We start from the raw sequence: 118,679 nt of genomic DNA, 5'->3' as shown, positions 1-118,679 counted from the left end.
TTTTTAATTTCAGACTTGAAAATGTAATTTTAATTCTTGAATATTTACTACCCGACGCTCACTTTCATACAATCATTAATAATAAGTAATGAATAATACTCGGATAAAGAGAATAATGAATGGAGAAAGGGATCAAGAGTCTTGTATACATAGTGCTTTAAATGAACTAAAACTTAGGTTCTTTATATCTTATTCTTCGTAATTAAGTTTTGGAACATGAACTCAATGAATGATGAGAAATCTAATTAGTGTCATTAGAATATATGAATGTGTCCAAAAACACGTGTCAATCCATGAATCCATGAATGTAGTATATCAATTACATGTATGTAAGAAACCCAAAAATTTGGAGAAACCTTTAGTAAAAATCAAAGATAAACGCTATATAATTAGCAACTGAAAAGCAAGCCTGTAGTTTGACTGTGATGCTCCATGTGACCTTCTGATATTCATCTTTAATGAATTTGGAACATGGTAAATGCATTCTAGCTCTCTGTCTCTATTTCTCCTTTGATTAATTTTCTTTTTTCGGGTTTTAATTCATCCTGTCAAGGCCTCAATGCCACTCAATTGCAAAAGTACAACCAGAAGGAGAAGCTAATGTCATTAGTGTAGGAAGAGTGTAAATAATTTCTATTTTTTATTTTTTAGAAATTATTTTTAATTTAATTTATTTATTTTTATTAATTTTATATTTTTGGGAAGAATCCTATTGGGATTGTGATAGTGGAGTTTTATTCCTTTTATAAGTAGAATAACTTTACACTTTGTATCATCTTCTAATTACAAGTAGATTCCCATTGGGATTGTGTTAGTGACCTATAAAAGTAGGTCACCCCTCTCTACACTAGAATACCAAATTTTTCAGGGAATTTTTCAAAGAGTTTTTCAGGGGGTATTTTCATAATCTATTCGGAGGAATTTATTCAAAAACTCGAGTTGTACACATCTCGCTTTCAAAGTGCACCCAAAGCGAGATCTGGCTGTTGAATCCTGGAGGTAGACCACTGGTACCCTAGTACACCAAGTTCGTCTTCGAGGAGGGTGGATCTATTTTAAGGACAGTGTTTGTCACGCCTCAGCCGATAAGTTTTCTTTTTATTCATTCTATTCTTTGTTTGTGTTTTTTGGGCTAGTCTTTAGTTTCCATACCCTCAAAATTCCAACAATCTTGAAATATATCCAAATGGAAGCTTCCCTAGTTCACACTCGTCCTGACACCTCTAAAATTGATCCTTTCAATGGAACATTCTTTAAGAGATGGCAAGAAAGGGTTTTCTCTGCAATTGATGTGGTGAACTTGGAACATATCTTGACTGACCCAAAACCAAAAGATGGTTCTCATCTATTACCAACCTGGGAAACTGGAAATAAACAAGTTAGGCATGCTATTCTGAGTACCCTTTCTAATGAACTTTTTGATATTTATTGTCAATTTAAAGTTGCAAAAGAAATTTGGGATGCAATGAATAAAAAATATATTTTGGAAGATGCAGAAACTCAGAAATATGCCATAGGAAATTTTAGAAATTTCCAAATGATTGAGGATAGAGATGTATCATCTCAAATCCATGACTACCACTTGTTGATTAATGACTTAGCTATTGAAGACATTAAATTACCCGAACCTTTTGTGGTTGGTTATTTACTAGAGACTCTTCCAGAGTCTTGGAAAGACTATAAAAACAACATGAAACATAAAAGGAAACAAATGTCCCTAGAAGATGTCATAATCCATATTAGGATTGAGGAACAAAACTGAAATAGGGACAATATTGAGAAAGCTAAGGAATGGTCTTCTAAAGCTAATGTAGTAGAAGAAAAATCTAAACCCAAAAATAATAGGTCCAGGAAACAAAACTCTAGAACTAAGCCCAATGCATCAAACAAGGTCCATAACTCAATTATTAAAAAACGGGGTAATTGCTTTGTCTGTGGCAAGGTTTGGACACCATGCAGCTCAATGTCGCCACAAGAAGAGAACTAAGAAGACCAATTCAAAGGAAAATCTGGCAGAGACAGAGGTGATCACAGCAGTTATCTCCTCTGAGGTGAGCATGGTCACCTATATGAAGGAATGGGTAGTAGACTCTGGGGCAACTAGGCACATATGTGGGAATAGAAGTGCATTTACTTCCTATACCACTGTAAAGGAAGGAGAAGAACAAGTGTTCATGGGTGATTCTAGATCTACTCCAGTGATTGGCAAAGGGAAAGTTCTTCTCAAGCTAACCTCTGGAAAAGTGCTTGCCCTCTGTGATGTTCTTCATGTGCCAGATATCCGTTGGAACTTGGTGTCAGTATCTTTGCTTGGAAAAGCAGGAGTGAAGATCTTGTTTGAATCTGATAAAATAGTTTTAACCAAGAATGATGCATTTGTGGGAAAGGGCTATTGTAATCAGGGTTTATTTAGGTTGAATGTTTTTTATATTATCATTAATAATACATCTTCTTCTTCTGCTTACATAGTTGATTCTTGTGATACTTGGCATGGTAGACTAGGACATGTGAACTTTTCATATATGAAGAAAATGGTTGAATTGAGTTTAATCCCTAAACTGTCCTTAGAAAACCATGGTAAATGTGAATCTTGTGTAGAATCTAAAACCACAAAGAAATCTTGCAAATCAGTTGAAAGAGAATTAGATCTACTAAGTTTAATACATAGTGACTTAGGAGATCTAAAAAATACAATGACTAGAGATGGTAAACGATTCTACATAACTTTCATAGATGACTACTCAAGGTATACAAGGGTATATCTTTTGAGAAACAAAGATGAAGCAAGAGATGCTTTCATCAAGTACAAAAATGAAGTGGAAAATCAACTAAATAAGAAAATTGAAAGGCTTAGAACTGATAGGGGAGGAGAGTATGAGTCCAACCTCTTTAACTCTTTTTGTGAAGATCACAGGATCATTCATGAAACTACTCCTCCTTATTCCCCTGAGTCTAATGGAATAGCAGAAAGGAAAAATAGGACCTTAAAAGAAATGATGAATGCAATGTTAGTAAGTTCAGGAACACCCTTGAACTTGTGGGGGGAAGCTATCCTATCCGCATGCCATATTCAAAATAGAATACCTTACAAGAAAACTGGTAAAACTCCTTATGAGTTATGGAAGGGTTATGCACCTAATATAGCATATTTGAAAGTGTGGGGGTGTTTAGCTAAAGTTCTTCTCCCTGAACCTAAAAAATGAAAACTAGGTCCTAAAACCTTTGACTCAAATTGTGCTTCAATCACAACTCAAAATAATGCTCTATTTTCCAAATATAGTCCATTTTTATCTGTCTGGAGGTGAGTTCCTAAGTTTGTATACAAGCCCAGAAGGCACTTCAGCCTGTATTTTCCATGAAACAACGAAAAATGAGAGCTGATCATAGAGGGAAATACAGCAACATGGTGCCCCAAATGAGAGGAGATGAAATATACTAAGAAGAAGCTCCCCCCCCCCCCCCTCCCCCCCCTCCCCCCCAAAAAAAAAAAAAAGAAAGGAAAAAGAAGACTAAACCTGAAAGAACTCAAATAATAGATCATTGAAGAGGGCCACAGGCACATGAAAAGCTTGAGATTGAATATGAGCTACCTTTCTCATCTCACTATCCTCCTCAACCAACCTCCTCACCTTCCAGCCATACTCCGTTTTTTCGCGCAAGCCAACCTTCCCAACCAGCCTCAGTACCCTTTGATCCTCAGGTGATGGGGTTGAAGAAGAGCTATAACATTGCACCACAGACCCTCTTTCTCCCTTGAAAAGCCTCCCTTTCTCTATGTTTGTAAAGTGTGATTAAAGGGTCAAAGCTTAACCCTAATTGATATTCATCCGCGTAAATATATAGTACATCAAGCAAACCTAATTAAGGGAAAACCGTGAGTTTAGGAAACAATCCTAAACAATGCCGTGAGTTTAGGAAACAATCCTAAACAATAGCAACTACTTTCCTAGAATATATCCCTAGAATATATCATAATATCTCAACACCCTCCCTCAAGTTGGAGCATGAGGTTCAAAAATGCCCAACTTGGCAAGAAGATAATCAAATTGTTTCTTTCCAAGAGCCTTTGTAAAAATATCCGCCAATTGTGTAACAGTAGGAACATATGACGGAGCAATCAAACCATCTGTTATCGCATCCCGAACAAAGTGACAATCAACCTCAATGTGTTTGGTGCGTTCATGAAATACTGGATTTTTGGCCATATGAAGGGCTGACTGACTATCACAAAAGAGCTTGATTGCCTTTGGGTGGTGCACACCCAAGCTCAGAAGCAACCCCTTCAACCATTTGAGCTCACAAGTAACTGCTGCCATAGCTCGGTATTCCGCTTCTGCAGACGAGTGGGAAACTGTGTGTTGCTTCTTTGTCTTCCAAGAAATAGGAGATTGCCCAAGAAACACAAGCCATCCGGACAAAGAGCGTCTAGTGACTGGACATGCTGCCCAATCAGAATCACACCAACCTTGCAGGGACAGATCACTATCTGCACGTAACAAGATACCCTGACCCGGAGTACCTTTCAAATAACGAACGACTCTCAAAGCCGCTTCCCAATGCTCAATTCTAGGCTCCTGCATAAATTGAGATAATATATGAACCGAGTAGGCCAAATCTGGACGGGTCACTGCCAGATAAATGAGTCGACCTACTAATCTGCGATAGGACTCAGGGTTTGACAAGAGCTCCCCATTTGTGAGTCCTAATCTGTGATTTTGCTCGATCGGGAAGCCACACGGCTTGGCTCCCAGTAATCCGACCTCCGATACAATGTCAAGTGTGTACTTGCGTTGACACAAGAACAAACCAGCCGAACTCCTGGCCACCTCGATTCCGAGGAAATACTTCAAAACACCAATATCTTTCATCTTAAAACAATCACTGAGATAGGCTTTAAAGGTCTCAAGTGCAGCGGAATCATTCCCAGAGATAATAAGATCGTCGACATACACTAGCACATTTATTTGAACATTGCCCTTAGTGTAAGTAAAAAGAGAATAATCAGAGTAGGATTGTAAGAAACCATATCCTTTAAGAGTCGTGACCAACTTGGCAAACCAACATCTTGGAGTCTGTTTCAACCCATAAAGTGATTTCCGTAACCTGCAAACCAAGTTCGGATCGGAACGCTCAAATCCTGGGGGTAGCTTCATATACACTTCCTCCTCAAGATCTCCATGCAAAAAGGCATTGTGAACATCCATCTGATGAAGTTCCCAATTTTTCGAAGCCGCAATAGCCAAGAAAGCACGCACCGTAGTCATTTTGGCAACTGGAGAAAATGTCTCATGATAATCAATACCGACTTCTTGATGATTCCCCAAAACTACTAATCTGGATTTGAGCCTTTCAATATCACCGTTTGAGAAGTACTTGGTTCTGTAAACCCACTGACTTCCCAAAGCACGCTTACCCTTTGGAAGAGGTTCAAGAGTCCACGTACCATTTTCCTCCAAAGCCCGAATCTCCTCATGCATTGACTTTTGCCAACCGACATCTTTCATAGCCTCTTTAAATGACTTAGGATCATTGCTCGAAATAATAGCTGCAAGAAACTTTCGATAATGTACAGAAAAATTGTCACAATTTATATAATGTGCTATGGGATAAGGAGTACCTGAGGGATGCTGTGGAGACGGAGTGGCGGGAGATGGACTTTCAGCAACCACCGTATGAGTAACAAAATCTCGTAATAGACTTGAAGGAAATTTACCCCTCATTCCCTTTCCCATAGGAACAGACTGCCCATTGCTTGTATTGTCAAGCCCAAGTGAATCAAGCCCAACAGTGGGAACAACTTCCGGCCCAGGTGAAAGAGGCGCTGAAGAAGCCTCGGTGTGGGCCGGCCCACCCTCTCTTAAGCCCAGATCTAGATCGTCATCAAAATGGGGCACCTGATCTTGGTGGGCTTGGGGTTCAGGTTGGATGAGGTTGGGATTTTGTGTTTGGGTTTGTGGGTTAGGCAAATCAGCATCATCATCGACAAAATCAGCAAAATCACTATGAATTTCAACATTTACCGTAGGCACAATGTTTTCCGGAATAATATTCACAGCACCCGGGTTACCAAACGGAAAAACATCCTCAAAAAACTTGACATCACGAGAAACAAATAATTCCTTGGTGTCCAAATCAAACAACTTCCACCCCTTCTTTCCAAACGGGTAACCCAAAAACACACATTTTCTACTTCTACTTACAAATTTGTCACCTTTGGATTTTTTATCATGAGCAAAACTAAGACAACCAAAGGTGTGAATTGTCGCATATGAAGGAGGGGTGCCAAATAGGATTTCAAATGGTGTTTTATTGTGTAACAAAGGAGAGGGAGTGCGGTTTATTAAGTGAGCAGCGGCAAGAACACTTTCGCCCCAAAAATAAATAGGCAAATTTGCTTGAAAGCGTAATGCCCTCCCCACATTTAAAATATGCTTGTGTTTTCTCTCAACCCTCCCATTTTGTTGCGGAGTTCCCACACAAGAAGTTTGGAATAAAATGCCAGTTGCAGAAAAATAGTCAAGTAGGCATTTAAATTCCGTACCATTATCACTTTGAACAACTTTCACTGTTTGAGAAAATTGTCGATCTACCATTGCAATAAAAGACATAAACATCCGAAAAACTTCTGTTTTATCGACCAACAAATAAATCCACACAGCTCTTGAGAAATCATCAACAATAGTTAAAAAATAACGAGCTCCACAAGAAGAGACATGTTTATAAGAGCCCCACAAATCACAATGTATTTTCTCAAAAATTCTAGTTGCCTTATTGTCACTTAAAGGAAATTTGTCTCTAGGATGCTTAGCACGAAAACATATTTCACAAGCTTTGTTTAAACTACCCTTAAGATTGCTAACTGGAGGAAGTAACTTCACTACTTTCTCTGAAGGATGTCCCATCCTGTTGTGCCACAACTCCAAAGTGGATGCTGCGTTGTGGACAGAAACATGTTGTACCGAATCACCTTCAGCTCCACCGAAGTAGTAAAGTCCATCTCGCCTAACTCCCGTTCCAATCAGCTCCCTGGTGTGGTCCTATATAGCACACATATAAGAGTTAAATTGGACAATACAATGTAAGTCATCAGTCAATTGTGAAACCGAAAGTAAATTGCAATTGAGTTTCGGCACATAAAGAACGTTTTTAAGAGTGATGTTATTCGACAAACGAACGGAACCGGATTGTGTCGCAACAACAGATTCACCATTAGGAAGGACAACCAGACACTCAAACAACGCTATAGTATCAAATAACCAAGATAAATCACCGGTCACGTGATGAGTTGCCCCGGTGTCAATGATCCATGACTTCGTGTCAAACTTACCATTCAACCTGTCATCCGGAACTTGAGCATTACCAATTAAGCCCGCAAGAGCTTTCCATTGTTCGGGTGGGCCGGTGATAGTGCCTTCCAAAAATTCGAACTTGCGGCGTGCCTCCAATGCCAACTGAATATCGGAAGCCCAATCATCGTAATTGTCGCCGCGTAAGCGAGTGAGAGTGATGAAGTCGCCTGGTCGGTCTCTTGTGCCGAGAAAAAAAGGTGAATTCATCTCCCTTTTAGGTGGCGGCAATGGTGGTTGTTCATCGTCGCCGGCCATTGTTTTATTGTGTGTGCATGTCAGTGCTCTGATACCATGTAAAGTGTGATTAAAGGGTCAAAGCTTAACCCTAATTGATATTCATCCGCGTAAATATATAGTACATCAAGCAAACCTAATTAAGGGAAAACCGTGAGTTTAGGAAACAATCCTAAACAATAGCAACTACTTTCCTAGAATATATCCCTAGAATATATCATAATATCTCAACATAGGAAACAATCCTAAACAATAGCAACTACTTTCCTAGTATATATCCCTAGAATATATCATAATATCTCAACAATGTTGATTCTCCAACTCCTGCTACAACCTTTGATTCCAATTCTACCATTGTTGATTCTTGTGTATCTACATGAAGGTTCTGTGTAGTATTTTTTAAATACTGGGGCAGTTTTGCTGTGAAAACTAGCCATGATTCGGGGCATTCCTCTTCTGTTTCTCTGTGTATCCCGGGGAGAAGAACTATATTATAACTGCCATCATCCTTTCCCATTTTCTTTTTCCTGTCTCCACAAATGATATTTATGAAAAATGGTTAATGCTTTCTTAAAAAGGGAAATTTAATTTAAAATTAATTTGTGGCAAATAATAGCAAAGATATAGACCCCAATTTAATTTCTTCATAGAATTTTTTTCCTTATTTTTTTCAATCAAAATGTTTGTCATCTTGTGAAACATCAACCACCCTTGTTCCATTTCTTTATAACTTACTAATAATTAAAAATTTTTCCTACTTAAGCTAGGATTTGTTTTTTAACTTAATAGAAATAACTAAAATATTTATTTATTTTTTATTTTTTTATTCATTTAAAAGTAATATATTGATATGAATCAAAATAACTAAAATAAATATTTTAATTTTTTTTATCTAGCAAAAAAAACACTATCTGAGTTCCATTTTTATAAAACTTATATTATTTAAAAAACACCATATTCCAAATTTAGTCATACAAGGAAAAATTTAATCAAAATTTTGATATGGTAAGGATGTTATTATGGAATTTTTTAAATGCTTGTGGATAAGTTTAATTTTTTATTTTTTATTTATAAATATTCAACTTAATTATCACCCTCATAAAATTTGAGTCAAACAGCATAGAGAGTTGACCAAAATAAATAAATAACTTTTAAAAAAATTAATTAATCAATAATAATAATAATAATAATAATAATAATAATAATAATAATAGGAATTGTATTATTATTATTATTATTATTTTTAGAAAGCAATTTTGTCTTATTTCAAGATAAGATGTACATATGAGTGGGAAAGAATCTCAGAGGATGTGATGCCACGTGCAAACAAGGCAACGTAACACGTGGATTTCCAATGTAGCCATATCTCTAAACTGTGGTGACCGGTCCAACTCACCATCGCTCTTAATTTTTATTTTTATTTTCAAATAAAATAATTTTTGGAGCCATAATTTTAGTGTGTGGACCTCGCAAAACTTTCTATTTGTTGAGAACAATACTACACTATTTTATTTGGCCAACTGTTCTTTTTTCTTCTTTTTTTTTAATATGTATGTATATATATATATATTTATAATTAATTAATTAAAAGATTTATGATTTTAACATTTTCATGTTTTTTCTTAAAAATAAACCCATTTTTTGAAAATAAATGATCTCCACTATTTCAAATATTTACATATAGGTTTTTTTTTTTTAAAATGTTATTTTTACAAAAAAAAAATAAAAAATCAAGGTATTTTATTCAAAATATGGCTAAAAAGTTGTGGAGGGTTAGATTTTCAAAATTGGGTTTTTAATTATTTTTTTAATCAAATAACCCAAAAATTTATACAATTTTTTTTGTTTGTATAAAACAATTAGAGAGATTTATTTTGATTTTTTTTTGGACTTCTTCCTCTTATCTGGTAAATATTTGCATACACTATAATCATATAAAAATTATTTTTTTTTCTAAACTTTTTTTCTTATTGATCTTCTAAAAGTGCATTTTCAAGATCATGGAAAGAATGATATATTTTGGATTGATGTATAGTGTGGCATGTCAAATATATTGGTGCTATTTCTTTTCCATTGATACACCTTACAATTTGTACTTGAATTCCTTTTATATTCACTCAACTCATAATTGATGAATTCATATCTTCAATTGTAGTGTCGACAAAAGCTTTGATGTAAACATTATTAATTATGAGTACAAAGATAAAATAATAACACATAAGATACACGAGGTTTTAACTTCATTCGACCAATCATGACTACGTCAACGAATAAAAGAGAATCATTCTACTATACAATAGAGAACATTACAGAGAACATAACTAGAACATTACAGAAGATATAACCAGATACAATTAGGTTCTCGAAACATCCCATATTTTCCCACTCTTCGTATCTCTATCATATCATGAGTATTCTCGCTCCATTGGGTACCCTCTCGTTCTTCTTCACATCTCTATCCACATTATATAGTTTTTATAAGTTTATCTCAATCTCATAACTTTTTCTCTCATAACTTTGAATATTTATAAAAATGTTTTCAATAATTTTATGAATAATGAAATATAATATTAAAATAATATATTAACTTAGAAAATATTCTATATAATATTCTTTAAAATAAAAGAATTTATACTAATTAAAAATTTGAGACACTTCTAATATCAATTCCTATTGGATGCACGTACGTCAACATATGTCCAATAAGATTTTTTTTTTTTTTTTTTCTCATTTTTTGTTTTAACTATGGCTCTATCGCATACATCCTCCTCATCCTCCATTATAGAAACAATAAAATTAAATATTGTTATAGTCAAATGAGGTGAAACTAATTATTCCTTGTAGCAAAGTCAGTTTGTTCTTATTATTCTTGTAGCTAATGATTTCAATGGATACATCTGCACACTTGTGGTTTCATCACTAAGCCTCATCAGTTTGCCTTGTACAAGGCCATTCTCCAACAAGTTCTTAGGTAACATGATTCTGATGGGAAAACCTTCCCTAAGGCTATGTTTGTTGTCATAAAATATCAATCATGTTATATTTAATTTAAGAAAGGTTTTGAAAAAAGAAAAATAAAATATTATAAAAAATATTAAAAAAAAAAAAAAATTATTCGATCGAGTTATTAAGATAAAATCTATTATTAATAGCATGATTTATTATTATAACAATCAAGGTTTTAAAAATAGGACGGAACCAAAGAGGAGTTATATCAGTGTTCAACCGTTCAAATCAGTGGTTGGGCCGTCGAACCAAGTGCCCGCCCGTTCCCTTGAGAATTGACCGGTTGATATTGCGCTCCCACTCTTCTAGGCATTACTTACAACCCAACCCATCACTTCTTGCTACAGCACAGAACTTGAGCCACAAACCAGTAATTATAAACATAAGTATTGCATCACTGAACTAAGCAACCTTTTCATTTAATATTGGTGTAAACTAAAATATTCGGAGATATTGATTTTTTTTCTTTAATTTTTGTTATATAAAACTATAAATATTTATATTGATGTTTATTTTTATAATAATTATATAGTTAGAGATGACAATGAGACATGTTTTTTTTAGTGCCCACTCTATTTGAAATTTATATAAATGGGTTATAAACGAGTTTAAGATAGGTTCAAGGTAAGACTTGGGTATTACCTTGTATCCTCCGTCCTATTATATATAAAATTAATTTAATTTAATTTTTATTTTCCTATTATATATATATATATATATATATATATATATATATATATATATTTCAATAAAATAAGTTATAAAAAATTATAATATTTTAATTTTTTTTCAATATAATTTAGAAAAATTTTAAATAAATTTTTGAAAAAAATCAATTAAGCGAGGTGGGTAAGAGAAATTTGCATATCCGTCCCACCTCATTAATTTAATTTTTTGATGGAATGAAGATGAAAATTATTTTGAATAAAATGAGTGGGATTGTGATGGGGCGACTAATCCCGAACCTACCCTATTGTCATCCCCATATATAATAATAAGTATGAAAATAACATGAATTAATTAACATAATAATTTTTAAAATTTTAAAGTAATAAAATACAAAGATATGGAGATAAAATTAGATATTATAATTTGCTTTTCATCTTAAACATATCAACTATTGAACATTGAATCCATAACTTTTTCGATTAAATGATCAATCCAATTCTAAAAACATTGATAATAATAATTATTATATTTTTCCCCCTAGGATTATTATATTTTGGGTAATGGAAAGTTTGTCACACATAGCCCATTCATCTTGTCATCCATAATAAGTTAACAAAACAAGGAATTCTGTTTAACATTTTTAATGTATAAAAGAGGCTATAAAGATGGAAAAGTTGATGAATATTTGAAAAAGATGGACCTTTTGAGTGTTATTTTAAATATTATAAATAATAAAAAAATAAATATAATTATTGAGTTCCAAAACATTTCATGTTTGTGAGTTTTCACTTCACGGAATATCTTTCACTCTTCTTTGCATTGTCATCAATTACTATGGACTTTACATATTCATCTTCATGTCAACTTTTTTCCCTCATATTCTATAATATATTGTATTAAATTTAGTTAATAATTTTCTTTATTCAACAAAAATATCTAATTTTATATAAAAAAATTAATATATAAAATACTAAAAACAATATCCTTTACAATTATATTTTAGGCACTCTAATTATGGTCCATACGGTCCTTTCGTATGGACCATTAAGGTTGTGCTTGTTACGTGAAAATAAGGAATAGAAATAAATATTTTATAGTTGGCATGTGGAACGTTGAATAGGAATAAATATTTTGCAGTTGGTGTGTGAAAATGTGGATTATAAATAAATTTTTTGTTTGCTTTTTAGAGAATATGAATGAATTTGGTAGTTTCAATTATTGTGTTTGAATGCTTATAGGGATGCAAAGTTAGAATGATAATTTGTTTCTATTTCAATATTAAGTAAAAATGGGAATCAAAATGAAAAAAAACAAAATAAATCATCAATATTATCCATGGATATGATTTAAAATATGTATATTTTTTATTTTTAAAAAATCTCATATTATACATAGTTTAAAATCATTTTTTATTTTCATTTAAAAAAATTCAGAGTTTTTTTTTCTTTTTTTGGTAATAAATGATAAAAACATTGTTTGGTACGTGATTTAGAAACAAAATCATTTAAAATTTATATTACTATTTGGTTGTTGTTTTTTCGGAAACAATTTTTAAAATTAAAGTAAAATAGAGAATTGTTTTTCTGATTTTTTTATTAGAGAAAATGAATTTCAAAATAAATGAGACTTTGTTTTGAATTTATTAATAAATTTAATAATTAAAAAAATAATTTAAAACTTGAAAAATATATATAATGATTATAAAAAATAATAGATATAGTTAATGTTTTAAATTCTTTAATAAATCTTTTAAGTTTTAAAAATAATTTGAAATTCAAAAGTTAAAATAATTCAAAATTTCATATTCATAATTAATGAATGTATGCTTATAATAAAAAAATTAACAACAAAGGCTAATGATAAGCAATAAAGTGTATCCCTCTAATAAGATAATCAAGTGCTCCTCCCGTGAGTGGAAGAGTTATAGATAAATTAATATATATATATATATATATATATATAATCATATAAATAGTATTAGAAATTATTAATTTTGAATTATTAATATTCATATTTTATTAAAAATTATTTATTTTTTAATTTATTTGTAATTAAAAATTTATTTTTATTTTTAATAAGATGTTAATTAAATTTAGTTTGCATTACATAAATTTAATTTATTTGTGTGTTTTAGAAAGTTAAAAAAAAAATAAAATTAAAAACAAGTTATTTAAGAAAGTCTTAGTTTTTAATTTTCAAAAAGTATTTTTTAAAATTACTTGTACTATTGAATCAAAATACCTCCAAGTTGAGATAAATTAAAATATCATTTATAATTGAGATTTCATTTCTATTAAAATCACTTTTAGTTTCATTCTCATCATCATTTAAATTATTTAAATTTGAGAATGAAGGAGAAAATGAATTAGATCTCCATTCCCACTCTTTAGTCCCATGTTCCAAACATGCCGTAAGAGTAGGGATTTTGCCCATATTTGGTTTATGACTTAGAAAGTTTGGGTGGTTTTACATGTGAAGAGTATTCCACATACATGCATTCTCATGCAAAAGTCTTGCATCTTCCAAGACCAGAAAATGCCTAAGCGCTATTGCTCTCACCTGTTAAGAAGCTTACCCCATTAATTCTCTGGGCACCCACTTGGTGAGGAGCCTCAAATCCCCTTTACTTTTTTTTTTGTTCCAATCAAGCTTCTTGTCATATTCCAATGCTCTCATTCATTTCATGAATAGAGAAGGCAACAGAAAGGACTCTCATTCATTTCATGAATAGAGAAGTCTCCAGGCCCTTTCTATCATTTCTCTGAGCTTTTAAACTTACCGATTAATTATTCCAATATATTGTCATATTAAGTGATCATAAGCAGTTGCACCAGTGGAACCACTCCAAGCTCCAGGAGGAATTTCTTCAGCTATATATAGGTTCTTTAGTTCCTTCAACATTGCTATATAAGAAACCATTCTTGGAGTCATGCATTGCATACTTGTTGGGACGTCATTTGTTTGTTTGGCCTTGGTCAGCCGTACCACCGAGCTGTGCCAGACGGGGGCATCACAGCCGGAATGGGCCGGACCAGAGTGGCCTCCCCAGGATTCGAACTCAAGTCCAAGCCTTAAGGACGTTGAGGTTGCCCTCCTGGTACTATCTGGCACAGCTCGGTGGTACGGCTGACCAGGGCCAAACAAACAAATGACGTCCCAACAATACTATATTAGTATTTTATTTCATGATCCAACTTGACATAATACAGTTGAGATTGGGATAGGTAATTTGCCTATATATAATCGAGATTCACAACTTCTTGATCATGGAGAACTTCTCAGTTAAGAGTTGTACCACCAAGACAAATTTGTAAGAAATTCGAAGGACATGGAACTACTATAAATGCTTTGCAAGAATTCTAAAAGTGGTTCATTATTATGATGATGTATTTACAAGGAAACCTTTGTTGGGAGAGTTCACTTTATATTAAATTCTAAAAGAGGTTCATTATTATGATGTTGTAATTGGATGGTTGAGAGTGGTTTGCATGGAAGACTCTTCCATCTATGCATTAAATTCCAGCAAAATTATTTTGAATACAATTAGCGCTCAATTCAATGAACATTTATGGAACTTGTACCTAATCGATCAAGGCTTAAAATTTTAAGGGAGAATTATGTTTTGGGGATAGATGGGCACCCAAATTAACAAAAGGTCCATGTAACTCTTTAAATTGAGCCCAAGACCCAATGAAAGTATGGAAATTGAGTTGAAGGATATCATTCTTTAGTATTTCCAAAAATGCCTTTTGTTGATTTTGAGAAAAAAATTTAATATTTTTAATATTTTTTATTTAATTTAATATTTTAAAAAAATACTTTTATGTAATTTAATATCTTTTAAAATACTTTTATTTAATTTAATATTTTTTTAAAATAAAAATATTTAATTTAATATTTTAATTTAATATTTTAAAAAAATATTTAATTTAATATTTTTTTAAATACTTTAATTTAATTTAATATTTTTGAAAACTACTTTTATTTAATTTAGTATTTTTGAAAAAAAAATTATTGAAAAAAAATTATTTAACTTAATTTTATAAAATATTTTATATGTGTTCTAAAAGGGTATATTTGTCCATTTTTATTTCATATCCTTCAACTCAATTTGAAGAGTTATATGAACCTTTTGTTAATTTGGGGGCCCATCTACCCCCAAAAGATAATTCTCCCAAATTTTAAAGCACAAACGCATTTACTTACTCCCTCTGGGTCAATCTAATTTATTGAGACACGTTTTTCAATAAACTTATATATAGTGCCAAGTACTGTGAACCAGCATATACAATATCAACGAATCATCTAAGCTCCATTTTCCTAACCTCAAACTCAAGTTCAATATAGCTTGGAAGACTTAATTAAGTAAACTTATGAGACACACAGATTGAATATCGGGTGCTCATGCCTTAAAAATACAAGGACAAATTATCCAAGACACCTAATAAAAACGCCAAGCATCATATATAGTTGAAGGTGGACATCACTTCACGTAAGGAAAAAGAAGACATGCAAGACCTACTGGAGCAAGTTTTCAGCCTGATTTATCTCCCAATTAGTTCTGAAGGTGGAGAGAGCAGGCCTCCTGTGGGAGGATACTCCAAATCCTCCCTGAAAGAGACCGGAGGTGTGGCTGGCCACACAAAAGGAGGTTTTTCAATGGGGATAACTGGTGGGTCTACCTCTCCTGTGAGAACCCTTAAAGCAATTCTCATGGACGGCCTCTGGTACGGATTGGGATGACAACAGGACAATGCCAACATCAGTGCGTATTCAGTCTGCTCCTTGTGGGAAACCCCGTTCAGTCGCAAATCTACGACATCCAGAATCCTTTGTCTCCTATAGTATTCCCATACCCAATCCACTATCCCGTTGTATTTGTTGTTCACGCTTTGATCTCCAGGCTTTCTTCCACAGACAACTTCCAGTACAAGAACACCGAAGGCATATACATCGGTTTCAACGGCAGCCCTACCAGTATGAAAACTTTCTGGAGCCATATACCGAGGTGTCCCTGCAATCTCTTTTGTTGAGTGGTGAGTTTGATCACTCAGTTGAATAGTTCTAGCCAATCCAAAATCCCCCAACCGGGCGTTGAAATCTGAATCCAACATTATATTGCTCGCTTTTATGTCTCGGTGAAGCACCCTCTTCTCGCATCCATTGTGAAGATAGTCCAATGCCTGAGCCACCCCGCAAATGATTCCATATCTTGTTTCCCAATTCAGTGTGATTGGATTCTCCACATCGGATTTTTTGCAGAATATGAGCTTGTCTAGGCTCGTATTTGGCATGAACTCATATATTATTAGGAGTTCCCTTTTTTCATAGCACCATCCAACTAATTTGACAAGATTTTTGTGATGTAGATTGCTGATTGTTGTGACTTCTGCTATAAAATCTTGGTTGCTTTGATGTGAATTCCTTGAAAATCTTTTCACAGCTACCTCCTTATTCTTCAAGAATCCTTTGTAGACTGTCCCAAATCCACCTTTGCCAAGCTCATTCTTGGAGTTGAAATTTTCCGCAGCAGCTTTAAGTTCTTTCAGTCGAAATTTCCTTGGAGCTGTGGATGAGCCTTGAATCTGTTGTTCTACCCTCGGATCATCCTCCTCTTCCTCCTGCTTTCCACATTTCCATTTCCAAGAGAAATAGAAGGCAACCCCACTAACCAAAACTGTTACTGGAACCATGATCCAGACCCATAACAGGTCAGGATCTTCATCTACACTCGAACCACTGAATTCCCATGACCTTACACAGTTCAGTTGAGTGTAATTCCCTGTTGAAGCCGAGAATCCCACAAAAACTTTCTGTGGCAGATGGTCTGAGAGGTTAATAGGAAGAGCGATTGCTGGAGCCTTCATCTGCGTTCCAACAAAGGCACTCAAATTTTTCCCATCATATTGAACCTTCACTGTTATATCGGTGCCACTTGAAAGATTGATGCTTAGGTTCGCTTGTTTGATTGAGTAGACGCTGTTCACGTTCACGCCAATGTGGTTGTTGTTCAGGTCCTCCATGTAGCTTTTCCGTGTGTCAAATTCTACTGCCACTATCTGGTTTTGAGCTGATCCATTTGTGCTTGCATTCACAATCCCAAGCCATTTCCCTTCACTGTTCTCTGGACGAGTGGCACGTCCAGTTAAGATAAAGGCCAAGCCTTCACCACCTGGATCTGTCCTCGAAGTGATTCTGAGCACAAAGGTCGTATTGAAGGATGCTGTGCCTTTGCTTTCACTCCACAGCTTGAATGGCATACAAGGCCTGGCCAGACAAATTTGGAATCGGACTTCCAGAAACATGGATGGCATCCACAGCTATCTCTGAACGCATTAATTGGAAATCATTCTCAGTAGAATCATTGAACAATGGATAATTGAAATAGAAACATTTAACTGGACTAAAAGAACCAACCAAGAGAAGTGCTAGAAGTAGAGACTCAAAAACCACTGGGGAAAAGTATGTAAAATGACTTGTACCTAACATGCTGTTAATCAACTGAATACAAAGACGCAGAGAACTGAAGAAAAGCTAAAAAATGGCTTTTATGGGATATACGAAGGAAAGGTTATGTTAACATCTTTGCAATAAGCCCTATTTGAAGGAAAGATGTTCTCTTCTACGTATATGACAGGCCTGATGAAGGTGAATTTTCAAAGTTCAAGAATTTTCAAAGTTCCAGAATTATGCGGTAATGAAAATCAAGGCTATGTTTGGTTTCCAACTTCCCAGAAAATTAGAGGGAAAATGCAAATAAAAGAAAATACAAAAAAAAAAAGAAAAGAAAATAAAAAATAAATTAAAAGTTGATAAATTATTATTTTTGTTACTTCAAACTCATTTTATTTATTTTAAGTCATTAATATAAAGATTAAATACTCATTAGTTTATATTTTTCATAGGACAACCAAATATGAAAAAAATAATTTTCATTTACATTTTTTTTCTTCCTTAGTATTTTCTAAGAATCAAACATAACCTAAGTTTATACCTTGTTGAAATTCTCTATGAATTTACAAAGTTCATACCAACGGAATTTGTTTGGTAATGCTATTGACCCCACATGCTTCTAGAGAAAATAACTTCTAATTGATCATCATGGTGATGGTTGATCACAAACCTGTAATTTTGGGTATAAGAGATCATGACTATTGATCTATACATTGCCGATTGAAAGTCTTTGTCCTCAGCTCTACTGCATCTATTCTCATCAAATTATTTTAAGAATAAGTTGGATTATTTGTTCCTAATAATACATATTTCGGTTTTCTGATCTTCAACTATCGACTAGCCAAGATGTAGTCTTATAAACTAATAGCTTACTTCAAAAGTCATTGTTGATAAAAATCAAAATCATGAGTTCTACCATGTAACTATCTTCATCTTTCTACATTCAACGATACAGCTTTCCTGGACCTTCATGTCTACAACATTCAATTAATGATGAAAAAGATGAATAAAATGCAATGCATTAAGCCCTTTATAGAATATTAAGCAGGCCCTGCCTCATAACTCCCTATCCCTGCTAGCCGGTTTCTAGGAATATGCCCTGATCGGAATTAATGACACGTACAATAGCAAGACTTTTCCTTGTTCTGAATATCAAGACTTCTAATAGATGTTGGAAAATTTTGCTCCCCAAGAGCGAGGACCGACATTGTCCCACTCCCTTTTTCCTTTTCTTTCCACTTCCTCGAAAAAACGTATGATGGCTTCTTCAGAAGTTTCATCAAACATCATCCAAAATCATACAGAAATTAACAATTGCTGGCACTGGGCTGGGAGAAGATCCATCTAATTAACCAGGGTGTTCGACAGAGAAGTACACATGAAATCTATATAGTTCTAGTTCATTAACAAAACCCTAAACCATTTTAGAAGAGCTGATGTATATGAATGTGCTGCACAAATTTATAGTATAAAACTATATATTAATATTATGGATTCTACTTGGGCTGATTTGATATGAAGCAATGTTTAGAACAATGAACATAAAATGATGTGCAGTTGCTTGAAACAGTACAATTACTTACTGATGTTGTCTGCAAGAAAACTTATGCATGCATGATGAATAAGAATCTTCTGCTTAGTTTGATTATTCGTCTAGTATTATTTGGTAATATGAACTCCTTGATGAATTGAGTTTGAGGCTTAACTGAATGCCTATAAACTATGAACAACCCTTTCTCAATTCTCTTATGGATAGCCAAAAGTAATGTGCTTGCATCAAAACTCATCGACAAAGGAAAATCACTCATATATTCCCAGAATTCTGCAACTTTATTGTCCTATTAAATCTAATTGATTAGTTGGAGCAAGATAAAAAGGCCGGAGACATATATAGAAGGGATGAATGCAAATATGCAATATTAAATTGGAATTGAGAAAGATAAATGAATAGGTGAGCTACTCACTGAGATGGACTGGTTCTTTGGATGATAAGCTCTCCATGTAGTCTTTCTGGTCCTCACTTGTGCTACCTCCAAGTACCTAATTCAAACTAAGAATCTTCATAAGATGATCTAGTCTTTAATCAATACAGATGAATTAGCTTGCTACATGTAAGATATATTGTTTTACTTTATCTGAATGCACATGTTTTCAATGGTACTCTTATATTAGTCTAACACTTACAATTTTTTTTTACATTCATAACATGGTACCTCATGCTTCTTAGTAGATTACCTCTAATATTTTGTTCAGGCTAGCGGACACCAAAAAGACTTTCATCTGGACACTTTCTTGACAGGTTTTGAGAGTTTGAAGATTAGAGTAGAATAATGATAGATATTTAAATCATGGATTGAAAATTGGGATATTTCACTGAAATGTCAATAAAATACTGGATATTGGTGGTCGATATGAAATTGGCCACCGATTATTTGTGACAGGAAATTTCAACAGCAATATAACGCAAATATATCAATCACTGACCCATTTTTTGGCAAAACATCGGCATTGTAGGTCAAGCGCGTGAGGAAGGAGAATTTCGCCGAAAAATCGCCATTTTTTTTTTTTCTAATTTATCTTTTATTCTAAATTTATATTAATCTTTTATTTTTCATATTTATCTCATTTATTCTATTTTAAAAAATTACTATTACTTCACTTTTTATTTTTTATTTTATATTTATTCTTTTAATTTTAAAATATGAAAATATAAATTTATTCAAAATTGTTAAAATATAAAAATTTCTAATATTTTATAAATTAAAATTAATTTCATAAGATAAATTATTAATATAATTTTTAAAAATTTTAATTATTAAATAAATTAATGTTAATAGAAAAAAGTTGTTACCACAAATTTGTAATAAAATTTTAGAAATTAAATCTTAAATAAAATATTATATATAAATCAATTTAATTTTTTATTTAAAATATAATAAAACATGTTTTAATAAAAATAGTTTTATTATAAGATGTGAGAATTTGTAGCATTGTAGGAATATATGGATGATCATCCGTAATGATATTTATCTCTTTGTGGCCCTCTAAAAGGGAGAGACCTCTAATGAAAATCAATTCAATTCTCTCAGTGCATTCTATTCTCTCTTTCTTATTTTCTTTCTCTTCTCTAAAAAAAAAAAAAATGGAAAGACTTTTCTCTCTTCAAATTAAGAAATAGAAAGACTTTTCTCTATTTTTCTCACAAAAAGGCATGTAATAAACTTATATCATGATCTTCTATTTTATTTATATGTGTGATAAAATTACCTTTTGATTTTCTATTTCACTTATTTAATTTGAATACATAAATATGTACAATCCCTATAACCAAAATTTATGGGGTAAATTATAAATTATGAGGTAAATTCATAACCAAAAGTTAAGAAAAATATATACAATCCCTATAACTAGAAGTTATGGGGAAAACTAAAAAATTACAAATATATGACTAGAAGTTATACAAATCTACATAATAAAAGTTCATAGCCGAAGCTATGATATATAAACTAGATTTTAATTCCTATTTTGTGCTTATACATTTTTACCATATTTATAATTGATAAATCTTGGGTTATTATATTTTTAGATATTATTTACTTGAAATACTGTTAAAGCATTTTGTTAATTTATTCATAGTTTATTCCAATAATTGAAATATTTTTCTAGTTAATATTATTCTATATATATAGTTTTTAGATAATGTCAAACCTTGCAAAGCTTGAATTTGTTGCCCTTCGAGTAATAACTACTTATCTTGGGTTTTGGATACTGAAATTCATCTAGATGCGATAAATATTGGAAATACCATTAAAAAAGGAAACAACGCATCCCTGCAGGATAGCGCCAAAGCTTTAATATTCCTTCATCATCACATTGATGAAGAATTAAAAGGTGAATATCTCACGGTCAAAGATCCTTTCATCCTTTGGAATAATATAAAGGAATGATATGACCACCAAAAGACCGTAGTCCTTCCAAAGGCATACTATGATTGGATGCACTTGAAATTACAAGATTTGAAGTCTACTAGTAATTACAACTCGACCTTATTCAAAATTAGCTTACAATTAAAATTGTGGAGAAAAAGTCACTAAAGAAGATATGCTTGAAAAAACATTTACAACTTTTCATGCCTCGAATGTGCTCTTACAACAGTAATATCAAAAGCGTTGTTTCACTAAATATTCAAAATTGATCTCATGTCTTTTTGTGGCTGAACAAAATAATGAGTTTTTACTAAAAAAAACCATCAATCTTGTCCTATTGGGTCTGTGTCATTGCCTGAAGCCAATGCCGCATTTATTCAATCTCTTGGACATGGACAAGGATGTGGATATGGACGAGGACGAGGACGAGGTAGAGGATGTGGTCATGATCGAGGTCGTAGTAAACACAATTCTTCTCATCGTAGTAGTTCTCAAAGTAAAAAGAATAACTCAAACCACCAGAAGTGGAATAATTCAAAGGCATAACATGAAAAGGGAATAGAACCACAAAGTAAACATGCTTGTGAGAATAAGTGTCACAGATGTGGTATGAAAGGACATTGGTCACGTACTTATTATACTTCAAAGCATTTGGTTAACCTTTATCAAGCCTTAATAAAAGGAAAAGGAAAGAAAGTTGAAATGAACTTCATTGATAGTGATGGCCCAGTGGATCTAACTCATTTAGAAGTTTCAGATTTCTGTGAGAATCCTAATGGGAAAATTGACTATCTAATTGGTGATGGAAATGTTTGTTATGATTAAATGTTATGTTTTTATTCTTTATGGATAGGTTTATTTTGTTATCATCTATTGAACACATTATTTATTATTCATCTTTTATAGTTTATTTCACATTTTATTATTTCTTATTTAATTTTTTTTCTTCTTTATTTATACTTGAAGATACATGGATCTCTCTTATACCTTGATACATCATACGGCATCCAATGTAGAGGCATGCCTTGTAGATTGTGCCACAACACACACAATCCTTTGTGATAAAAAATATTTTTCCAACTTATTGTTAGTTAAGTCTAATGTTAATACAATATTAAGTCCTGTAGACTTGATTCAAGGCTTTGGAAGAGCAATTATTATTTTACCTAGTGGAACTAAAATCCACATTAATGATGCTCTTTATTATGCTAAATCCACTATAAATGCTTTGCAATAATTCTAAAAGAGGTTCATCATTATGATGATGTATTTACAAGGAAACCTTTGTTGGGAGAGTTCTCTTTATATTAACAAGGTAATTGGATGGTTGAGAGTGGTTTGCATGGAAGACTTTTCCATCTATGCATTAAATTCCAGAAAAATTATTTTGAACACAATTAGCGCTATATTCAATGAACATTTATGGAACTTCTACCTAATCGATCGAGGCTTAAAATTTTAAAGCACAAAACGCATTTACTCCCTCTGGGTCAATCTAATTTATTGAGACAAGTTTTTCAATATGACATATATAGTGCCAAGTACTGTGAACCAGCATATACAACATCAACGAACCATCTAAGCTCCATTTTCCTAACCTCAAACTCAAGTTCGATATACCTAGGAAGACTTAATTAAGTAAACTTATGAGACACACAGATTGAATATCGGGTGCTCATGCCTTAAAAATACAAGGACAAATTATCCAAGACACCTAATAAAAACGCCAAGCATCATATACAGTTGAAGGTGGACATCACTTCACGCAAGGAAAAAGAAGACATGCAAGACCTACTGGAGCAAGTTTTCCGCCTGATTTATCTCCCAATGAGTTCTGAAGGTGGAGAGAGCAGGCCTTCTGTGGGAGGATACTCCAAATCCTCCCTGAAAGAGACCGGAGGTGTGGCTGGCCACACAAAAGGAGGTTTTTCAATGGGGATAACTGGTGGGTCTACCTCTCCTGTGAGAACCCTTAAAGCAATTCTCATGGATGGCCTCTGGTACGGGTTGGGATGACAACAAGACAATGCCAACATCAGTGCATATTCAGTCTGCTCCTTGTGGAAAACCCCATTCAGTCGCAAATCTACGACATCCAGAATCCTTTGTCTCCTATAGTATTCCCATACCCAATCCACTATCCCGTTGTTGTATTTGTTGTTCACGCTTTGATCTCCAGGCTTTCTTCCACAGACAACTTCCAGTACAAGAACACCGAAGGCATATACATCAGTTTCAACGGCAGCCCTACCGGTATGAAAACTTTCTGGAGCCATATACCCAGGTGTCCCTGCAATCTCTTTTGTTGAGTGGTGAGTTTGATCATTCAGTTGAATAATTCTAGCCAATCCAAAATCCCCCAATCGGGCGTTGAAATCTGAATCCAACATTATATTGCTCGCTTTTATGTCTCGGTGAAGCACCCTCTTCTCGCATCCATTGTGAAGATAGTCCAATGCCTGAGCCACCCCGCAAATGATTCCATATCTTGTTTCCCAATTCAGTGTGATTGGATTCTCCACATCGGATTTTTTGCAGAATATGAGCTTGTCTAGGCTCGTATTTGGCATGAACTCATATATTATTAGGAGTTCCCTTTTTTCATAGCACCATCCAACTAATTTGACAAGATTTTTGTGATGTAGATTGCTGATTGTTGTGACTTCTGCTATAAAATCTTGGTTGCTTTGATGTGAATTCATTGAAAATCTTTTCACAGCTACCTCCTTATTCTTCAAGAATCCTTTGTAGACTGTCCCAAATCCACCTTTGCCAAGCTCATTCTTGGAGTTGAAATTTTCCGTAGCAGCTTTAAGTTCTTTCAGTCGAAATTTCCTTGGAGCTGTGGATGAGCCTTGAATCTGTTGTTCTACCCTCGGATCATCCTCCTCTTCCTCCTGCTTTCCACATTTCCATTTCCAAGAGAAATAGAAGGCCACCCCACTAACCAAAACTGTTACTGGAACCATGATCCAGACCCATAACAGGTCAGGATCTTCATCTACACTCGAACCACTGAATTCCCATGACCTTACACAGTTCAGTTGAGTGTGATTCCCTGTTGAAGCCGAGAATCCCACAAAAACATTCTGTGGCAGATGGTCTGAGAGGTTAATAGGAAGAGCGATTGCTGGAGCCTTCATCTGCGTTCCAACAAAGGCACTCAAATTTTTCCCATCATATTGAATCTTCACTGTTATATCGGTGCCACTTGAAAGATTGATGCTTAGGTTCGCTTGTTTGATTGAGTAGACGCTGTTCACGTTCACGCCAATGTGGTTGTTGCTCAGGTCCTCCATGTAGCTTTTCCTTGTGTCAAATTCTACTGCCACTATCTGGTTTTGAGCTGATCCATTTGTGCTTGCATTCACAATCCCAAGCCATTTCCCTTCACTGTTCTCTGGACGAGTGGCACGTCCAGTTAAGATAAAGACCAAGCCTTCACCACCTGGATCTGTCCTCGGAGTGATTCTGAGCACAAAGGTCGTATTGAAGGATGCTGTGCCTTTGCTTTCACTCCACAGCTTGAATGGCCTTTTATACAGGGCCTGGCCAGACAAATTTGTAATAGGATTTCCAGAAACATCATATGTAACTTGGATGGCATCCTGAGTTATCTGTGAATCCGTTAAGAGGAAATCATTCTCAGTAGAATCATTGAAGAACTGATATTTGAAATGGAAACATTCAACTGGACTAAAAGAACCAACCAAGAGAAGTGCTAGAAGTAGAGACTCAACAACCACTGGGGAAAAGTACGTAAAATGACTTATACCTAACATGCTGTTAATTAACTGAATACAAAGACGCAGAGAACTGAAGAAAAGCTAAAAAAATGGCTTTTATGGGATATACGAAGGAAAGGTTATGATAACATCTTTGCAATAAGCCCTATTTAAAGGAAAGATGTTCTCTTCTACGTGTATGACAGGCCTGATGAAGGTGAATTTTCAAAGTTCTAGAATTTTCAAAGTTAAAAGAATTTTCAAAGTTCTAGAATTATGGTTAGGTTTCTTCCGTAGAATCTGGTTGCGATAATGAAAATTAAGTTTATACCTTGATGAAACTCTCTATGAATTTACAAAGTTCATACCATCGGAATCTGTTTCGTAATGCTATTGACCCCACATGCTTATAGAGAAAATGACTTCTAATTGATCATCATGGTGATGGTTGATCACAAACCTGTAATTTTGGGTATAAGAGATCATGACTATTGATCTATACATTGCCGATTAAAAGTCTTTGTCCTCAGCTCTACTGCATCTATTCTCATCAAATTATTTTGAGAATAAGTTGGATTATTTGTTCCTAATAATACATATTTCGGTTTACTGATCTTCAACCATCGACTAGCCAAGATGTAGTCTTATAAACTAATAGCTTACTTCAAAAGTCATTGTTGATAAAAATGAAAATCATGAGTTCTACCATGTAACTATCTTCATCTTTCTACATTCAATGACGCAGCCTTCCTTGACCTTCATGTCTATAACATTCAATGACGGAACCTTTATAGAATATTAAGCAGGCCCTGCCTCATCAGTCCCTATCCCTGCTAACTAGTTTCTAGGAATAAGCCCTCAGTCCCTACCCTGCTAACTGGTTTCTAGGAATAAGTCCTTATCGGAATTATTGACACGTACAATATCAAGACTTTTCCTTGTTTTGAATAAGACTTCTAATAGAAGTTGGAAAATTTTGCTCCCCAAGAGTGAGGACCGGCGTTGTCCCGCTCCCTTTTTCCTTTTCTTTCCACTTCCTCGAAAAAACATATGATGGCTTCTTCAGAAGTTTCCTCAAACATCATCCAAAATCATACAGAAATTAACAATTGCTGGTACTGGGCTGGGAGAAGATCCATCTAACCTGGGTGTTTGACAGAGAAGTATACGTGAAATCTATGTAGTTCTAGTTCATTAACAAAACCCTAAAGTATTTTAGAAGAGCTGATGTATATGAATGTGCTGCACAAATTTATAGTACAAAACTATTAATATTATGGATTCCACTTGGGCTGATTTGATATGAAGCAATGTTTAGAACAATGAACATAAAATGATGTGCAGTTTCTTGAAACAGTACAATTACTTACTGATGTTGTCTGCAAGAAAACTTAAGCATGCATGATGAATAAGAATCTTCTGCTTAATTTGATTATTCGTCTAGTATTATTTGGTAATATGAACTCCTTGATGAATTGAGTTTGAGGCTTAACTGAATTGAACTTATCACTCATATATTCCCAGAATTCTGCAACTTTATTGTCCTATTAAAGCTAATTGATTAGTTGGAGCAAGATAAAAAGGCCGGAGACATATATAGAAGGGATGAATGCAAATCTGCAATATTAAATTGGAATTGAGAAAGATACATGAATAGGTGAGCTACTCACTGAGATGGACTGGTTCTTTGGATGATAAGCTCTCTATATAGTCTTTCTGGTGTTCACTTGTGCTACCTCCAAGTTCCTAATTCAAACTAAGAATCTTCATAAGATGATCTAGTCTTTAATCAATACAGATGAGTTAGCTTGCTACATGTATAGAGCTTTCTTTCTTTCATTTTGTACACGCCAGGAAAAATTGTAGCCATACCTGCTGATTTAAACTAATAAGCAATAATATGTACTTCTATTGTTTTACTGCAGTTTTTTTATGATTCTAAATGTTATCATAATGCAAACTCTGGGTTGAGATGAATATGGCTTCTTGTCTGATTTATTCATATTAATGTGCCTAGTTTGCTCTTTAATTAAACTTATGAAACCACTGGACTTTAGTCTATTAATTTGTAAGGGTTGATGATATAAAAAGTAATATAGTAGACAACCACTAGTCAAATTACCACATAAACAATCTATTAAATCTGAAAAGAAGATATATTGTTTTACTTTATCTGAATGCACATGTTTTCAATGGTACTCTTATATTAGTCTAACACTTAGTACCTCATGCTCCTTAGTAGATTACCTCAACATTTTGTTCAGGCTAGGACCTTTTGGCAAAACATCGCCAATTTTTCTAAAATCACAATTGTTTTTCTAAAATCCAATTTTTTGTTTTTTCTAACTTATCTTTTATTCTAAATTTATATTAACCTTTTATTTTATATTATCCTTTTATTTTTCATTTTTATCTCAATTATCCTATTTTAAAAAATTACTATCACTTCACTTTTAATTTTTTTTATTTATCCTTTTAATTTTATTTAATTTTAAATCTTTTTATTTTAAAATATGAAAAATAAAAATTTATTCAAATTTGTTAAAATATAAAAAGTTCTAATATTTTATTAATTAAAATTTATTTGATAAGATAAATTATTAATATAATTTTCAATAATTTTAATTATTTAAATAAATTAATGTTAATAGCAAAAAGTGTTACCACAAATTTGTAATAAAATTTTAGAAATTAAATCTTAAATAAAATATTTTATATAAATCAATTTAATTTTTTATTTAAAAAATAATAAAACATGTTTTAATAAAAATAATTTTGTTATAAAATGTGAGAATTTGTAACATTGTGGGAACTCATGGATGATTATCCGTTATTTCTTTGTGGCTTTCTATAAAAGAGAGGGACTCGTAATGAAAATCAATTCAATTCTCTCCGTGCATTTTATTCTCTCTTTCTTATTTTCCTTCTCTTCTCTCACTTTATTTTACAACACGCTATCAACACGAATAATCTCTGCAAAAAAAATAGAAAGTCTTTTTCTCTCTTCAGAGAAATAGAAAGGCTTTTTCTTTCTTTAGAGAAATAGAAAGGCTTTTCCCATCTGCAGCAACATCAGTTTCAACAACAGTTTGCTATTCACACACACATTCAAGTTAATGACAGGGGTTTTGAAATCTCCGTTCAAAATGAAAGTTTTTAAATTCAATTAAAGTGTGAATGCATTTATTTCTAACATTAAAATAATATAAACATTTTCTAACAAAATTTTCTTCTCTAACTAATTGTTCTTTGATATAATCTAGGTTATTTCTTAGCAAGTTATGGTTCTTGAAGTCTTCCAGCTTCTTTTCTAATTTCTAAGACAGTGTTTAGTTTTTCTACAGGTTTTATTTATCTTTTCTTGATTTCTTTTAAACAATCTATATTATTTTGGCCGATATTACTTTGGTTTTCTTCCTGAATTTGTTTCCTATGTTCTTGTAAGACTACATTTGTTATTTTTAATTGTGTTTCTACTAGAAATTTTAACTGTTTTACCTCTTGGGTTTGTAGATGAGGGTTCATTAGTTTTAATGTTTCCTAATGAGATGAACTAGCATATAAATTATCAATATAATATTTTATAATTTCTCTTTTAATTAAGGTTAACGTAGCAAAAAGTTCGTCAAAAGCTTCTTGTATAGCTACTTCATATTCGTTTAAATATTTAAGAGAGGTTAGGTTTTTTATATCAGTGGTTAAATTTTTTACAGTAGTTCTTAAATTATGCAATTTATCACAAGTTTCCCTAAATTCTTTACGTTGAGCATAGAACCTATTATTAAGTTCTTTTACACAATCGTAATCTATATTATATATACCAGGAGGATAAGGAATAACAGACATTAATTCATATCAAATAAGTAGAGTAAATAAATATGCAGAATAAATCAAGCAAATATAATCAGACTTTAAATGGGGTAAGATAAAGTTCGGTACTCTGAAAATTAATTTGAATCTATAGTCTCATTTCCTAATTAATATACTACAATACACAGAGAAGCTTTGATACCAACTTTTTCCCATCTACAACAACATCAGTTAAACAATAGTTTTCTATTCACACACACAGTCAAGGTAATGATAGGAGTTTTGAAATCTCCGTTCAAAATGAAAGTTTTTAAATTCAATTAAAGTGTGAATGCATTTATTACTAACATTAAAATAATATAAACATTTCTAAATACTTATTATTTTACTATAAACATTTCAAACACTCATTATTTTAATATAAATATTTTCAAACACTTATTATTTTAATATTTATTTAACTTAAAGTAACAACAACCACACACAGAGTCAAGATAATGACAGGGGTTTTGAAATCTCTGTTCAAAATGAAAGCTTTTAAATTCAATTAAAGTGTGAATGCATTTATTACTAATATTAAAATAATATAAACATTTCCAAATACTTATTATTTTAATATAAACATTTCAAACACTCATTATTTTAATATAAACATTTTCAAACACTTATTATTTTAATATATATTTAACTTAAAGTAACATAAAAATAATATAAACATTTTCAAATACTTATTATTTTAATATAAACATTTCCAACACTCATTATTTTAATATAAAAATTTTCAAACACTTATTATTTTAATATATATTTAACTTAAAGCTCTCTACTTATAGTATGAAACCATTTAATGTATAAAAGTTAAGTTTTTGAAATTGGATATCTAAAAAATTCAGGTAATAATATTCAAAAATTTTAAAACATCACTTCGTGTCAAGGTAATACCCCCCTTTTGACCAGACAAAGTCTCCCTAACACACCAAAGTTTTGGCAAAAGCGGGTTACAGGTCAAGGGTTAAGACTAAAGACTCTAGTTTTAAAATCTAATTTTACACCCAAAATTTTCTAAACAACCTGATTTTTTTTTTTTTTTTTTATGTTCAACAGGAACATTATATATAAAAAGGATCCATGTATATTGTAGGTATTAACTAGTAAAGAAAACTAAAAAATAATTCAAATAATTTTCATTTCTCTACTTTACCTTTTTACCCCTTTTACCCCCTAAGGGTAAGAAAAATATACAAAATAAAATAAATTCTAAATGAGCAAAAATTTAACAAAAAAAATTCTTACTTTCTTATTGTTGATGAATTTACAAGGCTGAAGATACACCTTTCTTTCACAGACACATTTACACACACTTTTGCACACTCCTTCAGACACCACACTTCTTTCTTCTACTATAACTAATTTATAGACAAAGCATTTACAAGTGACATGTGAAAATTAATTTAAGTGGTTAGGGCAGTTGATGGACGGTAGGAAAAATATTTACAAGGTGTTTAGAGGTTTGGTACAAAATAACTACAAAATGAATACAAAGATGGTAAAGTTTTTATGAGATTTGACTTTTATTTTCTTTTGTTTTCTTTTACCATCCGACTTGTACTTCTTCCACTTTCTTCTTGTCTTTTTCTTCTTTTTTTAATCACATGCATAATACGTGGCTTGTAGATGCCTTTACTGCTTCTGAGCTTGTACTGCTACATTGAATTTTTGTAGTTGAAGACGCATTTACTGCTTCAATGTCGTAATTGATGTCATCATCCTTCCATTGCATTTTGTAGATTATGATAACTTTCATTGTCCAGGTTTTTCCAAAATAATGCGTCATCGCTGAGGTAGGAAGATGGTTCTGGTATATCTACACTGAGCTCGGTTATAAAATCCTGTTCTTTAGAAGTAATAAAAGGTTTTGGAACAATGATGTATTCTAAAGGTTTGTTTCTCCATATGGACATAGTTTTTGTCTCACCAATGAGATGAAATAATTTGTTCTGGGTTGGTTTAAGATCATAAATCTAAAAAGCTCTAAAGCGAGTAAAAAATTCTAGAGATTCATTTGAACGGGTCATTTCCCATTCTGGTTCTTGTTGAGGGATGAGTGGTTCTTTATTATGTTTTATATATACATGGTGATAGGCTGATACTACTGATCCATCAGTTTGAAATAAAGGTGGAATGATTTCAAAAGAAATGTCTATCTGCTTTTCGGTTTTAAAAAGATAAGTTAAAATATTTTTCAATTTTTCTGGGAAATTTTCAAGGATTTGAGATACATGGTTCATAAAAACATTTTTTTAAATTCCCTATTCCATGAACTGGGGTACTAGATAAAAAATTTCTTTATTTATAAGAGACATATTTACATAAGCTAGATATATAACAAAGAAAAATTTAGGGTCATGATATGCCATATACCCTGTTTTTATCCCGACATTTTTGGTTTTAAAATTTTTATACAAAAGTTCTTGATTTTTAAACACTTTGTTATATTGGGTTTGCAGAAAAAAAAAAAGTTTCGACTAAAGAGTAGTTATCAACTCCAATTAGGTTTTTAACAAGTTTTTCATATTGTTTAGACAGAAAAGCTAATTTCTTAATTAAACTAATTACTTTAGGTTGACTGTTCGAACAACTGGTTTGACTGGTTGACACTATACTGGTTTTCAAATCTTATATCAGTTTTTCCCGATTTTCTTGGATTTTGAGGTTTTTAAATTTTTGGGTTTTTAAGGCAATCAGTTGGTTTTGAAGGTTTTGTAAATGTAGGGCTAAAGTTGACACGATTTTTCCATAAGCGTATTCTAAATTTTGGTTTGGAAAACTCTGTGGTTTTAGATACCAAAAATTATCTACAATAACCTTATGCTCTTCAAAAAGGCTTTGAGAAAATAAAGAGTTAAACCTCATATTTGGATTCAACACTTCGTTTAGACATATGGTTCCATATTGAAAGGTTCTAGCTTTAGTAGGTTTTCTTTGAACCATGTTCCTGTAATCATAAAATCAATCATTAGTATTATTAACATTATTAATTATTTGTCTACTTAACCAATCTGCTAATATATTATCTTTTCCTTTAATATGTTCAAATTTAGGTTTGAAACCAATTAAAGAGTTTTGAAACTTTATCCATCTTTTGGTGGACAATTTTGAAGAATTCTTGTTTTCAAAGAATTTTTTAATATTCTCACAATCGATTCTTAAAGTAAATTGTTCTTGGTTAAAAAATAATTGAAATTTTTCTAAGACTAATGTTATTGCTCCAATTTCTAAGTTTGTAGAACTAAGGTTCTTTTTATAATCATTAAAAGTTCCACTACAATATCTACAAAGTTTTTCTTCTCCTATATTAGTTATTGCTAAAAGTATACCTCCCCATCCTGTTTGACTAGCATCAGTTTGAACTATTTTATATTCCTTTTTCTAAGGGTAAATGTAAGGTTGGAAGATGCTTCACAAGTTCTTTTATTTTTTGTACAAGTTTAATATCCTCTTGGTTAAAATATCTTTGCCCCGTGTTTTTTGTTTTACTATAAAGGGGTCCAGCTAATCTACTAAGGTGTTTAATATATTGCCTAGAATAATTTAATAATCCTAAAAAACTTTGAAGGGTTTTAAAGTCTTTGAGTTTATCTAGAAAATTATTTATTTTTTGTACTATATGATCTTGCAGTTTTATTTGCCCATCTTCTAATTCTAATCCTAAAAATTCTATTTGGGTCTTAAATAATTTCAATTTCTTTTTACTTACTATTAATCCATGACTAATTAGTTTTTCAAAAACAAATTCTAAATGCTTTATATGTTCTTGAAGAGTATATGAAAAAACAAGAATATCATTGATATATACAAGAACAAAAAAATATTTACCAAAAATATTATCCATCATTCGTTGGAAAATCTGAGGAGCATTTTTTAGTCCAAATGGCATTACATTCCATTCATATAATCCACAAGGACATGAAAACGCTGTCCATGGTTTACTATCTTCTTCTAATCTAATTTGCCAAAATCCACTTTTACAATCTAGTTGAGAAAAATATTTACATCCTTGAATAGATTAAAGAATCTTTATTTGGAATTTTATAGGCATCATCATATGTATTATCATTCAGTCTTTTATAATTAATAACCATCCTAGCTTTTCCTCGTTTTTCTTCATTATGGTTTCTAACTAAAAAGATAGAGGATCTATGGGGACTAAAACTTGGTTTTATGAGGTTATTTTGTAACAGTTCTTCTATTTGAATTTTAAATTCTTTTGTATATATAAGGTTACATGCAATATCTGCCGTTTTTATTGTTAAATCTAGGTTTTTAATTGGTATTTTACAGGTTGTTTTATTTTTATTCCAATGTTTTTGTGGATCTTCTCCTATGATTCCTATTTTTTCTGCTTCTAATATAAGTTTTTTTAATCTATCTACATTTCTTAATTGTTCTGAGTAGTCATTAATTATGCTATCCTTTTGTGCTTTTACTTTGTTAATTTGATGAGATGTTACATTATGATTTTTATTTAATACATTTTCCATGTTTGTATAAACAATTGTTGTAGTTTTAGGATGAAAGCTGATTTGGTTATTTTGTATTGTTATCCCTTCTTGTAAAGAATGTACAAAATTTAAACCTAAAATAAAAGGATATAAACTTATAGTAGGTACAAGATAAGTTTGGGGTAAACTAAGGTTATGTTATTAATTATGATTGGTACGTTTGAAATATACTTGGTTAGTATTAGTTTTTGTTGATTATATTGGACTAACTCTACTGGTTGAACTAATGTTTGCTGGTCTTCCTGAGGTACTAAGGTTTCAAATAAAAGATTTTTACTGGCTCCAGTATCTAACATTGCGTCTACCTTTTAATTCTATGGTTTTTAATTTAATTGTTGTTGGAAAAATGATAGATTTAACTTTATTTGCCATATTTATTTGTTCTATTGTTTGTATGGTTGTTTTTTCAGGATTTAGTGGCTCTTTTATTTCTTTAGGGTTTGAACAACTGCCTTCCTCTTCTTCCGAGATTTTTCCTTTTATTATTATTTGTAAATCTTTCCATATATTATAAGGTTTTATTTTACTTTCTAAAGGTTGAACAAGGTTTTCAAAATTTAAAGGGGTTTTCTTAGGTTGATTTTCCTCTTTTTCAACGATCATACAAATTTCCTTTTTTTTTTTTTTTTCAGTTTATCTACCATCTATACTATACACACTTGAATTTTCACTTTCAAAATCTAATTCACTAATAAGTTCTTCTTCTTCACTATCTACCTGATATTCATTTATTAGATTTATTTTTACTTGAGTTTTTCTATTTCGTTCATTTAATGGTTTTTTAAGTTCAAGACATTCAGATCTTATATGGCCTTCCTGACCACACAAATAACATTTACACTGTCTTTTTCTTTATGTGGTTCTTTTTCTCTTTATCCAAAACTTTCCAGGTTTTTTAATATTGTTTGGTATGGACGTTTTTTTTATAAAAGGTTCTTGACTTTCTTCTTAAAAATTTATTATATTTCTTGTGTATATTTCTTGTGTTTTCTAAACTTATATTTTCTATATCCTATGTCTAAATTTTCTCCTATATGTAATTTTCTACAAAGTTGTTGATTTATATTTTGTTTCTTTATTTGACTTTTTTTTCCTATACTTACACATTCTCTTTCTAACCAATTTTTTACAAATTCTATTCTAGCACCTATATAAGGAGAGTTTTTATATTCGGAGGTTGTAAATTCATTCCATAGTCTAAGTCCTATGAGTCCTTGTATTTTTAATATATATTTATTTAAATATGCAGGGGTTTTATCTACTCTAGCAAGGATTGCATATTTCCTAAATTTTTGTTCATATTCCCTTATATACAAAAGGTTACATAATTTTAATTGCTCTAACTTATGAAGGTGTATTGCGGGTTCTTTTACATCTTCTTGAGTTGTTCCTAAAAAATATAGTTTTACTAAATTTATAAGTACAGATATGCTAAAATTATTTCTAACTTCTTGAAAATAACTATTGTTTTCTTGTTCCATGTTTCTAAGGAACTGTAATACGGTTCTTCTAAGGGTGTTTTTACAAAATTCATAAATTTCTTATTGGTTTTCAAAGAATACTACTACACCTGCTAAATTTAAAGATTGCTCCCAATTTTCTATGGTTTTCCTGAGATCTTGTGTATTATCTATATCTAGTATTGTTCCATATTCATATATTGGTTGCAGAGAACTAGAAGGTTCTGTTTTAGTTTTCCATTGATGTCCTTTTGGCTTACTGTACGACTTATTATATCTTACTATTTCATTTTTTACATTTACAAATTCTTTTTCTTCATTTATTGTATTTATTGACTCGTTTGAGACTATTTCTATGTTTTCTTTAACTTTTGATTGAATTGTAAATTGATTTATTATTTCTATATCTATCAGCTTTTTTATCAAGTTGGCTTTATAAAGTTGTTCTATTATTTGCTCATCTGTATAGTTTTTACACATTATATCAACAAAGTTTTCTTGATTTACCATATTTATAATTGATAAATCTTAGGTTATTATATTTTTAAATATTATTTACTTGAAATATTGTTAAAGAATTTTGTTAATTTATTCATAGTTTATTCCAATAATTGAAATATTTTTCTCGTTCATATTATGCTATATATATAGTTTTTCAGATAATGTTAAACCTTGCAAAGTTTGAATTTGTTGCCCTTGATATTTCAGGCAAGAACTACTTATCTTGGGTTCTGGATGCTGAAATTCATCTAGATGCAATGAATATTAGAAATACCATTAAATAAGGAAACGACGCATCCCTGCAGGATAGCGCCAGAGCTTTAATATTCCTTCGTCGTCACATTGATGAAGGATTAAAAGGTGAATACCTTATGATCAAAGATCCTTTAATCCTTTGGAATAATCTAAAGGAATGATATGACCACCAAAAAACCATAATCCTTCCAAAGGCACGCTATGATTGGATGCACTTGAGATTACAAGATTTCAAGTCTGTTAGTGACTACAACTCGACCTTATTCAAAATTAGCTTACAATTTAAATTGTGTGGAGAAAAAATTACTGAAGAAGATATGCTTGAAAAAATATTTACAACTTTTCATGCCTTGAATGTGCTCCTACAGCAGCAATATTGAAAAAGTCGTTTCACTAAATATTCATAATTTATCTCATGTCTTCTTGTGGCTGAACAAAATAATGAGTTTTTACTATAAAAAAAAAAAACCATCAATCTTATCTTATTGGGTATGTTGCCTAAAGCCAATGCCACATCTGTTCAAACTCTTGGACATGGACAAATACGTGGATAGGACAAGGTCGAGGTAGAAGATGTGGTCCTAGTCGAGGTCGTGGTAAACACAATTCTTCTCATTGTAGTAGTTCTCAAAGTAAAAAAACAACTCAAACCACCAAAAGTGGAATAATTCAAAGGCATAACCTGAAAATGGGATAAAACCACAAAGTAAACATGCTCGTGATAATAAGTGTCATAGATGTGGTATGAAAGGACACTGATCAAGTACTTATCGTACTTCAAAGCATTTGGCTGACCTTTATCAAGCCTCAATAAAAGCAAAAGGAAAATAAAGTTGAAATGAACTTCATTGATAGTGATGGCCCAGTGGATCTAACCCATTTAGATGTTTCAGATTTCTTTGAGAATCCTAATAGGAAAATTGACCATCTAATTGGTGATGGAAATATTTGTTATGATTAAATGTTATGTTTTTTTTCTTTGCAGATAGGTTTATTTTGTTACCATCTATTGAACACATTATTTATTATTCATATTTTATAGTTTATTTCACATTTTATTATTTCTTATTTAAATTTATTTATTTATTTATACTTGAAGATGCATGGATTTCTCTTATACCTGATACATCATATGACATCCAATGTAGATGCATGTCTTGCAAATTGTGCCACAACACACACAATCATTCGTAACAAAAAATATTTTTCCAACTTATCATTGGTTAAGTCTAATGTTAATACAATATTAGGTCCTATAAACTTGATTCAAGGCTCCGGAAGAGCAACTATTATTTTACCTAGTGGAAATAAAATCAACATTAATGATGCTCTTTATTATGCTAAATCCAAGCGAAATCTTCTTAGTTTCAAGGATATTTGCCGAAATGTATATCACATTAAAACTATGAATGATGGTAGTAATGAATACTTTCTCATTATTTCAGTTATTTTTGGGAAAAAAAACACATCTTGGAAAAACTTCATTCTTATTCTTGTGGGTCAAACAATCATTAGACCCATTAAGTCGTATGTTGATCATGAACCAAAAGTTCTGTGACTTAAAAACTTTTTTGATTTGTCATGAATGTCTTGGTCATCCAGGATTATCTATGATGCCTCGTATCATCAACAATTCTTTTGGGCATCCTTTGAAGAACTAGAAGATTCCGATGCCTAAATATTACAATTGTGTTGCTTGCTCACAAGGCAAATTAATTATTAGTCCATCTTTTACCAAGTTGAATATGAATCACCGACCTTTCTAGAACACATTCAAGGTGATATTTGTGGACCTATTCATCCACCTAGTGGACCTTTTCATTATTTTATGATTTTAATTAATGTACCAACCCATTGGTCTCATGTTTGTCTTCTTTCAACTAGAAATATTGTCTTCGCCAGGTTACTTGCTCAAATAATTCGACTCAAGGCACAATTCCCTGATCATCCTATTAAGACAATTCGTCTTGATAATGCTGGTGAATTCTCCCCTAAGATGTTTCTTGATTATTGTATGTTAGTTGGTATTGATATTGAATATCCTATTGCTTATACCCACACTCAGAATGGATTAACAGAATTTCTTATTAAGCGTTTACAACTAATTGCAAGACCACTACTCTGAGAACAAAATTGCCTTTGTTTGCCTGGAGGCATACTATTCTTCATGCTACCACTTTAATTCGAATTCGTCCTATAACTAATCATGAATGCTCATATTTACAACTCACTTCAGGTTCCCAACCAAACATTTCACATTTATGTATTTTTTGTTGTGTTGTCTATGTACCCATAACTCTACCTCAACGTTCCAAGTTAGGTCCTTAATGTCAACTTGGTATATATGTTGGTTTTAATTCTCCCTCCATTATCTGTTATCTTGAACCTTTCACAAGTGATGTTTTTACTACACGCTTTGCAGATTGTCATTTTGATGAAATTGTTTTCCCACCATTAGGGTGAGGCAAGTCAATTCCAAAAGAATGGCGAGACATTACATGGTATGTATCCTCCTTGTCTCATCTTGATCCCTGTATAAGATAGTGAGATCTAAAAGTTCAGAGGATTGTTCATTTGCAAGGACTTGCAAATAAGATACCTAATGCTTTCACAGAAATAAATAAAGTAACAAAGTCACACGTGCCAACTGTGAATACCCCAACACATATTGAAGTCCTTGAAGGACAATTGGAGAATGCCATAGCAAGTGAATCTAAGAAGTGCTTGAAGCATGGTAGACCTATTGGCTTAAAGGATTAGTTCCTAAAAAAAAAATGAACAACATATGAAAAACTTGGTACTCTTGAAAAGTTCACAAATATGAAAGGGTCAAATGATGAAACCCAACTTGATAAACAGTTAGCCCTTAAAGAGGCACAAATTAATCAAATACCAATATCTAGAACTGAAGAGATCTCAATGAGTCACATGGGAGAAACAAAGAACCATAGTAACATTATCATAGATAATATATTTTCATTCCAAGTGGCTATGGACATCATGAGAAATGGTGAAGATCAAGAACGACAAATTGTGGATGAATGTCGAAAAAAGAATGATTGGCCAAAATAGAAAGAAACAATCCAAACAGAGCTAAACTCATTAGAAAAACGAGAGGTATTTAGAGTTGTAGTTCAAATACCTGGAAACATAAAGTCTATTGCATATAAATGGGTCTTTGTGAAAAAAATGAAATGAGAATGATGAAATCATAAGATATAAAACACGATTTATTGCTCAAGGTTTCTCTCAAGTACTTGGTATAGACTATGATGAAACTTATTCCCCTATAATGGACGTAATCACATTTCGATACTTGATAAGCTTAACAGTCTCTAAAGGACTAGATATGAGTCTCATGGATGTTGTTACAACTTATTTATATGGGTTTATAGATAGTGACATATATATGAAAATCCTTGAAGGATTCAAATTGCCTAAAACAACACCTCGAAACATGTACTCAATCAAACTACAAAGATCTCTATACAGATTAAAGCAATCCAGATGCATATGGTATAATCGTTTGAGTGAGTATTTATTAAAAGAATGATATGTGAATAATCCAGTTTGCCCATGTGTTTTTATCAAGAAATCGAAAACTGGTCTTACAATAATTGTAGTGTATGTGGATGATTTGAACCTTGTAGGGACTCCTGAAAAGCTCACAAAAACAACCAATTATTTAAATAAAGAATTTGAAATGAAAGATGTGGGGAAAACAAGATATTGTCTCGGCTTGCAGATTGAGCATTGTTCAAATGACATTAGTCCATCAATCAACATATAGAGAGAAAGTATTAAAATGATTTTATATGGACAAATCACACCCACTCAATTCCCTTATGGTTGTCCGTTCATTTGAAGTGAACAAAGAAGAAAATTTTCCGTCCTAAAAAAGAAAATGAAGAATTGCTTGGTCGAGAAGTACCATATCTTAGTGCAATCGTTGCACTAATATATCTTGCAAATTGTACTAGACCAGATATAACATTCTTTATCAACTTGCTAGCAAGATATAGTTTTGCCCCAACTAGAAGACATTGGAATGAGATTAAACATGTATTGTGATACCTTTTTGGAACAAGTGACATGGGCTTATATTATTCAAAATAATCAAAATCACAATTGATTGGGTATGTAGATGCAGGATATCTTTTAGATCCTCATAAAGCTCAATCTCAAATGTGATATGTTTTTACTTATGGTGATACAACAATATCTTGGAAATCAACCAAGCAAACAATGGTAGCCACATTTTTAAATCATTCAGAAATTCTTGTAATTCATGAAGCAAGTCGTGAATGTGTATGGTTAAGGTCAATGATTCAACATATTCAACAAGCATGTGGACTATCTTCCATCAGAGGCAATGCAACCAAGTTACATGAAGATAATGTTGCTTGTTTTGCACAAATTAAAGGAGGATTCATAAAAGGTGACATAACTAAACATATCTCCCCTAAATTCTTCTATACTCATGAGCTCCAAGAGAAAGGTGAGATTGATGTTCAATAGATTCGGTCATGCTATAATCTAACAGACCTATTCACAAAGGTGTTACCTTTAACCACATTGAAAAAGTTAAGGTATGACATTGGAATACGAAGATTGAGAGATCTACTAATTGAAATGTTGAAGAAATAATAATCATGTCTACTTGAGAGAGAGAATACTAATACGGATATATTGCACTCTTTTTCCCTTCGTCCAGTTTTTATCCCATTGGGTTTTACTAGCAAGGTTTTTAACAAGGCAATTATCATATTCTTATGATCATCCGAGGGGGAGTGTTATAAAATGTGAGAATTTGTAGCATTGTGGGAACTTATGAATGATTATCTGTAATGATGTTTATCTCTTTAAGGCTCCCTATAAAAGGGAGGGACCCCTAATGAAAATCAATTCAATTCTCTTCGTGCATTCTATTCGCTTTTTCTTATTTTCCTTTTCTTCTCTCACTTTGTTTTACAACAAGTTTTAAAATTTTAAAATAAATAAATATAAATATATTAAAGGAACTTAAACTAATTTTTTCTAAAAGAATTTGATAAATATCATCTTTGATCATACCTATATTAATTACACTTACAAAATAACTTTAATATGTATATTCTTACTTATTTTACCATTTTTTGAAAATTTTCAACGCATTTTTATGAATTTTGAACAATTTCTATCTCACCAATATTTTTGTCAAAATATTCACTGATATTTTATTGATTTTTCCAATATATCCGTAAAATCTAAGTACCAATATATCCATATTTATCAATATTTTTATCCTTGATTTAAATAAAGCACATGTATTCACTCATAAAAAATTAGTCTTAGATATTTATTTAAAAAAAACCCTAGGTATTTAAGTTGGATTTTAATCGGAAAGTAATAAATGATTAAAGTTGGAATATTTATAATTAAAATATGTTTTTCCAAAAAATTAAAAGTGAATTTTTATAATTTAATTTTTAAAAAAATTCCAAGAAATATTTGAACATTCACTATTGATGGTTCCAATGTTGCATTGTTCACTACTCAATTGTTGCACTACTCATCATTCAAACTTGTATTATTAACCACCCGAGCATTCCATTTTTTTTATAAAAAAAAAATATTTACAGTGTCATTGATTACTTTAATCCACACATACTTACCTCACCATATATTCAAAACTCGAAAAGCTTGAACTAAATCAAAACCATTAAAACCAAGGAAGTAAGTTGTGTTAAATATTTATACCATCATTAATTTGACGTATACATACTTCTCCTATAACTTTAATGCTTGAGAAGCTCTTGAACTTGATCAAAACATTAAGAGCTGAGGATAGTTGTACCAGACCATTGCATAATTAGAACATAATTGTCAATCAATTCTAAAGCATCAACAGTCTCCCTTTTTGTCAATTTTGTCACAAAACATAGTTACAATGAACCCCCCAAACTCTTAAATTAAGGTTCAGTAATCTCACTAATAATCTTGTCTTAACCAAGATGCACTCTCTCACTAAAATCTATACTAAGTTTTTGAAGCAACACATCCATCACCTAGACACACTAAAACAATAAATCCACATAAAGCAATGTGTGAGAAGAATAACCAAAATCAATTTTTTAAAAATTAAGATAGTATGCTACAAATCCCACTTTTGTCACAAAAGTTAATATGCAAATGTAGGATAGTATGCTGCAAATGATATCCAAGATGATACAAAGCACTCACAAAAATGATAAGAATGTATCAAAACCATCAAATCGAAAACAAGATAACAACTCAAAATAATGTTCTATTTTCCAAATATAGTCCATTTTTACCTGTCTGGAGGAGAGTTCCTAAGTTTGTATACAAGCCCAGAAGGCACTTCAGCCTGTATTTTCCATGCAACAGCGAAAAATGAGAGCTGATTACAGAGGGAAATACAGCAACATGGTGCCCCAAATGGGAGGAGATGAAATATACTAAGAAGAAGCTCCCCCAAAAAAAAGAAAGAAAGAAAGGAAAAAGAAGACTAAACCTGAAAGAACTCAAAGAATAGATCATTGAAGAGGGCCACAGGCACATGAAAAGCTTGAGCTTGAACCTGAGCTACCTTTCTCATCTCACCATCCTCCTCAACCAACCTTCTCACCTTCCAGCCATACTCATTCACCAAACAGCCAAACTGGCCCTTACCATACTCCGTTTTTTCGCTCAAGGCAACCTTCCCAACCAGCCTCAGTACCCTTTGATCCTCAGCTGATGGGGTTGAAGAAGAGCTACAGCATTGCACCACAAACCCTCTTTCTCCCTTGAAAAGCCTCCCTTTCTCTATGTTGATTCTCCAACTTCTGCCACAACCTTTGATTCCAATTCTACCATTGTTGATTCTTGTGTACCTACATGAAGGTTCTGTGTAGTATTTTTGAAATACTGGGGCAGTTTTGCTGTGAAAACTAGCCATGATTCGGGGCATTCCTCTTCTGTTTCTCTCTGTATCCCAGGGAGAAGAACTATATTATAACTGCCATCATCCTTTCCCATTTTCTTTTTCCTGTCTCCACAAATGATATTTATAAAAAATAGTTAATGCTTTCTTAAAAAGGGAAATTTAATTTAAAATTAATTTGTGGGAAATAATAGCAAAGATATAGACCCAATTTAATTTCTTCATAGAATTTTTTCCTTATTTTTTTCAATCAAAATGGTTGTAATCTTGTGAAACAGCAACCACCCTCGTTCCATTTCTTTGTAGCTTACTAATAATTAAAAAATTTCTTATTTAAGATAGGGTTTGTTTTTCAGTTTAATAGAAAAACTAAAATATTTAGTTTTAAATTTTATTATTCAACCAAAAAAAACATTACTTGGTTTTTTTAAAACTTATATTATTTAAAAAACATCATATTCCAAATTTAGTCATACACAGGAAGATTTAATTAAAATTTTAATATGGTAAGGATGTTATTATGGAATTTTCTAAATGCTTGTGGATAATCTTAATTTTCTATTTTCTATTTATAAATATTCAACTTAATTATCACCCTCATAAAATTTGAGTCAAATGGTGCAGAGAGTTGATCCCAAAAAAATAACTTTAAAGAAAATTAATTAATCAATAATAATAATAAGAAGAATAATAGGCATTGTATTATTATTATTATTACTTTGAAAAGCAATTTTGTCTTATTTCAAGATAAGATGTACATATGAGTGGCAGAGAATCTCAGAGAATGTGATGCCACGTGCAAACAAGGCAACGTAACACGTGGATTTCCAAAGTAGCCATATCTCTATACTCTGGTGAGTGGTCCAACTCACCATTGCTCTTAAAATTTTTATTTTTTTCAAATAAAATAATTTTTGGAGCCACAGTTTTAGTTTGTGGACCTCGCACAACTTTCTATTTGTTGAGAACAATGCTACACTAATTTATTTGGCCAAAAAAAAAAAAACTCATTCTTGACATAAATAATCTAGACTATTTCAAATATTTACATATAAGTTTTTTTTTTTAAAAAATTATTTTCACAAAAAAAAGGGTATTTTAGTTCAAATGTGACTAAAAATTATGGAGGATTAGATTTGCAAAATTGAGTTTTCAACTACCCTTTTAATCAAATAATCCAAAAATTTATATAATTTTTTTTTGTTTGTATAATACAATTTGAGAGATTTGTTCGGATATTTTTGGACTTCTTCCTCTTATCTCATAAATATTTGCATACAATATAATCATATAAAAATGATTTTCTTTTCTAACCTTTTTTTTCTTATTGATCTTCCAAAAGTGCCTTTTCAAGATAATGGAGAGAACGATATATTTTGGATTGACGCATATTGTGGATTGTTAGATTTATTGGTGCAATTTTTTTTTCGTGATAAGCCTTGCAATTAATACTTGAATTAATTTTTTTTCATATCTACCAAACTCATAATTGATGAATTCATAGATTCAATTGTAGTGTTGGCAAAAGCTTTGATGCAAACATCGTTAATAAAAAATGTAAAAATAAAACAATAACATATACGGTACATAAGGTTTTAACGTGATTCAGCCAACTATGTCTATATCTACGAATGAAAGAGAATCATTATACTATATAATAAAGAACATTATAGAGAATAGAACTAGAACATTATAGAGGATATAACCAAATACAATTATTGGACTCCCAAAATATCTCATATTTTTCCCGCTCTTCATATTTCTACCCTACCACAAACCTTCTCATTCCAGTAGGTACTCTCTCATTCTTCTTCATATCTTTATCCATCTTGTATAATATTTACAAGTTTACCAACTCATAACCTTTTCCCCTCATGACTTAGAATATTTATAGACATATTTTCAATAACTATCTTTATTCTATAAGAAAATCTAATATTACAATAATATATTAACTTAGGAAATATTTTATATAATATTCTTTATGGAAAAAGAATTTATACTAATTAAGAATTTGAGACTTCCCATCCAATATCAATTCTTATTGGATGCACATCAATGGACCTCCAATAAGAATTTTTTTTTTCAATTTTTGTTTTAACTATGACTTTATCTCATACATCCTCCTCATCCTCCATTATAGAAACAATAAGATTAAATATTGTTATAGTCAAATGAGGTGAAACTAATTATTCCTTGTAGCGAAGTCAGTTTGTTCTTATTGTTCTTGTAGCTAATGATTTCAATGGATACATATGCACACCAGTGGTTCCATCACTAAGCCTCATCAGTTTGACTTGTACAAGGCCATCCTCCAACAAGTTCTTAGGTAACATGAATCTGATGGGAAAACCTTCCCAGCACTATTTCATGTTATATTTAATTTAAGAAACGTTTTGAAAAAGGAAAAATAAAACATTATAAAAAATATTAAGAAAACAAATATTATTATTCGATCTGAGTTATTAAGGTAAAATCTATTATTAATAGCATGATTTATTATTATAACAATCATGGTTTTAAAAATAGGATTGGACCAAAGAGGAGTTAGATCAGTGGTGAACCGTTCAAATCAGTGGTTGGGCCGTCGAACCGCATGCCCGTTCCCTTGAGAATTGACCGGTTGATATTGCGCTCCCACTCTTCTAGGCCCAGTATTACTTACAACCCAACCCATCACTTCTTGCTACGGCACAGAACTTGAGCTACAAACCAGTAATTATAAAAATAAGGATTGCATCACTGAACTAAGCAACCTTTTCATTTAATATTGTTGTAAACTAAAATATACGGTGATATTAGGGACAAGTTTAAGATTTTTTTTAAAACTTGGGACAGGTTCAAGTTGAGGTTTGGGTATTACCTTGTCCCGTCTTGCTCTGACCCATTATATATAAAATTAATTTTAAATTTTAATTTAATTTAATTTAATTTTTATTTTCCTATTATATATATACTTTTTAATAAAATAAGTTATAAAAAATTATAATATTTTACTTATTTATTTCAATATAATTAAAATAATTTTTCAAAAAAAAAAAGTTAAGCAAGACGGGATGAGTAAGGGAAATTCACATACCTGTCTTGCCTCATTTCATTTTTTAATAGAATGAGGAAGAGAATTATTTTGAATAAAACGAATGGGGTTGTGATGGAGCAACTCGTACAGAACCTATCTCGTTGTCATCCTTATATATAATAATAAGTATGAAAATAACATGAATTAATTAACATAATAATTTTTAAAATTTTAAAGTAATAAAATAAAAAGACATAAAGATAAAATTAGATATTATAATTTTCTTTTCATCTTAAACATACCAACTATTGAACCTTGAATCCATAAAAAAATTTTATTAAATGATCAATTCAATTATGAAAACATTGATAATAATAATAATTGTTTTTTGCCCATAGTATTATTATATTTCGGGTCTGGGTAATAGAAAGTTTGTCACACATAACCTATTAGAAACAACCTATATATTTCATCTTGTCATCAATAATAAGTTAACAAAACACAGAAGTTTGTTTTACATTTTTAATGCATAAAGGAGGCTATGAAAATGGAAAAGTTGATCGATGTTTGAAAAAGATGTACCTTTTGAGTTTTATTTAAAATATTACAAATAATAAAAAAATAAATATAATTTTAAAAAATAAATATAATTTTAAAAAATAAATATAATTAAAAAAATAAATATAATTATTAACTTCTGAAACATTTCATGTTTGTGAGTTTTCACTTCACTAAATGCCTTTCACTCTTCCTTGCATTACTATCTATTACTATGGACTTTACATGTTCATTTTCATGTCGTAATTTTTTTCCCTCATGTTTTGTAACATATTATATGAAATTTAATTAATAATTTTCTTTATCCAACAAGACTATCTAATTTTATATTTAAAAAATTAAAAATAATATCTTCTATAATTACATTTTAGGCACTCTAATTCTAATGTCTCATATCGAATAGGGGAGAAAATTCTTGATGTTATATATGTATAATCTCTTTTTAATCTTTTAGACGCATTTTAAAACCGTAAAGACTCATTTAGACTCAAAACAAATAATATTTATACAGTTCGATATGAGTTTTTAGACTAATTACATATAATAGACCTAAAAGATATGAAAAGTATATAGACAAAACCATCCTTTTTACTTGATAGATGATGTAATTATGTAAAAAAGAAAAATTGGAATAAGTGCAGTTAAGAAAGATAATTGTTGGTGCACAAAATGTTGGATTAGAGAGGGTCATGAACACAATTCACTCCTTTTCTCTTTATAGTCAGTGATCGCATGACTGATTATTTTGATTTACTGTTGTGCTCATGGAGGCACATTCTCTGATCATGCGCTTCAATGACATGTTCATCTTCATGTGCTTGGAATTATGCACGCCACTTACTACAAGGCCCACATTTTGGATGCTGTTGAATGTCGAAAGTTGTCTCCGGCTGGATGCCTTTTCCGGATGCCTCTACTTGGCTATGCCAAATGACTTTAATCGTGTTTACATGATTGACCAAAACTCGAATGAAACAAACTGGATATTATCAAAATGGATAGAAATCATCTGTACACACAATAATATTTTGTAATCATCTGTACACATAATATAAATAAGAGTATAAAACAACTCATAAAATATTATTAAAAAAAAAAAAAGATACATTTAATAGCCAATTTAAAAAAATTTAAAAAGAAAAACACTCTTGTAATCTCCATGTCTCGTTTTTTTTTTTTTTTTTTTTTTTTTTTTTTTTTATCTGAAGAAAATTTAAAAACAAACAAAGGAGATTAAGAACAAGCTTCTTCTTAATTATTAAAGATAACTCAACTCCAACATAGAGAGGGAAGAACTATTTGTGTTCAGATTTTGCCATAAACTACCTATTACAGGAAAGAGTCTAAAATATACTGTTAGAAGAAGCACAACAATCATGGGTTTTTAGGATTATGGTTAAATAAAAAGAATTTTGACCATTAATTGTAACCCAACTTATGGGTTTTTAACCAAATTATACATATTTTACCTCCTTGCCCATTATATGGACCCTTAAATATGATTGTTTGTCCAAACAATTAAATATATTTTATTTCATTGACAATTTTATTTCCTTTCTTACCAATTAAATATGTTTATTCACCTTATGACAACTTTGGACTTCATTAAATTTGAATTCACAAGTCATAAAATTTAAGGTAAACACATTTATGGTTGATAAAACTTTTGGAATAATTAATACAATGAATTATAAAGAGAATACTTTATATTTTCTAATGTGGTTTCTACTATATATGTTTTTTAACTCCAAAATTTTTTTTGGTGAGCATTAAAATTTGGTTGACTCTAAAAGAAAAAAAAAATTGAAATATTTTTTGGTAAATTTAAAAATTGTGTTTATCTCAAAAATTGATATTTAATTCTAAAAAAGATTTTTGGAATGTTTTACCATAACGAAACTCTCCATAATTTTCTAAATATAAATAAAAATATTTTATTTAAAATAAGGGTGAATTTTTATGAATCTTAAGAAAATATAGTCATTTATCAAAAGTGTAATCATTCAACTCTCAAACTTTTAAGATCTTTCTTAAAAATAACTTTGATTATAACAAAGGCTAGTAATCTCACCGCAAAACTTTGATAAGGTTTCAAATGATGTACTAAGGGTATCAAGTGATCCACTAAGATATATAGGAAAGTGTTGTGTTGGGATGTGAAAGAGTATAGATGTTAAGGATATAAGATCTTGGGAAGTAGATACATCATTTGGGTTATTAGCGATCAAGAGACTATCCATAGTTTCTTGCACCCAGTAGGTGGTTTTTCAACGTTATATCATGTATAGGGTATAGAATCAATTCTATTACCTATGTATGAGATTTTTCTCCTAAACAAGAATTAATATAAATGGACTAATATAATGTAGGTAATGAAAACATTAATTTAAAGATTAATTTAGGGAATACTATCTATTCATCACTTCAGGTAGTAACATCATATTAAGATTAGACATTAAATTTATTCCATGAAATTTGAAATGATGGATGACAATGGAAAGATGGATGGGTGCCGACATGGGGTACTACTCTTATCCTCCTAGGGATGGAAAATTTGTCTTTTGGAATGAATTCTTATACTTGAATTCAACAACATTCTCCATCAACAAGAAAACTAGTTGATGGTAGCAACCTCTCACAATAAAGAATGTTGATCAATTTGATGAATCATAAATACCAGTGAATGCAACCGCATGGACTTTGATTTTTTTTAGGTAAACGATCCCTTTCACATGGACCATTAAGAGGAGTTGTTTTGCCCCTATTGAATATTATTGGATAGTCAACAGGAAAATATCATCTAAATTAATTGTAAACCAACTTATGGATTTTGAACCTAATTATACATCTTTTATCTCTTTACCCATGATATGCACCCTAAAATATAATTGTATTTTATATAGTTAAAAATTTTAGTCCTTTCTTTTAGATATGACTTACTTCCTTGTGTCTTATTCGTCTCAAGACAACTTTGGACTTCATCATATATGGATACAGGTTATTCATGGTTATAAAATTTGAGTGAAACACATATCTATAATTAATAAAATTTTTGAAATGACCAATACAAAAAATTAAGAAGAGAATACTTTAAGACCCGTTTGCCCATGTTTTTTAAAACTTGTTTTTAAAAATTATTTTTCATTCTTTAACTTAAAAACGGTTTTTTAAAAACAAGTTTTAAAAAACATGGTCAAATAGGCTCGTGTTTTCCTTTTGTTTTTAAAAATTAGTGAAATTATCTTTGACTTGTTTTCTATAAATTGTTTTATATTTCACTTTATTTTTAACAATTGTTTCTAGAGAATCATGACTAAATAGTTTCTAAATTGTTTTATGTTTTTAAAAACAAAAAAATGTTTTTAAATTATACAACCAAACAAACTCTTATATTTTCTAAGTTAGTTTCTACTATGTTTTTAACTCAAAAAATTGTTTTTGATAAGTTTTAAAGTTATGTTTATCTCTAAATTGGTGATTGATTCTAAAAAGAATTTTTGTAATGTATAAGAGGCAAATGCATATATTGGTAAAGTTTTTGGAATGACTAACACAAAAAAAAAAAATAATAAAAAAAATGGTTAATACTATGTTTTTAACTCCAAAAATTGTTTAAATTATTATTATTATTATTATTACTATTATTTATTTTTAACAAAATAAATCAATTAACGTTAATATCTATTTTTTATAATATTTATAAAAAATATAATTTATTAAATTATTATATAACTAATATTCATATTTTATTAAAAAACTATTTATTTTTTAATTTATTTAAAAATAAAAATATTTTTATTTTTAATAAGACATGAATTAAATTTAATTTAATTTACATTATATAAATTGAATTTAGAATTTGTGAGTTTTACAAAATAAAAAAAAAATTAAAAACAAGTTATCTAAAAAAATCTTTATTTTTTTAATTTTTAAAAAGTATTTTTAAAATTAACTTACACCGGGGAATGGGGAATCAAAATACTAAGATGAATTAAAATCCCATTTTGATTTCATTTTTATCATCATTTAAGTTATTCAAATACGAGAATAAATAAATAAAGGATCAAGATACTCATTCATTCCCACTCTGCAGTCCCATACGCCCTAAGAGGAGTGGTTTTGCCATATTTGGTTAATAACTTAGAAAGTTTGGGTCGTTTTACATGTTAAAGAGTATTCCACATACATGCATTCTCATGCAAAAGTCTTGTATCTTCCTACACCAGAAAATGCCTAAGCGAGATTGCTCTCACCTGTGAAGAAGCTTACCCCATTAATTCTCTGGGCACCCACTTGGTTTAGAGCCTCAAATCCCCTTCACTTTTTTGTTCCAATCAAGCTTCTGGTCATATTCCAATGCTCTACTCTAGTAAAACCAAGAAAACACACAAGGCAACACAAAGGACTCTCATTCATTTCATGAATAGAGAAGTCTCCAGGCCCTTTCTATCATTTCTCTGAGCTTTTAAATTTACCGATTAATTATTCCAATATATTGTCATATTAAGTGATCATAAGCAGTTGCACCAGCGGAACCACTCAAAGCTCCAGGAGGACTTTCTTGAGCTCTGTATAGGTTCTTTATTCCTTCAACATTGCTATATATTCAGCTTCAGTGGTTTAGTCTGCAATATTACATTGTCTGAGGTTGCCCCTTCCAAAAATAAACTAATAGCTGGCCTAATGTTGCTTAATTTCTAAGTTCTTATCTAACATAAAGTCAGCATCTCTGTCACCAACAGTGGCTTGGTCTTCATGAATCCCATATATAATCTATCTTCTCATGAATCCCACAAATAGGCATGTAATTAATCTCCGTGCTTCACGACTACTTGAGAATATGTTTACAAAACTATCCAGTATTGTGGACTGGGTAGACTGATATGTTCTGAATCCTTATCATGCCAACTGCATAATAGGAATCTGGTTTAGTTTATAGCATAGCAAGAGGCTTCCTCTAGTCCATAGAATCACAGGACCATGCATCTTTATTTCTTAATTTCTCCTCGAAAAAGGTAATTAAGAAACCTTTCTTGGAGTCATGCATTGTATACTATACTAGTATTTTATTTCATGATCCAACTTGACATAATACAGTTGAGATTGGGATAGGTAATTTGCCGATATTTGAGATTCACATATTCTTGATCATGGAGAGCTTCTTGATCATGGAGAACTTCTCAGGTAGAGTTGTTCCACCAAGACAAATTTGTATGAAATTTGAATGACATGGAACTACTATAAATGCTTTGCAAGAATTCTAAAAGAGGTTCATTATTATGGTGATGTATTTACAAGGAAACCTTTATTGGGAGAGTTCTCTTTATATTAACAAGGTAATTGGCTTTATATTAACAAGGTAATTGGATGGTTGAGAGTGGCTTGCATGGAAGACTTTTCCATCTATGCATTAAATTCCCGCAAAATTATTTTGAACACAATTAGTGCTCAATTCAATGAAGATTTAGGGTCAATAATAATCAAGGTGGTCTTAAAATTACATGAATGCAGCATTGATGGAACTTCTACCTAATCGATCAAGGCTCAAAATTTTAAAGCACAAACGCATTTACTCCCTCTGGGTCAATCTAATTTATTGAGACAAGTTTTTCTATACGACTTATATTTAGTGCCAAGGACTGTGAACCAGCATACACAATATCAACGAACCATCTAAGCTCCATTTTCCTAACCTCAAACTCAAGTTCGATATACCTTGGAAGACTTAATTAAGTAAACTTATGAGACACACAGATTGAATATCGGGTGCTCATGCCTTAAACATACAAGGACAAATTATCTAAGACACCTAATAAAAACGCCAAGCATCATATATAGTCGAAGGTGGACATCACTTCACGCAAGGAAAAAGAAGACATGCAAGACCTACTGGAGCAAGTTTTCAGCCTGATTTATCTCCCAATGAGTTCTGAAGGTGGAGAGAGCAGGCCTCCTGTGGGAGGATATTCCAAATCCTCCCTGAAAGAGACCGGAGGTGTGGCCGGCCACACAAAAGGAGGTTTTTCAATGGGGATAACTGGTGGGTCCACCTCTCCTGTAAGAACCCTTAAAGAAATTCTCATGGATGGCCTCTGGTATGGGTTGGGATGACAACAGGACAATGCCAACATCAGTGCATATTCAGTCTGCTCCTTGCGGAAAACCCCATTCAGTCGCAAATCTACGACATCCAGAATCCTTTGTCTCCTATAGTATTCCCATACCCAATCCACTATCCCGTTGTTGTATTTGTTGTTCACGCTTTGATCTCCAGGCTTTCTTCCACAGACAACTTCCAGTACAAGAACACCGAAGGCATATACATCGGTTTCAACGGCAGCCCTACCAGTATGAAAACTTTCTGGAGCCATATACCCAGGTGTCCCTGCAATCTCTTTTGTTGAGTGGTGAGTGTAATCACTCTGTTGAATAATTCTAGCCAGTCCAAAATCTCCCAACCGGGCATTGAAATCTGAATCCAACATTATATTGCTCGCTTTTATGTCTCGGTGAAGCACCCTCTTCTCGCATCCATTGTGAAGATAGTCCAATGCCTGAGCCACCCCGCAAATGATTCCATATCTTGTTTCCCAATTCAGTGTGATTGGATTCTCCTCGTCGGATTTTTTATAGAATATGAGCTTGTCTAGGCTCGTATTTGGCATGAACTCATATATTAGAAGGAGTTCCCTTTTTTCATAGCACCATCCAACTAATTTGACAAGATTTTTGTGATGTAGATTGCTGATTGTTGTGACTTCTGCTATAAAATCTTGCTTGCTTTGATGGGAATTCCTTGAAAATCTTTTCACAGCTACCTCCTTATTCTTCAAGAATCCTTTGTAGACTCTCCCAAATCCACCTTTGCCAAGCTCATTCTTGGAGTTGAAATTTTCTGTAGCAGTTTTAAGTTCTTTCAGTCGAAATTTCCTTGGAGCTGTGGATGAGCCTTGAATCTGTTGTTCTACCCACGGATCATCCTCCTCTTCCTCCTGCTTTGCACATTTGCATTTCCAAGAGAAATAGAAGGCAACCCCACTAACCAAAACTGTTACTGGAACCATGATCCAGACCCATAACAAGTCAGGATCTTCATCTACACTCAAACCACTGAATTCCCATGAGCTTACACAGTTCAGTTGAGTGTGATTCCCCGTTGAAGCCGAGAATCCCACAAAAACTTTCTGTGGCAGATGTTCTGGGAGGTTAATAGGAAGAGCGATTGCTGGAGCCTTCATCTGCGTTCCAACAAAGGCACTCAAAATTTTCCCATCATATTGAACCTTCACTGTTATATCGGTGCCACTTGAAAGATTGATGCTTAGATTCGCTTGTTTGATTGAGTAGACGCTGTTCACGTTCACGCCAATGTGGTTGTTGCTCAAGTCCTCCATGTAGCTTTTCCTGGTGTCAAATTCTACTGCCACTATCTGGTTTTGAGCTGATCCATTTGTGCTTGCATTCACAATCCCAAGCCATTTCCCTTCACTGTTCTCTGGACGAGTGGCATGCCCAGTTAAGATAAAGGCCAAGCCTTCACCACCTGGATCTGTCCTCGGAGTGATTCTGAACACAAAGGTCGTATTGAAGGATGCTGTGCCTTTGCTTTCACTCCACAGCTTGAATGGCCTTTTATACAGGGCCTGGCCAGACAAATTTGTAATAGGACTTCCAGAAACATCATGTGTAACTTGGATGGCATTCACAGCTATCTCTGAACGCATTAAGTGGAAATCATTCTCAGTAGACTCATTGAACAATGGATAATTGAAATGGAAACATTCAACTGGACTAAAAGAACCAACCAAGAGAAGTGCTAGAAGTAGAGACTCAACAACCACTGGGGAAAAGCATGCAAAATGACTTATACCTAACATGCTGTTAATTAACTGAATACAAAGACGCAGAGAACTGAAGAAAAGCTAAAAAATGGCTTTTATGGGATATACGAAGGAAAGGTTATGTTAACTTCTTTGCAATAAGCCCTATTTAAAGGAAACATGTTCTCTTCTACGTATATGACAGGCCTGATGAAGGTGAATTTTCAAAGTTCAAGAATTTTCAAAGTTTTAGAATTACGCGGTAATGAAAATTAAGTTTATTCCTTGATGAAATTCTCTATGAATTTACAAAGTTCATACCAATGGAATCTGTTTCGTAATGCTATTGACTCCACATGCTTCTAGAGAAAATTTCTAATTGATCATCACGGTGTTGGTTGATCATAAACCTGTAATTTTGGGTATAAGAAATCATGACTATTGATCTATACATTGCCCATCGAAAGTCTGTCCTCAGCTCTACTGCATCTATTCTCATCAAATTATTTTGAGCATAAGTTGGATTATTTGTTCCTAATAATACATATTTAGGTTTTCTGATCTTCAACTACCGACAGGCCAAGATGTAGTCTTATAAACTTGTAGCTCACTTCAAAAGTCATTGTTGATAAAAATCAAAATCATGAGTTCCATCATGTAACTGTCTTCATCTTTCATCATTCAACAACGAAGCCTTCCTGGACCTTCATGTCTACAACATTCAACATGGAAAAAATGAATAAAATGCAATAAATTAAGCTCTTTATAGAATATTAAGCAGGCCAGTCCTTATCAGTCCCTATCCCTGCTAGCTGGTTTCTAGGAATAAGCCCTTATCGGAATTAATGGCACGTACAAGCAACTCCAAGGAAGGCAGACTTTTCCTAGTTCTGAATATCAAGACTTCTAGTAGATGTTGGAAAATTTTGTTTCCTGCAAGGACCAATGTTGTCCTGCTTCTCATGTCAAGAATTTTCAAAGTTTTAGAATTACGCGGTAATGAAAATTAAGTTTATTCCTTGATGAAATTCTCTATGAATTTACAAAGTTCATACCAATGGAATCTGTTTCGTAATGCTATTGACTCCACATGCTTCTAGAGAAAATTTCTAATTGATCATCACGGTGTTGGTTGATCATAAACCTGTAATTTTGGGTATAAGAAATCATGACTATTGATCTATACATTGCCCATCGAAAGTCTGTCCTCAGCTCTACTGCATCTATTCTCATCAAATTATTTTGAGCATAAGTTGGATTATTTGTTCCTAATAATACATATTTAGGTTTTCTGATCTTCAACTACCGACAGGCCAAGATGTAGTCTTATAAACTTGTAGCTCACTTCAAAAGTCATTGTTGATAAAAATCAAAATCATGAGTTCCATCATGTAACTGTCTTCATCTTTCATCATTCAACAACGAAGCCTTCCTGGACCTTCATGTCTACAACATTCAACATGGAAAAAATGAATAAAATGCAATAAATTAAGCTCTTTATAGAATATTAAGCAGGCCAGTCCTTATCAGTCCCTATCCCTGCTAGCTGGTTTCTAGGAATAAGCCCTTATCGGAATTAATGGCACGTACAAGCAACTCCAAGGAAGGCAGACTTTTCCTAGTTCTGAATATCAAGACTTCTAGTAGATGTTGGAAAATTTTGTTTCCTGCAAGGACCAATGTTGTCCTGCTTCTCATGTCCTTTTCTTTCCACTTCCTTGGAAAAACATGTGATGGCTTCTTCAGAAGTTTCATCAAACATCATCCAAAATCATACAGAAATTAACAATTGCTGGTACTGGGCCGGGTGAAGATCTATCTAACCTGTGTGTTTGACAGAGAAGTATACATGAAATTTATGTAGTTCTTGTTCAGTAACAAAACCCTAAAATATTTTTGAAGAGTTCATGTACATGAATGTGCTGCACAAATTTGTAGTATAAAACTATTAATATTATGGATTCCACTTGGGATGATTTGATATGAAGCAATGTTTAGAACTATGAACATATAATGATGTGCAGTTGCTTGAAACAGTATAATTACACCCTGATATTGTCTGCAAGAAAACTTATGCTTGCACGACAAATAAGAATCTTCTGCTTAATTTCATCATTTGTCTAGTATTTTTTGGTAATATGAAGTCCTTGATGAATTGAGTTTAAGGCTTAACTGAATGCCTATAAATATGAACAACCCTTTCTTAATTCTCTTATGGATATCCAAAAGTAATGTGTTTGCATCCAAACTTATTGAATAAAGGAAAATCACTCATATATTCCCAGAATTCTGCAATTTTATCATCCTATTGAAGCTAATTGATTAGTCGGAGCAAGATGAAAAGGCCAGAGACATAGAAGGGATGAATGCAAATCTGCAATATTAAATTGGAATTGAGAAAGATAAATGAATAGGTGAGCTACTCACTCAGATGGACTGGTTCTTTGGATGATAAGCTCTCTATATAGTCTTTCTTTTGCTCACTTGTGCTACCTCCAATTACCTAATTCAAACTAGGAATCTTTATAAGATGATCTAGTCTTTAATCAGTACTAATGAATTAGCTTGTTATGTCTTATGACTAAATACAAGTATAGAGCTTTCTTTCTTTCTGTTTGTACACACCAGGAAAAATTGTAGCCATGCCTGCTGATTTAAACTAATAAGCAATAATATGTACTCTATTGTTTCGCTGCAGTTTTTTTATGATTCCAAATGTGATCATAATGCAAACTTTGGGTTGAGATGAATATGGCTTCTTGTCTGATTTATTAATTTTGATGTGTCTAGTTTGCTCTTTAATTAAAATTATGAAACCACTGGACTTTAGTCTAGTAATTTATAAGGGTTGATGATATAAAAATTAATATAATAGACAACCACAAGTCAAATGACCCCATAAACAATCTATTAAATCTGAAAAGAATTAAGATATATTGTTTTACTTTAACTGAATGCACATGTTTTCAATGGTACTCTTATATTACTCAACACTTAATTTTAATTTTTTTTTACATTCATGACATGGTACCCCATGCTCATTAGTAGATTACCTCAACATTTTGTTAAGGCTAGCAGACACCAAAAAGACTTTCATCCAGACACATTCTTGACAGGTTTTGAGAGTTTGAAGATTAGGGTAGAATAATGACAGATAATTAAATCATGGATTGGAAAATAGGGATATTTTACTGAAATATCGGCAAAATATCGGATATAAATGGATACGAATAGCTAAGATGCATGTTTGTTTGAGGTCTTTTAATTTCAATTTTACTACATAGCTGTTACTTATGTTTTTTTTATTATTATTATATGCTAATGAAGTGATCATTAATTTCACCTTTAAGGAAAGGGGCTTAGCATATGGAATATTAGGTAGATTTGGAGATATGAGATAGAAAATTTTCACATATAAGAATATTTGTTTTCTTTCTTATTTTCTACCACGTTAGTTTCTTTTCAGTCACACTAATGACACTTAGATTGAGATATAGGTAAGCAATAGTTCAGGATTCAGAACCACCGTTGACTAGGCAATTTTTTTGTTGTCTTTGTTTAAGATAGGCTTGCTTTTCATTATATGGTTAGACCATATTTTGAATGACTGTATAGCAACAAATATTATGTTCTGGTTGATATCTAAGAAGTTAGACAAAAAAAAAAAAAAAAATTATCCTTTTTATTTTAGCCACTTCAACCCAAAAATAAAAATAAAAATGCAGGCAATTCTCTTACTAGAGTGTGTAAGTCTCTCTCTCTGATGCTAATTTTCTGCCTCGATTGCTCAAAAAATAGAGGAAATTAAGCTAATAAAATTTGGATTAATCTTACAAAAGGGTATCAAACACAAATATTTGCATGTTGTACAAATCAGTTAAGGTTGAAGTCATCCCACATTAGAAGAAAACAAAAAGGAAGGAACTTTCTTGTGTTATAAAAGGAGGTCTCCACTCCTTACACTATTCATCCTAAACAAGGCTTTCATTATTTTGTAAGTTTTTATGTTCTCTCTTCCAAATTAAGATATATTGTAATTAATGTTATCTTCAAAGTAGATATTTTTTCGAACTTGTCCTCTGAAGGTTTCCCTCATAATTAGAAGGGTTTTACCATGTCAGTACGTCGTAGTTTTACCCATTGTTTTATTTATTATTTTCTTTATTGCTATATTTTTTTATTTTTTTATTTTGAAATTATAATTGCATGTATTATTTCGTAGTAGTGGTATCAAAGCCCTAGGTTTAGGATAGTAGGTGGTTACTTGTATGGTTAGTACACATCTAGGAAAATTATGTCAAAAAGGTGCTAAGAGCCTAAGGAAAGTGGGAACATTGTGACTCATCCACTTTCGTAGTGTATTTAACACATAAACACTTACTACTATTTTGGGTAACCGTTCACTATAAAAGTGAACAAATGTTGGCAAAATTTAAAATATAAAAGTTTAATAAGAGAACTTTTAGGCTATGGAAAATGAAAAGAAAGCCATCTTGAGGAAGAAAAATTACCTAGAAGCAATTGGTGAAAAATCAGAAAATGTTGAAGGTAGAAAGCGGGTGCTAATGGATGAGAATGTCATTTTCAAGCTTGCATTTAGCAGGCAAATAATATATTTCCAAGCATCTCATAATCACAATTGGCAAAAGGAATTTGGGATAATTTGACCAAACTATATGAAGCAAGTCATTGTACAACAAAATCTTTTGAAAAGAAGACTCTACACTATTTAGATGTCATAATCTACTTTGATGATTGAACAAATCAACACCTTGAAAACTCTATTCTCTCAGCTATTTGTCATGAAGCATAACATAGAAGAGAAGGAACATGTTGAACTTCTACTTCAAATTTTACCTAATTTGCATGATCATCTCATCATAAATTTACCCAATGGTGCTTTGAGAACAATGCTAGTCTTTAATGATGTTGTGAGTACTGCACTTGAGAAAGAAAGTAGGCACAAAAACAAGGAAGACAAAATATCATCTACTTAGCAAAGTGAGGCTCTAATTATTTTTAGAGGAATATCAAGAGAACGTAGTTTTAGTGGGAGTCACAACCAGAACAAGTCAAAATCCAAGGTAATAAGAAAGATAAATGTTATCACTATGGAAAATAAGGGCATGTGAAAATAGAGTATTGGCACTACAAAAGAGAAGCTAAGAAAAACATGAAAAAGAAATAATATGTGCCATCAAATACTCAAAGTTGTGTATCAAATATTTTAGATGAAGGTGAAATCTTGTACAACAAGGCAATAACCATTGTGAAAGGTAGAAAGGAAAAGATTTACTAAAGTTTGGTTAATTGACTCAATAACATGACACATGACATCTCAAAGAGAATGGTTTCACCAATATGAACTTATCTTAGAAGGATCAATGTACATATGTGTAATTATCATGCAATGGAAATGGTTGGTATTGGCTCCATCAAAGAAATGATGGATGATGGTGTGATTAGCACTATTCATAAGGTATGACATGCGAAGGGCTTAAAGAAGAATATGTTATCAATGGGATAATTGGATAACCTTAGAGATGAATTTTAACTTAAAAAGAAAATCATGAACGTTGTCAAAAGTATGCTTGTGGTGATGAAAGTAAAGAAGATTGTTGCAAATTTGTACATGCTACATGGAAGGACATATCAAGAAGCGGAGACTTTTGCTACAAAATCTATAGAAGAATTGATAATTAGGTGGCATCGCAAACTTGGTCACTTGTCAGAAAAGGGATTGCAAATCCTCTTCAATCAAAAGTTGTTTCCTAGACTCAAAACTATAAGTCTACCATTCTATGAGCACTGTGTTATTAGTAAGCAACATAGATAAGATTTAGTAAATCTACTGTAAGAAGTAAGGGCATTCTAGACTTGGTTCATTTTAATGTTTGGGAATCGTCGGTCACATCTCTTGGAGGCACAAACTATTTGATATTGCTTGTAGATTATTATTCTAGAAGATGTTAGGTGTACCCCATCAAGAGAAAGTCAAATGTTTTTCCAATATTCAAAACATTTAAAGCATAGAAAGAGCTTAAAATAGAAAAGAAAATTAAATGTTTGAAAACAGACAATGAAAGAGAATTTTGCAGTCAGGAGTTTGATACATTTTTTAGTCAAGAAGGCATACAATGGTAGAAAACGGTTGCTTATACTCCACAAAAAAAAATGACATAGCAAAGTGGAAAAATAGAACTCTCATAGAAAGAATGAGATCTATATAGAAGACTACACGACTACCCAAAACATATTGGGTTAAAGTAGCCAAAAACTGCCTATTGTATAATTAATAGGTCTCCATTAACAACAATTGAGATGAAAATGCTTATAGAGAGATGTCGATTGGTAAGCCAACAAACTATTCCTCCTTACACATATTTGGGTGCCCTAATTATGTAATGTATAATGCCTAAAAAAATAACAAAGTTGGATCCAAAATCCAAAAAAATTATATTTTTTGGATATGCTAATGGAGTAAAGGGGTATTGTAGATCCAAATTTCTCACATTCGTCCCCACTCAATGCTAAGACTTGCTTTTAATGGTGAAAAACTATATTTTATGAAAAACTGGAGTCACCACTTTTTTTTTAAAAAAAATAAAATAAAATAAAATTAGAAACTAAAACCCTAAGAAAAACAACTCTTTAAACTTTTGGAAAAACGTGTTTTTGAAAAACCCAAGTCTAAGACCGACAATTGGGTTACTTATTGGAAAGGTATCTTAGAAATCTAGCACCCCTCTAAGCTCTAAAGAGGTCTCTACTAGTTAGGTTGAGAGAAGTATTACAATTAGTTGATTGATTGAGGATACCTAGAAGTTGGAACTTGGGCGATAAAGGGATGACTCAACAGCCTTTTAGTTGTCCATATCTCTATTGAATCCTTTTTTAGACATCTTCTTAGAAAATATTTTGCGCCTTTTAAAATATTTTTTAGTACTTTAAGCACTTACCTCCAAGAAACTATTCGAACAACCAACTCATCCACATCTTTTCAAATCATCCAAACTAATTTTCTAATAAACATCTTGATTACCATACACCTAAGAGATCATATATTCTTAGGCATCTCATTTTCATTGTTTTCACTAGACTTCTGCAACTATAGGGACCTCTTAGGATGGTATAGTGGCATGAAGTGGAGTCTCAACTGTGTAGACCCCTTTGTATGCAGCCATGTGAATAGTGGACTATGATGTATGTGATTTCTTTTTCTCTAAAGAAAAAATAGAATCTCAAAATTCCATGGTGTAAGTGGCAGCATGCTTATTCCTTCAAAGTGGGTTGTGCATGTAAGTGTCTTTTTGCCATGAATACGTGTTGACCTCCTTCTCCAATGGAGGCATGTTTTCTTTTTAGACTCCAATGGTACCACCTCTAGATGTCTGAAGATCGAATCCCCTTGAGAGGGTGTGGCCCCTGTCTTCCTTAGTTGATGTTTCATTTGTCTTTCTTGAATGGGTTGCCCCTCCCTTTTAAAGATGTCAATTCTCCATATATGAATCCTTGATGTGTGTTCTAGAGATTTTTATGGAAAGTGGACTGTCCATATCTTCTTTCAAATTGCAGCCCCATGGAGTTTAAATCAAAGTTTTTAAACACAAAAGCGTAAAGCGCAACGTTTTTGTGTCTGTGAGGCAAGGTGTAAGTCTCGAAGCATTAAGACATAAGCCTTTTGAGACCATCATTTTACAATTAATAAATAATTTAAAATATATAAAAATTAATAGCATAAATGAAAAAACATGAAAACAATCCACTAGAATTATAAAAAATCATCATTAAGTCACAAAATAACAAATAGAGTTAATCATACTAATAGTTTCATACTTTCACAAATAAAAACCATAACTAAGTCACAAAATAACAAATAAAGTTGAATAGATATGATTAAAATGTTTCAACTTAAATCCTTCTCTCAAATGTCATCATTATCCTCATCTAATGTATCAATAGTAGGAATGTTTCCACTATCAAATCCTCTCATTTCATCTAACTCCTCATCTTCATGAATTCATGTCAAATTCAACTCCTTTTATTTGTCTTTGCCTCTACTTTTACCTAGCATAAAGTATAAATTAAGTGTAAATATTACAAATTTATAAGTTCATTAATAAATTTAATCCAATTTATAACTTCCATTTTTTAGTACTTGCAAATTCATCATGTTTTCTTTTGTGGGAATGTGAAGAAACTATGTTAGCTGATGGTGCTTGAGTCTTTAGTCTTTAGATGACACAAGTCTAATGACATCAACATTAAAGAGTTCATTATCTTCAAGCCAACAAAGATCAAGTGGGATGAGGGGAGCTTTTTTTTTTCTGCAATCCATTCATCATTTGAATCAATCTCCTCTACCATAATTGGATCAATATTTTGGTTTTTTTGTAGACTTTGCTCTCTCAATCTAGTGTTGTATCTCACATACACTAGAGCATTTAACATCTAATGTTTAAATCTATTTCTCTTTTTTGTATGAATCTACAAATAATAAAAATAAATAAATTTATATGTTAATATTAAATTAATTTTCTTTGACATTAAAAATTTAAAATATATATATATATATATATATATATATATATATATATATATTAAAAAATAGAAGTATTATCGATTCAAAAGTGCTCCAATTTCTCTCACACCCTAAAGCATTACAAATAAGGCTAAGGACTCAAACAACAAACTTTTGTAACTCCGATGTTGAACCCCCAAAACGCATTCACCAACTCGTATGACTTCTTAATTTTCGAGAATCAATTGCAACCTGATTTCCAAATTCACTCTTTGTATGATCATACGTATCCAATTGAATGTCAGTTTTTAAATGGTCATGGTAATTTAAGATCCTATCCATTCATTCAAATAATCCCTTCCTCACCTCATCCACATTAGAAAACTTATCTTCATAGTGTAATTGAGGATTAAGATAATATCCTAATGCATGTAAAGGTTGATGAAGTTGTGGAGTCCATCTTGCATCTATTTTTCTCCAAATTAGACCATATTTTCTCTCTATGCCCCCATAATTAAATGCAATATTCTCCTTCGTTGAGTCCATCAACTCATAAATATAACTCATGGTTGGTCTTTCCTCTGAATCAACTTTTCTTAAGACACTAACTAATGGAGTGGTAGTTTTTATACAAAAAGCAACATGAAGCCAAAAATTTGGATCAAACAACACTATACTTCAAGCTTTTACACCTTCAACCTTTTTTCCCATGTACTCAAACACCACTTTTCAAAGGAGAACATTGATATGAGAGCTTGTTTTTGTTTATAAAGACTTTGAAGAGTGAGAAGTACAGTAGCAAATTGTGTGATTGTTGGACAAATAAGTTCATGATTTTTTGTAAATGTTCTCATCAAGCTAAGAATCCAAGTACGTCCATATATAAACTTCACCACTTGCCTAGCTTGTATAAGTGTATTAGCATGAACCTTTAGCTTCCCAACATCCTCTAACATCAAATCTATGCAATGAGCAGTACAAGGAGTCCACCATAATTTTGCCATTTTTTCGATGAGTCTCATTCTAGCATTCACCTAGTTAAAGGCATTATCAGTGATAACTTGCACAACATTCTCATCTCCAATTTCTTCAACCACCTTATCAAGGTATTTGAACATCAATTCTCCATTTTTTATTGTATCAAATACATCAACTGATTTTATAAACCAAGTGCTAGCAAGACTATTCACCAAGAAATTAATAAAACATCTTTTTTTTTATTTGTTCAACTATTTGACATAATCGAGCATCCATATTGCTTCCAAGATTTTTCATATTTTTCCATCATGATGTTTATGTCTTCACCTCTTCTTTAAGAATCCATATCCTCAATTCATGCATAGATGGAGGCTTAAACCCATGACCAAAATTTGCAATAACATCTATCATAAGAACCCAATAAGGATCATTTACTATATTAAATAAGAGACATTTTGAGTACATAAAACAATCAATTTTTCTACACACTTCCTTTCTTTATTCTTGCTTCCACTTGGAATACAAAGTACTTTGTCTAGGTTCTGAAGTGGTGAACTTATCCATGGGTCCCCTAGGTATAGGTTACTCTCTCCCACTTACACTCCCACTTTTACACTCACTTTCACTTTCCAATTTTTTTAAGAAGGCACTCTCATGCATTGTTTTTGGACTCATACAAATTTCTTGGAGCAATTCATTTTTTTTTTTTATTCCTTAAAATTGGTCAATGTAATTTTGCATTCTAATCCGACATCTTCATTGACTTTACTACATGGTTTCATACCATGATGAGTTCCAGTCAAGTGATTTTTTAGTCTATTTACCCCTCTTGAACATCTTTGATCACAAAACTTGCATCTTATATACATCCCTTTATAAACTTCAATAACATATTTCCACAAAATCTTTCCGTAAAACTTTGGAATTAAAAAAACTCGTGCTAAAAAAATAATCAAATTAATTTTTCCTATATACTGTATTGTGGACCCGCATTTTTCACGTGCATTCCCACTCGATCGGTGAGACTCGCTTTTATATTTGTGAAAAATTAATTTTTGGAAAAAGTCGGAGTCGCCACTTATTTTATTTTTATTTTAAAGGGAAAATAAAACAAGAAAGAAAAACCCTAAAATGTGACTCCATAATTTTTAGAAAAAGCATGTCTTTGAAAAACCCGAGTTTAGGTCCGAGGATCAGGTTACTTATTGGGAAGGTACCTCACTCTTCTGATCGTGACTAAGATCCCATAGATGAGAGAGTTTCACCTACTATAGGGAATGTTGAGACTATTGATTTTGGCATAGAGGATCAGCCTAGAGAGCTAAAGATTAGTTCACCCCTATCTACAGATGAGAGAGATAGACTTATTTATTTACTCAGGTCATACTTGGATGTTTTTGCATGGTTTAATGAGGACATGTCGGGTCTGGATCCCTCTATAGTCCAGCACTATTTGCCTATCTTGCCACATGTTAGACCAGTTAAGCGGAAATTGAGACGATTACACCCACATTGGAGTCTACAAATGAAAGAAGAGATTCAAAAACAACTCAATGTTGGGTTTATATCAGTGGTTGAATATCTAGAGTGGTTGGCTAATGTCGTCCTAGTTCCCAAAAAGGATGGCAAGGTTAGAGTTTGTGTCGATTTAAGAGACCTTAATAAAGCCAGCCCTAAGGATGATTTTCCTCTCTCACACATTGATATGTTAGTTGATAACACTACAGGCCATTCGATGTTGTCCTTCATGGATGGATTTTTGGGGTATAATCAAATTTTGATGGCTCCAGAGGATATGGAGAAGACAATCTTCATTACCGAGTGGGGTACCTATTGTTACAGAGTTATGCCATTTGGGTTCAAGAATGCAGGAGCTACTTATCAAAGAGTCACTACCACATTGTTTAATGACATGATGCATAGGGATGTGGAAGTTTATGTGGATGATATGATTGTGAAATCCCAAAGCATATTAGATCACCTAGCGGCTTTAGAGAGATTCTTTGAGAGGATTTGGAAGTTAAGATTGAGATTGAATCCCAAGAAGTGCACCTTTAGAGTGACTTTTGGGAAATTGTTGGGGCATATGGTCAGTGAGCGGGGTATAGAGGTTGACCCAGATAAGATCAAAGTCATACTTGACATGCTTGTGCCGAGGACTGAGAAAGAGATCAGGGGTTTTCTGGGCAGGTTATAGTATATTAGTCATTTCATAGCCAGATTGACAGACATATGTGAGCCTATATTTCGCATTTTGAGGAAGAATTAGCCAACAGTTTGGAATGATGACTGCCAGATTGCATTTGAGAATATCAAGGAGTACTTGCTTTCTCCTCTTGTTTTAGTGCCTCCTATGCCAGGATGTCCACTTCTTCTGTATTAGTTAGTTTCAGACATGGCCTTGGGATGCATGCTAGCTTAGCTCGATGACTCCGAGAAGGAGCGAGCTATTTACTATTTGAGTAAGAGGATGTTGGAGTATGAGATGAGATATGTTATGATTGAGAGCCTTTGTTTAGCGTTAGCTTGGGCCACGAGGAGATTGAGGCATTACATGACTGACTATTCAAAGTGTTTGATTTCTCAACTAGATCCGTTGAGGTATTTGTTTGACAGACCTGCATTGACCGGTAGATTGATGAGATGACTCGTACTTTTGTCAGAGTTTGATATTCACTATGTTTCTCAGAAGTCTATTAAGGGAAGCATTGTTGCCGATCATTTAGCCTCATTACCTACATCTGAGGGTAGACCAGTTGATGATGATTTTCCAGATAAGGAGTTCATTGCCATGACTAGCTTATCAGGTTGGCATATGTACTTTGATGGTGCAGTCAATCAATTAAGGTTTGGGATAGGCGTTTTGTTGATATCCCCTCAGGGTGATCATATTTCAAGGTCAGTTCATTTGGCGTTTTCAGATCGACATCCTGCCACGAACAACATAGTTGAGTGTGAAGCTTGTATCCTTGGTCTAGAGATTGCATTGGAGCTTGGCATTAGACAGATGGAGGTATTCGGTGACTAATTTGGTACTTAGATAGATTCAAGGTGATTGGAGGACTAGGGATGTAAAGCTTAGGTCGTATCATGCTTATTTAGAGTTACAGGTTGGGAGGTTTGATGACTTGAGATACACTTGTCTACCTAAAGCGCAAAACCAGTTTGTTGATGCCTTAACTACCTTAGCTTCTTCCGTGGACATTTCGACTAATGTGGTTATACGTCCATTGCTGATTGAGTCGAGGTTTGCACCTGCTTATTGTTGTCTGATTGGAGAGACGGAGGCCCAGGATGATCTATCTTGGTATTATGATATTTATCAGCTTCTTAGATCTCGCACATACCCAGAGGCTACCACAGCCAAGGATCGGAGGGCATTGAGGCAGTTGGCCACTAGATTTATGATTTGTGGAGAGACTTTATATAGGCGATCAGCCAATGGTATGTTTTTATTATGTTTAGATTAAGCCTTTGCAGATCGAGTTATGAGAGAGGTTCATGCAGGAGTTTGTGGTCCACACATGGGAGGACACATGCAGACCCGTAAGATTATGAGGACAGGTTACTTTTGGTTGACTATGGAGACAACTTGCTGTCAGTTTGTTCAGAGATGTCCCGAGTGCCAGATTCATGGTGATCTCATCCATGCATCGCCATCAGAGTTACATGCTTTTACCTCGCCATGGCTGTTTTCAGTATGGGGTATTGATATTATTGAGAAGATTTCACCGAAATCTTCCAATGGTCATGAGTTTATCCTAGTTGCCATAGATTATTTCACCAAGTGGGTGGAAGCTACATCATATGCAAGGTTGACATCTGCTAGAGTTGCTAGTTTCATCAGATCACACATCATCTGTCGTTATGGGGTGCCACATAAGTTGATTTCAGATAGAGGGGTACACTTTTGAGCTGAAATTGACACTTTGCTGTAGAAATATGGCATCCGACATCATAGATCTTCTGCATTTAGGCCACAGACTAATGGGGCAGTAGAGGCCGCGAATAAGAACATTAAGAAGATTTTGAGGAAGATGGTTGAGACTTCTCAAGATTGGTAAGAGAAACTCCTTTTTGCATTATGGGCATACCGTACCTCTTTTCGCACCTCTACGGGAGCCACACCTTGTTCTCTGGTGTATGGAATGGAGGTTGTTTTTCCAGTCGAGACAGAAATGGGTTCACTGAGAGTAGTTCTCAAATAGCAGATCTCTGAGACAGAGTGGGCTCAGGCTCGATTTGATCAACTTAACCTTTTAGATGAGAATAGATTGAGAGCAACAGATCATGTTCAAGCCTATCAGAGAAAGATGGCTCTTGCTTTCAAGAAACAGGTTAAGCCTAGACCATTATAGAAAGGGGATTTGGTTTTGAGGATTCTTAGAGGCTTAGTTAGAGACCCCAGCGAGAAGTTCAGACCTAGTTGGAGTGGGCCTTATGTTATTCGAGAGTTTACTCTAGAAGGGGTTGCATGGTTGACGGACTTAGATGGAAACAAATTTTCAGAGCCTACCAATGTAGATCAACTAAAGAAGTATTATGTTTGAGATTATGGTCGTAGGATGGGTGGCCGCCATTTCAGTTAGCCTTACACCTTGTCACCTTTATTGATATATTAGACTGTTGCTAGCCCATTGAGCCTCGTGTGGTATACTATAGCATTTTCTTCTCTGTAGCCTTGTTTATCATTTCTATACCCGGTTGGGGCCCTTTGATGTATAGTTATGCTTTGCTAGGAAAGCCTCATGAGTTGTGGACTTATAGGTTTATCTTTCTCATATTTTCTATTATCACTTCATCACCCTGTCTGTTTGTGGACCCGCATTTTTCACATGCGTCCCCACTCGATCGGCGAGACTTGCTTTTATTTGTGAAAAAATAATTTTTGGAAAAGTCGAAGTCGCCACTTATTTTATTTTATTTTAAAGGGAAAATAAAACAAAAAATAAAACCCTAAAAAAAATGACTGCATAGTTTTGGAAAAAGCATGTCTTTGAAAAACCCAAGTTTAGGTTTGGGGATCAGGTTACCTATTGGGAAGGTACCTCTAAAAGGTAACACCCCTCTAAGCCCTATAAAGGTTTCTATTGACTAAGTTGAAGAAAACGTGGCAATTAATTGGTTAATTATAGATACCTAAGTAGGCTAGGTGATTTCAAAAACTAGCATGCCAAACAAGATCAAATCACAATAAAGAAGAGTGAGGGTGCGTACCTGAACCGCTTCTTAAGCACTATCACGGAAACATCAAAGTTAGTTTGAAAATATGACACATAACATGCATTTTTATCAAAAATGATCAAACAAGCATCAAGGCAATCAAGTATGGCATCAAACGTGGATATGGCTCATGATAACATACACATTCATAGAATTTTAGAGTTTGAGGGTAGAAAGAGCGTACCTGATTTGCGAGCATAGTACTCCTCTATGGAAAACAAAGTTAGCTAAATAGTAGATTCAAAATATATACCACAAAGAGGAAGCACAATTAATTAAATATCAAACAAAAAGTATTGAAGAAAATATCACGGATGTCAGGCCCCCACCAAAGCCCTAATTGATTTTGCATGAATTGATTCTATGAATCCCATTGTTTGGAATTATGAAGTTTATTCATGCTTGTTGAAAAAAAGAAGGAGAAAACCATGAAAATTAATTGAAAATGATGAAAATGCATGCCGGAAGGGAAAATGGCAGCAAATAGTATGTTAAAATCTGGATTTTATGCCTAAAGAAAGTTTGAGGATCATTCTCTAAAGTCAGGGTTATTTGGATGAAAACGATTTTGAAAACACAATTCAAAACACGTAAAAGCACAAGGAAAACAGGAGGGTGCAAGAGGAAGAGGGTAGTGTGCACCAGAATGGCCATGCCGGACTAGGCTGCAATACTGGCATTGATGGTGCTGCTTGATGATGTTTTCCTATGGTCAAATGCAACCTTCAGAACTGACACATTTGTTGTACTCAGAGATTCAGCAGGATGTCTGGGATCAACAACCATGGGGGAAAGTCCTCTGACTACAAGCGATTGCCTTGCTTTGAGGATTAAAAGAGAGAACGCTTCAGTAAAGGAGACTTCGAAGGCAGAAAAGTATGACGCTTCAAACATGACAGCTCAAAATCACAAGCTTTGACAACCCGGTCTTTATCAAGAAGAAGATCTGGAGACTTCAGATTTTCATGTACAGTAGTAGGATGGCTTGCGTGCTAATGATTTCATTCCCTTGGCCACGTCAAGAACCATTCTCAATCTCCATCTGTTAAAATAGCAGGCCTAAAGTTCCCATCCTTTTGACTTGGAGGAGCAAAAGCGCCAACTGAATGATTATATGAAGTGATACCAACAGATTGCCTATGCCGAAGAACTAAGTATAAAGGAAATCACAACTCCCCACTATTAATCTCATACTGATCTTGAGTTTTAAGAAGCAAGGTAGGCCAAGAATCAAACTCTGCATTTTCTGAGTATGTCAAGAGAATAATAGGTTCCAGTTGATCGGAGAAAACGAATTTGAAGCCATTTTCTTGTAATATCCAGATTCTGCAAAGCAGGAATTGCAACCCTGAAAGAGCCTTAGCAAGAGGGGTGCTTGAAGGAATGACCAGTAGCATTTCTATAACACCCAAGATTTTCTAGAGATCAAGACGTTCTTCTCATTTAGCGTCTGCCTGCAATTTGATTTATGAACGTATTTCCAACTCCAAACTTTGGTTCTTGGTCAGTTAATAACAGTCTTACTTGATACAGCGCTGTTAGGATGGCTAAGTCTGCTAGGACAAACTAACAGGTTGCCTGTACTCCTGAATTTTAAGTCTGGATTCCAGTCTGGTCCTCTCTTTATGCACATTGGAGGTGGCTAATGATATGTGGACTGAGGGTGCTGTGCCGGAGCAAGGAGCCCATGAAACTTCTACTTTAGAGTTCTGAAAACCTGTACTCTGGTCACCATATCATCCGATTGAAGTTGCTGAGGCAGGAATTCCAGCGTCAGGTTGCATTTTGTTGTACATTGGAGGTGCATTTATTCCAGCAAATTGTCTTGAGTCAAAATTGTTGGAAAAAGAATTAGCACGGTATGGAGAAGCTACCCCAGCTATATTTGGTTTAGCAGTAGAGCCACCAGTGGGTGAACTATTGCCAAAAGATTGAGAATGCCATTGACCATGCAGTACTGGTTATGATTGTTCTCCAATAGATAGGTAGCTACAGTCATTCTGAGATTTCGTAATCAACTACTGTGGATGTAACAACCCTTGAACTTGTTGTGAATTTTGAGACGCTGATGAACACATATTCTGTGTTCCAGATGATTGAGCACCTCTAGAATGGTCTTCAGAAGAGATCTGCTGGAGTTGATTCTGCAACTCAAAAAAATTGAAACCGATCAGAAACTTGTGAATTCAGAATTTTGTTATGGCGTTCCCTTCCAAGCTCAGCCTTTACTTGACTTCTTAGATCAGATGTCAGCTAAAGTTGACCAAGGGCATCATTCTTTATCAAGATCTGGTGTTGCTGACTTGATGGCTTCTGTTGACGTTGACGTGGAACGAACTGTTGTTGAAACTGATGAGGTTGTTGCTGAAATTGTTGCTGTTTTCTATGAAAAGGTCCCTGTTTCAGAATAACATGTATTTTGAGTCCACTTGCAAACTGACCTCTACGAGCCTGTGAATTTGACAGCTTAATTCCCAAGTGATTCACACAATTACTCACTCCCACTACTGATTTTTAAATTTTCCGCACTCCTTGCATAGAGCTTCTTAATGTTCCAGAGCCTATTCAGGACTTATTTCAAATGCAAACAAAAATAGAGAATCAGGACCTTCAATTGATACCTGTGTTCAAAAGCTGTAACTAGGCATCCTAAAATCATCTAGGCATAGATCACAACCCTCACTAGGCACCTTAGCAATTTATTGGCTTGTCTTGAATCTCCTTATTGACACTTAAAACATGACCGGAAACAGTTTTTCCTACTCCACAGCACTTCGGGAATTCTTGAAGTTCATTAGGTTCACATGAAGTGTCAAGTAGAAATAGCTGAGCCTTAATATGACGCGATATCATTAACCAGATCCATTCATTTTCCACTCTATACACATAACCAGTTACCCGTTATCCAGTTGAAATCCTGAATTCTACATCCACAAACTTGTTCTCAACTTCAATGGAACCTGTAAGCATCTCTGGTTTGATTGGACAGCTCACATTGGTGATTTTACCATTATTTTATGATTTATTGGCTTTTGCAACAATTCTTGCAGACACTGTTTGCCCAATCCTGAAGTTACTAAAGGGATTCTCAATAACATTTTCATCACATACCTCTATTATATGAACCCTCCCATGGAAACCAATTCCAAATTTCAACCTTAACTCGAGAGGCTTTATTTCAGTAATCTCTGCTTGAACCAGAGGTCCCACATTATAGCTGGACTTCTTTTTGGCTCTTTTCGAACTGGAAGTCTCTGTAGCCTCAATAACAGATTTAAGAACCAAAAGCAACATTCCAACTATTGAAGGGCTTGGAAGTGCCATAACAATAGCAATGACACTTTGCCTACGAGGGAATTGTTTTTTAGCAAACTTTTGTGTGTTGTAGTCAGATATAGAGGCATATCCTGTAGCATAGTTATACTCTAGCAATGAAAGAACCAAGTAATTTTCTTTCACAATTTCCGCAATTGCATTTATAGTTTAACGTGGTTACAACTCCTTACGTGTTTCTCTTCTGCATTTCTTTTTACCAACCTGGCTGTTAGAACTGTCTTCCCTGTGTCTATCAAGAAACTCTGGCTTTAAAGATAAATCCACAAGGTGTTCTGTCTTGGCAACATCAAGAACCACAGCTTGAACTGGGGAACCTCTTTCCGTCGTAGTTCCGTTTAATTGATAGTATGAGATAAAACCAAAAACATCATTATACTTTTCAAAGTTGATGACAACTCCAAAATCTTTTGCATCTTGAATCCTTCCTTCAGTGACAGTGCCAAAATTAAAACCTTCAGCCCATTTTAACTCAGAGTCTTCGGAGTCTGATTACTGAAGCTTAGCAATCTTCTCCTCCAAAAGAAAATATTCTTGAATAAATGATGCATCTGTTGATGAGCAACATGACTGTTTCAAAGAAAGTGTTATTCTACCTGTTTCACTGTTAACATTGAGTGTATCACTCTATACAGATTACCCAATGAGAAAAAGGGTCTGTTGCATAACAAGCTTGCTCTGGCTCAAACCTGAAGGGAGAAAAAAAAAATGAAGACTGTATTTCACATGGTAGTTGATATTAGATGCAATCTCAACAGGTTCTTCTGCCAAGGGGTGAGCAGTAACCGGAATTTTAGCAGGGATGCCTGGAATTCTGGAGATAGTGACTTGAGGCTTCTTGTGAATCAGTAGCAAGCTTAACCAGACCATTCTTGAAGGCAAATTCTCATGTCAATTTTCACCCCCCGAAGTCAAGCTGCGAGGCTTCGTCTGGTCTATGAAATTTGCCCCACATAAATAGGTAATACCAAAAATACAGCAATGTCATTGAGCCTCTACTGACAGTTTCTATCACGGGGATACAAGTTCTAAGCAATCACCTGTTTTACAAGCGATCGAAGCATAAACAGGAATACGGTCTTGCATAGTTTCCTTTCAGCAAACTCTTTTCTTCAAACAAGTCATGCATTCCAGAATATGCAACTCTCCTCTTTCTGAAGTACATAACATGCCTAAGATCTACGTCTGGGGGCGAAATGTTTTCATAATCTGCATAGGACTATGCTCAATTGCTTACGGAAACATCATTGAATCTCACCTTCCTAGAAGAGCACATAAGTAGTAGCGGATTTGATGTTTTCTTCATTTAGTTGTTATGTGACCATCATCAAAATTGTGCTACTTGTCTTCATCTAGAAGTTTTCTATGTGCAGTGCAGTACTTCGTCTTTCGTTACTAAATCAATTCAATAATAAGTCTTGAATCTAGGCTGGTCATTTCACTCAAAGGACCAGCTTAAAAAAAAACAAAAGTGTAATAGGTACTGTTAGCATTCTGTTCATTGGGCAAGGGATCATACTCTGTGCCATGATGATTCAGAACACTGTTATTTGGAAAATAACCTTCATAAATTCCTGGATTATATTGAGGCTACTTGATGAATTATTCGCTCATAGGTTTATAGTGCTCAGGCGCACGATAGAACTGGTCAGACAGGGCATGAAATTGAATTCCATTTATTTTATTCCTGTAACAATTTACGAAGTTTCTGAATCAATGCTGTCCCATCAGGCTTCGAAAATTCAAGATTTCTTTGAACTTTGTTCAATATAACCTGAGGATTTGTTGACGAGAAATACATCATAGAGCTATGATATCAGAACTCACGAGACACCAATCTGTTCAAAACAAGGCACCGAATCTGGCAGTCATGGGAAGTTCTCTAATTTCCATCCTGAAGTCTCATACTGATTTGAAATGTTTTCGGGAATTAGGAACAACGTCTCGAGAAAGCCACTTCTGCCGATTCTTAAACTGCCGTTCCCCGTTTGTGTTTGCTGATTTACAGGCGACAGCACTCAATTGAGAGCTTTGGAACTTTTACGGTCTTTATATTTCAGCTCCAGAAAATTATCTATAATAGACATTACTTCAACACACTGGAAAGAGTTCAAGACGAATCTGCGTGTCCACTCCTGAGTGACTCAAAGATGACCTCATCTGAAACTCAAAGCCTGTAGAATTCTCCAACAGCATCCTCTACTTCTCAGCTGCTATGAGAGGAGATATCGTATTGAACAAACACTTCCAGCTTTAGGGCTGCAATCTCTTTGATCAGATTCTCAGAAGGCCAGGCACTAAGCTTGCATTTTTTATAGCATTTTCATATATTATGATATGTGAAAGACCTAACAGTATTCAGCTCATTCTCTGACTTCTCCATTGAGTCTTTAGGATGAAAATTCCCGGTTTCTGCCATCCCCAAACCTCGACAAAAATTGGACAAATTTAACTCTTTGATTCTGATTGGATACCAACATTGTGAACGATCTTCCTTTACCTTTCATGTCAGTCTTTCTTCTCCTAATACTCTGCTTGGAAATAGCAATGACTTCATTTCTACTGCCTTGTTTAGATCCTCCTGGATCAATATCTTCTTCGTCTCTCACAAATTCTGGTTCTGTTGATAAAGTCCTGCCCTCAGTCCATTTTGCAAAGCATAACCTAATTTTACATTTGTATAATTCCAGGTTTACACACAAGTCGATGGAATTCATAGCCTGACGTAGCCTTTTCTGAGAAGTTAGAGAAATTGCTTCTCTGGTAGAAAAGCTTTCAAGACCGTGCTGAAGCTCTAAATGTTGATAGTTTTCCATTACAATTGACGTGAGTTCCTCATCAGTAGTGTCATAAGAGTGACTTCATGAGAAGTTTCTTGCTGCATCAGAACCAGCACACATTAGGGGTTGCTTCACCTCTATTGCAGGCAGATCTTCACCTTCAGGAACCAAACAGCTAGTTGGATCATGGCATGAATTGGAATTCTAAGATGAGGTGCAATTGCCACCAGGGATAGTTACGGGATTGGCTTGAAGGGTAGAAGGCAAATCCCCCGTATGATCGTCCTCAAACACATAAGCAACACCTCCATGATTTGGTTCCATGCAATGAAGGCTATTATCAAAGACAGTATCAGGCACTTGAACCGCATTACTATTGTTTAAAGAATAACTTTCGGAGCTATTGCATATATCAGAACTATGTTCTGGAGAGATATCCAGAAGTGAAAGTGTTTGTGGAGAGATGCTTTGAGTCAATAGCTGTATAATATACCCTTCATTCTTAATCTCTGATGCAGGAGAAGCTGAGGCAAAGTTATGCTCCCTGGTTGGAGAAATTGTTAGTGGAGGGATGCCTTGGAGCAATCGATAAGTAATGAAATCCTCATTCTTAAATTCTGATACAGACGAAACTGGGGCTTGGTTACCAAGAAGGTGTCCAGTGGACTACTCTGCTTTGAGCATCTTAATCTGCTGCAGCTCTTCCATAAAGCTTGACCAAGCCTGAAAGTGCCTTGATTGGGATCATCTTTTTGGGGTACAGTTTCTTCATTGAGAATTTTGCCAAGTGGTTTCTGGATGCCAAAAGGATATTGATGCAGTTTGTGGGTTGAATACGACAGGAGGCCTTTTAGGCGGAATGAAACTCTTTATATTGGGATTGAACTTGAAATCCTCGGCGTGGGGATTCGGTGTTGACTTTTCTGAAGACAATGCGCCCACGGATGAACTTGGTGGCAAACTGGAATCAATTGAAATTGGAACAGCATGGCCAAAGGAACCAACCATCAGATTTCTTCGTTTAATGACCTTAAATGCTTCTTCCATTTCAGCACCGAAAACTGTGGATGCTTCAACTGATCGTGAATCTTTATAAAATTCATTCAGCATAAAGGAGAAGCTAGTGGCCAATGTGTGCGCAACATCAACCTTTCCAGATTTCGCATTGGAGGTCAGGTGACCTATGGTGATAGGAGACAAACGCAATTCAGAAGCAATAGCTGGCTTTCCAGATCTGAGGCTTACAACTTTTGGCGCTCAAAGATGAAGAGTTCCTGATACTAAGAACATCAATAGAAACTAAATCTCCTCTACCCCTTTCCTGATGAGGCAACTCCCTTGATAGGCTTTCTGATCTTTAGAGTGGATGGACTAGTGTCATCTAACGCAATGGTTTTGGACATTGGAAACAGCTCCGCTGGCATAGGATTGAGCAACGTCATCTTAAGCATGATTTCTGGACTCATTCAAATCAAGAGTTTCCTCGTGAAATGCAAAATAGACAGTGATTACTACTCAAAAAGTGATATTTCATAGCTTGGAATTAACTCTTTTAAACACTTTTGAGTAGTAATTATCACCTTTTAACCCAATTAACATATTAAGGATCCTTGCAATCAATTCTAATAAAAAATGTGTTAAGTTTTGGTGTTTTGATAACTTTTTGATCACCAAAGCAATATGAGATTGAAGAGAGTTCTTTGGAATCCATGCAAGGAGTATACTGGGACAGGGCGTCCGGATACACCATCGGAGGGCGTCTGGACCACATATCCGGATAGGAATTGCACCCGGCTGCCGCCATTTACACCCTGGCTGCCGCGCACTTTCCACCCCGGATGTTCACGTCCGGAATTCAGGAGCCGGATGGGAGAGGAGGCGTTTCAACTTCTCCGGACGGACGTATCCGGATCCTCCAATAGCACCTACCCGGAGAGTTTCACAGACAATTTTGTATAGTGTTACGGTGTTCTCCTGAAGCTTCCAGATATTTGCGACCGACACTTTGGGATATTTTGCTTTAGATATTTTATGTCTAAATTCCCAAAGTCTCCTTGTAACCCACCAATGATAGGATTCCTTAGTTATTAAGTTTGGAAAAAGGGTAAATAAACCCTTATATATAGTTTGTAATTTCTTTTACACAATATGTCGAAAATATATCGATCTATCCTTTGTATAGTTTTGCAAGGAAGTAAAATACAGAGCACTTTCTCTACTTTTGTTTTCTCATTCTTTTTCTTTCTAGCCAATCAAACTCTGAGGATTTTTCCTCAGAGAATGAGAGGCTAGACTCTTCGTCTCTTGGAGTGAGGAAAGCTGGGTAAGTTTCCACATCCATAAATTGGAAGTTTTGTTGTTTTAGTTTTTAATGAAGAGAAAGTGTGACCCATTAATGGTTTTTATCTTTTTAGTTAACTTAAAACGCCATTAAATCACCTGGGCCAACACTTGATAAGGCAAGTGATTTCCATCCATTGAGATGCACTAGTTTATCTCTTCCAAGCCTTTAGGAGGTGGTTTGAAGGTAGGATTTTCTAGAATAGCCAACACTTGGTAAGCTTTTGGACTCTAAGGAGACATCCATTAGTTATCTCTTGCGAGCTTTTGACAGGTAATCCAAGGTTAAAGATCACCTTGAATGGCAAGTGCTAGGTGAGAGGTATGAGCCATTGCAAGGTGCATCAGTGAGAGGGATTTAGTGTTTGAACCCATTAAAGGGAAGCATTTGTACCACACTAGTTCGGGAAATAACTATATGTTAAATCCCCAATGCGAGGAAAATAAACAAGTGACCGGAACTCTCCTTTTTGTACAAGGAATCTGAGCCCAGTGATCTAAACTCCAAGAAACACTTTTCTTTATAAGTAAAATTAGTTATTATTTTTGGTTAGCTTAAAACCAACCCTTTCTACCAAAAATTATGTTTTCTTTTAAAGCTAACCTTGAAATGAAAAGGCACCAATTCAGCTTTGAATTAATATCATTTGTGAAGTGAAAACCCATCCTAGTGAACGATCTTAGAGCCACTATGCTATAGTAGCTTTGTCTTTGCTACCCTAGTACATGGTGTAATAGGTTATAAATTTTGTTGATTACTCCCTCAATCAAGGAGCAGAAGCTGGACATGAATCAGCTGATACACCGACTGGGCACGAATCAGACAGTAAACAACTGAACAATTGAACATTCATTGCAATTCAAAATTGAAGAATTACTTGGTCTGCACTATGCTACAACACCATTGCTGTTGGATTTGATTTGATCTAATTTATTAAAAATAGTAAAATTGTTTATAGAGTCAATCAAACCAGTGGACTATTGAAGAGAATGGTTCATTCTGATGAGTGTTGATAACACTAGAAGTCATGCTAAGCATAGCAAAATCATCAGACTCGTGTACAACTGATTTTCCAGGATCGTGCGAATTAATGCTTCCATTGACAGAAACATCATCAAATAATTCTGTACTGCTGGTAGGAATAGAAACCTTATCAGATGGTTCAGTTTTCCCCTTTTTTTTTACCATATAAAACCCATAGAATGCAGAGTCATCCATCAATCACGAATATCAGAGGAGCATCTTCATAGTTTAAATCTCCAAACATTAAACCCAGAATGCCACAAACTAAGAACCCTCAGGAACTATGGTAACCTTTGCATCTGTCTAGTCTAACTCCAAGTAACCTCGTTATACATAACCTTTATAAAGTTCCCACCTTTCTTAGAATATTCATCCTATTATGGTCTTTGTAGCCCAAAACACCAAAGGAGGGAGAAGGAAGAAATACATAGATGCAGAAGTAAAGAAAAATAATCCAAAAAAAGAAAAGAAAAAAAACAAAGCAAGGGAGATAGAGATGGGTAAGCAGGCAAGCCACATTTCATTATTTTCAAAAGGGCTTGAAGAATTGAACACATCAAGACGAATTTAGTTAAAACTTTATCAAGATTCCACAAGTATTCAAGCTCAAACATAAATCTCTGTTTCAGCTATTTGTAGAAAGAATCAAAGAAATCAAGAACACAAACATAACAGAGCAAGTTTATAGGCAGTTTTGATTCGATCAACACAAATAAGTGGCCCTTGATGTCCACTCCAATCATCGAAATAAATGCTTAGAACCATCATTGAATCATCAAGAATCGAACACAAAAGAAGACATGGAAAATAGCTGAAAACGTACCTGGTAGTCTCCATCCAGTTATTTGGCTCCCCTGCTATGGTTCTTCTCTGAAAATCCTCCCCAAAAACCAATCCCGTGAACCTCCTTCCCCCCCCCCCCCCCTCCCTCCCTATTCTCTCTGCGTGCTGCTAGTCCTTCTTTTCCCAAAAAAAAAAACCCCACACCTTTTTTCCTCCTTTCCAGCATCCTTTCTTACGTATATATATCAGCTCCCAAAAACTCAATTTTCATGAAGGAAATCCACTTTCCTTTCTTTTACTTCCCTTCTTTCTCCTTTTCCATGCAGGATTTCCTCTTTCCATATGTATGCTGCCACATTAATTCCCTTTTCCCTCCAAAAATATTTTTCTTACCTTCTTTGAGTGCACGTGCCTTAGTGAGAGTTGAATATCAGCCCCCATTCTCTTGTCAAACAATAAAAACGAAAATAGAGAGAATAAAACCAAAAAAAAAAGTTAGCAATGTTGCAACAAATAAATAAATAAAGTAAAACAAAATAATTAAATAAGTTAAAATAAAATAGTTAATTCTATGTGTGCCATGCAAGTCATGCGACTATGTGAATCATGCAAGAAACGCTAAAAAATGGTTTAATAGGCCAAGTGTGCCTAAGAGGGCCTAAGTGAACCTAGACAAACCTAAGGTATCTAAATGACCTAAGGTGGTGTCTAATGGGTCGGGTATACCTATACGGGCCTAGGGTGAGACTAAGTGGCCCTAACTAAGTCTAACTTGAAATGCACCTAAGTGAAGCCTAATCTAAACTTGAAGGGCTACCAAGGTCATAATGTGGAGTTGGACAAACCCCTCAACCAAAGTCCCCAAAGTGGCTCAGAAAAAAAGGTAAGCAGTATGAGTAGCAATGGGCCACTAAGAACTACTGTGAAACATTAGAAGTGAACTTAAAAACATGTGCTAAAGGGACAAAATAGAGGGTCTACACTATTGCACTCCATTATTTCCACATTTTCATCTCGATCCCGACTCTTATCATTTGTTGTTACACTTCATATTTTCTTCACTTGGAATGTTGATTCTTCACATATTGATGCATATTGGGTAGTTGTATTACTCTCTTCATTCCATCATTTGGCATTGATTCGGAGACTTTAGCTTGAGAGGTTGTCTCATAGGATAGGGTTTCGTGTGTTCATCAATGATTTGAGAGAGTTTATTCATTCCTTGTAGTTTCTCATTGGAGTATGAATTATTAATGACTAGAATACGCGCAAGTAAAAAAATAAAAAAACAAAAAGAAAGAAAAAGAGTAATGACATGTTCGTATATGGTACCTTGCTCCATTATGCACTTATGTCACCTTTTGAGGTTTGTTTATTTGGTATATTTGTCATTGTGGATTCTTGTGAGATTTTTATATGAGTTTTCACTCCTTGAGCCACTCTTGTTATGCATTTGGAGTGTCGAGGGTTCATGTGAGAGTTCTATGAGATCCTATGCTTCTTGGATCATGGTTGTTATGTATTAGGTATGAGAGATGAGTAACCTTTTTTTTACTAGGGTCTCCGGATCATTGTCCTATCTGCCATTCCATCATTGGTGATATGACTTTCTTTTATTGTACTAATACGGGTTGATCATCATTCATTCCACTTTCTTATTGCCTTTTTTTTTTTTCGTGTCTCATTACTTCTTTCCAAATCTTCGTTCCACCTTTTATCCATTTCTTACATATTAATACAAATTTTTTATTCGATACCTTCTTCACATCATTCACATGTTTCATTAATGGTTTAAGCACTTATCCTTTTTCTTGTTCCGCCATAGACATTTCCTTTGGTTACCTTTAGGTCCATGGCTCATGAGATTTTCCTATGCGTTGTACACTATACACGAGGGTATGAGTTTGATCATTGGGTATTTGATCCTAGTTTTCTTTAATTTCTTTGTTTTCTCACCCTGGCCTACATTACGTCCTGTGTCTTAAGACCACCCTGAGGCCATGAGATCAGACGTTATCTTTGACAGTCTTCACTTGGATAGACTTTTGTATATTGGTTGAAGTATAATCGTTGCTATGCTTTCTCTTATGCAAGATACTTTTGGAAGCATTTGGTTTCTCTCTCCTGTTTGGTATATCGATGTTTGCTAGATTTTTGAGTTGGAGACAGTCCATTGATGATATTGGACTCATCATTTTGTTGTGCATCAGATATCCACACTGGGGCATATTTCCCTTTTGCTCTGAGATCCTTAGTTGTGGTTGGGTTGTGTGGCTATCCTTGATCTTGATCATTGAGATGCTTGATTGATGTTATTAGGAGATTGATTGATGTTGACAGATGCTTATTTGACGATGTCATGTTCTTTATTGTGTACCAGACATCCATATTGCGGCATATTCCTCTCTCCTCGATGAGATTGTGTTCGAGCAGTGGTACAAGGATGGACGATTAGTGTTGGTTGTTTACCTCACAACTTCGACATCATTCATTATACTGGGGCATATTCTCTTCTCCTTGATGAGATTTTGTTTGCGCGGTGGTGTGACAATGGATAATAGGTGTTGTTTATTTACCTCATGACCTTGACATCAGATCTTATTTTGGGGTATATTTCCCCATTTTCCTTGAGTATCCTTGAGATTAAGACAACGACTAGCTTGGTTTTAGATTGAGTACTAGTATGGGGCTTCCGACGATTAACTGTATCAGGACCTCCCTACATGGATTTGTTGAGATAGAGATGGATCACATCAAGTTTCATCCAAGGAGCTGATTCGTCCCTAGCAGTGGCAGTGGCAATGGCACCATTTGATTCGAGGTTCGATCCCTGGCAACGGCGCCATTTGATTCAGGCCCAATTGGTGTCTCAGCTGATTCATGTCCAGCTGGTGCTCCTTGATTGAGGGAGTAATCAACAAAATTTATAACCTATTATACCATATACTAGGGTAGCAAAGACAAAGCTACTATAGCATAGTGGCTCTAGGATCGTTCACTGGGATGGGTTTTCACTTCACAAATGATATTAATTCAAAGTTGAATTGATGCCTTTTCATTTCAAGGTTAGCTTTAAAAGAAAACATAAACTTGAGTTGGAAAAGGTTTGGTTTTAAACTAACCACAAATAGTAACTAATTTTACTTACAAAGAAAAGATGTTTCTTGGAGTTCAGATCACTAGGCTCAGATTCCTCATACAAAAAGGGAGTTCCGGTCACTTGTTTCTTTTCCTCGCATTAGAGAATTAACATATAGTTAATTCTCTAACCGGTGTTGTACAGATGCTTCTCATTAATGGGTTCAAACACTAAATCCCTCTCACTGATGCAACTTGCAATGGTTCATGCCTCTCACGAGCACTTACCATTCAAGATGATCTTTAACCTTGGACTTCCCTTCTCAAGCTCGCAAGAGATAACTAATGGATGTCTCCTTAGAGTCCAAAAGCTTACCAAGTGTTGGCAATTCCAGAAAATCCTACCTTCAAGTCACCTCCCAAAGGCTCGCAAGGGGTAAACTAGTGCATCTCCATGGACGGAGATCACTTGCCTTACCAAGTGTTGGCCCAGGTGATTTAAAGGCGTTTTAAGTTAACTAAAAAGATAAAAACCATTAACGGGTCACACTTTCTCTTCATTAAAAACTAAAACAACAAAACTTCCAAATTATGCATGTGGAAACTTACCCGGATTTCCTCACTCCAAGAGACAAAAAGCTTAGCCTCTCATCCTCTGAGGAAAAATCCTCAAAGTTTGGTTGGCTAGAAATAAAAAGAAATAAAAAATGAAAGAGAAGGAAAAACAGAGCAAGGCTCTGTATATTCTATATATTGATCGATATTACATATATGGATTACATATATCATCCCCCTATTACTGTGGATGCAAGAGAGTTTATATAGGAAGGTAATTTACCCTTCCTTGGATACTTCCTAGCTAAGGAATTACATGAGTGGTTGAATACAAGGAGAAAATGGAAATGATACAAAAATATCTGAAGAAAAGATCTAAAAGAGTCGGTGCAAAAATATCGGGAAGCTCCAGGAACATTTCGCAGGAGAAAATGGTGTCTGCGAGATTTCGCAGACACCTAAGAGGGCTGCGAAATATTTTCGCATCAACAAGTTAAACTCGCAGGGCTGCTAAGTTGGCTTCCACCTTGTGGTGTTTGGCTTCCATCGCGGCGTGAAACTTCAGGAGGAAATCCACAACACTGTACAAAAAGGCTGCGAAATTCTCGCAACAAAAGGCTGATTTCGCAATACTTTAGAGTGATTGACTTGCAGTGGCTGTAACTTCTTCGTTTCAACTTTGAATCGCGTACCGTTTGAAGCATTGGATTCTTGACTTCCTGATATTTGAAATGGTATATAGAATGTAGAAAATGGACTTCGAGAAGTGCTCCAAAAGTGCAAAAGAAGACTGCAGCTAGCTTTCCTCTGTTTTCTTCACTCTGTTTTTCCTCTCTCCTTGCTTCTCTCCTTGCATACTTTGAACGAATTTGGCAAAGGGATATGGAGCTCCAAAGCTTGGTTCTTCATGAATTTGAGCTCTTCATTGCTTTGCCATGGATTCCAAATAACTCTCTTCAATCTTGGATTGTTTTGGTGATCAAATTACTAACAAAAACACCAAAACTTACACAATTTGATTAGAAATGATTGCAAGGGTCCTTAACATGTTAATTGAGTTAAAAGGCAATAACTACTACTCAAAAGTGTTTAAAAGGATTAATTACAAGCTACAAAATAGCACTTTTTGAGTAGTAATCACTCCCCCCAACCGACATATTGCTAGTCCCTTAGCAATGAAGGAGAGAAAAATAAAAATAAACAATACTATAATTTACAACATCATGCTGATCAAAAAACAATTCTCAAGTGGCATGATGATCTAACTCTCACATGGAACATTAAAGAAATAAAACTCAAACTTCAACAAGAGTTATCAATAACTTGTCTAATCACAATTCTTAAAGAGAAGGCATTATGCAAATTTAAGCTTTAAAATCATTTCCACTTCTAAAGGATCAAACCTTACTCTTCCACAAAAATCTAAGTGTTATTTATTAGCTTCCGAATATAGTATGTTGAACTAATCTCTCCCCCCAACCTAGTTCTTTTTCAAAGCTTAGCAAACTAATCAACCTCCAATAGGCTAAGAACGCACCTCTTTTTTCACAATTTTTTTCATTGTAGGAGTACAAGGCTTAAAGGTATTTTTTTTCTAAATTGTCCATGTAACGGGGGTCCATCGATGACTCCCAACCAATCAAGGTTTAGGGCATCAAGCTTTAAGGATTTTTCAACCACTAACTCCTCAGATTTCACCCCGGACTTTTGAGAATGAATTTTTAATACCCAAGCACCTACAACATGCTAAACTCCACCTATTCACCCATGTAACGAGCATTTAGGTCGGTGACTCCCAACCAATGAAGGCTTAGGGCACCAGGTTTTAAAGATTTTCACCATATACCCTTCAGACCTTGCTCGGGTTTCAAGGCAAGCAAACATTTTTTCTTTCTTTCTTTTTTTTCTCTTCAAAGACTCATTGGCCTTTTATAAGGTGTCCCAACACTATTAAATGAGGTCAAAGGTACCAAGTCTAAAATTTTCCTAAGTCAAGAGGGAAATAGTTTTTCATCTTATACTCGGAACCTATTGTGCACAGTGTGTGGATAGCTTAAAGTGGAAGAACTAAGGTTGACTTCAATAGAAGTTTCAACAATTCATCAACTTTAATAAGCATAATACAAAATCTAAGTCAAGTAAAAAGACAAAAATTCAATTTCTCCAATTTTAGTTTGAAAATTTTTCCTTAATAACCATGGAGAGTATAATAAAAACTTAAAAAAAATTTAAATTAAGCAAAAAACAACTAAATTACCAAAATAACTTAGCATTATTAACAATACTTACTTCCTCAACTCTCCCCCCAACCAAGCTGAACATTGTCCTCAATGTGACAAAAGCGATTGAAAAATAAGGAGGAAGTGGTACCTCATGAGTGACATGGAGTCTGAGTCGTATAGGAGAAACCACATGTTTCAAAGAAAACATAAGAGTTAGTGAGTAGAGGAAATAGAAAAATGCCAAGTTTATACAAAAATGATGTCTATATATGATGTATCATCAGTAATACATCCAATCCTAGAATATAAGACATCAAAACAAGGAGCTATTTATACTAATATAATATGTAAAGACAAAAAATAAAGAGATGATTAAGTAATGGTAGGGTCCTATGGAGTTGATGCATCTGTGGTAGCCTCTTGAGTGGGTTGGATCAGGACTTTGGCCTCTGTTCTGGTAGTCTCCTTAGGTGGCATAGTCTCCTCAACTGGAGCTCTCAGTTGGTAGCTATGGGATTTGATGGTTTTAGGAGGTTAGAAATGGAGTGAGAGGCTTGGTGTGTGTGATCCCAGGGTGCGTGGGGCTCTCCTCTTCAGATGCATGGTTGCAAGGCTCTATTGGCATTTTAGCAACTTCCCTTGGCTTTGCAAGGTGTTTTTGCAAATCACCCTCCATTTCACAAGTCAATTTTGCAATTTGAAGGCCATTTCTAAGCTTGGAGGTGATTTCGCAGCCATTTCAGAGCTTGGAGATCATTTCGCATCCATTTCAAAGCTCAAAAGTGATTTCGCAACTCTAAAATGAGTGTACGGGGCTGCAAAATGGCTCTCATGTGCCAAAAAGTGGTTTCGCAGCTCAAAGGTGATTTCGCAGCTGTATCGCAGCTTCGAAATGAAGGGAACTATGCTGCAAATGGCACTCGTGTGCCAAAAATTGGTTTCGCAGCTGCGAAACACCCTTCCAAATGGTGTTTCGGCTGCGAAATTCTCGCTCAGCTTTGCGCGCTTGTCTTCAAATGACCATAACTTCTTCATTTCACCTCCAAATTGTGTACCGTTTGAAGCGCTGGACTTCTGACTTCCCAATCTTTGAAACGAGATATCGTATGCATAATTTGAGCTCCAGGAAGTGCTTCAAAAATGTGTCCAACAGTAGCAAAATGGAGGTGCGACATTTCCGCTCATGGTTTGCACAGTCATCTTCAAATGGCCATAACTTTTCCGTTTCAAATCTAAATCGAGCACCATTTGAAGCTATGAACTCGCGACTTCACAAGCTTTCAAATGAGATATTGTATGCATAATTTGAACTTCGGGAAGTGATCGAGATGTGTCCAACAATTGCCGAAATGGGGGTGCGGCTGTGAAATTGGGATTTTTCACGTTTTGGAACTTCGCAGTCGTTTCGCAGCTGCGAAATGAGGGTCACTATGCTGCGAAATGGCACTCATGTGCCAAAAGTGCTTTTGCAGCCGCGAAATACCCTACGGAATGGAGCTTTGGCTGCGAAATTGGGAATTTTCACGCTTTGGAGCTTCGCAGCCGTTTCGCAGCTGCGAAATGAGGGTCACTGTGCTGCGGAATGGCACTCGTGTGCCAAAAGTGCTTTCGCAGCCACGAAATCCTCTGCGGAATGGGACTTTTGGTGTGAAATCAGGCTTTACCACTTCGCAATGCATTTCGCAGCTGCGAAACAGATGCTCCTGTGCTGCGAAGTGGCACTCGTGTGCCAAAGTTGGTTTCGCAGCTGCGAAAATTTTCGCAAAGAGGGCTATTGGGCTGCGAACTGGTTTCGCAGCAAAGTGCCGATTTCGCAGAGGCTGCGAAATTTCGTAGACCTCTGTTTTTCCCCTGTTTTCGCTCCGTTTGACTCCGATTTTGCTCCGATTTTGCTTCGAAAGACTTCCTTCAATTTCTTTTCAATTCCTTTTGATTTTGATCATCCAAAAACCTATATTACATCAAAACAAACTAGAATTAAAGTATTGAAATCAAAATTAAAGCATTGAAATCAAAATTAAAACAAGAAATTAACAAAAAAAAAATATATGGACTAGCTAGTCTTTAAAAAGACTAAGTCCATCAAAAAATTTGATCCTTATTTAGCTTGCCCGGATCCCATATGAAGTTAGCATCCTTCAGTTGGGGCTTGCTATGTATGATTTTCCCATACAAAGCTTGGAGAAAAGGTGGATGCATGTGTTTCTTCATCAATTCTTCCTTGATGACTATCCTCTATGGTTCTCTTTGTACATTAACATTTTGCATATCATTTTGCATTTCATCCATCATTTTATTCAAAGTACTCTCCATTCTGTCAATTCTTTGATTGATTTGAGCATTGAAGGCTTCTTGCTTTCCAATAAAATCTCCCATGACCTTGCAAAGATTCACCATAGCTTGTTCAAGGATTGAGGCTTGCTGTGGTGCTTGAGCAGGTTGCTGATACTGAGGTGGCTGTGGTTTCCAAGAGAAATTTGGATGGTCCCTCCAATTGGAATTGTAGGTGTTGCAATCACCAAACATTTCCCTCTCGGTTGGAATGGTAGGACAGTCCTTCACCAAGTGCTCATAAGATAGACAAATGGCACAAGGCATAGCTTGCAATGGTGTTTGAGAGATGGCTTGCACTTCTTGCATCTGGTTCATTTCTAGCTCTTCCAATCTCCTTTCCATAGCTGCAATCTCTGCCTTCATGTTCATACCATCATTCAAAATATACATCTCACCCTTAGCTTTAGGTTGAGACTTCATTCTTCCCATATCTCTAGCATTTGGTTCATCCCATTCTCTTGAAAATTCAGCCACATAACTCATGAAGTTCATGGCTTCCTCTGCTATCTCGTATTCAATATGGCATGCACAACTAGCAATTTGTGAATTAAAAACAGAGAACACAAAAGAAAACAAAAGAAAAACAATTCAAAGAAAGAAAATTAAGGTAAACTAAAAACTAAATAAAAGGTATACTAAAATATGAACAATAAAGAAATAAAAAGAGTTAGCAAAAGGAAAAGAAAAGTCACCAAACTTGTGATGAAGATCACAAGTACTCTAGAAAGGTATTATCACTGTAAAGTGGCACCATCCCTGGCAACGGCGCCATTTGATTCGGGCCCAATTGGTGTCTCAGCTGATTCGTGTCCAGCTGGTGCTCCTTGATTGAGGGAGTAATCAACAAAATTTATAACCTATTACACCATATACTAGGGTAGCAAAGACAAAGCTACTATAGCATAGTGGCTCTAGGATCGTTCACTGGGATGGGTTTTCACTTCACAAATGATATTAATTCAAAGTTGAATTGATGCCTTTTCATTTCAAGGTTAGCTTTAAAAGAAAACATAAACTTGAGTTGGAAAAGGTTTGGTTTTAAACTAACCACAAATAGTAACTAATTTTACTTACAAAGAAAAGATGTTTCTTGGAGTTCAGATCACTAGGCTCAGATTCCTCATACAAAAAGGGAGTTCCGGTCACTTGTTTCTTTTCCTCGCATTAGAGAATTAACATATAGTTAATTCTCTAACCGGTGTTGTACAGATGCTTCTCATTAATGGGTTCAAACACTAAATCCCTCTCACTGATGCAACTTGCAATGGTTCATGCCTCTCACGAGCACTTACCATTCAAGATGATCTTTAACCTTGGACTTCCCTTCTCAAGCTCGCAAGAGATAACTAATGGATGTCTTCTTAGAGTCCAAAAGCTTACCAAGTGTTGGCAATTCCAGAAAATCCTACCTTCAAGTCACCTCCCAAAGGCTCGCAAGGGGTAAACTAGTGCATCTCCATGGACGGAGATCACTTGCCTTACCAAGTGTTGGCCCAGGTGATTTAAAGGCGTTTTAAGTTAACTAAAAAGATAAAAACCATTAACGGGTCACACTTTCTCTTCATTAAAAACTAAAACAACAAAACTTCCAAATTATGCATGTGGAAACTTACCCGGATTTCCTCACTCCAAGAGACAAAAAGCTTAGCCTCTCATCCTCTGAGGAAAAATCCTCAAAGTTTGGTTGGCTAGAAATAAAAAGAAATGAAAAATGAAAGAGAAGGAAAAACAGAGCAAGGCTCTGTATATTCTATATATTGATCGATATTACATATATGGATTACATATATCATCCCCCTATTACTGTGGATGCAAGAGAGTTTATATAGGAAGGTAATTTACCCTTCCTTGGATACTTCCTAGCTAAGGAATTACATGAGTGGTTGAATACAAGGAGAAAATGGAAATTATACAAAAATATCTTAAGAAAAGATCTAAAAGAGTCAGTGCAAAAATATCGGGAAGCTCCAGGAACATTTCGCAGGAGAAAATGGTGTCTGCGAGATTTCGCAGACACCCAAGAGGGCTGCGAAATATTTTCGCATCAACAAGTTAAACTCGCAGGGCTGCTAAGTTGGCTTCCACCTTGTGGTGTTTGGCTTCCATCGCGGAGTGAAACTTCAGGAGGAAATCCACAACACTGTACAAAAAGGCTGCGAAATTCTCGCAACAAAAGGCTGATTTCGCAACACTTTAGAGTGATTGACTTGCAGTGGCTGTAACTTCTTCGTTTCAACTCTGAATTGCGCACCGTTTGAAGCATTGGATTCTTGACTTCCTGAGCTTTGAAATGGTATATAGAATGTAGAAAATGGACTTCGGTAAGTGCTCCAAATGTGCAAAAGAAGACTGCAGCTAGCTTTCCTCTGTTTTCTTCACTCTGTTTTTCCTCTCTCCTTGCATACTTTGAACGACTTTGGCAAAGGGATATGGAGCTCCAAATCTTGGTTCTTCGAATTTGAGCTCTTCATTGCTTTGCCATGGATTCCAAATAACTCTCCTCAATCTTGGATTGTTTTGGTGATCAAATTACTAACAAAAACACCAAAACTTACACAATTTGATTAGAAATGATTGCAAGGGTCCTTAACATATTAATTGAGTTAAAAGGCAATAACTACTACTCAAAAGGGTTTAAAAGGATTAATTACAAGCTACAAAATAGCACTTTTTGAGTAGTAATCAGGAGCATAAGTGGATCCTTTATCTAGGTGCTCATGAGATAGATTGCTTTCGTCATTGATTACCTTGCGGGTTGGGCTATCCAGATGAGCAGTATTTTCGTGCACTTCTAGATTTTCTTTTAGATGAGTCACGATATACACACCCCGAGATTTACCACTTAAGGTTTGTCACCAGAGTAGTTTGTGAGACATAGAGAGCTCTTTCAGTTCATATTTTTCAGAGGTTTAGGAAATGCCAAGGGTAAACAAACTAACAAACTAACAAACTAACAATGATCATCCATCCTCCTACCGTATACAATAACAGATAAGAATCTCGGAGGAAGGGGGAAATATGCCCCAGTGTGAATATATGATGCACAACCAAAGGATGAATCCAACATCATCAATCAACTATCCTCAGCTCAACAATAATCCGCTAAGAAGTCAGAATGATGTATCAACCAATGCCTCAAGGGAGACACTCTAAATCTAATCTCAAATGAATAGCCAAAATGATGAGGAATGTGGTAATCTCAAAAGTAGAAACATGTCTCTGATGAATCCCTGACTGAATCTGATAGGAATCTGGTAACCTCAAAATGGGGAAATATGCCCCAGTATGCCTGGTCTATACACTGCACTGAAAACTGCCTCCAACTCAGTAATAATCCACTAGTCTATCTCAGAAGTACTCCGGGAATGGAACCACTAGGGGCTCAACGATGCTCCACTAGAACTGATATAGTCTCAACATACCTCACTAGGGATCTCTGATCGGTGAAAATACCCAGACTCAAAGAAAGTGCTCCACTAGGGGCTCATCTCAGCCAAATGAAAGGGAAATATGCCCCAGTATGGATATCTAATGCACAACCAAATGATGAATCCAATATCCTCAATGAACTGTCTCCAAACCCAAAAAATCCATCAAACATCAATATGCCAAGCAAGAGAGAGACCAAATGCTTCCAAAAGTATCTTCCATAAAAGAGAACATAGTAACGACCAAACTTCAACCAATCTACCAAAAACCTGTCCAAGTGAAGACTGTCAAAGATAACGTCTGATCTCGTGGCCTCAGGGTGGTCTTAAGACACGGGACGTAACGTAGGCCAAGGTGATAGGGTGAAAGAAATGAAGGAAAACTAGGCTCAAATACCCAACGATCAAACCCGTACCCTCGTGTACAAGATGTAATGCATAGAAAAATCTCATGAGTCATGGACTTAGAAGTAACCAAAGAGAATGCCGATAACGAAATGAGAGAAAGATGAGTAGTCAAACCATCAATGAAATATGTGAATGATGTGAAAAAGGTATCAAATCAGTAATGGGTATCAATAAGTAGGGAATGGATAAAAAGTGGAACGAAGATCTAGAAAGAGGTAATGGGATACAAAAGAAAACAAAGAGAAAGTGGAATGAGTGATGATCAACCCATATTAGTACAATAAAGGAAGGTCATATCACCAATGATGGAATGGTGGGTAAGACAATGATCCAGAGACCCTAGTAAAAGGTCACTCATCTCTCATACCTAATACATATCAATCATGATCCAAGCAGCATAGGATCTCATAGAACTCTCACATGAACCCTCGACACTCCAAATGCGTAACAAGAGTGGCTCAAGGAGTGAAAACTCATATAAACATCTCACAAGAACCCACAATGTCAAATATACCCAGTAAACAAACCTCAAAAGGTGATATAAGTACCCAATGGAGAGTCGCCAATTTGTGGACCCGCATTTTTCACGTGCGTCCCCACTCGATCGGCGAGACTCGCTTTTTATTGTGAAAAATTAATTTTAAAAAAAAGTTGGAGTCGCCACCTATTTTATTTTTATTTTGAAGGGAAAATAAAACAAGAAAGAAAAACCCTAAAAAGTGACTCCATAGTTTTGGAAAAAGCATGTCTTTGAGAAACCCAAGTCTAAGTCCGGGGATCAGGTTACTTATTGGGAAGGTACCTCTAGGAGGTAGCACCCCTCAAAGCCCTAAAAAGGTCTCTACTGACTAAGTTAAGGGAAGCATGGCAATTAAATGGTTGATCATGGATACCTAAGTAGACTAGGTGATTTCAAATATTGCATGCCTAATAAGAAAACAAACCATGAGAGGGAATCGAAGTGCGTACCTGAACGACTTTTCAAGCGTTATCACAAGACATCAAAGTTAGTATAGAGATATAGCACGCAACATGCATTTTATCCAAGCAAGTCAAACATACATCTAAGCACCCAAGGATTAAATCAAAGCATGGATATAGCTCATGATAGCGTACATATTCATAGAATTTTAGGGTTGTGGGGTAGAAATGGCGTACCTGGTTAGCAAGCATCCACATCTCTATGGGAAGCAAGGATATCTCAATAATAGATATAAAACGAATTCATGAATATCATCAAGAAGAAAAAAAAATCAACATATCAAGCAAACAATATTGATGAGAATATTATGAATGTCGGGCCCCCACCAAAGCCCTAATTAATTTTGCATGAGTTGATTCAATGAATTCCATTGTTTGGAATCATGAAGTGTATTCATGCTTGTTGAAAATCGAGAAAATCATGAAAATAGTTAAAAATCAGATAAAACAATGAAAGTGCATGCCCGAAGGAAAATGGCAGCAAATAGCATGTTAAAATTGGGATTTTATACCTAGATGCTCCTAAGATGGATTTTTCAAAGCTGGGAATGTTTAGTTGAACAATGGTTTCAAAATTCAATTTAAAACAGTAAATTCCCAATCAAAGAAGTAAATAGAGAAGGTGTGTGTAGTAAGGTTGCCATGATGGAGTGGGGTTTGGAGGTGTGATTGGGACTACAGTGCTGGCGTTGAACCCCAGAATGCATTCTGCCCTCTTTTGGCACGTTCCGAAGCTCCCTGTTATTCAAAGTTTTGGTGACTTCCAGTGAGGGATGAAGAATTCCAGCAAACTTGGGTTGCTCTTGAGAAATACGAACCCTGGCGTAACCAACTTTCCTTATCCATGTCTTCCTTTGAGTGGTTTAATGCAGCTTGAGTGACATAGTTGACATATGGGTCCAGTATCATCTGATCTAATTGGGGATGATCTATGAATTCTTTAAATGATACAAGCAAATTGCTCTTCCCCAGCATATTTCAGGTACTTCTCAACGACATTGTTGCTGTACTTCCACATGGAAAGGTGCCTATATTGACCCTCTAATTGGTTGAGCAGTTATGTTCTTGCCCCTGAACCCTCAAGTTCAAATACGTGTTGCACAACATAATTCCCAAATGGATCTTGGGACAGGATAAGAGCATTGACAATAATTGTAGATAGCAAGAGGCGCCTATGCTCACCATCAGAATGGCCAAGGCAGTTTTAAAATACAAGCAGCCATAACAATCTGCTGCAGGTTCAACACAGTGAGCACTCTTAGCTTCAAGAAAGAACTCAATATATCCAGGCATCAAGTATTGCGAGCAGCATTCTTGTAATCCCCATCTGAGCACAAATTCCCATTTCTAATGACATTAAAGTTAACAGCAGTAGCCTTCATTTTCACAAAGTTTGTTTCAACTTGAACATTCATTCTCTCATTGTTATAAAAAGAAAGTTATGTTCCAAAATTCTTCACGGACTCCTTTTCCAAAGTCTGAATGGGCGGTAGGATCACTATGCACAAATCTCAAATTATCATACTCCCCATTCTCTGATTGATCGCCCTTTCTTTTGTAGTAATCTCATCAGGAACTGATTTTTCCAAAGCTAAAATTCACGGTATTTTGGCCCAGCTTTTAGTCCAAGAGACATAGCTCTTTGATGGTCGAACTTCCCTTTAATCTCAGGCAATTCACGAACATAAGTTATGGCAGTATCACCCGGCTGAGCCATAGCACCAACTTCGCTGTCTTGTCAAACTGAATATGGTAAAATCAATTCCTAAAGATACCTCTTCTATCTTCTATGCCTATTTTAGGTGGCACAGAGCAGAGGAAGGAGATATGATGGTTTGAATTTTGACTGATTCAACCCATTGTGTTTTTGGGACCCTATTAGAGGAATTGGAGATTATCATGTCTTGTCCTTCTTTCAGATTCAAGGACGCAATCTTTACTGCCAGCACCAGAAGCAACAGCAGTAGCCACAACTACAGGTTCTGCTTGAACTGTTTCAGGTATTGCATCATCCGAGATTAAAAGATCTGTTGGAACTACACAATTTTGATTATTGGATGGGGTATCATCTTCACCATTAGCATCACTAACATTGTCACGGATCTGCTGATGGGTTAGTACAGAACCAGAATTTTCCAAAGGCTGATTTGAGACTCCCATCTGGTGAGGAGTTCGAAAATAATTAACATGGTTAGTAACTTCCCGATGAGGATGCACACAAGGCTGCAAATGAGTTATGGTTGCTGGAATATTCATTCGGCATTGCTACTGTTTCATAGGCTCTTTAAAGCTTATATGAATGCTGCAAATCTTACCAGTATTGATGGCAATCAACCAAGCTATTTCGAAAACCAGGTATCTCTTAGTCACTGATTGAACCATGCATCTTTCTACCTTGAATCAAGACCTTCCTCTTATACGGAGCAGGGAGTTCTCATTATAAGACCACATTAGCTATCTTCAGCAGGGCCATTACCGAAATTGAGGAATCACATTCTGATTTACCGTTTGAAGAAGTGCCTGAGCCTGAATCGCTTGATGAAGAGCTTGAATCACTATTGGAGGTACTGGAAATACTACATCCGTTCACTCTTGAAACTGAGACTGAAATAACTGCCTTGCATGGTGCAAAGATGTGCAGATTAAAAAACATGACAGTAGGGTAATTGAAGAATCTGAATGACTCTCTTGGATTTCGATACACAGGGCATAGTATTCCCATCATCAGTTTCTTTAGGTGAAGTAGGATTCTTATTATTGTAATGCAATTTTCTGGTAGCTATAAAGGAGGTCAGAATTGATTGAACCATCCTATGTCCCTTAAATTATTCATCACAATTTTTCCAGAACTTTGTAGAAGGCAAATGGATTCTGTTTGTGAACTACTCTTTGTTTGGATATCACAATCTTCAATCAAACCATTACAAGAGCATGATAAATATCAAGATTTAGAGGGTCATTCTCTGAGAATATTATCTGAAAATCGGAATCCTCATCTTCATTCGTACCAAAGGAAGCTGAATTGCCATTTCCCTTTTTCTTTCCCATGAAGAGGATCACTCAAAGCTGAATGCTGGATCAAAGAGGTCTATGACATTCGAGAAACATTTGCTGAATTGTGTGGGGGCTTTCATTCATGGCTCTAAGACGGGTGAAGGCACATTCCATTGAACTCTTGGGGATATTCATTCAAAATCTTAACCAGCAATTTTGATGGAAGAAAATTATCTGTAGCAAAAATGTTTCGTGGCTTTACATCGGAGCAGCCACAAACTCTCTTTAGAAGATTTGATGTTCTCGAGACCAATAAGCGCCACAAACTTTGCTTGAACAGTCTCTGAATTCATTTTTTTATGTGAACACGAGTAGTTATCCTCAAAATCAATCTGCCTCTTGCAAACCAGTTTCATTTATCTTGCCAGCCTTCAATCGATCGAGCCTTTCAACCTCTACCTCATCTTGCCATAAGCAAAACGCCCACCACATTCACCTGACAAATTGCAGCAATTACTGATTGACGAATCAGTATCAACTGGTGTTGCTTCTTTGCTGCCATGACAGACAACATTCAGGACTAAATAGGGCAGCAGATATATTGCTTTTTTGTATATCATGGCGCATTATACCTCGATAGGAATGGAAAATACCATCTCGAGAAGTAGTTGCAAGCACAGTCAGTTTTCTGATCCAAAAGAATATCCATCAGGGTCAATTACTCCTAGTGCTCCAAGGCGATCAACACATATCAACTTAAGCCACTGACCCGCTATGGTCCTTGATTCTTCTGCACATCCTCTAAGTATGGATGGAATCAAAGAGCTCAGGACATCCATATGTGAACCTGCTTCCCTAGTGATCAAAACTGTGATGTCATCCCTTCTTAAGTTTTAGAAGCTTGCTCAGCCCTCATGCCACCATATACCTCACATTTAAGTTCTCATGATCTAAACCATCCACAATATCAAGCAATTGATCTTTCAAATTCATTGACTCACGAGCATCTTGTATAAACTTCATTCACATTCATTAAAAGCAGGAATGCAGGGCAATGGATGAAACTCACGGAGATGCTGCTTTAGGACAACCTTATTTTCAAACACGAGTTTTTCTAGGGAGAGATTTTCTTTCTCTCTCTCTCAGAAGGGACAAGAGCAGCAAAAACTTGAGAAATTACATGTTTAGTGCTAGGTGGATACTTTTGCCGACTGCCTAATGAAGAAGTGCAAAACAGAGAGACCTTCAGATTGAAGTGATTCTTTATCAATCGCATGCATGAGAAAAGCCATAAGTTTTATATTCTGATGCCTCACCTTCTAGAAATAACCCATTCAAAACAGAATCTTCAAAGAGGAAACTAATCTGCATGCTGAATGCTTCTCTTATAGCCTTCTGCAATGAAAACAACTCGTCCAAGATATTCCAGATTAACTCGATAAACAATCCTAGAAACAGGGGGAACAACAAGCATGTTACGGAAAGCAGTAAATCTCCAATTAAGAAAAACAAATCTCTCTTTCGTTGTACGAGCAAGACTGACTTTTCGTGTTGAAACCCTCCTCTTTTCCCTCAACCAGATACTCAGTAGTGTCGTTCCTGCTGGAATTAGAGAGCAAATGGTGTTTTGGAGAAAGCTGGACTCGAGTGACTAGAATCCACTGAACGTTGAAAGAAGATAATCTCAATGAAGACGATCTGACAAACTCCGGCACTGGAAGAACCTTGGCTGCAATCACTCCTTTTCGGTTTCTCTGTGCTTTTCCTCCAGAAAATCCTCCAATGCGTGCTGCTCCAAAAAGAATTTCCTCTTTCCATCTTTTCCTCTCTCACATATATATATCAGCCTCCCTCAAAGAACCCCCCAAATCTGCTGGAGGAAAATCCACTTTCCTTTCATATTTTCTTCCCTTTTGTAACCGATTCCCTCATGGAAATAATATACGTGCTATCCTTCTAAGAACACAATCTCCTCTCTTTTTAAAATTCTGTTGGTTTTCCTTCCAAATAAATGGCGACCCGTTTCCTCATGCCCAAAAAATAAATAAATAAATAAATAAAGATACAAATAGAAATAAGAATAAAATAAAGACAAAGTAGAATAAAGATTAAAATCAATAAATATCATGAAATTGAAAATCAAAAGAAATTTAAATCACACATCTAAAAAATAAAATAAATAAACAAAAAATACAAAATAAAAATAAAAATAAAAATAATTAAAAACAAAAAATAAAAAATAAAAAATCAACCACATGCAAGCCATACGAGCTATGTAACCACCCAAAAGAATATGAGTCATGCAACCATGCAAAAACACGAGCCATGCAACCATGCAAACCATGCAAAAACATCTAAAGGTGACCTAGGGTGTGTCCTAGTGTGTTAGGGCAAACGAAGTGGACTAAGTGTGCTTAAAAGCTATCCTAAAAAAACAAGAAAAGCCTAAGTCTAAGTTAGGGCTGCCAAGGGTCACAATAAAGGATCAAATAATCCCTCAACCAAAATCTCCGAGATGACTCAAAAAATGGTAAGTGGTATGAGTAGCTATGGGCCACCAAGGAACTACCGTGGAGCACTGGAAGTGGATTTAAATACATGTGATAAAGGGACAAAATTGAGGGTCTACAAATATGCCCCTCTTCGGTATAGATCACGAGTGTAGAGAATGCAAGTAGAAGCACGAGCAATGAGCGAAATGAAGTGAACTATACTGAAGAATTAAAGAAAGACCAGAGATTTTGTCCTAGCGCATGAAGAGGTAAGGTCAAAAGATGGGGTCTCAATGATATGGACGGGACAACTCTATGCGGGGGGAATGACAATAAAGAGAGAACAGTATGTGATGAGTAGCACAAAGATGGAAAGAGGTGGAAGTGATGACTCAAAGCCATGGATGAGATGAATGAATCTGGGTCAGGGACAAGATGAACGACTCTCTGGATCTAAAATAGGATAAAAAGACTCTGGGTCATGAGCTCAGGGCTCTAAATGGAAAAGAAATGACTCTGGGTCGTAAATGGAAAACAACTCTGGGTCGAGGGCTCCAGGCTCTAAATAGGAAAGAATGACTCTGGGTCAAAATGGAAAATGACTCTGGGTCGAGAGCTCCAGGCTCTAAAATGGGAAAGAATGACTCTAGGTCGAGAGCTCCAAGCTCTAAAATAGGAAATAATGACTCTGGGTCGAAATGGAAAGTGACTCTGGGTCGAGAGCTCCGGGCTCTAAATAGAAAGGAATGACTCTGGGTCAAAATGGCAAAATGACTCTGGGTCGAAATGGAAAGTGACTCTGGGTCGAGAGCTCCAAGCTCTAAAATGGGAAAGAATGACTCTGGGTCGAAATGGAAGATGACTCTGGGTCGAGAACTCTAGGCTCTAAATGGAGAAGAAATGACTCTGGGCCGAGAGCTCCAGGCTCTAAAATGGGAAAGAAGGACTCTGGGTCGAGAGCTCCAAGCTCTAAAATAGGAAATAATGACTCTGGGTCGAGAGCTCCGGGCTCTAAATAGAAAGGAATGACTCTGGGTCAAAATGGCAAAATGACTCTGGGTCGAAATGGAAAGTGACTCTGGGTCGAGAGCTCCAAGCTCTAAAATAGGAAAGAATGACTCTGGGTCGAAATGGAAAGTGACTCCGGGTCGAGAGCTCCAAGCTCTAAAATAGGAAAGAATGACTTTGGGTCGAAATGGAAAGTGACTCTGGGTCGAGAGCTCCAAGCTCTAAAATAGGAAAGAATGACTCTGGGTCGAAATGGAAAATGACTCTGGGTCGAAATGGAAAGTGACTCTGGGTCGAGAGCTCCAAGCTCTAAAATAGGAAAGAATGACTCTGGGTCGAAATGGAAAGTGACTCTGGGTCGAGAGCTCCGGACTCTAAATAGATAGCCGATCAGGATACTTTCCGACTCAAGGTGCCGGGTCGAGGCCACTCACAAGTGGCTAGAATGATGAAAACGAAATATCTCAGGGATGTGAATAATGCAAATGACTCCGGGTCGTGAGCTCAGGGCTCGGGGTGCAATGAATGACTCTGGGTCAAGATGGAAAATGACTCTGGGTCGATGAATAGCTCAGGGCTATGAGCTCCGGGCTCTATGACTGATCGGCTAAAAGGAGAATGCGATACGCAAGCTCCAGGTCAAACCACTCATGGGTGACCAAATGATGAAAGCTCAGCTAAGAGCTGGAAAGACTCCGGGTCTATAGGAAATGATAGCTCAAGGCTAGCGGGCTCAGGGCCTAAGGGAAAGTGACTCTGGGTCGAGAGTTCCAAGCTCTAAAATAGGAAGTAATGACTCTGGGTCGAAATGGAAAGTGACTCTGGGTCGAGAGCTCCGGGCTCTAAATGGAAAGGAATGACTCTGGGTCAAAATGGAAAATGACTCTGGGTCGAGAGCTCCGGGCTCTAAATAGAAAGGAATGACTCTGGATCAAAATGGAAAATGACTCTGGGTCGAGAGCTCCAGGCTCTAGATAGATAGCCGATCAGGATACTTTCCGACTCAAGGTGTCGGGTCGAGGCCACTCACAAGTGGCTAGAATGATGAAAACGAAACATCTCAAGGATGTGAATGATGCAAATGACTCTGGGTCGTGAGCTCAGGGCTCGGGGTGCTATGAATGACTCTGGGTCAAGATGGAAAATGACTCTGGGTCGATGAATAGCTCAGGGCTATGAGCTCCGGGCTCTATGACTGATCGGCTAGAAGGAGAATGCGATACGCAAACTCCAGGTCAAACCACTCATGGGGACCAAATGATGAAAGCTCAGCTAAGAGCTGGAAAGACTCCGGGTCTATAGGAAATAATAGCTCAGGGCTAGTGGGCTCAGGGCCTAAGGAAAAAGGATAGTTCAGGGCTATAAGACTCAGGGTTTAGAAGGAATGAATAGCTCATGGCTACGAGGCTCAGGGCCTAAAAAAAAAGGATAGCTCAGGGCTAGCAGGCTCAGGGCCTAAAAAAAAAGGATAGCTCAGGGCTACTAGGCTCAGGGCCCAAGGGAAAAAATGATAGCTCAGGGCTATAAGACTCAGGGTCCGGAATGAATGGATAGCTCATGGCTACGAGGCTCGGGGCCTAAAAAAAAGGATAGCTCAGGGCTAGCGGGCTCAGGGCCTAAGGGAAAAAGGATAGCTCAGGGCTATAAGACTCAGGGTCTAGAAGGAATGGATAGCTCATGGCTACGAGGCTCAGGGCCTAAAAAAAAGGATAGCTCAGGGCTAGCGGGCTCAGGGCCTAAGGGAGAAAGGATAGCTCAGGGCTATAAGACTCAGGGTCTAGAAGGAATGGATAGCTCATGGCTACGAGGCTCAGGGCCTAAAAAAAAAGGATAGCTCAGGGCTACTAGGCTCAGGGCCCAAGGGAAAAAGGATAGCTCAGGGCTATAAGACTCAGGGTCTGGAATGAATGGATAGCTCATGGCTACGAGGCTCAGGGCCTAAAAAAAGGATAGCTCAGGGCTAGCGGGCTCAGGGCCTAAGGGAAAAAGGATAGCTCAGGGCTATAAGACTCAGGGTCTAGAAGGAATGGATAGCTCATGGCTACGAGGCTTAGGGCCTAAAAAGAAAGGATAGCTCAGGGCTAGCGGGCTCAGGGCCTAAGGGAAAAAGGATAGCTCAGGGCTATAAGACTCAGGGTCCGAAATGAATGGATAGCTCATGGCTACGAGGCTCAGGGCCTAAAAAAAGGATAGCTCAAGGCTAGCGGGCTCAGGGCCTAAGGGAAAAAGGATAGCTCAGGGCTATAAGACTCAGGGTCTAGAAGGAATGGATAGCTCAGGGCTAGCGGGCTCAGGGCCTAAGGGAAAAAAGGACAGCTCAGGGCTATAAGACTCAGGGTCTAGAAGGAATGGATAGCTCATGGCTACGAGGCTTAAGGCCTAAAGAAAGGATAGCTCAGGGCTAGTGGGCTCAGGGCCTAAGGGAAGAAGAATGCTCAAGGCTATAAGACTCGGGGTCTAGAAGGAATGAATAACTCAAAGCTATGAGGCTCAGGGCCTAGAAGGAAATAATAGAGAAGACCAACTCGAAAGTGGACATGAAATAAATTGGCTCAAAGCCACATACTCAAAATGTCAAGGGTCGGACGACTGAAACCAAGAAAGGGAATATGCCCCAGTATCCAGGGTGCTCACACTGCCGAAACAACCAGTAAATCAATCATCCGCTGAAATCAATAGGTCAGAAACTGATGCATCGTGACAAACCTTTGAAAAGTCTAAACTGAAGGAACCCTCTATATCTGAAAAGTTGCTCTGTCGATGAATCTCAAAAGGTAAATCTCAAAGAGTGTATATCATGACTCATCTAACAGTAAACCTCAAAGTGCGTAAAATGCTGCTCATCTGGATAATCCAATCTGCAAGGTAACAATGACGAAAACAAATCTGTCTCATGAACATCTGGCTAAAGGATCTCGGGTGAAACTTGACGTGATCCATCTCTATCTCAAAAAATCCATGTAGGGAGGCCCTGATACAATCGATCATCGGAAGCTCTAGGCTAGCACTCAATCTAAGACCAAACTGGCCACTGTCTCAATCTCAAGGATACTCAAAGAAAATGGGGGAAATATACCCCAATATGAGATCCGATATCAAAGTCATGAGGTAAACAACCGACACCAATCATCTATCCTCATATCACTACCCAAAAAAATCTCGTAATGGAGAGGGGAATATGCCCCAGTATGGATATCGGATGTCGAAGTCGTGAGGCAAACAAACTAACAATGATCATCCATCCTCGTACCACTGTCCAAACACAATCTCATCAAGGAGAGGGGAATATGCCCTAGTGTGGATAATCTAATGTCGAAGTCGTGAGGTAAACAAACTAACAATGATCATCCATCCTCGTACCGTATACAATAATAGATAAGAATCTCGGAGGAAGGGGGAAATATGCCCCAATGTGAATATATGATGCACAACCAAAGGATGAATCCAACATCATCAATCAACTATCCTCAGCTCAACAATAATCCGCTAAGAAGTCAGAATGATGTATCAACCAATGCCTCAAGGGAGACACTCTAAATCTAATCTCAAATGAATAGCCAAAATGATGAGGAATGTGGTAATCTCAAAAGTAGAAACATGTCTCTGATGAATCCCTGACTGAATCTGATAGGAATCTGGTAACCTCAAAATGGGGAAATATGCCCCAATATGCCTGGTCTATACACTGCACTGAAAACTGCCTCCAACTCAGTAATAATCCACTAGCCTATCTCAGAAGTACTCCGGGAATGGAACCACTAGGGGCTCAACGATGCTCCACTAGAACTGATATAGTCTCAACATACCTCACTAGGGATCTCTGATCGGTGAAAATACCCAGACTCAAAGAAAGTGCTCCACTAGGGGCTCATCTCAGCCAAATGAAAGGGGAATATGCCCCAGTATGGATATCTAATGCACAACCAAATGATGAATCCAATATCCTCAATGAACTGTCTCCAAACCCAAAAAATCCATCAAACATCAATATGCCAAGCAAGAGAGAGACCAAATGCTTCCAAAAGTATCTTCCATAAAAGAGAACATAGTAACGACCAAACTTCAACCAATCTACCAAAAACCTGTCCAAGTGAAGACTGTCAAAGATAACGTCTGATCTTGTGGCCTCAGGGTGGTCTTAAGACACGGGACGTAACGTAGGCCAAGGTGATAGGGTGAAAGAAATGAAGGAAAACTAGGCTCAAATACCCAACGATCAAACCCGTACCCTCGTGTACAAGATGTAATGCATAGAAAAATCTCATGAATCATGGAGTTAGAAGTAACCAAAGAGAATGCCGATAACGAAATGAGAGAAAGATGAGTAGTCAAACCATCAATGAAATATGTGAATGATGTGAAAAAGGTATCAAATCAGTAATGGGTATCAATAAGTAGGGAATGGATAAAAAGTGGAACGAAGATCTAGAAAGAGGTAATGGGATACAAAAGAAAACAAAGAGAAAGTGGAATGAGTGATGATCAACCCATGTTAGTACAATAAAGGAAGGTCATATCACCAATGATGGAATGGTGGGTAAGACAATGATCCGGAGACCCTAGTAAAAGGTCACTCATCTCTCATACCTAATACATATCAATCATGATCCAAGCAGCATAGGATCTCATAGAACTCTCACATGAACCCTCGACACTCCAAATGCGTAACAAGAGTGGCTCAAGGAGTGAAAACTCATATAAACATCTCACAAGAACCCACAATGTCAAATATACCCAGTAAACAAACCTCAAAAGGTGATATAAGTACCCAATGGAGCAAGATACCATACACAAACATGTCATTGCGCTTTTTCTTTCTTTCTTTTTTTTTTTTTTTTTTTTTTTTGTTTTTTTTGTTTTTTTTTTTGTTTTTTTTTTTGTTGTTTTTTTTTTTTTTGATTTTTTTTGATTTTTTTTTTTTTTTTTTTTTTTGCACATGCTCCGATCATCAATAAATCAAACTCCAATGGAAAAATATAAGGAATGAACAAACTCTCTTTGACCACTGATGAATACATGAACCCCAACCCATGAGACAACACTACTACAAAAATAATATATGATGTCACTATTTATGGTGTCGCATTTAAAATAATGACACCATTGAACTTAAAATTTATAAAGGTGACACATCATATAAAAAATCTTCAATTAGGATAGTTAGATGATGCTAATTTCATATTTACGGTGTCATTTTTTGGAAGTGACACCATATGAAATAAAAAGTTTTAAATTTTATAACTCAATGGGCCCTTTTTAAAAATAGTGAGTAGGAACAATTTATGAAAAGTCCATTGTTTCCATATATACATTAACTAATATAAAAGATCTTATTGCTTAACCCTAACAATCGTTTTCTTCTCCTTCTTCTCACACCCATAGTCGGCACACCCATAATTGATATTCTTTGCTTCATAAAATCTCGGGTAAGTCAAAATCTCTTATCTATCATCTTCATTTTTTTTATTAATGCAAAAAACTTTGTTAGTATAATTGTTTTATATCTCTTGATTTAGTATATCTATGATGTGGGTTTTGTAAATGGTGTTTTTTATCGAGTTCCAAGGAAGTAAAAACTAGGTTTAACATTCTAACATATTTTTTGTTTCATTGCTAATAAGCCCCAAAACAAATGAAAACAAGAAAAATGAATTATTTTTAAAAATTTTGTCTAATTGAGAATGAGAGATACACTAGTTTGTAGTAATTTTTCGCATGAAATAGTATTTTATTGAAGACTTGACTATATTTGATACTTTTTTCCACCGTGCTAGGAGCTTTTTGGTGAAGTCTAACAATAGAGATTGACATGTACTACAAGATGATACTCAATTAATCCAAAAGCACTTAAGTTATTTAGGGTTTTCTTCGGTTAACCTAAGAAAACATTCCCACTTTCTTTGTATTGAGTCACCTAAATAGAATAGAATATTGGGTATCAGAGTCGTAAAGGGTATTATAAATATGACTTTTTTTTTTTAGAGTCACCTACATGGAATGAATTATTGGTAGGTGAACAAAATATTGGGGTGATTGTAATAGTTGAATTAGTAAATGGAAGATAAGTGTATGTTGCTTTGTTTATTCTATAAAAACAATAATTTTAGTATTTGAAATTTTAAAATGTGAATGAAATGCCTGAAAATATGTTTTGAAAAATAGGATAGTAATAAATGGAAAATAACTCATTTCCTAAAAATATTTTGATAAATTAAAATAATATATGGTTAAAATATATTTTTGTGAAAGTATTTAAAAATGAATCAAAATATAAATAATTTTTATTTTGTTTGAAAATAATTTAGGAAAATAAAATAATATTGGGGATAATTTTTGAGTTTAAATTGGGTTATAAATGGTTAATTTTTTTAGGACTGTCCTTTTTGAAAATAATCCAATGATAATTTTTTTAAATAAGAATGTTGAAAATAATTTTAAAAATAAAATTTTGTTGGCAATGATTTTTCTAAAAGTATTTTAGGCATAAATGGAAATTTCTTGTATGAAAATAAGAGAATTTATATATATATATATATATATAATAGACATAAAAATAGACTTCTTTGATATTTAATAAACAAGTGAATTTTTCTCTAAAAAAAGAATAAAATAAGAATTTCTCTATATAATAAAATAATTTATATATGAGATAGTTTTCAATAAGAAAGTTTTGAAAATAAATTTGGGATAAAATATTTTTTAGTAAGTTTTGTTTAGATAATTCAAGAATAAAGTGGTTTATTAACTTTTCTTAAAAAATAACATTCTTCTTTCTTTTTTGAGTTGATCAATTTTTTTAGAAATAAAATTGTTAGATTCTATTTTTTGTAAATGTTTAAGAAATTCTAAAAAATTCTTTAAAAATGAAATGACCTTTCTACCACATTCCTTGTAATAAATAATTGTTTTTTTTATACATATTGTAAAGTAAAAAAAAAAAAAGTCTTTGTTTAGTTAACCTAAGAAGACATTCCTACTTTTCTTTGTGTTGAGAGTCACCTAAATGGAATAAAATATTCAATATCATAGGAGAGTAAAAAGTATTGTAGAAATGATTTTGTTGAGAGAGTTATCTAAATGGAATGAGATATTGGTAGGTGAATAAAATATTATGGTGATTGTAATAGTTGACTTAGTGAGTGGAGGAGAAGTGTATGCTTCTTTGTTTATTCTATAAAAACAATAATTTTAGTAGTTGAAAACGTGTATGAAATGACTGAAAATATTTTTTGAAAAATAAGAAAATAATAAATGGATAATAGTTCATTTCCTAAAAATCTTTTGATAAATTAAAATAACTTGTAGTTAAAATATATTCTTATGAAAGTATTTAAAAATGAACCAATATATTAATAATTGTTATTTTGTTTAAAAATAATTTAATAGTAAAAAAATAATACTGAGTTCAAATATGACTACTTTGTTATGAGATTCATTAAAGAAATAATTGTTGATTTTACAGTTCTTGCATCAAAGGTTTTACTCGTTTAATGAATTGTACATAATTTCATACTTTCAATTATTGTGATATTAATGTTATTCTCATTTGATTTCAGTTTGATGACAAATAAAACATATTCTCAAGTAGAATTTGATGAAATTAGAGAAAAATAGATTACTTTTGTGTTATAACTAATCATGAATCATATTGATGTATCGTGATCATTCATGGTAAGTCCCTTAGTTGTTATATGATTGAATTTTCCATTGATATTGTATAACATTACTTATTCTTTACGAACTATTTTTATACCAAAAAAAAGGAAAAAGAAAAAGAAAACATTAGTACTTAGATTTGTTTATTGTTTATAACATCACATTTTTATTTTCAATAAGAACTCTAAAACTCATTAAACTATGAAATGCAGGTATACATTCTTGGGAGGACAATATGAAGAATAAAAAGAAAGGAGAAAGAGGCAACAAGATTTAGGTTTTTAGATATGACTCTTATGTCATACATTATAGGACATAAATGTTACTTTATTTGGAATTGAGAATTTTGGGTTTTTGGATGCAACTCTTGTGTCATTTTATGGTTAGCCGGTTTTATGCATATGAAATGCAAGTATACATGAATGTTGGGAAGCTTAACATTTCTAAATCATGTTTTAATGTGTATTCACTTTTCTTTTTTAGTTTTGGTGGGTTTGATGTGTTTGATGTACTATCATTTTGTGAACATTTGATATACAAATATTATTGGATGATGTAATATGTTACAAATTAATTCATAAGCATTATGAAAATATAAGTTAAATGTAATATGATTATTATATTTATGGACAATTTACACAGGTTAGTCTTATTTATTAATAAGCATTACAAAAATCTACAAACTAATCAACAAAAAACAACCATATCTTTCATAATCATTTACAATGATGTGACACCATAAATTAAAGGTGATACATTTAACGTGACACCATAACTCAAAGATGATGCATTTAATATGACACCTTATATATCTCATACAACTCTATATCAAATTAAGCATCACTAAAAATATATGGTGTCTCTTCTGAATGTGTCACCATTTATCTACTTTGGTGTCGCTTCCAAATACGTCACCAATTGATACCCTCTATGGTGTCAGTGGATAAGGTGACGCTATGTTGTAGTGACACCCTATGTTTATAGTGACTTATTATAAATGTCACCATATATCTTTTTCCTTGTAGTGCAACCTCTCAAACTAAGATCTCCGAATCAATGTCAAATGATGGAACGAATAGAGTGATATGACTGCCCTCTTTGCACTAAGATGTGAAGAATCATCAACCCAAGGAGGAGAATAGATAAGATGAAGCGAATAATGATAGACAAGAAAGAGAATGAATATGTTGTGATAATAAAATAGAACAAATAGGGTGATAAGAGGATGGTAACAAAATGAGAAGATAGATCTATAAGTCTAAAGCTCATGAGACTTTCCTAGCAAAGCATGCATATACATCAAAGGGCCCCAACCCGGGTATAGAAATGGTAATCAAAGCTATAAGAAAGAAATAAGGCTATAACATACCACGCGAAGCTCAATGGGCTAGCAACGGTCTAATATATAGAGGTGATAAAGTATGAGGCTAACCGAAATGATGGCCACCCATCCTGCGACCACGGTCTCAAACATAATACTTCTTTAGTTGATCCACGTTGGTAGGCTCTGAAAATTGGTTTCCATCTAAGTCTGTCAACCATGCAGCCCCTTTTGGAGTCAACTCTCGGATAACATAAGGCCCACTCCAACTGTCATCCAACATGTCCATCTCAGGCCCATCATGAAGAAAACCATGTCAATCAAATCTCCCATCTGAGAAAAACTAATGTCCTCTATAAGAACTCTCATCTGATAAAATTTGACTCATAATCCACTAAACTCATCATATGTACGAAGTCACCCTCAACAATGTCATTGGCTAACTGGGTGGTGGGGGTGGGTGGTAATGAATCATACGACATCTCATCCAGAACTGGATACTATCTATCTCACTGTCCATCAATCCTCTAGCTCAAACCTGCTAATGTCTCTTGAATAGAGTCATGGTGACTGTAAGTCGATCAACTGTATTATACTGAGGATCTATACCTGACTTCTTTGAAACCTTGACCAATCTATCTCCAACTCTGATATAAAAAGTCGAACCCAAACTGAAGCAAGTAACATTCCTATAAGGTACAAAGACGCGGAAAGATAAATGACATGAAGGAAAACTCAGAAAAGGTGGAGACACACTAATCACAATGTAGAAAAGGTGGCCCAACTGAAACTCAAACATGCACCAATCTCTGAGCACACCAAAAGAAGACTACGGAGAGAATAACTGAACCCAATTGTGACCAAGGCAGCTTTGAAAGTCCATAGACGCACCCACGTGTAGGAATGAAATCTTAATTGGGTCTAGGCTAACCTACAAGGTTGAGGTGGCTCTATAAGATAAGATGGGTGGGTTAAAGGATCCCTAGCAGAAGCGATCGTACCCTCCGGCGGTACGCAACCCTCTGCACGCCTCCAAGGAGACGAGGTGCTTCCATGCAAGGTGGTCATCACCTCCACACATGCACTTCCTCGCGTTCCCAGGGGGTTTCTTAAGAGTGAAGGCTCTCCCATCTCTCAACACTCAGGGATAATCTAAAGTGCACAATGAAGGATGTGGGTGCATCCGAAAAACCTAAGGTCTAAAGTGAGATAGTGAATGAAGACAAGCAATCATACGAACATGCAAGAGAAAGGGTTGTCATGCAACAAGCAGCCATGCGTAGCAGATAAATATCAAACAATCAAAGCCCTATCTAGCATATGTGAGAGTGAATCATGCTAAAGTGAACAAACAGTTAAGTGATCACATCAAACAGTCATGCGAATCAAATAAATATCAAACAAACAAAGTCTTATCTAACATATGTGAGAGTGAATCATGCTAAGTGAGCAAAACAATCAAGTGATCATCCAAGGCAATCAAACATATTAAGATAGCAAACCAAACAAGCAAGCAAATCAAATCACCTTGCCTAAAAAAAGAGGTACCCACTAATCGACCAATTAAACGCCACATTTTCCTTAAATAGTGTTCAAGTTTGATCCTCAAAATCCCCAGTGGAGTCGCCAATTTGTGGACCCGCATTTTTCACGTGCGTCCCCAGTCGATCGGCGAGACTCGCTTTTTATTTATTTGTGAAAAATTGATTTTTTGAAAAAAAGTTGGAGTCGCCACTTATTTTATTTTTTATTTTTGAAGGGAAAATAAAACAAGAAATAAAACCCTAAAAAAATGACTCCATAATTTTTGGAAAAGCGTGTCTTTGAAAACCCAAGTCTTGGTCCGGGGATCAGGTTACTTATTGGGAAGGTACCTCTAGGAGGTATCACCCCTCTAAGCCCTAAAGAGGTCTCTACTAATTAAGTTAAGGGGAATATGGCAATTAATCGGTTAATTATGGATACCTAAGTAGGCTAGGTGATTTCAAAAGATTTGCATGCTAAACAAGATCAAATTGCCATAAAAGAAAGGTTAGGATGCGTACCCGGACCGCTTCTCAAGCGCTATCATAAAACATCAGAGTTAGTATAGAAGTATAACACACAACATGTATTTAATCATAGTGAATCAAGCATACATCTAAACACCTAAGGATTATCAAACATATGCATACTTCATAGTGACACGATTGTTTACAAAATTTAGAAAGTAGGTGATAGGGGGGCGTACCTGGATAGCATAGATAACTTACAATGCGCTTCCATAAGACATGAGGGATTAGATAATAATAAAATAAATAAACCCTAGCATGCTTGTTATCTAATTAGCATAACAAAAATTATCAAAGTATATGAAAACATTAATTATCACACACATCTTGTATACAATTCCTAAAAAAGATAGACATAATTTCAACAAGTGACAAAGGTGGCAACAAAAATAATTTTTGAAGAGATTTTCTTATGTAGGGGTTTCACCAATTCCCCAATTGATATACACGAATTTAGCTCAGAATTATCCCATTATTTGGGACCACAAGTTTTGATTCGTGTTTTTGTTCAAAACCAAACTTTTTGTTAGAAACCGAGAAGGATGCAAATCGAACAAAATATGGTTGCATATTATTTTTAAATAATAAAAAAAAGAGATTTTGATCCTAAGGACTCTAATGAGTTTTTGAAATAGATTTTTAAAATGATTTTTTTGAGAAAAATATTTTATTTTAAAATAAAAGGGATTAATTTGGGAAAAAATAAAATATGAGAAATAACATACTAAACAAAACAAAAATGAAACCTTGAAGTAAAATTTTTTTTTTTTTTAGTAATTAACAAAAATGATAATGGTGATGGTAGAGGCCAATCTTCATGATTTTCCGATGGCCTCTAAAAATCAAAAATAAATATTCACCAAAGCAACAAACCAAACGACTTTAGATCAAATAAAACTAACGAGATATTAATCGGGAATTTATAAGGATCAATCAAACACATAAATTGAGATAAACAATCAAAGCAACTAACTAATGGGTTCTAGATCAAACAAATTAACAAGATATTAATAAAGAAACTAACCATCAGAATTCTAGAAGCACATAAACTAAGGTAATATCAATCAACAACTAGACATTAATAACTTCCAAAACAAAACAAAACTAAGTAACAAGGGATTAAGCAAAATGATAACCAAAAAAATTAAAAAAAGGACACATCAACTAAGTAGAAAAAACTAAATTTAACTATTTTTAATACATGAGTATAATATCATGGGATAAAACTATTTAACTAAAATTTTGAAAAACTATAAACTAGGACAAGATCAGTCAAAAACCAAAATTAACAAACTTTTTAAAACATGAGCATCGATTAAACTAATTACCTAAAACTCTAAAAAACACACGTACTAAAATTAGGTCAATCAAGAATTAAAATTAGCAAGCTTACAACATGAGAAAAGTAACTTTTAAATTAAATATCTAAAACTCTAAAAAACACAAAATAAAATCGGATCAATCGAGGATTAAAATGAACAAGCTCAAAATGTGGATATAATGACATGAGAAAGTAATAGACTCATCAACTAAAAATCTAAAACACATAAACTAAATAGGGTCAATCAAAGACTAAAGTTAACAATTTTAATCATGGAGTTAATCACATGGGTTCAATAGGAATAATAAACTAAAATTCTAAAAACACATAAGCTAAATAAGATCAATCAAAACTAAAGTTAAAAAATTAAAACATGAATTTAATCAAGTGGTTCAATAGGAAAAATAAACTATAATTCTAAAAACATAACAACCTAGAAAAATCAAAACTTGGAATCAAGACAATGATAATCCATACAATTAAACAAATTCTTAAATTTAAACTCAATCAACTAAGAAGGAAAAAGAAACTTCGAATCGAATATAATAATTAAAATATTTAGTCAAAGTTCTCAATGAAAATCAAAACTTGGAATCAAAATTAATCAATCAAGAATTCTCAATTCTATCATATCGTCACACAAGTGAATGAATATCGAAACTTGGGATCATAGAATAAAAAAAAAAAAAAAAAGTCATAAACTAAAATACACATGAAATTATCAATTTTCAATGAAAAAATAATCATAAACCGAACCTTCAATACATAAACCAAGGTGTTATCCTGCTCTTACTGGTGGTGCGGGCTGATAATCAATGGAGAATGCGTGGTGGCTGCCTCCTTCTTCCTCCAATTCTGACCTCTCTTTTGCCTCAAAAAAATAATCTCTCCGTGTCTCTAAAAAACTCCCTCCTTTGCTTCCCAAAAAATCCTATCTCTCCCTCTGGATCTCCCTTGCTAAACTCTAAAAAAAATCCTCCCTCTTCTCTACTGCCCGTTCCTTTCTTATATGGCAGCCTCACATTGTATGGAATATTTTGTTTCTTTTTTCAGTGCATTTAGACATATGGAAAGTGCTTACGTGTGGTTCACATTGGAGACTCTTTCAAAGATGCTGTCCTGTACCCTGTTTGGTAAGTGTCTAAATCCTAATGATTATATCACTTACCGTTAATTGGATTGATCAGGCTGAGGATTATGGGAACCTTATCTTGCACCACCACGCACAGGATTTCTCTTCTTTCCCATGGCGAATGCGTGGCTGTGGGCTTTTCGGTCTTTTCCAACATAAATCTCCATTCATTTTCGATGATGGCTGCCGGAGTTCAACCTCGCTTGGGTGATGTGACCATGGCGTCTTTCCTTACTGGCAGCACCATGATCGCGCTCAGATCTCCGCCAGAAAACAAACTGTCGAAAACGCTGGCTGTTGACGTCCTTTCCGGAGGAGAAACTCCAATCTTATTGACGGAGAACACGCCGTTCACCGGAAATACTCCATTGACTTCTTAGCGACCTGCACTTGCAGTATGAAACCTGATTCCTGGTGGATTTGCAATAGCCTCCTTTGTTGATCCTGTTTTCCAAAAATATCTCACGCAGCCTCGATGCTTCCTGATGCGACTCATGGTAGCTTAGCTTTAAAGGCGTATCAACAAAATTTATACCTTAAATACTATTACTAAAGTAGCCAAGCTACTATAGCATAGTGGTTCTAGGATCGTTCACTGGGAAGGGTTTTCGCAAACACAAGTGATATTCAAATTAGGAAAATAGGTGATTTTCTTATGGATGTTAGTTTTAAAAGAAGATGAAAATGTTTTAGAAAGATTTAAACTAATCTAAGCTAACATTAAAGACTAAAATAAAAGGGTGTAAAAACAAGTTTCTCAAAGATAGGATAGCTATGCTCTGGCTCTTATGCAAATTGGAAATCTAAGGATAGGCTCCTCGCGTTGGGGTTGCAACTATGGTGATGCTTGCTTCCCGAACCGGTATGGATTTAGCAAATCAAGTTTTAATCCTTTAAAATGGCAAAACAGATGGTAGTGAATTTCATCAATGGTTATTCACCTTAGACTTCCTTTGAATGGCTCGTAAGAGATAACTAATGGTCTAAAGCCAAAAGCTTACCAAATATTGGCAACTCAAAGTCATTCCAGGTGATAAACTCACCTTTCAATGGCCATTGAAATTGGTTCTAACGGATTAATGCAAAACTTGGAATTGAAAACCTCACTTTCCAATAGCTCGTAGGAGATAACTAATGGATAGAAATCCAAAAGCTTATCAAGTATTGGCCGTTGGAAGTTGTCCAAAGGAAATAAAAACCAAACTTTGCATTAATGAACCATTAATGAAAAACGACTACCTTACCTTCCAGGTGCGAGAAATTTCCATGGGATTGCATCCAAGCCATCACATAACATCCATACTTTGAGAAACTAAAAGTTTTAGCCAATCATCCTCTGAGGAAAAGCCCTCAGAGGCTGTTTGGCTACTAAGAAAATAGAAATGGAGAAGAACAGGAGAAGAGAGAAAAACAAAGCTTTATATATTCTAAGTTAATGTACAGAGGATCAATCCCCAATCATCCCTTTCTCCTCTGTTGGAGGTGTTGTGCACCTCTATATATAGCAAAATTACAAGATAAAGCTTTATGTCGGCTGAATACAAGGTTACAAAAGGAATTTACATGAGAAAATATCAAGCTAAAAATATTTGGGAAGTCGGTGGTGCGTGCGTGGAGAAACAGAGGATTCAAAGGAATTTCGCAATGTGAATTTCACATTGCGAAATTTTCGCAATGTGAATTACTCATGATGCGAAGTGCCATATTTTCGCATCATGAGTTAATTCACCTTGCGAAATGGCAAAATTTCGCACCATGAAGAAAATCTCATTGCGAAATTTTCGCAATGTGAAATTCACCTTGCGAAATTGGTCATTTGGCATGATGCAGTTGCCTTCCGAAGGCCATATCTTCCTCATTTCAGCTCCAAATCATACACGGTTTGAAGCGTTGGATTCTTTACTTCCTAAGCTTTCAAATGGTATATAGTATGTAGAAAATGGACTTCGGAAAGTGCTCCAAAAGTGTGAAAGAAGACTGCAGCTGTTTTCTTCACTCTGTTTTCCTCTTCTCCATTGCTTGTGCTCGTGTTTCCACTTGAAATTCAAGCCTGTAATCATCCAAAATCCTTGCTTAACTCGCCCAAATAGCTCCTCCATCAATTGGCATGCTTGAATTGGTTCATAAGCTGATAAAAACATGTAAACTTGCCACAAAAATGGTTAAAACCAATTACTAAGGACCTTAATGAATTAATTGGGTTAAATGAATATGATTACTACTCAAAGGTGCTTAAAACCATTATTATTAGGTCTACAAAATAGCACTTTTTGGTAGTAATCACTTCCTCATTGAAAATTCAGTTTTCCATAAATTCTCCAATACATACTTAGAAAGTATATTGCTCCAGAAATACCGATTTCTCCATCTGCTCGCCGACGACTTGGCTCTCACCATCGGATTTCACCATGACCAGACCCAAAACAACACCGCCTCATATATTTGAAAGCGACACAGTTTTAATAATAATAAAAAAAAACGACACTGTTAAGAGTGGATCAATTAAAGAGGGTATCCTTTGAGCGAGACAAAGCTGACGGCGATGACGGGATCCTTGGACGGAATAGAGCCGACGGCGTTTACGGAATCTTTAACCTCAAAAACTGTGAAACCTATTATCATCATCACCACGACGACTGCTAGTAGCACTATTCCCGTCGGTATAACTCTGGTTGTCCTTCATCCTCAGGCATGGTGCGCATGTTCTCCTGTTCCACGTGTCCTTCATGCCAGATCATCCTTCCCAAAGACTTCCAGAGAAACTCCAAAAATGCCGGACCTCCCATCACTTGCTCACGTGACAGTTGCATCAAATTCCTCCTTCTTTAAAATTCCTCTCCCCATGCAAAATAGAATAGAATAATAGTATAAAAAAGAAATTCCAAGAAAAACTAAAGAAACTCATGAAATTAGTAATAAAATAGAATATGATTTCAAAGAAAAAGCAAAGGAATAATGAGAGCTTAGATAATATCATTTCCTCCTTCAATAATAGGGTCACATGCGTATTTTTAAATCTAACAATTCAAACCATTTTTCATTAAGTAAATAAATAAATAAATAAAAATAAATAAAATGAAATATATAAAGACAATTAAATACATGAATAAGTAAATAATAAAAAGTAAAAGTAAAAATGAATAGACAAAGTAAATGTAATTACCAAATGCATGCCATAATAATAATAATATTAATAAAAAAAAAGATAATAATAATAATAAAATAAAATAAAATAAAATAAATGTTGAGCCTCAATGAAATGTCTAACTGGACCTGTTTTGAAAAAGGTGTCTAAGTGACCTATTATGAAAAGGTGCCTAAGTGACCTATTATGAAAAGGTGCCTAAGTGACCTAAGTAAGACTAGGTAAACCTAGGTGAGCCAAGTGTAACTAAATGGGCCTAGGGTGGTGCCTAATGGGCCAAGTGTATCTAAAAGCTATCCTAAAAAAAAAACAAGAAAAGCCTAAGTCTAAATTAGGGCTGCCAAGGGTCACAATAAGGGATCAAATAATCCCTCAACCAAAGTCTCCGATGTGACTCAGAAAAAGGTAAGTGGTATGAGTAGCCATGGGCCACCAAGGAACTATTTTGAAGCACTGAAAACGAATTTTAAAGACATGTGCTAAAGGGACAAAATTGAGGGTCTACACTCTCCTCAATCTTGGATTGTTTTGGTGATCAAATTACTAACAAAAACACCAAAACTTACACAATTTGATTAGAAATGATTGCAAGGGTCCTTAACATGTTAATTGAGTTAAAAGGCAATAACTACTACTCAAAAGGGTTTAAAAGGATTAATTACAAGCTACAAAATAGCACTTTTTGAGTAGTAATCAGGAGCATAAGTGGATCCTTTATCTAGGTGCTCATGAGATAGATTGCTTTCGTCATTGATTACCTTGCGGGTTGGGCTATCCAGATGAGCAGTATTTTCGTGCACTCCTAGATTTTCTTTTAGATGAGTCACGATATACACACCCCGAGATTTACCACTTAAGGTTTGTCACCAGAGTAGTTTGTGAGACATAGAGAGCTCTTTCAGTTCATATTTTTCAAAGGTTTGTCATGATGCATCGGTATCTGCCTCATTAATTTCAGCGGATGATTGATTTATTGGTTGTTTCAGCGGTGTGAGCACCTTGGATATTGGGGCATATTTCCTTTCCTAAGCCTAGTAGTCTAACCCTTGGCATTTCAAGTATATGGCTTTCATCCCATTTGCTTCCTATCCACTTTCGAGTTAGTCATTGTTTTTCCATTTAGAGCCCAAAGTTCTTGACCCATAGTCGTTTTTCATTTATGACCTAGAGTCATTTCTTTTCCATTTAGAGCCCAAAGCTCTTGACCTAGAGTCGATTTTCATTTATGATCTATAGTCATTTCTTTTTCATTTAGAGCCCAGAGCTCTCGACCTAGAGTCGATTTTAATTTATGACCCAGAGTCATTTCTTTTTCATTTAGAGCCCAGAGCTCTCGACCTAGAGTCGTTTTTCATTTATGACCAAGAGTCATTTATTTTCCATTTAGAGCTTAGAGCTCTCGACCCAGTGACCTAGAGTCATTTTTCATTTATGACCCAGAGTCATTTCTTTTCCATTTAGAGCCCAAAGCTCTCAACCCATAGTCGATTTTCATTTATGACCCAGAGTCATTTCTTTTTCATTTAGAGCCCAGAGCTCTCGACCCAGAGTCGATTTTCATTTATGACCTAGAGTCATTTCTTTTTCATTTAGAGCCCAAAGATCTCGACCAAGAGTCAATTTTCATTTTTATGACCTAGAGTCATTTCTTTTTCATTTAGAGCCCAGAGCTCTCGACCCAGAGTCGATTTTCATTTATGACCTAGAGTCATTTCTTTTTCATTTAGAGCCCAAAGATCTCGACCAAGAGTCAATTTTCATTTATGACCCAGAGTCATTTCTTTTCCATTTAGATCCTAGAGCTCTTGACCCAGAGTCGTTTTTCATTTATGACCCAGAGTCATTTCTTCTCCATTTATAGCCCAAAGCTCTCGACCTAGAGTCGATTTTCATTTATGACCCAGACTCATTTCTTTTTCATTTAGAGCCCAGAGCTCTCGACCCAGAGTTGATTTTCATTTATGACCCAGACTCATTTCTTTTTCATTTAGAGCCCAGAGCTCTCGACCTAGAGTCGTTTTTCATTTATGACCTAGAGTCATTTATTTTCCATTTAAAGCCCAAAGCTCTCGACCCAGAGTCGATTTTTCATTTATGACCCAAAGTAATTTTTTTCTGATTAGAGCCTAGAGCTCTCGACTTGGAGTCGATTTTCATTTATGACCCAGAGTCATTTCTTTTCCATTTAGAGCCTAGAGCTCTCGACCTAGAGTCGATTTTTCATTTATGACCCAAAGTCATTTCTTTTCCATTTAGAGCCTAGAGCTCTCGACCCAGAGTAGTTTTTCATTTATGACCCAAAGTCATTTATTTTCCATTTAGAGCCCAGAGCTCTCGACCCATAGTCGATTTTTCATTTATGACCCAGAGTCTTTTCTTTTCTGATTAGAGCCTAGAGCTCTTGACCTAGAGTCAAGTTTCATTTATAACCTAGAGTCATTTCTTTTCCATTTAGAGCCCAGAGCTCTCGACCTAGAGTCGATTTTCATTTATGACCTAGAGTCATTTCTTTTTCATTTAGAGCTTAGAGCTCTCGACCTAGAGTCGTTTTTCATTTATGAGCCAGAGTCATTTCTTTTCCATTTAGACCCCAAAGCTCTCGACCTAGAGTCATTTTTCATTTATGACCCAAAGTCATTTCTTTTCCATTTAGAGCTCAGAGCTCTCGACCCAAAGTCGATTTTCATTTATGACCCAGAGTCATTTCTTTTCCATTTAGAGCCTAGAGCTCTCGAACCAGAGTCGATTTTTCCATGTATGACCCAGACTGATTTCTTTTCCATTTAGAGCCTAGAGCTCTCGACCTAGAGTCGATTTTCATTTATGACCCAAAGTCATTTCTTTTCCATTTAGAGCCCAGAGCTCTCAACCCACAGTCGTTTTTCATTTATGGCCTAGAGTCATTTCTTTTCCATTTAGAGCCCAAAGCTCTTGACCTAGAGTCATTTTTTTCCATTTATGACCCAAAGTCATTTTTTTTCCCATTTAGAGCGCGGAGCTCTCAAACTAAAGTCATTTTTCCATTTATGACCTAGAGTCATTTCTTTTCCATTTAGAGCCTAGAGCTCTCGACCTAGAGTCGATTTTCAATTATGACCCAAAGTCATTTCTTTTCCATTTAGAGCTTAGATCTCTTAACTCAGAGTCGTTTTCTCATCTATGACCTAGAGTCATTCTTTCCACATAGAGCCTTGAGCTCACGACCTAGAGTTGTTCCATTTTTGTGATTGCGACCCCATGTTCCGAGCTTACTCTTGTCATGTGCTAGGACAAAATCTCTAGTCCTTCTCTTTTAGTTC

The 118,679-nt window shown here is 34.7% G+C and overlaps 5 protein-coding genes and 1 long non-coding RNA gene across 6 annotated transcripts; 1 reads left to right on the top strand and 5 right to left on the bottom strand.

Moving 5' to 3' along the window:
• Positions 1-6,568: 6,568 nt before the first annotated feature.
• On the bottom strand, positions 6,569-7,388 carry LOC132253201 (uncharacterized). Its single transcript, XR_009464985.1, has 2 exons — positions 7,328-7,388; positions 6,569-7,037 (listed from the first exon to the last, which is right to left on the bottom strand). It is a non-coding gene; the product is annotated as an uncharacterized LOC132253201 (long non-coding RNA).
• Positions 7,389-15,802: 8,414 nt separating this feature from the next.
• On the bottom strand, positions 15,803-17,594 carry LOC100251694 (probable L-type lectin-domain containing receptor kinase S.5). Its single transcript, XM_059734579.1, is given in 2 exon segments — positions 15,803-17,516; positions 17,518-17,594. Coding segments are annotated over 2 exon segments (1,791 nt in total).
• Positions 17,595-23,324: 5,730 nt separating this feature from the next.
• Positions 23,325-25,917, bottom strand: LOC104882780 (probable L-type lectin-domain containing receptor kinase S.5). Its single transcript, XM_010667150.3, has one exon. It carries the CDS (start codon positions 25,417-25,419, stop codon positions 23,455-23,457), a length of 1,965 nt encoding a protein of 654 aa, XP_010665452.1. The 5' UTR covers positions 25,420-25,917; the 3' UTR covers positions 23,325-23,454.
• A 16,292-nt stretch (positions 25,918-42,209) lies between these two features.
• LOC100246555 (probable L-type lectin-domain containing receptor kinase S.5-like) lies at positions 42,210-42,977 on the bottom strand. Its single transcript, XM_010667074.3, has 2 exons — positions 42,465-42,977; positions 42,210-42,317 (listed from the first exon to the last, which is right to left on the bottom strand). The coding sequence occupies exons 1-2, from the start codon at positions 42,900-42,902 to the stop codon at positions 42,261-42,263; spliced, it is 495 nt and encodes a 164-aa protein (XP_010665376.3). The 5' UTR covers positions 42,903-42,977; the 3' UTR covers positions 42,210-42,260.
• An 8,904-nt stretch (positions 42,978-51,881) lies between these two features.
• On the bottom strand, positions 51,882-54,404 carry LOC100263697 (probable L-type lectin-domain containing receptor kinase S.5). The gene has a single exon (XM_002280271.5). The coding sequence runs from the start codon at positions 54,327-54,329 to the stop codon at positions 52,365-52,367; it is 1,965 nt and encodes a 654-aa protein (XP_002280307.3). The 5' UTR covers positions 54,330-54,404; the 3' UTR covers positions 51,882-52,364.
• An 11,453-nt stretch (positions 54,405-65,857) lies between these two features.
• LOC109121636 (uncharacterized) lies at positions 65,858-70,929 on the top strand. The gene is made up of 5 exons (XM_019216371.1): positions 65,858-65,948; positions 66,435-66,578; positions 66,693-66,784; positions 66,882-67,215; positions 70,745-70,929. Exons 1-5 carry the CDS (start codon positions 65,858-65,860, stop codon positions 70,927-70,929), a joined length of 846 nt encoding a protein of 281 aa, XP_019071916.1.
• The last annotated feature ends 47,750 nt before the right edge of the window (positions 70,930-118,679 follow it).

Source organism: Vitis vinifera, chromosome 18 (genome assembly GCF_030704535.1).
Source record: "Vitis vinifera cultivar Pinot Noir 40024 chromosome 18, ASM3070453v1".
NCBI classification, from domain to species: Eukaryota; Viridiplantae; Streptophyta; class Magnoliopsida; order Vitales; family Vitaceae; genus Vitis; species Vitis vinifera.
This window is presented reverse-complemented; position numbering and strand designations above follow the sequence as displayed.

Bases quoted from the DNA above. Each gene is read 5' to 3' on its own strand.
- LOC100263697 (XM_002280271.5), bottom strand. From the start codon at position 54,329: ATGTTAGGTATAAGTCATTTTGCATGCTTTTCCCCAGTGGTTGTTGAG.
- LOC100246555 (XM_010667074.3), bottom strand. From the start codon at position 42,902: ATGCCCCGAATCATGGCTAGTTTTCACAGCAAAACTGCCCCAGTATTT. The intron at 42,318-42,464 runs GTTTAGTCTTCT...TGGAAAATACAG, and splicing joins TATTCTTTGAGTTCTTTCAG to GCTGAAGTGCCTTCTGGGCT.
- LOC104882780 (XM_010667150.3), bottom strand. From the start codon at position 25,419: ATGTTAGGTATAAGTCATTTTACGTACTTTTCCCCAGTGGTTGTTGAG.
- LOC109121636 (XM_019216371.1), top strand. From the start codon at position 65,858: ATGGTCAGTGAGCGGGGTATAGAGGTTGACCCAGATAAGATCAAAGTC. The intron at 66,579-66,692 runs GTTGGCATATGT...TGGCGTTTTCAG, and splicing joins TGCCATGACTAGCTTATCAG to ATCGACATCCTGCCACGAAC. The intron at 67,216-70,744 runs GTATGTTTTTAT...ATCCGATTGAAG, and splicing joins ATATAGGCGATCAGCCAATG to TTGCTGAGGCAGGAATTCCA.